The sequence below is a fragment of the Thamnophis elegans genome, chromosome 4 (assembly GCF_009769535.1).
Source record: "Thamnophis elegans isolate rThaEle1 chromosome 4, rThaEle1.pri, whole genome shotgun sequence".
Lineage (NCBI taxonomy): Eukaryota > Metazoa > Chordata > Lepidosauria > Squamata > Colubridae > Thamnophis > Thamnophis elegans.
In genome coordinates, this window is record NC_045544.1 from 102,954,680 (window position 1) to 103,098,858 (window position 144,179).

General features: G+C 37.5%; 1 protein-coding gene across 1 annotated transcript; it reads right to left on the minus strand.

Annotated features, from left to right (window-relative positions):
- Positions 1-4,652: 4,652 nt before the first annotated feature.
- On the minus strand, positions 4,653-110,913 carry LOC116507756 (neurexin-1). The gene is made up of 7 exons (XM_032216083.1): positions 110,871-110,913; positions 105,501-105,802; positions 101,689-101,850; positions 41,069-41,507; positions 22,634-23,017; positions 7,986-8,189; positions 4,653-4,726 (listed from the first exon to the last, which is right to left on the minus strand). Exons 1-7 carry the CDS (start codon positions 110,911-110,913, stop codon positions 4,653-4,655), a joined length of 1,608 nt encoding a protein of 535 aa, XP_032071974.1.
- Positions 110,914-144,179: the final 33,266 nt, after the last annotated feature.

Sequence of the window (144,179 nt, forward strand, 5' to 3'; positions counted from 1 at the left end):
TTTTTTTCAGTGTCCTTTGTATATCCATACAAAATGAAATTGATTGTTGCAGTATTGATGCCCATTAAACAATGCCACAAATGTTAGTCATTACCAAGTCTGGTGGGAAATCTCTCTCCCTCCCTCCCTCTCTCCCTCTCTCTTTTATTTGTATAATACCTAGTCATTGAAAATGCTGATCTCTAATTCTATGATTATATCTATCTTTACCTATGTGATCCTTTCCCTGCCATGGAAAAGTGTCCATAAATTTCAAATGGTAGAAAATATGGTACCCAGACTACCCACCAGGATTCAACTGTTATTACCAGCCAACTCTTATTAAGATCCTGGCATTAATCTTTAAAAGTCTGAATAACTTGGTTCTGGATATCTGAGGGATCACTTCTCTTTGGACAAATCAGATCAGGCATTAAGATCACAGGAGAAAATCTTCTGAATATCCTTCTATTATTACAGGCAACCTTTCTCATGCTGTAGAACACAGTGTTAGCTACCACCCCATGTTTGTTGTGCATCGCTGATATGCTGTGATAGTCTGCCATGAACTATGGAGAAGGGAGATGAAGGGTGGGATGGCTGGGAAATTTAAAGTAGATGCTGTGCCTTCTTGAGAAGCCGCTTCAAGGTCATCCAGCTGGAAGAAGGAGGGAACAGCATACCAGAGCATGCTGACCATTAGGAAAACAGCTTGCAAGATTTTAATTGGTTATCTTGGTGTGGGAAATGAGAGTTAAATTAAGGAGGGGAAAGGAGGGAATGGTGTAATGTAGGGATCTTGGTGGGTGAATCTCAGTTCTATGCACTATAGCAATACATTTGACCTGGAATAAAATTATACTTTTTTTTTTCAGAAAATGGAACCAAGGATTATTTTCAATTCAGAGCTTTAAATTTGTGGCAGGTCTGATACATAGTTTTCAGAAGCTGTGTTTCTCTGTCTCTATAAGAACAACTTAGATATCTATACCAGGTTTTTAATTTTCAATAGTTTTCTATAGTTTTTAACTTGTATTTTTAAATAATGACTTTTTCTAGTTCACATATCATTGCTAAATGGTTTCAGTGATAAATTTCAATTGAAATATAGGATATACTATAACTATATAATGATATAGAACAATATAATATATAATAATATAATAATGTATAAATAAAAAAGTCAGAGTATAGAATTAAAACTTCCATTTCATAAAAGGAAATTGATTTCCCAATTTACTTTGAATGTTGATATTTTTTTTCTGCGGCCATGTACCTAAACCACACACCCACACCAATACAGATATATTTAACATACATTTACATTTGAATGCAAACAGTTATCCAAAAGATTCAATATGATGTTTTACAGTTCATCATTTTCAATGCTTCCTCCAATGCAAGCATTTGAAAAGTACAATGAAGTATTAAATAAAAATATCACATCAGAAACTGAAAGGTTTTATTTTAAGTTTAAGATACGGAATTTTGTAATTGAAATTAGTTTTTCTGGAAAGTTGGACATGCATTTTGGACACTTGTAAATTTTTATTTTAGATTAAATTTATAAAATGTTAGAAATCAGAAAATTGCAAAAGAGGTATTGGACCATTACATGCAATCAACAGTATTATTTGTTTATGTTCAGTTACAGGATATAGATTACCTTCTTTCAAAATTTTCCTCAGATGATGTATTAACTGGAACTATTACATTTTCTTTATGACTCATCTGTTCTATCTTCAGCAAAACAGATGTGATGCCTAGTTTGACCAGGGATTACACACTTGACCATGGAAGTATTTCACACTCTTTCCCTTAGTATATCATTCATGTGAAATGGTCCATCTGCATGAAGGCTTTGTATTCTAATTGTGTACCAATCAGACCATTACTAATGGCTGAAATGTATACTTTAACAATAACCTAGGTGATACACACTAGAAAACATTGTACAGGGTGGGGGTCCTTGACCTATGGCCACAATTCTGCTTAAAATTACAGTCATAGGTTGTTGTGGTCATTAAGCAAGGGGCTCATGCATTTCTGATTCTCCCTGTTGTGGATATTATGTGCAACATGAGATGCCTCGGAATGGGGGAGGCTCCAGGTTGCTGAACAAACGGTTGTAAATCAATAGCAACAGCACTTAGACTTATATACCACTTTATAGTGCTTTTACAGTCCTCTCTAAATGGTTTACAAAGTCAGCATATTGCCCCCAACAATCTGGGTCCTCTTTTTACCAACCTTGGAAGGATGGAAGGCTGAGCCAACCTGAGCCTGGTGAGATTCGAACTGCCAAATTGCAATCAGCCAGCAGTTAGCCGGCAGAAGTAGCCTGCAGTACTGCACTATAACCACTGTGCTACCATGGCTCAAAATCAAGGACTAAGTATATCACAATCACAGTAATATAAATTTCAACAATAACAGCAACAACAAAAAACATACACATACTTGTTTACCATAGTTATCTTCTGAACAATTTCTTCCTTCCATAGGAAGGAAGAATATAACAGCTCACAAGGACTATAATAATACATTCCAACCAGTGGTGGGTTCCGGATCCCGTTCCAACCAGTATGATGGAACTGGCCCAAAGTCACCCACATGGATGTGTGCATGTGTCATACCTGCCAGTGACAGTTCCGCAAGCCTCCGTGATGCTCCAGCTGCTTGGTGGAGCATCGCACAGGAGCTATATGCACCATGCACATGCACAGAAGTGCCGAAGGCTTTAAAGGACAGGTAAGAAGCTCAGGCTGGCGGGTGGGCCCTCCAGAGCACCATACCAGAATGGTACCCAGTGCTCCGGGCAGGCTCCGGTATGCCTGTGCCGGGGTGTACCGCCTGCAACCCACCACTGATTTCAACAGATTGGCCATGAACTACTAAAGTTATTTACTGTGTCCATGGCAAACTATACTTTCTTTTATCCTTAAGATTAACATTATGTTCCTTCTTAAATAATGTATTTATTTATTAATTACATTTTTATCCCACTGCATTCTTATGATTCTCACAAGTGATGGGCAACATATGATTTTTTTTAAAAAAATCCACAATACAATTTAATTAAAATAAAAAAGATAATTAGAGTACATTTTAAAAATTAAGAACCACAAACCTATAACATTAAAAATTAAAAAAAGGTTAATGATGGTGTGAGAAGTATTTGAATAGTATCCAGAAAAATCTCAGTTTTTAATATGCTTTTAAAAGCTGTTAAGGAAGAGATTAGCCTGACATGCATATACAGTTCTGGGATAAAAACAAAGAAACAACTACTTTGAAATTGCATTTTAATTTTAATTCCAGAATTTAATTTTAAATATTAGTATTCATATTTTCAAAATGTATTTCCCCTTAAAATATTACTAACACAGTGCAATTAGAATTATACTGATTGATATTAGCAAATATATCAAAGAACTTCTGTCAAAAAATATTTGGAACGATGAACTTTATCTTGCTAGTATTCCAGTTAGTCATTTGTTTATTTGTTTGCTTGTGGAAATATCATAAAAAACTATAATCCACAGTTTACCAATTAGAAGAAGGCAACTGGAGTAGAATTGTGCAAATATTTGATTTTTCTTTTGAATAAGAAAATTTAGATTTTGAATGTTCCAAAGCAAAAATCCAGAGTACCATTGGCAATAATTCAATAAGCACTCTTTTTCCCTCTCCTTACATCTACAAAGTTCCACTGAATTGTGTTACAATATGTTTGATGCAATTGTGTTATAATATTTGATGAAAAGCATAACCTAGTTAAGGTTAGAATCTTTCAATGTTATGAGTGGAATTGGTAAAATCACTTTTAAAATTCTTCCATTGAAATTGATATAATTAGGTTTAAGTTTGTCGTGTCCTTGGTCATTTATTTGTATATTAATATACACTGACTATGTAAAAGCTGCAACATTTAACATCCTTCCCCAAAAGGAAAAATAAAATCTATTGTACTTACTATAGAATGTTTGGGAGATCCACAGACTCAAAATAAAATCACAGTCCACAATCCTCTTTCAGAACATAGAATCTTAATCCAAATAATATCAGAAAGATTAAAAACTTATTATCAGTTTACCCAGTAAAAATGATGCAAGACATATAATAAAAACAATATACCGTAGGATCAAAAAGAAACCAATACATAAATATAACCTTTAATATTGTTATTCATATATATTCATTGAAGTTTTCATTATATTCAAGCAATCAGAGAAAGCTCTTAATTTGGGAGAATAATTGTTGAATGCTTATCTAGAAGTGAGTGTGCAATTGATTTTAAGTATGTTGCAATAGGAAGTCAAATAGCTGGTGAGAATTGAACTGCCAAACTGCTGGAAGCCGGCAGTTGGCAGAAGTAGCCTGCAGTACTGCATTATAACCACTGTGCCACCACGGCCACCACATCATGATATTAATAATAAAATATTTTTCCTTTCAAAATTGATTTGAAACTCCAAAAATCCCTGCCAACATTCTTGAAATTTTTCTAAAGCATTATCTGGGGGTGTGAAGGGACCATGACAGAGTTTATGTTATGGTTTCTTTTTGTATCAATGACATTTTCCCCAAGGTACCTCCCCATCCCACAGAAGTCATTCTACTATGCAAAAATGATATGTGACTTGTTATATAATCTAAAGTTTTCAAATACTTCATAATGGAGGAATAATAAATTTAAAAATTTTGAATAGGCACTTACTGGAATTACAGTTAATCCTGATACAGTCTAGATGGGGAAGAATAGATGAGAAATGAAAATTTATCCTTCAAAGTATTAGCTGCAGACATCCAGTAAAATCACATTCCACCCTTCCGGGGACAGACACATGCAAACATGGCCACTATATGTTTTGATTCTTTCCGTATTGCCAGAGTATGCAGTTATATGGTGATAAGACTTTAGAAGTAGAAGAAGTGATAATAGGGTAACAAAAAAAAATGGCCAATTTCAAACAAAGCTACATGGTGACAAATCTAAGTGACAAAAATGGTTTGTGGCAATTGTTCCAGTCAGTGGATTTAAGCTGGCTGCAACATTCTCTCCCATATATGAAAGAACAAGAAGATTTCCATTATAATTTCAAAAAGTGCTCCGTCACAATGGGGAATAGTGCTCGCCAAGGCTAAAATCTCACATTCTGGGCCACTGGCATTGCCTCAAAGGAGGATACATATTTCAAAATTTAAAAAGTCACACTTATACTACTTTAGATTGCTTCTCAATTTCTGGAATATCTGTAGCTGCATTTAAACCATTCATAAATAGCTGGAAAGTGATTCCTTCATGTAGTCTTTATTTTTTTCCCCAAAGTGTAATTATTCTGAATCATATCTATGATTGATGGCTTCTTTTTTGTCTGTTTTCCCATACCGAAGCCTCAATAGTGACTTTTGAGTCTCAGGATGAATAAGGCTTGTAAAAAGAAAACCGTCGCTCTTGTTCCTTTGCTTCTGCATGAAGACTCTGCTAGGTTTTCTACAGATGAATGATTTATGCTCAGATGATCAGCATTTTAATTATTCCTCTTCAAGGTCTTTGAGGATTTATAGACATTTAAAGAAAAAAAAAAGCTTAGATTTTGTTTCCATGTAGCTGAGTTTGTCATGTGTCGTCAACCGCATCAGAAAAGTGGTTACAAACAGCCAAGGAACATCCCCTATGTGACTCTGTCTACAGAAAGCTCTCTTGAAATAAACCCCATTTCATTGTGTTACCCCTGCCATTTTCTCAATTCAAAACTATTTAACTACCTGCAGTAACTTACAAATGCCACAAGAGGGCTCTAGGTAAAAATCCCCACTGCAAAACCTCCTTAACACCATCAAAATCCAACTATTCAAGGTTCCTTAGAAATGGGATTTGAATATGTCAACTGTCCTATTAGGTTGGTTTTTTTTTCTTTTGAATTAAAAGTGAAATCACCTCAGGTTAGCTTTTCAATATGCCACATAAATGGTTTGGAAAATATTCTCAAAAAAGGAAGCTCTTCAAGAAAATCTGTATAGGAGCTATGTGAATGAAGAAAGGAATTTCTTTACAAAATTGTTTAAAAATACCCCAGAAAGCATGATCTTGGTTCTGCAGAAGAGTTTATGTGGTTCGTGTTCTCATGGCTGTTTGCTGAGGGCCGCAGACTTTGGGCATTGAAGGGTTGTCTTATTTGTGACACAGAAAAAACGAATGTGAAGTTTGTGGGAGCATTTTTATGGAACAACAGAAAGCAGGGAGGAAGGATGATTTTGATAACATAGAATGACAGACTGCTATAGAGAGAGAAGACCATAGCAAACAAAAATATCACTTGTAATTGTGGCTTAGGTTTACAAGATACCTTATTTTTATACTTGTGCGTACATTTTACATAAACTGCAATGTATTATAAATTGCCAGAAACAGTAAACTATAATCAGGATGGCTCTGACATATTTGTGAACATTTTGAGAATAAACCTTGTTTTCACACGTAACCTACATAGGGTGTGATTTCTGACTGAAGGCCACATAGAAAAGCCAGGGATTTTATTTATTATTATTATTATTATTGTACAATTGTATCACAGCGGCCAGTTGTTTCGCCGGATTTGGCATTGGTTACTAGTCGGGCCCCACCCAGGGGCCTAGGACGTCGTAACATATTTTCGTAATATGCGTGCAGATCCAAGCAGTGCGGCTTTTTGCATTTGACTGATGGTGATTTTGTCAATTTTTAACTGTTTTAAATGTAATTCCAGTGCTTTTGGAATAGCACCCAGTGTGCCAATTACCACTGGAATTACCACTGCTGGTTTGTGCCATAGTCGTTGAATTTCGATTTTTAAGTCCTGGTATCTTGCGATTTTTTCATGTTCCTTCTCGGCGACCCTGCTATCACCTGGTATTGCGATGTCTATGATTGTGACCTTATTTTTCTCAACCAGTGTGATGTCTGGTGTATTATGCGCCAGTATTTTGTCGGTTTGTATACGGAAATCCCACAAGATCTTGACCATCTGATTTTCGGTGACTTTTTCAGGCTGATGTTCCCACCAGTTTGTTGCTGTTTTAATATAATAATTTTTGCACAAATTCCAATGGATCATTTGTGCTACTGAATTGTGCCGCAATTTATAATCAGTCTGCGCGATTTTTTTACAGCAGCTGAGTATGTGATCAACAGTTTCATCAGCTTCTTTGCAAAGTCTGCATTTGGCATCATCAGAGGATTTTTCGATTTTGGCCTTAATGGCATTTGTGCGGATAGCTTGTTCTTGCGCAGCCAGGATTAGTGACTCTGTTTCTTTCTTTAATGTACCTGTTTTTAACCATAACCAAGTTTGTTCACTGTCCACTTTATCTTTTATTTTTTCCAGAAATTGACCATGCAGTGCTTTGTTCATTATTATTATTATTATTATTATTATTATTATTATTATTATTATTATTATTATTGTTATTTTGGACCATCTGTTCAAAAGTCTGTTATTCTCAGACTATCCCTATCCATAATACTAACAATAACATGTATTCCCAAAGAGCATTCGCTTATTCACTGATTGTATAAATGGTGAAAGATTGCCAAATGCAACACAAAGCCAGGAATACATCTTTTCAGGAACAGAAGTCGATGCTGAATTTCTAGCAATATGGAGATATCTGTCAGAATAAATCATTTTTGGTGTGTGTGTGTATATTCAAAAGGAATACCTCATTAATACCACTGAAGTGCTGGTCTTCTCTTTTTAGAACAGGCTGCAGATCAAAATTAATTGTAGTGGGTTGAAAAATAGAATGTACAAAAATAAAAAAAAATATAAAACCCAAATAAATAAATAATGGAATAATATTACAAATACACCCACACACTCACACACACATGTACAAATTTCATATATAAAAGACAGGTTATTTTCAGTGTCAAACAGGCTGTTGAATTGATGCTAGCAGGCAAAGATAAAAAAGGATGTTTGAAATGTAAATTTTAGGATGGGAGGGGGGGAGAATGTTACCTAGGTTGACTGTTAGCTTAACTCGTCCTGCATCCAGCTCTAAACGCAATGTGTCAGCAGATTCTCTTGAAGTTGTGGCCATCAGAATGCCATATGCTCTCTGAGACCTGAACCGTAAGGACACATCTTCTGCTTCTGTGTGCATCACCATAGGGAGTTGAATTTTCATAAACATGCTTCCATCATAGCTTAGAACAGTTGCCTCTGAAAGTGGAGAAGCAGGAAAATGATAAGAAATTTACCCTCTTGGATTTCTGCAAGGTGAAAAGCCATTGGGGGGAGGGGGGATGCCAAGAGTTGCATCCTGATATATTAAGCCAGGTTTACAAATCTTGTTCTGCACCACGGTGAACATACCCTACCAACTATAGACAAACACAAAGGCATTATCAATCTCTGTTTCCAACTGCATTCCTAAATACTGTAAACAGGAGATGTGACAAGAACTGGGCAGTCTGTATTATAAAAATGGCAAGCTTTGATTAATCTGATGGATTGCTGTTTCTATTCATTAAACTCTGCTCAGAATCTAAAGAATAATTGTTAACACCAATAACTTCACAGAAAATAACAACAGCTGTAATATCAAATTATCAAATAAAAGATATGCTTACATTTTCACTTCAAATGTCTACTTAACAATATTATATACTGTATGCATAATATGGCCCTTTATCTTCATGTATTAGCCTCCCCCAAAACATATATTTAAAAATATCATTTGACTTACTAAACTCCAAAGACTGGTTAACAAGGATAACCATTCCCTCCCCCCAAATAACAGAATAGAATAACAGAGTTGGAAGGGACCTTGGAGGTCTTCTAGTCCAACCCCCTGCTTGGGCAGGAAACCCTATACCACTTCAGACAAATGGTTATCTAATCTCTTATTTAAAACTTCCAGTGTTGGAGCATTTACAACTTCCGGAGGCAACTTGTTCCACTGATTAATTGTTCTAACTGTCAGGAAATTTCTCCTTGATTAGTTTCCACCCATTGCTTCTTGTCCTACTCTCAAGTGCTTTGGAGAATAGCTTGACTTTCTCTTCTTTGGGGTAACCCCTGAGATATTGGAACTCTGCTATCATGTCACCCCTGGTCCTTCTTTTCATTAAACTAGACATACCCAGTTCCTGAAACTGTTCTTCATATGTTTTAGCCTCCAGTCCCCTAATCATCTTTATTGCTCTTCTCTGCACTCTTTCTAAAGTCTCAACATATTTTTTACATTGTGGCAACCAAAATTGGATGCAGTACTCCAAGTGTGGCCTTACCAAGGTATTATAAAATGGTATAAATACTTCATGTGATCTTGATTCTATCCCTCTGTTTATGCAACCTAGAACAGTGTTGGCTTTTGGGGCAGCTGCTGCACACTGCTGGCTCATATTGAAGTGATTGTCTACTAGGACTCCAAGATCCTTCTCACAATCACCACTATTGAGCAAGGTACCACATAAAATGTATGTGTGCATTTTGTTTTTTATTGTCTAAATGAACAACTTTACTTTTTTCACCATTAAATTTCATTTTGTTAGATAGTGCCCAATGTTGAAGTCTGTCAAGATCCTTCTGTATCTTAAGCCTATCTTCCAGCATGTTGACTATTCCTGCTAACTTGGTATTATCTATTCCTGGTAGCTTGGTGAACAGGCTTTATACAGTCTTCGGAACAGGCAAATTTTATTATGGACAACACCATTTTTATTTCTTATAAAATTCTGGACATCAATGGCAACAAAGTATATCCAGAGATATGGGGATGTCACAGCATGATTTGGCATGGGTATAACCTGGTTTTATCGAAAACCAGGTTATAAATCATGTTATACAGTCTTTCAGATCTGGACAATATGACAATCCTACTTTTTTGTTAAAGAATTATGTATAATGGTCAATCAAATGGTGGTGATATATTTGCTTTTTCTTGTTTTGTTCTTGTGTGGATTTTCCCCTCTTTTGGCCAAGGCATTAGTTTATGCTCTGCCACATGTTTTCACTGCATCAGTAATAATATTGTAGTTTATTACAATGTCTTGAAATGGCTTTGGATTTGGGTTTTGGTCCGCCCCTAAACAATATAGGTCAGTGATGATTAATCTTTTTGGAGCCGAGTGTCTAAATCCCCAAAATGTAATGCAAGCGCATTTGCATGTGCCCCATCCCTGCCCCCCGTTTTGGTTTCCAGATTGGTGCAAGAGGCTTTCCAGGCCCAAAATGAGGCCCCGGGGGCCTTGTGCAACAGCCCCGCACCCCATTTTGGCTTACCCAATCTCTGCAGTTTCTCCCCCCAGCATGCCCTAGATTTCTCCTGCATTTCTACCACACATGCCTTCCCTGATCTCCACAGTTTCTTCCCCCCAGTGCGCCCTAGCTTTCTCCTCCATTTCTGCCATGGAGAGGCACCTGCGGAGGGGGAACCTGCGGAGATCAGGGAAGGCACGGCTAGCAGAAATGAAGGAAAAAGCTAGAGCACACTGTGGGGGAAACCTGCAGAGATCAGGGAAGCACTGCCCCCCGTGAATACATGGCAGAGACCCAAAGGCCAGCTGGGTGTATCCACATGCGCAGTGGAGCTGGGCTGGGCAATGGCTGCCATGCCTGTGGGGGGGGGGGGGTCTGCATGCCACCTGTGGCATATGTGCCATGGGTTCACCATCACAGATATAGGTGGACCAGCTTTTATACTTCATTCAGATCAGATTATATATAGTTTAGGCCTATTGTCACTCTTAGTCTCAATTCCAAAGAGAATGGAAAGCCAACAGCAATGGAGCAGAAAGTTATGCTCCAAACAACAGGAAAAAATGTTTAATAATATCTTGCTCATTAGGCAGCTTGCAGCATGTAGGGCAGGGAATAAAAGTTTTTACCATCATTTCTGCATTAGTAATGCAACAGTTATAAAGGGAGGAAATGGCTTTATTAAAGTACACAAGAGAGCAATTGTTCCTTAAGGGCTGGGGTAGAAAAGGCAGAAGTAATTATCATTGTAAGTTTTCAGAAGCTTTATCCTGAAAGTAAATAATAGTAATTTCATGGAAAATGGAGATATGGGTTTGCTAATGAATTTGCTAATGCACAGAAGAATTTTCACACAATATTGATATCCATATGCTTCATGATGCACATAGATCTGTCACTGAGTATCCATCTAAAATTGCCTGTCGAAGATTTTGGAATGTATCTGATAGGGCACCCAAGTTGGACAATGTACATGAACAACATTAAGCAGTAATAAGAGGTGTTCTGGACCAGAGCAACAAGTTCTCTGGTTTGCAATCTATTCCTGCCATAGCCAGTTTACATAATAATTCCCATATCAATTCTTTCTTAGTTATTACAGAGAATATGTGCATAATGACTGCTAGATGATAGTAACATATATGGATTTCTTACATTCCTTACATTCTACAAGAGTTCAACTCGATAGCTATTACAATTTCTTTTGAGAAGATGTTGCCTTTTTTCAGAATCTCTATTCATTCAGCTTTACTGGATGGGACTGGATTCTAGGTTTATGTGATCAAAATGATTTCTTCTTCACTACTTCTATACCTTGCACTTTTTGAAACAAATCCACCCATTCTCTTTATTCACTTTTTTATATATTAAAGATTATATTCAAATGTATTTTTCCCCTTTTAGGTGGGCTGTTTAGCTGTTTCAGCTGTTTGATTCCTTTTGCACATTGCTCCACAGCATTCCTTTCAAGATGCCATGACCAGAACTGAAATAGTAGTTTAGGTAGCTGCCAGCATCCTTTTACATGCAGGCAAACCATTATTGGCAGTTTTGTTTTTAACTTATTTCTACAAACTTGTCTATATGGAATTTGTATGTTGCCTATATGGAATACTAGTATGTTTCCTTTCGCTAATTCTTGATAATTACAGTCTTCCTCCTGATTGGATATAATCAGTTCAGCTTATTAATAACTGGGCAAAGTTGTCTGAGGTTTAGTGTCAGAAGTCTTGTCCATCAAACATTTCTAGCCATGTGCGGGTTCTGACTTTGTAATTATTAGAGCTGCCAATTCTGGAATGAAAAAATATGGTTGATCACTAGATGGCAGTATCTGAGATTTTACAGTCTAATTCTAAATGAATGAATGTCCGCCCGCGTGCATGTGCATGTGCACACTTGTGTTGAGGTAAAAATGGTGGGTTCTTGGAGTGTTCATTAGTTTAAATAATGTGGTAATAGGCACTAATACAGTGTTTCTCAACCTTGACAACTTGAAGATGTCCTGACTTCAACTCCCAGAATTCCCCAGCCAGCATTCGCTGGCTGGGGAATTCTGGGAGTTGAAGTCCGGACATCTTCACGTTGCCAAGGTTGAGAAACACTGCACTAATAATTTTATTTCTCTGGAAATAAATTCATTCAAATATTAATTCTGTTCTGCAAAATGCATCATTTTTTAAAAAAAACACTTATGTTCTTTCAAATTTTATTTTATTTCAAATAGAATATACCAGAAATGAATGCTACATACTTTTATTTTTGCAAATAAATAAACACATACCGGTATTAAGACTACAAAGCTAGGAGGATACCCCTTTAGTATGTACACTGGTTTGCACATGGGTTTTATCGCTTGAAATCCAATTTGAAGGGCTGTTTAGGTACTTGGGCTGTGCATATCAATTTAAATGCCTGATTCCCCATTTTTGTCTACTCTTTATAAACTCGTTGGTATATTACAGTGACCACATGATCACACTGAATATTTATTGATACTTGTTTCATTTAGCTGAAGACATGCTAACGGTTTGGCTTCTCCCCTCTTTTCATCTAATACAGGTAATAAAAGGGTTTAGGGCAAACTGAAATAAAAATCTGCATCTTAGCATCTTTGTAATCATTTCATTCATATTGCCCTTTTTTTATTGCTGCTGCTGCCCTGTTGAAAATGAACACCTATGAAAGCCATTGCCAAAAGGTAATCATGTACTCCAAACCCTGATAAAATATAAAGAGAGAAGCCAAAATTATGCTGCCATGACATCTGTCTTGCCATCTGCTAGTCTTACCATAAACAAACAAAGCCCATCCACTGATTACTTTGATGTTTATACTTTCAGCATAATCAGCCAAAACTCACAGTAGCAAAATAAGTGTAGAACACTATAACTTCTAAGAGTATTGCCTTTAGCCCATCTGAGAATATAACCACCTTCAGGGATGAAACACACACACACAAACAAACACACACAGCAATATCTTCCTTCTCTCTACTCTCCCCATGGCCCACACCTTTTATGAACTCTCTTACAAGAAAAGGAAAATTCTTTCTAGCTTCCAATTATAAAATAAAATTAAACTTGAAACACAGAGACTACTTATACTCAATTACAGCTAATGCAAGATATCTGAATCTCCTGTTTCAAGGCTTCAGGGAGCATCTAAAAATTACAGCAAACAAATGGCATGAATTTACCAGCAATATGAAAGCACAATCTAAGTGAGAAATCCATAAAGTGAATGGCAATCAGTAGGAGCCATTTCATTATAGCACCAGCTACAAAACCAAACATGGTGATATTGAAGAAGTTTTTAGGAAGACAGCTTTCTAACTGTCCTCTAAGGCTTGTAGCTAATTCTAGGGAAGATTCTATTGCAGAGCATTTCTCAAAGACCAAATAAAGCAGGGTAATCACTGATAGTCTATTTTTCCTGCATAAATATTGCAGCTCCTGGATGTCAAGCCAAATGTTTAATTCTGTGCAAATGCCGAGAATGAAAATGCCATCACTTATTATTCCCACGGAATCACTTGGAAGAATGGAGCTTGCCAAGAAAGAGTGAGCATGAATAGAACAACAGGATATTGTTTGCTGTGCTCGACATCAGACAAATTAGAAGGGGAGGATAGACAAGAAATAATATTCCCTTGTGATATTTCATTCCTTTTCAGAGAATAGGAAGGTACATTAGAAAAATTATCTGTTCCTCTTACCCTATGTAATATTAGTTAAATTAGCTAAATAAGTCTTCCTTTTTTTCAAAGTCGTAAAAGCAGTGTATCTTTGAATGTTGGATACTGTGTGGAAATAGGCAGCAAAGGGCTGAAACTTGTGAAAATTATAAAAATTAGGCATAGTGCTCATGGTTTTGATTTTAGGAACATTAGATTGGCTACTGTAGGATCCTGAATGAAAAAGACTATCTTTTGCTTTGATCCAATATTGAAAAGGGGACAATTATTTTGTTTCCTAGCACTTTTCTTGCAAGTTCAGGATCCACTTTTTTTTTTTTTCAAATCAACAAAATATTGATCCATTTGGTTGGGACAAGAATTTGACTGATCTGTTTGTCTCCTGAGCCTGACATGGTGGGCTGAGAGAGTGTGACACGCCCAAAGTTCCCCAACTTCTTTTAATGCCTAAGGGAGGTCTAGAGCCCATGGTCTCCTAGTTTCCAACTTGACCCACTAGACCAAACTACTTCTTTGATCAAGGTGGCATGTTGCTTTGCTCCTGATTTAAGTTAAAATATAAGAGTTAATGAGCATTTGCTATAACCCTTGGTTCTTATATTACAAAATTCCTCATTCCATTCAACATGCTTCTCCTTTATTTCTCCAGAAGGAGTTTTATTCACTGAAGTAAACATGTACTTCTGCTACCCTTTTCTTTTATCTCATGCAACAACTGTAATGGTATTATACTTATTGGCTAGAAGTTTTTGTCAGCAGGCACACATGGGTAGTATAACAATGCTGTAGAAGAGGATGGATGTATTGTATTTTGGAATCCCAAAAGTTGTAATCATATCAATGCATGGCCATTTGGGATACAATTATTATTGAAGAAGGTGGGGGGGGAATGCTGTGAGCATAACTTCCTCCAGTTAGGGAAGCTCTAGGGTAACATTCAATATCCCATGTGCTGAATAAATACTACAGATATCTGCAGGAAAAATAGCCAGATAACATTGTGAGTACATCAGATTAGCATTGGTCCCAGCAGCTCAAGGTCTATGTTTCAGAAAATTAAATTGTGGAAAATGATTAAATCGTGCTGTATTAGTTGCCTTGAGTTATTTATAAAAATAAAAAAATAAAAACAGGATTAAAAAAGACAGACAACTTGAACTAAGAAATTATTAAATTGATGAATTACTGAAAAAAATCTTAATGTGTGTGTGTGCACGCAAACACGCTTTGAGGCATTTTATTAAACTTGAAGAGTTTTTCACATTTTATAGCCTTGCACATGCTTAGTTATCCTCTTTTCAATAACTGCATAACCTGCATGAATTCTTTAGTTTTTGATTTTTAAAGCTGCACACTTTGTCTGTTCACAGTCCTTTCTTTGCTCTCCCTGCTTTTGTCGTTGAAAGTGCCTGCCTCTGTAATAGCAGGACTTTGCCACAGGGTGGTACACCATGTCTATTTAACTGAAGAGTTTTCTAATTCAGTTGATGTCAAGTTACAGCCCCCACTTCCACCACCCCAAGCCCCTTTCAGCATTGTCTACTAGTAATAGAAAAGTCAAGAGACAACGGGATACTTGGATTTCTGCCAAAAAGTTTCATATTCTAAAACAAGAAATAAGGAGGTTCTTCAGAGGATGTGATTTTATTTTTAACAGTACAAATAGGTTGCTCTGCCTCAACTGGTCCTAAAGAGAGAAAGTGGGGGTTTCACTGACTTTTTTAAAGCTAATTGGGAGGGGTGGGGTGCAAATCAAGTGCAGGGCAAATGCGCTTGTCAGTTCAAAATCTTTGTGGCAAATTTATTCTGCAACATACCATAACTACATTTGATTGACTACTTAGTATAATGATAAACTACTGTCATTGTTATACAAGTGAACATGCATTTGTGCAGTAGGATTTTCTTCATATAAAACAGATCTGAGAGTTACAAGAAAAGAGAAAGGACTGTGGGAGGGAAGAACAAGATAAAATATCATCAATGCTTGTAAGAATTGCATACAATCTGACATAATCACATCAATATGATTTCTAATTGCCTGAGATCATAGCAAAATGATCACAAACCAGTAGAATGTAAATAATCTCAATTTAGGGAGTGTAATGTTGTTAAAAGGGTTGTTGTATAGCCATTCACAGCTATAGGTGCAGAACTAAGAGTATTTTTTATCTAAAAAGCAATTCTTGTATAGTAAAAATGTGTGTGAGTCTCTTGCACTGCAAGCCGATCAAACTGGGCAGTCCTAGAGGAGATCAACCCTGACTGCTCTTTAGAAGGTGAGAGCCGGAAAATGAAACTCAAATACTTTGGCCACCTAATGAGAAGGAAGGACTCATTGGAGAAGAGTCTAATGCTGGGAAAGATTGAGGGCAAAAGAAGAAGGGGACGACAGAGAATGAGGTGGCTGGATGGAGTCACTGAAGCAGTCGGTGTGAACTTAAATGAACTCCAGAGGACGGTAGAAGACAGGAAGGCCTGGAGGAACATTGTCCATGGGGTTATAATGGGTTGGGCATGACTGCAACTAATAACAAGACGTTATAGTACTTTGAGAAGGGGAAAAATTGTTTTTCTTGTCCATTTTATCCATACTATGCATAATTTCGAATTCCTGAATCATATCCTCTCCTCTGCCTCATTTCTAGACCCCCAAAGTCTTGAAAGAAGGGATTCTTTCTACATCCTTGTAGCTTTACTACATCCTTTTTGAGGTATGGCAAACAGAGCTGCACACAATATTCTAGATCAGGGATCTCCAGACTTGAAAACTTTAAGCCTTTAAGCCTTTAAGCCAACTCCCAGAATTGCCCAGCCAGCTTTGCTTAAAGTTGCCAAGTTTGGAAGCCTCTGTTCCAGATGTAGTTGCACCAGGGATTTATATAAAGGCATTATAATATTGGCATGACTATTTCCAATATTTCCAATATTATTTTCTATTGTCTCTAACAAGCTTTTGACCTTTTTTTTTACAACAGATGTGCACTATGTTAACATCTTCATTGCATGAACTCTTTCCTTATAACTTCTGATCCCATCAGTTTTTTATAAACAGTTGGGGCTTTTGGCACCAACTTGCATCATTATACACTTACTCACATTGAATGGCATCTTCCATTTTGATACCTACTCCCCCAATGTGCAAGGATCCTTTTGGAGCTTTTCAGACTCTCTTATTGTTTTTACCATTCAGAACAATTTAGTGTCATCAGCAAACTTGGCTATTCTACAAACACAGGTGATTCCAGGTCATTTATAAATATGTTTAAAAAGCACTGATGTAAAAAAGATGTGGAGACTCTAGAAAGTGTGAAGAGAAGAGCAACAAAGATGATTAGGGGACTGGAGGCTAAAACATATGAGGAATGGTTGCAGGAACTGGGTATGTCTAGTTTAATGAAAAGAAGGACTAGGGATGACATGATAGCAGTGTTCCAATATCTCAGGGGTTGCCACAAAGAAGATGGAGTCAAACTAGTTTTAGTTTTTAGTTTTCCCTTTATTTGTATGCCGCCCTTTTCCCTGGGGGGACTCAGGGCGGCTCACAGTTCAAAAAAAGGGGGGGGGGGAGACAAACTATTCCCCAAAGCACCTGAGGGTAGAACAAGAAGCAATGGGTGGAAACTAATCAAGGAGAGAATCAACTTAGAACTAAGGAGAAATTTTCTGACAGTTAGAACAATTAATCAGTGGAACAACTTGCCTCCAAAAGTTGTGAATGCTCCAACACTGGAAGTTTTAAAGAAGATATTGGATAACCATTTGTCTGAAGTGGTGTAGGGTTTCTTGCCTGAACAAGGTCCCTGTTATTCTATTTTATTCTGATCCTAGACAGAATCCTAGAGTAACCTCTTTCATTGTGACAAATGAGTGTTTACTTTTATTCTTTGTTTTCTATTCTTTACCTAGTTGCTTATCCAAGAGGGCCCACCCTTTTATTCTATGGCTATTAAAATTACTCAGAATCAACCTTTGATTATGTCAGAGCTTCTATTATTGTGATTTTAAACAACCACAAAGCTTTCTAGAGTGGGATTGCCTTTTTGGCTTCCCATTTGAGTTTTCTTTTCATCAGTCTATTCCGTTCGGAGAATTTCCCTTCTTTGAAGTGAAATATAACTCTGCAGGACTTGCTATGTAAGTTATCTCATGTCTGAATGTTGAATTTAATGCATTATTGCACTATGGTCACTATTTCACATTATGAAAATGCAATAATAAGGACATTTTATTGAGAATTAAGCATAATGAAACATGATCTCTTTTCCCCATAAAGACTGAAGTAGTTTTTCATTTCAATCATGTTCAATTCTCATTTTCTAGGTATGGTAGGTGATATGTTAGTAATATATTATAAGACTTTGTAGTGTCATGTAGTCAATGTTACCATAGGTTGTGCAAAAGAATTGAAATTGACAGTATTCCACATGCTGAGAAATCTGATTGCACAGAGTTCCTCTTTGTGTGAAAGACCACAACTGTGCACTAGTCAAGTATGGTTATATAATCCATAGTGGAAAGCATTGCAATCACATAGAAATATCAGTCTCTGGAATGCCTTCCTGTTGGAGTCAAAGAAACAACAACAACAACCTACACTGCCTAGGAAGGCTCTGTTTTCTCTGACAGGAAAAGGGGAAATGATCACAGAAACCCATGACTAGAAGAGAAGGATCCATTGGAGCTCTGCAGGTTCCTTTTCTAGGTTCTTTCTCCAAAAGAATCAGAATAGAGGAAGGTGTCCTTTTTTCTGTCAGAAGCTGCCCAAAATCATTAGAGTTCATTATTTTTTTAAAAAAACTATATTCATGTATTTATTCATTTATTGAATTGATATTGCTGCCTATTCACTCATGGTGACTCAAGGAGGCTTGCAGAATATAAAACCATATTAAAAACAATAAAAAACTAACAAAAAGAATCAAATAAATTAATATAGTACAATATAACAAAATCACCCCCATCTCCAATCTTCTGTCCTGGTGTCAGCAGATCACATGAACCATTCAATGGTTCCCCAGGCTCTCTGGCAGAACCAGAGACTTCCGAAAGAGTATTAGAATGGGGGCCATTCTAATCTCTGGGGGAATGATGTTCCAGAGAGAGGGAGCCACAACAGCTCTTCTTCTGGGTTCCACCAGGTGCATCTCCCTTGGGGATGGGACCCTCAACATTCCCTGTCTTCCCACTATGATGGGTCAGGTAGATGTGGCTGACAAGAGATGGTCCCTCAGATAACTCGGTCCCAAGCCACGAAGGGCTTAAAGATGAAAAACAGCACCTTGAATTGCACCTGGAAGCAAATCGCCAACCAATACATGTACACCAGGGATCTGTACAAAACCATGTGGGCTGCTGCATTTTGCACCAACTGAAGTTTCTGGATGCTCTTCAAGGGCAGCCCCATGTAGAGCACATTGCAATATATGCTGCTCATTTCACCATTACAGTGACTTTCGGATGTTAGGTGGCATGCAAATTTGATTGTTAAATAAACAAAGCTGGCCCCAAGATAGAGGCACCAGTGACTCTTTTCTCAGTTATGATCTTAAGGTCAGGGCAAGTGAGATCTATGGTCAAGCACATTGCTAATACAGGCTCTTTAATCCTAATTCACATATGCATGGACCCTTTATACTTGATTCTCCTTCTAGGAGAGAGTAACTAGCTAACTATTTAGCTCAGTCTTTCCCCTTCATGCATTTTCTTTCTTGTTTTTCAATTAAACTTAAAATCATGCTTCACTTATCTTCCCAAGCTATATTTTTAGGGATGCTCAGTTTCATTTTCTCAGACACCACTGTCATAGACAAATCACTACTTGAAGAAGTTGAACCTTAAAACTACCTATAACCTCAGCTAGAGTAGAAAATAAATGTGACTGATTTTCTCTGGAACTGTGAATCCAGAACATTTTCGGAGTCTTTTCAGGGAATTTGTTGCAGGTAGTAGCCTTAATAAGATCTCCATCTCCACCAGAAAGATTGGAGATGATCACTCCCAAATGTCTTTGATTAAACCATAAAGCCTGTCTCAGCTCCTTGGTATACTGGGGAGCTACGTTAATGAAACATTTGGGACAACAGCTAGAGTATAGATGTCAGAAAATGTCTTGCAAACATGATCAATTACCAATAAGAACTACAACAGAGGACTTCAGAGGTGTTGGATCTCTGTCCGTGATTAATTTACACTTTTTATTTCCTATAGACTCTATTCCGATGCCATAGCAAAGAAAAATATTTGAGAAACATTTAGACACAAGAGATCTATCAACTCAGCATTAATAAGGTTTCTGCTGATGGACCTTTTATAGAGTTAGAGTTTATAGAGTTAAGGAAAGACATATACTCTTTCTGTTACAGGCTACTCTTATCTAAATGCTGGTATCTGGCAACGCTTATCAGATTGTAACCCTTCTTTGTGGCCTGTGGTACAATGATTGAATTGAATTTAAAGTGCTGCCAAGAAAATAGCTCAATCCTCTCTGACAATGACTTAACCAAACTGGGTAATGTAGCTGGAGAGGTGAAGGCCACATGCCTGAAAACTGCCAAACTGGGAAATACTAAAGATAAAAGCAATGTTACAGAAAAATCTTATGACACTATGTGAAGTATCTGTCTTATGACTCTTGAAGCCTGGTGTTGATTCACAGATCTAAGAATAACGAACTACTCTAAAAATTGATATAGAATTTCTTTATACTGCTCAGAAGGGATTTCTGCCTTCTTTGTTTGGACCATTCCTAAACGTCCCTGTCAAATTATTCTTTCTTTAGTAGACTTTTTCTTTAGTAATGTTTTTCTGAAATTATATTATCATCCATTGGTTAGGATAGCAATTGTTATTTTTTTCCCCTTTGCCTAAGAAGAGGCTTCTTGCATTAACTATTGTAAACTATTCTTCATGGTGGTTATATAGCTGATTCTATTTTGCTCCTGTTTCCAGAACTAGAAATCTCTACTTCTTTTCCCTACCAACCATATAATTTCATTTGTCTAGTGAAATCTTTCTTTCACTTTGTGGGCCAAGAAAACATCTTGTTTCCTGAAAAATTTCGGACTGAAACCCTGTTCTCTGTTTGGTACTGATCAGTTGTGGGATTCAATTATTTTTATTACCGGTTCTGTGGGTGTGGCTTGGTGGCCATGGCAGGGGAAGGATATTGTAAAATCTCAATTTCCAGGTGAAGGATACTACAAAATCCCCATTCCCTCCCAATCAGCTGGAACTTGGGAGCCAGACAATAGATGGAGGCGGGGCCAGTCAGAGGTGGTATTTACCGGTTCTCTGAACTACTCAAAATTTCTGCTACTAGTTCTCCAGAACTGGTCAGAACCTGCTAAATACCAACTCTGATACCTATAATCTATAAATTCTCTTACATATTCTCTTTTTTGGTATATTGTGAAAACCATAATCTCATTGTGAGTTACCTGCTTTGAAAATGAGTGTGGTGGTCAGCCAAAGCTCTCGTGTGAAAAATTACTAGTCACTAGGGCTATGCAATGTGTCTTGCATTTAGGCCTTTATAGTGAAGTATATGTAAGGATAAGGCAATGGCAGTGTAATTGTTCTTATTGAGACATTTCATTTTGATTCTGGGCTTTATCTGGCATTTCCATACACAGAAGCCTCTTCTAATTCCTGGACATTCTGGAACAGGCCCCCAAATTGGCATTAAATAAAAGAACACAGCACATCCACTTGTTTAGAGAAGGGATGTCAAACTTGCAGTCCATGGGCCAGATGCATTATGCGCTGGCCACTCCTACCACCATTTTAGCAAAGGGGAAAAAGTTGTAATATGTCACGTGATGACAATGTGTCATTGCGAGTTTAACACTGCTGGTTTAGAGGCAGCGGGTGATATTCATGAAGCCACATTGAAGCAGCACCTCATTCAGATTTCATTACCTTTGAAGCAAACTACACTTGTAAAGCTTTTTATTGTTGACAGCTTTAAAGTTATAGTGTTGATCAAATATCATTCATAAATTTCATTATCTATTTAACCAATACTGCAAGGTCTATTTGGCATCTTCCTGATTTTTATATCCAGCAAAATAAACCAAGTAAATTGTTCCAAAATCTTAGAAGGCAATGAACAATATTGTATTATTATTGTTATATATATTGCATTAACAATATAATCCTCCCAACAATAGATTGGGAGGATTATATCCTTAGATACCACTTTTTGAACAATTTCTATATCAGTTTGCTCTGTTCAGTAATAATTTGCATTTAAAGATTAGATCATTTTCATGGAAGTTTTCCTTTCTCAGAGGAATATTTTGTCCACTGCTTCATTCAGTGCTTTATAGATTAATAATGTTTATTATTAACCAAATGATTGATCCATATAATTGTATGCAGAAAAAAACACACACATTAAATCAGTATTGTGTTTCCCTTTTGACCATGAAGTAACCACTTGACCTTATTTTCAGGAAGGTCTTATTATTTTTGAGGTACAGGAGGCAGCGAATGTGATCACCTCATGGCTGCTGCTGTGTTGTAATATTTTCAGGGAGGGCTTATTTTCGGGGAGGGCTTATTTTAGCACATGCGCTCAAAAGCCTGATTAAGCTTATTATCTGGGGAGGTCTTATTTTCAGGGAAACAGGGTAGAATGTATGTGACTGTTTCATTCCATTCTGTCCTCATTATGCAAACCAAAGATCTCAAGACAGTGACTTACCTCGTTCACATGACCTGCCCAGGTAGCCTGTACCAGAGCAATCACAGACATATCTGTTCCAGCCATCTCTACATACACCATTGTTTTTACATGGGTTGCTTAGACATGGCTTTGCTGTTTCTCTTGAACAGGAGGGTTTCACCCCAGATGTGCTCTGGATTTCTGCCATTTGACGGATGTCTTTACTTTGTCCATCAATAAACAAGTCTCGAATACAGCCCACATAGCCATAATTTAGAAGGGCTGTCCAGACTTCCGTTGGAAAGACAAGGCCAGCTTTATTTTCTGGCAAACCTCCAAGGTATAAATCATCATCAAGGTCCAAGATCTCACTTTCTCCTGGTGCAGTATATGGAGTACGCATTGTGTTGACAGAAATAGTACCTATTTAGGAACAAAACATAAGTAATTCATTTGAGACAACATGTTTTAACTATTTATTATTAGTATTTTCTGTTTCCCAGTTAAAGTCACCCCCCCCCAGTAATTATAATAAATATTTCTTAAGGCCACATGCATTTATTTGGAGAAAAATGGAAACTTGAATAAATTATTTTTAAAAGGAATAGAAATAACTCATTCAATTGTTATTACAAGAATTAATCATGTGGAAGAATTATAGTTCTATGTTCATTTGTTTCATTTGCTGATAAAAAAACAAGGCAATTTTCTACGATATATTTGCAAGAAGGTATATTGATTTTCTAACATGGTAGATACTACACAAGATTGTGTAATGAAACCAATTTAATTCCTTTATAGCATATAATTTGATCATCTGTATTCATTAGTATCAAGATGGCACATTTTGTAACAGGCTAGCACCATATTTGATGCTTTTTTTCTTCTAAGAAGTGTAAGAACATTAATCAATCAGTCAATCAGTCAGTCAATCAATGCATGAATATAAACACCATGTGAATAGGAGACAAAAATTATAACCAGCAAACTTCTTGAAGGATCATTTTTAGTAATGGGTGACTGTAATTTTATGAATTGAAAACAAAAAATAAAACAGATGTAAAAAAAAATAGCTGAAAAATTAGGTAAATGTTTCTTCATATGTTTGAGGAACTACATATCATAATAGTGAAATGTTTCCACTACTACATAAAATAACTTGAATGAAAAATGGCCAAAGAACAATCCAGAATAATTAAAAACAACTTAAAAAGTAACTAGTATGAGTATGAAAAAGGACACCATGGAAAGCCAATTGAAGAATCCACAATTTGTTTTCTTATCAGATGGTATCCAAACCAGGGCCTCCCCTGATATTTTCAAGATACATGTGAAAAGAAAACAGTGCTAGGATCAAAACATGATCAGAGAGTTTCCAACTGTTTCTTATATTGAAATAATTTGATTTTAAACATTAAATATGAATTTAGATTAAGTATTCTTCTCTAAGCACATGTGCATAAAGTCCTGTTCTTGGGGTTTATGGAGCAGCAGTAGATGAACAATCTTTGACCGACATTGCCATTTAGAACCATCATAATCTGTTATTTTAGTTATTTAACATTTGTGACACAGACTGTTCCTCCTAAAATACTGAGACAAATAAGACCTAATTAAAAAATGAGATATCTAAATGGATCCAACTCCTTTCCCCTAAACTTTTTAAAAATATTTGAAAAGTTTCATTTTCATCAAAGTTTCTTAAATATTAGGAGTGTCAGTTGAAGGATATTTGTTTAAAGTTATGCCTTAAGCCAGAGTAACCATGCTGCAAAAAGTTAGTTACTCTAGCAATTTATTCAAATTTGTAACATTTTCCTAAATCACAATTGCAAACCTAAATATTGCCAATTGTATAGGCAGTTTTTCAAAAATTTGCTTTCATAAAAGTAAACTTTAGAACTAAACAGGATGTAATTTCTTAGGAGATATGCATAAGGCTGCAATAGAATAGAACTGTTGATTAGCACTAGACTCTCGCCAGCAAATTATGCCAAATTCATAAAAAAAAGTTTACAAAGTTGAGAAAAATGAAAGAAGCAGGATCTAAGTCTAAATTTTCAAAGTATACATTTTAACTCAGATTTGTCCTGGTGTTTAAACATAGATCAGTCAATAACTGACATTGTTAATTATATAATACAGTACTGCCAGCTGGAGCTTTCCTCCAAGAGGTCTTTTATATCCTGTTTGCAAACTTTGGCCATGCTAACACACACACACACACACACACACACACACACAAAACACACTTTTCTAGTCATTATAATTTTACCTGAAAAAGCAAAAGTTGCATTAGAAATTGACGCAAAGGAAAATTGTGGACAAAATCTTAATATCTGGAGAATGGTGTCCTTGCACATATTAAATATGAGCCTCTGAAGTAAAAGTGGGTTAAGTCCTGCTATCAGGCCTGCAGCCATCTTTTCTTTTGGGTCTTTAGCCTGCCATACTTTCTATTATTCTGCTATGCATTTTCTACTGTGGGGAAATGGGAGGGGGGGATTGTAAGAAGTCACATATTATGTAGTCACAACAAAACTATTTCTAAAAAAGCCATGGTCATCCTTTGTCTCTGCACCTCTGCACCTGACCAGAATTGGATGGGTAGAACTGCCAGCATGGCAGTAGGAGATTTGACCATGTGATGGACTTGTGAGTATGGGGGCAAGTTCTTGAACGTTCAAATGGGTGGGGAAAACCACTTTCAGATTCGGGTTTTCCCAGATGTGCCAACATAAATTGGAACTTTGAGCAATACTTTGCCTCGGACTCTGATTTACTTTTGGATGCTATTTGGAACCCTGACACCTGCCTTTTCTTGTGCAATCACATCTCCAATGGCCTGAGGGAAACTTCCTCTTCCATTATAGATCTCTGACAAATTGGAGAATCCTTTTTTTCCCTGAAGAATCACTAATTTAATTTCATTGCCTACAACTTTGATGGAGAATTTTGAAATAATATTTGTCTCCAGCTCTTTTTCATTCTCCTAGAAAAAGTCAGTTTTAGGCATGAACCATGAAATGCAATATATAACTCTATATATAAATAGGCACTTTTAATATATAAAAGGCATGTTCCATATAATTCCATATTTATTTCATAACCCCACTAAAGTGTTCGAGACCTTCTGTAAACTCATTTTCATTTCTGCCAACTTTATAACGGTAAGAAGAGAGAGAGAGAATACTATGAGGTAATTATTTTTCTCTTCTGCCCATAAATTGGAGAGTGCAAAAATCATCATTCAGTCAATTTAGTGCCTTAAGCTACAGCCACTCTTGGAGTAGTCAAAATCTTCCCATCTATATCTCACATAGAAGGGAACAATAATTTATAGTATTCCTTCCCCTGTGTTTACAAAACACAAGTAGTTATTGACTTCTGACCATAATTGGACTGGAAAATTCATTGTTAAGCCGTGTAGCTATTAAGCGAGGTATCATGTGACTCTAACTTGCTACATTCCTTGCCTGCTTCTTCGTTGACTTTGCTTGTCAGAAGGTGGCTAGGAAAGTTACAATGGCAATTATGTGATCTGCAATCATCATAAATGCAAGCTGATTGCCAAGCACTTCAGATAGCAATCATGTGTTCATGGGGATGCAGCAAAGTCATGTGCAAGAACCTGTTGTTGCTTTTTTAGCACCTTGCAACTTTGAATAGTCAACAAAATGAATGGTTGTTAGTCAAGAACCTGTACAATGAAATATGCTTATTTGGCCACTTTGAATAAAAAAGCAAACAAAATTGGTGTAAGAACAAAGCTATTTATCAAAGTATCAATATTTTTGCTTATTATTTCTCATGCAAAACTGTGATGATGGCATAATACCATGCTTTTGCAACAGATGCTCTCCCAACAGCTGCAACCAAACAGAAATATGTATGTATGTATGTATGTATGTATGTATGTATGTATGTATGTATGTATGTATGTATGTATTGGGGGGAGAAGTAGGGAGAAAGCTATGGCTCATTTGAACTCAGAAGGCAGGGAGGCAGAGAAAAACAAGAAGGGGGAAAGGGGGGAAAAGCCCTGAAGAGCACTAGCAAACAGAAATGTTGCAGTCTTGGCTCATCTACTTAAAGAACTAGGTAGCAGGAGCAATACTTCACTGATCTGGTCTAAACTGAGAACTTAAGTAAGGTTAGGCTTGGCAAGTGCTTGGATGGGAGGCCTCCAGGAAATCCTAGAGGTATAGTGGGAAACACTATTAGTAATCAAGGACCGCTTCTACATTGTTGCCAAGAAAAATGCATTGAGGTGTCTAGGCTGTCAGAAAAAACAGAGACTACACCAAAGATTTATCTTATCATGGCGGGGAGGGGGGGACAGCATTTTACCAGTTCCTGGTTGTAACAAATGCTGGATGTGAAAGGACCAAAGCTGAAAGTAAGGTAACAGGTCAGTAATACATTATTCAAAACCATCTATATCAGAATCACAATGAGATAGTTACCGGAAAACAATTTAGTTGTCCATTGTTTGTGGATCTGTTATTAGTAAAACAACAATCTTTCTTCTGTTCCTACATTTAGATGGGAGGAAGCTTAAGACTTGGAAATATTTACCATGCTTCTTTAATGGAATATAAGCTAATTTAAAGTTCTCTTTGAAATATAAAATCTATACTTAGTTAGACATAAAGGTGATGTCTTTTTTGTATGCTTTTAACGTAGGGGTGTGTGTGTGTCCTGTGTGTGTGCATCTGTGTGTGTGGTCTATGTTTGTGTGTTTGTGCATCTATCTCTACTAGTGGATCATATTGCAACATTTTGCAGGATGCAGATACATGAATATTATTCTTGCTCTCCTGGAGTTTGATCAATAATGGATTCTGGGATGCCAGAAAAAAAATGTAAAAACAAGAAATGCAGTGCAGTGCTAAAGGACAAAAAGGAAAGCCCAACAGGTTAATCAAAAGCTCTTAGTGGTCCTTTTAAGCTCTGTGAAAGTGCACAGCAGTAAAATGCAGTTCTCATTAATTATTTTCTGGGACTAGCAATTCATCTGGGACAAGGTCTTGTATATCAGAACATACTTTTATTTATTTTAGGCTTAGGGCTACATCTGATCTTTGAGTGATATATTAGTGGATGCACTACAAAAAAATAGGTGAAGCCAAGACAAATAAATTGTTGGGATCAGAATAGAAATTTTTGATTTACTTCAAAATTAAAGCAATATACTTAATGTGAGTACTTTTTATATTTTCCAAGGAACTTCAGGGTTTTGGGTAGCCATGCCCAAGGCTTTGAGAAAATTTGTTTAGTCGCTAAGTCATGTCTGTTTCTTTGCGACCTCATGGACCATAGCATGCCAGCTCTTCCTCCCTCAGTTCTCCATTATTTTCCAGAGTTTGCTCAAATTTACTTTCATTGAGTTAATGACACTATCTAACCATCACATCCTCTGCCATCCCCTTCTCCTTTCCCAACATCAGGGTCTTTGCCAATGAGTTCTCTCTTCTCATTAGCTGGGCAAAGTATTTGAGCTTCAGCTTCAGAAACTGTCCTTTCAAAGGCTGATTTGATCTCCTTGCAGTCTAAGGAAATCTCAAGAAGCTTCTTCAGCACCATAATTTGAAAGTATTGAGGGAGAGAGTTGACATGCAATTTTATAAATCATATCTAGGCAAAATTAACTGCCTTATACTGAATCTAAACATTTACCTGTTTTTTTTAAATACTGCTGTGTTTAATTAATATTGTCAAAACAACAACAACCACCCTTTACCAGTGTATTACTTATTTCACCAGGTTATGGCATTTATCAAAAATTCATCTGCATAAGTATTCATCACAAATTTAACAGCACCACCATGTTTTTAAGTGTCATCAGAGCAAAAGCTCTAGAATTCCAAAGAAGTGAAAGTAGCTATACAAGTGAAATTAATAAATGATTCGAAACTTAAAACAGAGATTTGAAATCATTAAACAGTTGCAGTTAGGCATAATAAATCTAAATGGCAGTTTTCTCTATCTTTTACAACTTGTGGCAATCCAGATTTTTGCAGCACAGATGCAGTAAATTCATATTGCTCTCTTTAGGTTTACTTTATATTATCTGTTTTCTCCCTGCGGAGTTTTCTCTGGATATTCAATGCCTACTTTTCCAATGGTGGAACAAGACAATGATGATGATGATCATCATCACATCAGCAGTAACTAATTAAGGACAAAGATGTCTTGATATTTATTTGCTGCCCAACTAATTCCTAATATCGTTCAGCAGACAAGGTAGCAATACATTAACATCTGTAATTATCATAGTATGCTTCCCAGAGTTACATTTAGTGAAATGAGTAGCTATACAATTTTAATTAATAAACAAAAGCTGGCTGGGTCACTTTATACCAGTCATTCATTCTCAATACAATTAACATCACAGAATTGTTGTGGGGAAAATAGGAGGAGGAAGGACTATTTGCTGCCTTGAGTTACTTATAAAGTAATAAAGATGGGATAAAAAACCCAAATGAATGAAAAGTAAATAAATAAACTAAGCCAGCTATAGAAGAGCTCTCCTTCCTGGGTCCTATTTAATATTTTGAAGTGAAGGGTGTTGAATACTAGCGCGGGAAATACAAGCGCGCGAACAAGGACTCTTCCTGATTGGCTCCCGGGCAGAGCCGGCTCAATCCTCGCCCTGATTGGTCGAGCTACAAAGGACTCTTCCTGATTGGTTCCCGGGCAGAGCCGGTCCAATCCTCGCCCTGATTGGTCGAGCTACTCGACGCCCCATTGGTCCCTCGCTCAAACCTGGGGGTATAAATGTAGGGCGCGAAATACGCCTCGTTGAATCGTTTCCACTATGAGCTGAATAAAAGTCACTTTCCTCATACTTCTTGTCGCGTCCTTCCCTTCGCTCCAAGATCTAAAACTGGCGACGAAGGTGGGATCCCGATTCCCGCGACCACGAAGAAGAACAGCCAGCTGCCACCGCGTCTGAACCAGCCAGAACGCTATCGTCAGACCGAGAACTCCGGCAGCGAACGCGAATTTTTCTTCGTCCTTCCTCTCCCCTCTCCGGCCCCACACCACGATGGCGTCATCGCTTCCTCCTTTCGCGCCATTCGGCGGAGCCACCGGAGAATCATGGGACGGATTCATGGAGCGGTTCGAGTGTTACCTGATCGCTTCGAAAAACCAGGCTCAGACCGATGAGGAGAAATGCAGCTTCTTCCTGTCCTGCTGTGAGCCGTCCATGTTCGCCTCTGCGAGAGCCCTGGCCGCCCCGAGGCCAGCATACAAACTTGGGTGGGCCGAGCTGATGTCCAGGCTGAGGAACCACTACGCTCCCTCACCCTCTTTATTTGCACGCCGTTTCGCTTTCCGCCGCCGAGTACAAAGGGCTAATGAATCCATTAGCCATTTTCTGGAGGCCTTGCGCACTGTGGCCGCCCAGTGCGATTTTGCAGACCTGGAGGAAAACCTTGCGGAGCAGTTTGTGTGCGGAGTCCGCGACGCACACTTACGCGGCCGATTGCTCCGGAATCACAAGATTACCCTGATGCAAGCCGTGGAAATAGCGCGAGCCGCCGAACTCTCCGAGCAATCCACGGCCGACATGGAACGCCTCCAGCTAAACCCCCCCGCACAAACCGTCGCGGGGCCGCTCGCCCAGACGAACCTCGTCGACGATCTCTCCCCTGCCGAAAACGAGGAGGAGGAGGAGGAGGAAATCGTCGGCCAGATGAGGCTGCAGCCCAAACGGAGGCCACCCCAGCAACCACCGGCACCCGTTCAGCCGGCCTCAAACGCACCTTGCCGCGGATGCGGCGGCCGCCACAGCCGCACAGCCTGCCCGTACCGTTCCGCCGTCTGCCGCCGTTGCCAAGGAGAAGGACACCTCGCCAGAGTATGCCGGGCTCCCCTGCCAGCCCCGTCGTTTATGCAGCCCAGCGACCAGCGCCCGGCACCACCACGCCGCCTGCAGCCACGTCCCGCGAGGCGCACTGAGGACTGCCACTCAACCTACCAGCCCCCCAGCGCCGACTGCGTGGTCTACCAGGCATCCCCCGTTCCCGCCGGCCACCGGAAAATAAGCACCGCCGTCCGTCTCGAAGGTCAGCTTTGCCAAATGGAGGTGGACTCCGGTTCATCCCGTTCTCTCCTATCTTGGGCTTTGTTCTCCCGCCTTTGCCCCGGGGTCCCCCAGAGAAAGCTGCGCCCCGCCAGGGTCTCCCTCCTAGATTACCAGGGAAATGGGATTCCCACAGCTGGGTTATACCACATCCGGGTGGAATATGGAAATTTTAAAGGGAAACTCCCAGTTTTAGTCGTAAGGAACAACCTGCCCGCTCTCCTGGGGTTAGAATGGTTCTCCGCTTTGGGCCTCACCATAGAAGGGGTACACAGGGTAGTTTCCCTCCCCGTAGATAGCGTCCTAGACGAGTTCTCAGATGTGTTCGACGGGAAATTGGGTTGTTACAAGGGTACCCCCATTTCTCTCTGCCTCGATCCTCAGGTCGCCCCCGTTAGGCTAAAGGCACGCAGGGTCCCTTTCGCATTGAGAGCAAAGGTAGATGCGGAACTCGATAAGTTAATTGAACAAGGGGTACTCGAGCCCGTAGATCACGCCCGCTGGGAAACCCCCATAGTCCTTCCGGTCAAGCCCGACGGATCGGTGAGGATATGTGCCGACTACAAGTCGACCATCAATTTGGCCCTACAGGCAAACCCGTATCCGGTTCCCGTAGTACAGCACCTACTCCACTCCTTAGGACAGGGCCGCATTTTCGCTAAGCTAGACATGGCACAGGCCTACCAGCAGCTTCCCGTAGACGACGATGCGGCTACAGCCCAGACTATCGTCACCCACCGCGGAGCTTTCCGTTGCCGCCGTCTGCAATTCGGCGTCTCGGTCGCCCCTGGGATTTTCCAGAGCCTCATGGAGCGGTTGCTCCACGGGCTCCCAGGCGTCGTTCCCTACTTCGACGACGTCCTGGTCGCAGCCCCCAGCCACTCGGAGCTCCTGAAAACGCTGCGGGAGGTCCTCACACGTTTCAGGGAGGCGGGACTGAAATTAAAGCGCAGCAAATGCGAAATTGCAGTTCCCAAGGTTGAATTCCTGGGGTTCCTCATTGATGCCCAAGGCATCCACCCCACTCCTTCCAAAGTTGCCGCCATCAAAAACGCACCCGCACCCACCTCTAGGGCGGAGTTACAAGCATTCCTGGGGCTCTTAAATTTCTACGCCCCTTTTATCCCCCACAAGGCGTCACTAGCTGAGCCGCTACACCGTCTACTTGACCGGTCAGCAGCCTGGAAATGGGGTAGCCGTGAAGCGCACGCGTTCGCGGCTATAAAGGATATTTTAACTTCATCGGCAGTCCTAATCCAGTACAGCGATAGGATGCCTCTAATTCTGACTTGCGATGCCTCCCCCTATGGCGTAGGGGCGGTGCTGAGCCACGTCCTCCCAAACGGCTCAGAAGCCCCCATAGCCTTCTATTCCCGGACACTCTCCTCCACGGAGCGGAACTACAGCCAAATCGATAAAGAAGCCCTGGCTGCAGTGTCCGGCATTAAGCGGTTCCATGACTACCTTTATGGTAGAAAGTTCACCCTAGTCACGGATCACAAGCCCCTCCTGGGGCTACTGGCGGGTGACAAGCCGACTCCCCCCATCTTGTCCCCCCGCATGACACGCTGGACAGAGTTCCTAACGGCGTACTCGTATACGCTGTTATACCGTCCGGGCAAACAGCTAGGACACGCAGACGCCCTGAGCCGCTGCCCCCTGCCAGAGACGGACACAGCCCACGTGCCCGCGCTCTCTGTTCTGTCCATTGCCGAATCCGACCTCCCCGTTTCTGCCACGGACGTGGCAGCCTGCACAAAGGCTGACCCCGTCCTATCTCAGGTCGCTTCATGGGTTTTGAGGGGGTGGCCCACGGAAAAGGTAGCGGAACACTTCCGCCCATTCAAAGTGCGACAGGCCGAACTCGCCCTTCACGGGGGTTGCCTTGTCTGGGGGGATAGGGTAGTGATCCCTACAGCCCTACGAGCACGAATCCTGCCCGCACTCCACAAAAACCACCCAGGCATAGCACGAATGAAAGCCTTAGCCCGTAGCTACGTATGGTGGCCCTTGTTAGACACAGAAATCGCAGACTACGTAGGCCGATGCAGGATCTGCCAAAACTCTAGGCCGAATCCCCCCATAGCCGCCCCTCGAGAGTGGGAGATCCCTAGAGGCCCATGGTCCCGTTTACACATCGACTTTGCCGGCCCCTTCCACGGCCGGAACTTCATGATAGTGGTCGATGCTTACTCCAAGTGGGTGGAGCTAGTAATCATGACCTCCACCACAGCAGAGAGTACAGTAAGGGCCCTCCGTAAGATGTTCGCTACCCATGGGTTACCGGATGTGATAGTCTCCGATAACGGGCCCCAGTTTACCTCCACCACGTTCCAAGAATTCCTGGCCGAACAGGGGATCAGACACGCGGCCACAGCCCCCTATCACCCAGCTAGCAACGGCCGGGCGGAGCGCGCAGTTTGCTCAGCAAAAGAAGCCTTGGGCCGCATGGACCAGGGCGACTGGCAAGAAAGAGTAGCGGCCTATCTCTTGAGCCAGCACTCCATACCCTGCCCAACGACCAACAAAAGTCCCGCGGAGCTCTTGATGGGTAGGAGATTGCGAACCCCCCTAGACAGGCTCCATCCACTTTACGCAGGAGATCCGCCAAGCAACCTGGGGGCCCTTCCGTCCCACGCGTTTAAGTTAGGGAATCCTGTATGGGCCCGTTCCTTTTCCGGGGATCCACGGTGGGTTCCCGCAACCATCACAGCTCTGACCGGCCCCTGTTCCTTCAGGGTCGGCCTGGCCGACGGGACACAATGGAGGCGACACGTGGACCAGTTAAGGCGTCGCCTTCCTGCGGAAAGAGACGGCCCCAGCTCCCCAGAAATCTGCTCTCAACAGGAGCCACCCCCATTGACTCCTTTCCCCACGGACCGTTTCCACCCGGCGAACGGGGGTCAAGCCGTCGCGAACCTTCCGGGCAGGCGCACCCCAGCTGGCTACTCCTTTCCGCGGAGCCCTTCTCGAGACTCTGAACCTACACCCCAACCGGACTGCACGGGGCCCCTACCAGACACCCCGTTGGCCACAGAGACGCCACCCCAGGCGGACGGACATCGGGCACGGGACCCGGAGCCAATGCCCTCTCGCGGGGCCGCGCCGTCGGCTCAAGCCCCCACCACGGACACGCCTCCGCCAGCGGTTCCCCCCCCGTCGACGACCGCCGGGGAACCACGGAGATCGGGACGAGAACGCCACCGTCCCGCCTACCTACAAGACTATGTTTGCCCCTCCTAAAGGAACTCTATGACTGGGGGGGGAGGGGTGTTGAATACTAGCGCGGGAAATACAAGCGCGCGAACAAGGACTCTTCCTGATTGGCTCCCGGGCAGAGCCGGCTCAATCCTCGCCCTGATTGGTCGAGCTACAAAGGACTCTTCCTGATTGGTTCCCGGGCAGAGCCGGTCCAATCCTCGCCCTGATTGGTCGAGCTACTCGACGCCCCATTGGTCCCTCGCTCAAACCTGGGGGTATAAATGTAGGGCGCGAAATACGCCTCGTTGAATCGTTTCCACTATGAGCTGAATAAAAGTCACTTTCCTCATACTTCTTGTCGCGTCCTTCCCTTCGCTCCAAGATCTAAAAAAGGGAAGTTGAGAATCTTTTCCAAGTTGATTGCACAGGAGAGGCAATTCCTGTTCTGTGAAGACATTCCCAAGTTACTTTGGATGTTGTCTCCTGAATTGGCTATTCTGGATAATTTCTGTCTTATCCCCAACTTTTGCTTTGACAATTTCAAATGTTGAAGAAGGTTGTAAGACATACATTACAGCAAATTTGGGTGAAGCTGCTATTTCCATTAACAATTCATTTCTGGGCTTCTGACAAAAATGGCATTAGATGGTCTGGCAGATGATGTTGGTTAGGGCCTGGATAAAGGAAGTATAATCTTCTGGTCTATGACCTTTGATATCATTTATCCTTCTGAAATGCCAGAGAAGGCTGGGGATCTGAGGCCCTTTTCTACAGTGATTTCAGTTTATCTTCCTCTTTATCTATACATTCATCCCTTCAAATTTCCTGCCTCTCAAAAATCAGGTGGTGATTATGTATTTGTCCCCCAACATCTAAATCTAGAAGAGGTGGATGTTCTAGCATTTAGGACATGCTGCCTTCAAACAGGGGTAGGCTGCTGGGAGTTTGCATGGGTTCAGGCAATCCTCTAGCTAGGATTGTGCCCAATTTTGTGAACCCCCTAATGCCACCCCTGGCTGGCCATGCCCTTCCCTTCCTTCCCCTCCCAGGATTCTCCACATGGCCTGTTTATCATGCCAGGTAAGTGCAGGGCTCGCACAGAGACTCAGGGAGGGAGGGAAATGGGCATACAGGAGGTTCCAGAAGTCTAAAAATGAGCCTGTTTCTGGACTCTGGAGGGCCTCTGAAGCCTGGGGGAAGCAGTTTTTGCCCTCTCAGAAGCTCGAGGAAAACTACCCCTAGCAGACCACTAGGCCATGCCCACCATAGCCATGCCTACCAGCAACGAGGCAGCAAATCTGTGGGTGAAATTTTTGAAGCCCACCCCTGTTTCTAAATGCCGTATTGGGATGAGTTAACAAGGGATTAGAAGCTGTTTCCCATTTTCAGTTTAGGAATAGCTATCCCCTTTGAATTGGGTTTATTAAAGGTAATCCTCAATTTATGATGACAATTGAGTCCAAAATTTCTGTTGTTAAGTGAAACATTTGTTAAGTGAGTTTTGCCCCATTTTCCCCCCATTTCTCTTGCCACAGTTGTTAATCATTGCAGTTGGTAATTTAGTAACCTGGTTATTAAGTGAATCTAGCTTTCCCATTGACTTTGCTTGTAAGAAGTTTGCAAAAGGAGATCACATTATCAGGGGACACAACAGCGATCTTAAGTATGAACCAGTTATCAAACATCTGAATTTTGATCACATGATTATGGGGATGCTGAAAAGGTTAGAATCGTGAAAAATGGTCATGTCACTTTTTCAACGCCATTGTAACTTTGAACGGTCACTAAATGAACTGTTCTAAGACAAGGACTACCTCTATTTGAGCAGTGATTAGGAATAAAGCACATATCCATGAGTGAACCTAGCTATTTCTAGATGTGAAGAAATAGGCGGTTTTTCCTGATTGTGTTTTATTTTTATGCATTATAAAAGGGGAGGTGAAATAAGGGGAGGTGTTTTTCCAAATACACCTTTTTTTCCAGAAATTGCTGCTAAAGTGCAAATGCAATCAATATACTTTTGTATTTGTGTGTGTAGATAGAATAGAAGAAAGTGAAGGAAGAAGAAGGAGGAGGAGGAGAAGGAGAAAGAGAAGAAGAAATACAGAGGGAGACATAAAAAAACAACCTTCCTAGATGGCGTGAGGGGATAGAGAAAAGGAAAGAAATACTTTCAACAATGCAATGGATCTATGAAAAATGCTACTTTGATTGAGATTGTGATTATTCCAGGCCTCTAATTGTATACTCCGAAAAAAAGCCATGAGCCTCTTTCCACCCTATAATTTCTAGCACTTAAACTGGAATTCAGATTTTAATTCAAAAATGCACTGACATTTTAGCTGTTAAATGTATGCTTAGCAGTGAAAACAAACTGTTTATATAGTCTGGCTTACACTGGCATGTACAAGTAGAATTTGACCATATTAAATTTCTTGTCTGATTCAAAAACACAATCATGATTTTCCAGATGTTTGAACAGCAGTTTGGTTAAGGAAACCCTTGTGAAGGGTTTCCTTCTTTTTTCTTTTAACATTCTGAAGAGTTGAACAAAACATTGAAGTGCTCAAGTAGCCTCATAACACAATGATTGGTGCTATTTTAACAGGTTGCAAAAGCCACAGACAGCAAAGCTTTGCCGAATGCTTTTGTGGGATTTCTAACCTCTTACTTTCACCTCCTCCCCTCTGCTTTACCTGCAAGGTTGGCAATGCAGCAACAGACAAACATTTCCCATAGGTATGAGTTAATGAGCCTCTTCAATTATATTCATTATCTCAGCAATTTCATTTTAACAAGTCTGCTTTCTAAAATTGAGACTTGGCAGTGACATTACATTAGGCAGTAGCAGAGGAAATGAAAGGAAATAGGGACAATGTCAGCTCTGTTAAGATGCCACTTTTGTCTGAATTGTCCCTCTTCCATTGCTTATCCGACAGTCATTAGCATTTCCACTATCTACCACCATACTTCAGCAGAAGGAAGAAGGGGAGGGATGGCTTACTTTGGCTGCTGTGTATGTCCTTTTCCTTACTATACTGGTAGAATAATCAGTCACCAAACAGGGGTGTCAAACTCACGTCAGCATCATGTGATGTATTGGGACTTTTGTCACCTTTGTTAAACCGGGTATGGGCATGGCCAGCCCAGCCTGAGTTCTGGGAGCTTGACAGCCCTGGCTTACAACTTTAAATGAAGGTATGATGCTGAGCAGGACGTGCACTCACTAGAATCAGGGGAGGCGGGGCCTCACCAGTCTCCTCAGGAAAGGAAGGAATTTTAAAGATTTTTAAAAAATAATTAAGGCCAAGCTAGTTGCTACCGGACTTCAACTCACAGTGATTTGGAGTGTATATAGTGTTTAAGTATAGGAGGAGGCCAGAGAACTCGGGCTTCCTTTGCATAAGGATTTTTTTGCCTTTTAAGGGTTAACCAAGGGTTAAAAAGCAAAAAAAAAAATATGCAAATGAGGCCCATAGTTCTCGGGCCCCTTCCTGCAGAGGGCACATGGTGGCTCTAGGAGCCACTATCCTAGCCTGCCTGGCCCTGGAGCCTAGCTAGACCGAATCTGGAATTTTGGCGTAACTGGAAGGTATGTGGGTCAGAGGGAGGGGAGAGGAATTCAATTTATTTGTAATTTAATTAATTGTAATTTGTTTTTATTGTGTGTGTGTGTGTGTTTCTTTCTTAACTTCACTCAAACAAACGCTCTCAATTTGAGAGAGAGTTTGATTGAGAAAAGAGGGAAGGACCAGACGCAGGGAGGGGAGCCTTGTTTGTTTGAGAAGAGAGGGGCAGCCCTCTCCCCCCCATCCTGCTCCCCTCTTCCTTTCCTCCTCCTCCTCCTCTCCCCTTTCTTCACCGGCTGCCACTTCGCCCCCTCCGCCTCCTCCGTCCCCCCCGCTGTGTCCGCCAGGCGTCTCGCGTTTATGGCGGGCATAAACGTGAGATGCCTGGCAGACACAGAGGTGGGGATGGAGGAGGTGGGGGGCGAGGAGGAACCGCGGAGGCGAAAGGCGAAGAGGGGTGAGGGGGGGTGTTTGCAGCCCTGGTTCCATCTCCCAGCAGCCCCAGGAGGAAACAGCAAAGAGGTGTGGGGGGTGTTCCAAGAGGCCCCCTACCCTTTTGGAACTCCGCAAGCCAGGCCTGCAGCGGCAAGAGGATCCGCTCTGCTTCTATCGCCCCCCCCCCGCTCCAGAGAAGCCAGCTGGGCAAGTCTCTGTAGCCCCGGTTCCATCTCACAGCAGCCCCAGGAGGAAACGGGTCAGCCCCGCTTCCCTCCCCGGACTTTCTGGCAGTGGAGGACAGCATTCTGCTCCCTCTTCCAAGCCCCGAGTGGCCAGCCTTTTGCCTCGATGGCTCTCGCTCCACCCTTGTCTGGGCTCCTCCTCGGCAGACCTGCCAGAGCTCTGGGAGAAAGCAGCAGGTGCGTGTCTGGAGCGATACTGCTGCTACTCGTGGGAATCGCTAGTGTCGAAGATGGAGTTGGGGCCCACGCCGCTCTCGGGGTTGCTCAGGCAGCAGAGAAGGGTGCAGCCGTCGCCCGCCAGCAGGGCGTGTCAGAAGGCCTGCGCCCCTCCCTGCGCCCTGTGCGTCGAGATGAGTTCCATGGCTGCGCCTCTTCCCCGGAGGGAGATGGACGATCTCCCTGGCGGCGGGGGACTTTAACTCTGCAACACCTGGCCTGGCGCCTGGGGAAGGGCAATGCCTGGGCCGGCAGGAGCAGCATTCAAGTGCGCCAAGGGGAGCCAGCGTGGGGAGGGGGCTTCCCTGCCCAATCGGACTGGCCACCGAGTGAGCGCTTCCTCAGCCAGGGGACCACAGGAGCCACTGCAGCCGCTCCCTGGGGAGGACCTGAACGCTCGCCCTCTTCTCCCTCATGAAGTGTGCACGCGCCAGCCGGCAAGATGAGCGGGCCTCCACTTCAGGGCCCTGGCGGGAGGACTTTAAAGTCCCGACCCGGTCCCGCTCTATGGCGGACACCACTGGGGCCCTGCCACTACTTTAAAGCCCCGGCAGCAGGGCTTTAATGTCCCGGCGCCTGCGTCACCATAGAGCGGGTCCTGGTTCCGCTCTATGGCGGATGCGGCGCTGGGGCTTCAGCGGGACTTTTGCTCTTGCCTCACTGGCCATGAGGCTCACCGCATGTCTCTGATGCTGAGCATGCTTTCATTTGTGATTACCTGCAATTTGTTGCTTCATCTGAAACAAGTTAAGTTTCTTGTAATGTAACATATTTTTCGGAGTATAAGATGCACTGGAGTATAAGACGCACCAAGATTTTGAAGAGGCAAATTAAAAAAAAGTTTTTGCACTCTGCAGACCTTCCAAAAATGGCTTTAGGAGGCTTGTAGAATGCTCCAGGAAGGGGGAGGGGGGCAAGCAAAAACAGTACAGTTTTTGAGAAAATGGGCCCATTTTTTTGACAAAAAAGGGTATGCATAACCTTTAGGAGGCTTATAGAGTGCTCTTGGGGGCTGGGGGGGGGCAAAATTGAGCAAAAAATGGCCTGTTTTTCACTCGTTTCACTCTGTTCCTGAGAGCAGGGTTTTGGGAGGCTAAATAAATGCTGTATTCAATGTATAAGACACACCCAGTTTTTCAGCCTCTTTTTTGAGGGAAAAAGGTGCATCTTGTACTCCAAAAAATATGGCAATCTGGTTTAATCCTAACTTGTTCATAGAAACTATTTCCAATTGCCTGTAGTTTCAAATTCAAGCAAAATAAGTGCAATGAGATGAAAATGAAATCGATTTCTAACATATATTTCTTGTTTTGCACTTCGGCTGGAAAGCTAACCAACAGTGAGATAAGCTTAAGATTTAAAAAATAAGGCACTAAAATGTTGTTGAGTGTTAATAGAGGAAGCACACAGTATGATTTCACATATGAAATAAACAGGCTTAAGATTAAAATATAGGACTTTTACTCTCTGACAGCTAGAAAGCCCTTTTTATATTACTTTTAAATAATAAGGTGTACTTTGGAAAATAATATATACTAACATCTATGATCCTGATAATAAAGCTGCCTATTATTTTCCACCAAAAAGTAATACAGAGATCCATACACATAATCTTGTAACTTTATTTTTATGCAATATGACATTCTGTGGCCAATGTCACATTAAATCAGATCTGGTTCAATAAAAGTTTCAACTATATATTTCAGTGATTGCCTTTTGCAACCAGTCTTCAACTCCATATTCATACAAAAAGTTTCACAATTCAAGACTACAAGTTACACAGCCACTCCATAAACAAACCATATCCACATTTTAGCATTTCTCCAGTGATAACATTTTTTTTTGTGTGTGTGTGCCAAACTGGTAGTAATGCTGGAAGCAACTCACCCCTGAGTTATACCTTTTTCTCCCCCAGAAAACTGATGTGCCAAGAAGTGTGGAATGCTTAGATGTAAAATTTATGTGCTATTTTATTTTTACTGGTTATATTTTAGTAGAAGCATCCCACAAAATAAATTGTGCACATCTCATAATGTAATATTTGTTGGGGAAAACTATTCCTATGAAACTCTGATTCAACTCTGATTTGATTTTTTTTCCTCATCAGAGATTAATCCATACAATATATGAAGAACTTAATAGTACAACTAACAGCAATCAAAATGTAACTGTATTTTATCATACATACAATTACATCAATGATATTTTCTAATGTTTTATTCATATATAGATGCATTTCCTTGATGCATTATGATTCAATCAGTGCAATTGATCATTTCTTTTTTCAACAAAGCTAAGATTTTTGAAAAAAAAATATGAATAGTGAACAACTACTAATGGATGAGTTCTGTACCTGAAAAAAAATAGAATCATTTCATGTGTGATGTGAAGGATACTAATAGTTCACAGGTCTTTTATGTTATTTTTTTTAATTATTATTTTTATATTATTCTCCATAACTCTTGTGTTGGGGCTGTATATGGGAATTACATTTAGTAATTACTGAAAATACTCACAAAGTAAGTATCATTTGATTATCTGCTGAGTATTGTTCAAACTTTCCAATTTGGAAGACAATTAAAAATACTAATTAACTATTTCAAAATATAAATTGCTTTGCTGTTCTAGAATAATACTGAACACAGTACACATTTTTCTCTTTATTTTTTATACTATGAAGGATTTAAAGGTCAGGAGCATTTTTGTCAAAACTTACCAGATCGTCCGTCTCTTTGAAAGTCAACATGGTACCACTCTCCATCATTCACTTTTTTCTGCAAAGCTTTTATTTTAATTGTTCCCGATCCCATGTCTAAAAGCAGATAGAGGTGCCCATCAAGCATTTCAATGGCAAAGAAGTCAACTTTAACCATTTGTGGATGTTTGGCATCTTTCTGATGTCGTGGTTTGCCATGGCTGAAGAGAATCAGCCCATTGGGTTCAGTAGTGCGAAAGTCAAAGGATATTGAGCCTGTTTTTTTGGCATTCCATTTAGGCAAAGAAATAAAGGATTCTGGTGTTTCAAAAGTGATTGGATCCAAGGTTGCCACATTTTCACACTTAAATGCCACGACACCATGGATCTTCATCTTAGGATCTCCTTGTTTGGCCAGTCGAGACAATTCCAGTCTTACATCATTGTTTTTATAAACAACCTACAAGCAAAGCACAGTAATTACCAGAATGGATTAAACTGTATAAATCAGTTTGGATATTAATTACATTCTTACTTTTTATAAAGTTTCATGTTATCAGGTTAAATAACACATTTTGTAAATTTCACATAAATTAGAGCATGTCCCTCTTTCTCTCTGAAGCCAAGTCCTGAACCTGAATTTCATCTCTAATTGGAATTCATTCTGCAATTTAAACTGTGAAAATTAAATGACAACAAAATTTTAGTAAAATTTGGTTTCTCCAGTTCATTTTATTAAGTATTGAACTAAACAATAGCTAAATGCATTTGTGGGGCTGGGGCTTTAATTCTTTATCCCATCTCTCTATTAAAGATTACAACTTTCTATTTAATATGGAATAATATGCCAATATAATAATAGTAAATTGTAAAGTTCCACGGACACAATATCACATCTATACAAATACATGGCATACATACTTCCTTAGGTACATACATACTTCATTAGGTACAAGAATTAAGACATAAATACACTCTAGGAAAAAATAGCACAATGAAAAAAATAATATCAATTAATGGGTGAATAATTTAAAGATTTCCTCTTAATTTCTATAATTAAACTCTGCAGTTTGAATCTGGGTTGATTTCAGAGGTGGGTTCCTCTCGGTCCTGTCCGGTACGCCAGAAGAGGTAGTGAAAATTTGGCGTACCGAACTGGACCAGTAGTAATGGTGGCATGGCCATGCCCCCGAACCTCCGTCAGAAGCTTTTTTTTTTTTTAAACCCTTTTTCCCTGCTGGTTCAGGAAAGGGAAAAGAGGTTTCAAAAACTAAAAGAGAGGGGAGGAGGGAGGGAGGAAGGAAAGGAGAAATAAAAAGAAAGAAGGAATCTCACTTTTTAACCAGGATTCAGCAAAGTAGAAATAAATGCTGTTGCTTTAAATCGCAACTGAGCATGCCTGGCTGTGGAATTCTGGGAGTTGAAGTCCACAAGTTTTAAGGTGGAAAACTTTAAATTGAAACCTGCTTTAAATTGAAAAAGGAAGTTTGCAATGTGAAATTCAGTAAATTGTTTCTGGGTCAACTGAACAACAAACTGGATAAAAGGTAGGATTCTTATATGGTTCTAAGTTTTGGGGTTTGTGCAATATGGGCTTTATGTTTCTAAAAGGGTTTGGATCATTCCCTGCTTGTGAAGGGAGCCAAACTTTCTATAGCCTCATTATCTCATTATCCATCTGGCAGACATGTGGAATGAGCCTTTCTGGGAGTAATATTCTACGGGGGGGGGGGGGGTTGTTGCTTCCCACAGAAGGGAGGGAGGGAGGGAGGAAGGAAGGAAGGAAGGAAGGAAGGAAAACAGCACAGCAATTTAGGGCTAGAAGACTATTCAGAGGTTATCTAGTCCAACCCCCTGCTGCGGCAGGAAACCTTACATTGTCTGTATTATTTTGGTACCTCTAACAGAGAGGAAAATTGCCAGAAAGGAGAAGGGAGTTTACTAGGACAATCATCACTGGTTGATTTATCCCAGCCTAGAGCCATTCATCTATAAAATCTTTCTTAGCATCCCTAAAATGTTATTTTAGCCAAAATTCAAAACATTCAAAATATTACAATTCCCTCCACCACCACCACCGCAGTCCATAGCTAAAAGAAAACTGTTCATCAGAATTTCCAAAATGCAACAGTTTATTCTAGACTTAAATATATATTTTATGGTTAATATGCACTCCTATAAACAACCATTTTTACTAGTAGCTATGGCGGCCGGGGGGGGGGGTAGCTATTGACCACATGTCCTGAATTTCACTATGTTTTGTTTCAATGGATGACTTTCAGTTCTAGGAAACTGAGAATTTCTTTTTGATCCACCTGACAAATACTGCTTATGATTTTAAATACCATTATCATGCCTACCCTTTCTCTCCTTTAGTCCAGCCTAAAAGGCTTTGATTTCTGTATTCTTTCCTTTTAGGAGAATTACTCCATCACTGACCTTTTCTGTATGCGTGTGCATATTTTATACTTTATACTTTTCTTTTTAAGATAGTGATTAGAATTGTAGTATTTATCATCTATCTACCTATCTAGCTACCTACCTATCCATCCATCCATCCATCCATCCATCCATCCATCCATCTCCTCCTATAGGTATATATAATGGTATTGTGATGTTCTTTTTCAATTCCCTTTCTAAGATTCCAAACATGTTTTTTTATATGTTTTTTTATGTCAGTTGCACACTGGATTGACATTCTAATTGATTTGTCCACTGAGACTACAGACCAATGTCTTGCTTAGTTATTCCGAACAAAAATATCATTACTGTAAAGATGAAGGTTGCTTTTTCATGGTTAAATTATTCATTTTATACTTTTTTACATTTATTGAAATTATAGCACTTAGAAAGTATAGAAATCTTATCATTGGCATTCAAGCATATTCCCAAACAACTAACCTGGAGAACTATGCATTATAGTAACTATTTCAAGCTGGACAAATACATTATATAATATGGAAGTCATAGGGTGTCCATATCCCTATATGAGATATTATTATTTTTGTAGGGACAAAAATATGTGTCTCTGAATATTGGATCATAGTGAAGGTACTTTTCCTCATAATCACCAAGGAAACTAAACATATTAGTTGAAATATGCATGGCTACAGTAAAACAATAAGTAAGGTTGCTAATGCTATATACTCTCCCATATTTGTTCAACCTACATGCTGAATATATATTAAGAAAACTGATTTGGAAGAGAATGCGATTTTAAAACTGAATGACAAAACATCAGCTATATTTGTGTCAATAACCTCAAAATACAAAGAAGCTTAAAACTCTACTAATAAAACTCAAGGGCCATAGTGAACAAATGGGACTAAAATTAAATATAAAGAAGACCAACTAACAACAATTGGTATAACTACAATCACCCATTGAATTGCCAAATAAAATATTGAAATGATGGATAAAATGATACTGAATAGCTTCTTCCTTTTCAGATCAAACATTATGAGTGGAAAAAACTCTGGGAAGACTTGTTAATCCCAAAATATCCCACAGACTGGCACATGACAGAACAACCATAAAGTTATTGGAAAAGATATTCCAAGCTGTAAGATTTTATGCCTGCATGCATTCATACATATATACATACATATTTATGTAAATAAATATTTACAAAGATCAAACCGTTGCAATAAATTGTATTTACAATGACACTCTATGGAGGCAAAAGTTGAATTTTTGAAGAAGAATATGTATGAATTGACCATTGGTGTTGGAAAAGAGTATTGTGGATAGCCAAAACAACAATAACAACCCAACAACAGACCATTGAACAAGTCTTCCCAGAGTTCCCACTCAAAGCAAAAATGACCTGGCTCAAATTATCCTACTTTATGTGAAAACCTAGCTCTCTAGAGAAGATGCTAATGAGAAAGGTGAAAAGAAAGACAAGAAGATGACAACCAGTTATCAGATAAATGGATTCAGTCACAGTGGCAATGGGTGTAATACTGAAGGCCTAAAAGTTCAGTTTAAGGGAAGAGCATCACAAAGAAAATATATGTGATCACTAAAAGTTGATACCAACTTGTTAGCACATAATCAGCATATTCAAGTTATTTTTATACTATAAAGCAGAACTTTAGGTATGCTCTCACCAGACTCTACAAAAGTTGTGATTCAATTGTAATTTCAATGTGCCCAAAATAGAAAATAAATACATATTAGCAGATAAATCATATCCACTAAACAAGTTACAGGAGCATGAATGTTCTTGGGAGCTGGAGCAATGGCTTGTTTTAACTTAGGAGGTTTGGGGCAGGATGAAGCAAGAATTCCCATCAATGTGAAAACAGATCATCCATATGTAGTAATCTAAAAGAAACTATCAGCTTTACTTGAATTTGAAATAAAACAAAGCAGAGCAAAAAATGAATTGCCTCAACTTTAAAGCAGACATCATGGATTCGATAAGATCCAGAATTGATCCCAAAGGGTTGAAAAATATTTATTTATTTACTGTGTTTACCCAAAAATAAGACACGGTCTTATTTTCTTTTGACCCATGAAATAAACATCTGGCCTTATTTCTGGGGAGTTCTTATTATTTTTGAGGTACAGAAGGTGGCGAGCGTGGTTACCTCATGGCTGCTGCTGTGTTGCAATATTTTCAGGGAGGGCTTATTTTAGCACATGCGCTCAAAAGCCCGATTGGGCTTATTATCCGGGGAGGTCTTATTTTCAGGGAAACAGAGTACATGGCTACCCATTTCACAAAACATAAATGTGGGTTGTGTACAATAATTAATTAAAACAATAAATATATAAAATATATTGTTAAAATGTAAAGAAAAGCACAAAAAGCACAAAAGAGAGTAGATGTTAACTGAATGTTAATGTTTAAAATGTTGCTATAGAAATGCTCTTAATTAGCAGTGTTGGGAGGATATTCTGATTCCGGTATGTATTTATGTGTATTTACTGTATATTCAGTGACTAACAAGCTGATCTGTAGGAACAGGTTGCTGCAGCACAAGTAAAGGCCATTAATATTTTTTAAGGGCAGAAACGCATCACATTGTCTTCTATCCACCTCATGGCTTGGATCTAGCATAAATTGGGCAATCTGATTCAATTTGATGCAGTGCTTAATATACACTTACCTCACCTGCCTAGAAACCTAGCAGATTGTGAGTTCAAGCGTGCCTTATACATGAAAACTGGCTGAGTAACTTTGGGTCAGTCACTCTTTCTAATCCCATGATGTCAGGCTCCAGGACAAGCAGTCAATCAACTCCTTTTGCAACGTTTCAATATTTTTCTTCTTAGCTTCAACCAGTGGTCTTGTGATCCTGATTTCTAGCTTGTGCTAAAATTATGCCTAATTAGGGCATCGATCAGAACCCTGACAGTAACCACTACACTAGGAGTCCCCACTATTGGACTGTGGCCTGTTCCAAACTGGGTTACACAAGCAGAGGATGAGCATGACCTTGAGTGCAAAGCTTCCCTTGTGCAAGTGGCAGCCTTCAGTCACACATGAAGTTCCCCTAGTGCAAGCAGCTTACCATCATATGCAAAGCTTCCCTTGCGCAAGCAGCTGCCATTTTGCACTTGCATGTGAAGCTCCCCTCGTGTGAGTGGTAGCTATTTGCCCTCATACACAAAGCTCCTCTCCTGTGAGTGGCAGTCACTTGCACTCACACGTGGAGCTGCCCTTGAGGCGAGCAGAGGGTATGCATGCCTGCCACTCACACAAATGGAGTTCCACATGCTCATGGCCGCCCAACCCTAACCAGGCCACCAAACCAGAAAATACTAGACCAAATTGGCTCACTTTTAATATATATTGCTCTTGAGTCCTAGTGTTTTGTAGGACATCACCATATCCTACAAAACTTAGTTTTGTAGGATAATACATAGTTATCCTTGGTGCTGTCTGAGCTTGGTGATTTTCTTGCAGACATTTCATTACCAAACTAGATAGCATCATCAGTGCCATTTTATTGCCTTAGAAGTAAATAGCTTATTCCCCCCATTTGGCAGGCCAAGATATTTTAGCAGCTAAGTGAATTTGACAAGAACCTTCTCTGGAAAAATATTACTTTAGCTGATCAATTCAATGATCTAAAAGCTGCTGCCCTTGTGTTTCACCCCAGATCATTCTAGGCATGCCTTGTTATTGTCCAATAGTAGGTCTGAAATTGCTTTCAACAAAAGGCTTTCAAGGAAAGGCTGGGATGACATCCAAAAAGTAGAGCAGCAACCAAATAGGGCTACTGAAAAGACAGGATTTGAATGCAATGTATCCTCCTTACCATCTTCCCAATTGCTTTTGCATTCAGTTCCTACTACTATCTTCTTTACTGTTCCCATTCATCTAACCACTTTTAAACTGAATAATAAAAGTATGGTTAGCCAACCGAATAGATTTATGATTCTCTTTTCAAAGCATTTTTTCACAAGTTAGTCTTATAAAATGCAGGTGTTTGATTGCCATGGGTGTGCTTATAATCAGAGTTTTTATTTTGAATAAAACTTTTGTTCTTCTGTGTTCAATGCAAAACCAAATAGGCCCCTTTGACTGTTCCATTTTTTAATATTTTTAAGCAAGAGATTAACCAATATTTTAAGCAGCTTTCTATAAAAGTGAAACTTCATGCATAGTTGAAAGCCTATGATGATACACTCATCTGTTACAACTAATTATATGAAGAAGTGTTAAGTAAAGGCAATATATGTTGTTTCTAAAAAAACCTCATCTGTTGAAATTCTGCAGAGAATATTCACAGCATACCTATTTCAAACATGTTCTTCTAAAAATGCCAATAAATGCAAGTAATTAATACAAACAATATATAAGCATCTATCTATCTATCTATCTATCTATCTATCTATCTATCTATTTATCTATCTTCTGTTCTAACATAATTTATGCTCAGAGATTATCTGGACATAGTCTTGCAATTTTCTTGGAAGGTTTTACAGAAGTGGTTTGCCACTTCCTAGGGCTAAGAGAATGTGACCGGCCAAGATTACCCAGGGAGTTTCATGGCCAAGGCAAGATTAAATTTCAGGGTCTCCCAGTTTCTAGGCTGATGGTTTAACCACTACACTGAACTAGCTCTTGTGCATTTATTAATATATCTTAAAATGCATTTGTTTATTTGAACAACCTAACACAAAAGGAAGCAGAATATCTAACATACATCCAGATCATAGTTATTGGAATGTGAGCTTTTTATGGGATGAGAGTCGGACTGGCATCTTTCAGATGGATTAGATTGAAACTCCTAGTTTTTCTAGTTAGGATAGATTAAAGTTAAGAAAGCAGGGCTTTCTCTTCATGAAAATAGAAATTGGAAAGAAATTGCATGAAATAGGTTTTTATGTTATGCATTCCATATTCAAAGATTTTGAAAATTTCCATTTGTTTTGGTGATAAAATAATGTTATTACTTTGCTTATTATTTTATATTAATATAACAGTTTAATGATTTTATAATTTACTACTTCTTAAAATACTTAAGTACCTTAATAGTATTTAAAGCATATATGCAGTTCCTTCTCACAGCAAGATATGTTTACTCCAGAATATTTAATTGAATTTACTCTCACATAATTATAGATAAGACTTTGTATTGTGGTAAAATCCTGGTTTGCTAAACTAAAATCCATTACATGGAAGATTTACTGCAACTGGCTTACTTTTCTTCTTACATCAGAGCTTTTAAATAGCATTGATGAAAAGTTATATCAATATTTCTGGTTTACTAATCAAAAAGCAATTTCTGTGAATGATACTTACCCATGAACAATTTTTTTTAAAGATGATATGCAATTTGAAGATATTCAGAGCACTATCTTCAAACACAATAATTTGGTGATCCATAAAGATGCTCTGAGAAATTATATAGATTATAATTATAGAAATTACATCTCTTAGGTGAAGATATATATATTTTTTCCATTGTTTGAACCTTGATCTTTTTTTATCTAAGGATTTTGGACATCAGAATCCTGAATGCAGGGCAAGTGCTTTATCTTGTTATGATAGATTATGGTTAAAGTTTGCATGAAATCTCTATATACTACAGTGTGATGCTTAAGCTATGATGGTCAAGGGGATGCAAAAATGACTCAGATTTATGTTCTGCAAGATCAATATATTAGATAAGATCTCATGTCCAAGTAAATCTTTTTTCACTTTCTGAAATGTTTTTATTCCGCATACTGAATGGTATACTCAGCCTCTACCACTGAAATGCAACAATGTTGTTTAATGTGACTGGCTTTTTAATCAATATGAAAGAATCCATCTATTATTTATAAAGAGGAAGTGCCTGAATAAAAAAAAAAAAAACAAAAAAAACAACCAGATTGTGGACCTATTTGAACGACCATTTACCGTGCAATAAATCCTTCTAATGCCTGCATAAATCACCCCTTGCCAATAGCTCATTATATGATCCAAAATCCTTCACATAAAAGAACCTTGTTTTCTAGATGCCACCATAAATTGTTTTTTTAGGAATTTACTGATGTGTGCAAAACTGTCAATCTGGAATGTAATAGTAGCTCTGAATGGAATTATAATCAGGGAACCGTACATGCAGCACTCTGGCAAGATTTAAATATATATTTGCATCATTTCTAGGATGATGTACTCCCACTGGACTATGGCAGTGAATTATAAAACAATAACAATACAATTAAAACAATACAATGGATTTTAAAGATTCTTATAAAAATAATAAAAATATCATCATTTAGCTTCAGCTAAAGCCAAAAACAAGATGAAATAAATTATTTTTCCTTGCATACAACCTTTTGGAGGAGTAGCAAGCTATCCATCCCAGAACCATATAATTTTAATTTTATAAATTAAATGAATAAATCACTGTTTAAAAAAAACACTGTGCATCTAACTTTGAACTACTTTCCTATCCCATTCCATCTCTCTTGTCATTCCTTTTGCAATATATCCCAAGTTTGACTTATGTTTTTTTTTAAGTTAATGGTTAAATAAAATGTTATATATGTTTGTCATTTTTCTGACTATTATCTCAATAAACAACATTTTAGTCAGCACCACTACAAGACAAAGATAAAGCCACTTTCTAATTTGAAAATCCAGATATGAAATGGATTGGTCAGTCCTTAGGCTAATATTTGAGTGTCTTTTTCTACTTTATCTCATAATAATATAAATATTACCTAGCTATTTCTTTACTTTGCCATTCATCCTTCATCTCAGCTGGAGCCCATGAAATTAGATTGGCAAAAATCATTCACAACCGAACTAGCATTTTACCCCTTAGGCTGACAGCAAACAACAGCAGTAGCAAGGTGTGCAAAATTAGATGTGCTTCACTGCCCATTCCATTTGTGATGAACTCAGGTGTTCTAGAGCAGGGGTGTCAAACTTGATTTCATTGAGGGCTGCATCAGGGTTGTGTTTGAGCTTGGGGGGCAGGGGGCCCCGTGACCTGGGTGGGCATGGCCAGCTCGATGTCACTCATGTTGGGGGCACTTGTGGTGGCCAAGTGGTACGGCAGGACTTCCCTCAGACCCTCCATCCCTCTTATTATAATCTCCTTCCTTCCTTCCCTCCTTCCTTCCTTCCATCCATCCATCCATCCATCCATCCTTCCTTCCTTCCTTCCCTTTCTTTATTTTTCCTTCATTGCTCTCTTCTCATCTTCTCTTATTTTTCTTTCTCTTTCCTCTTTCCCTTTTGCTTCCCTCTTCATTTTCCTTTCTTCTTTCTTCCCCCCTTTCCTTCTTTTTCCTTCCTTGCTCTCTTCCCATCTTCCCTTCTTTTTCTTTCTCTTTCCTCGTTCCCTTTCTCCTCTCCTGTCCCTTTTTGGATGCTCAAATGCAAAAGGGGAAACATTTCTCCTTTTGTTTTGTTTTTAGTTTGTTTTGCTAGCCCTCTGCCAGCAGAAATAGAGCCAGGGGGTTGTGTGCAGCTCCCTGGGCTCCATTTTTGTACGTGATGGCCTCCGGCATCCCTCTAACAATAAAAAGAGAACTTGCAGGGGTATGCACAGCCCTCTGAGCTTCGTTTCACTGGCAGAGGAACTGCAAGCTGGTCCTTTGCAGTTTCAAGGGCAGACCTACAGGCCAGATATAAGCACCCATTGGTCAAATCTGGCCCGCGGGCCTTGAGTTTGACACCCATGTCCTAGAGCTAGGGGTCTCAATGGGGGGAGGGGGGTTATTGACTGTTTCAGGCTGATGTAATCTGATCCCTTCAGTCTTAAGTCAGGCTGTAGAAAGAACAATAAAAGACCACCATCAGCAGCATCAAGGACTTTGCAGAATTGTGAATTTACACAAAGACACTAGTTGTCATGCTGTCTTGCTTTATCTCATTCTCAGATTTAATTCCACAGAGGAAGCAGGTTTTGCACAAAGCTGAAATTAGGATACATTGAAATCATCTGTAAATAGCTCTCCTTGGCTCTGAAACTAGTGAACTTTTTTTGTGCTTTCTGTATTTGTGGGACTGTTGGAGTCCGATTAGAACAGCATATAAATCCAAACAACAAACAAACAAGAGAAAGGATGCAGGAACATTTTACAATTTAGATGTAAAATGGTCTCATTCTTGCATCATTGTTATGATTGATGGATGTTTTCCTACTGGCTAATAGCATTCAGAAGAGCAGAAGGAAGTAGAACTAGAGGCTTAAACAAACAATTTCATTTAATACACTCTGCAGAATGTATAATCTGAAAAGCATTGTTTGTCCACAAACTAAAAGAGGTACAATAGATGCAGGATGAGAATTGGAATATAAAACTCCATGCCTGTATAATTTTTTGCTGATTTTGCTAACTCAGTGGTGGGAAAAGGTCATAAAATTATGTACCGTATTTTTCGGAGTATAAGATGCACGTTAGGGAGGAAAATAAGGGAGAAAAAATCTGCTTACCAGGTATTCATCTGGCTAGTCCTTAGCCTGGTCAGCTTCAGCACATTAGTTTGCTCACTGGTTTTGAGGTTGGGGATGATGGGCATAAGCTTCAGCACATTAATTCGCTCGCTGATTTTGAGGTTGGGGATGGTGAGGGCTGTGCTTCTAAAGTACAGTTGATTGTTAGAGGACAATTAGAAAAGCAGGGAAAGCATGGAAGATCGCTTAGCTCGTGTCTGGGCTGAAAAACAGCTTCAAAAGCACAGCTGATCCTCGGAGGGAGTTCTAGTGACTAAAGCAGGCAAAGTGGGCAAGGCATAAGAGAAGGCAGCAGCTGTTCCAGATAGCTATTTTGGGCACCACATGTTGAGCATTTGGAGGCTGAAAATGCAATATGCAGAGCTCAAAAACACAAGCCATTGTCGATGGCAATCTCTGCAGCCAGGAAGAGGATGCACGGACGCCAAAGGGTAGGGGCCAATGGGAGGGTGGAGCTACCTTTGGAGTATAAGACGCACCCAAATTTTCAGTCTCTTTTAGGAGAGGAAAAAGTGTGTGTGTGTCTTATACTCCGAAAAATATGGTACATATTCACCCTTGGAATCTTTTATCTGGTTGCTAGTCTTGGTCTTCTTTAAAACTAACTACAGTCATACATATGGGATGGGATGGAACACATTGACTAGGAAATGCATTTGAGTTTGGTAAGATTTACTGTCTAGATTCAGAAAACGGCCTCCAAAGTTCATTCAGGTAATAATAAACATTTTGCTTGTTCTTTTTTATATTTATCAAATTCATGACTGACTCCCAACATTCCAATTTCTATTGCATCTGTGTATTGCCTAATTCATGCTCTGTGGGACTGAGCTCATTTTTATGATACTGAAAAAGAGTTTCTTATTTTGTTTCCTGTTGGGCAATTATAAACCAGAATATTCTTAGAGATACATTAAATTTTGAAAATCAATGCTTTTAATAATCTCTTTGATCATGAAATTTGTCAGAATGTGTTTCACCCTGCTGTGGCTACGAGTGCTTTAATAAAGTGCTTACAGCATGTGTTCACAGATACACACATAACTCTAATACATTTTTTTTTGCTAAGTCCTGCAGTTTAAGTTGCTAGACTTGCAGATGCCATTGTTACTATGGTTGCTATGTTCACTCTGTAACAGGAGCGAGGGAGAAGAGAGAAAGAGTGTCTTGTGTACTGCTTGTATATACTAAATATCTGTATATTCTCATGACAAGGAGTTGTAGGAAGTTATCACCCAGCCCTCTCCCAGAAAAATGAAATATCCTAGGAAATATTGAAAAGGCAGAATATTACATTTCCCTGGATGTGAAAAGGAAAAAACATGTTTTAAAGAGAGAAGAGCTCCCTGCAGCTTCCTGTCCCCACCCATTTCGTCAATGGGCCATTAAGAAGGCCAAGCCAGTCCCTTTACATAATAAAGAGTTCTCCCCTTCAGCTCCAGGGGATGGGATTAAGGCATGATAATATTGGCCCTTTACCCAACTCACCACATGGCATCTGAAAACTCAACCAAACCTGGATTCAAAACACAGCCTAGAGAGTTGCCCCTGCATGACCCCATGGGAGTATGACAACCAATCAGAATACAAGATCAAAATCAAAGGCCAGAGAGGGCATAAAACGAGGGACTCAAGCTTCTCAGCCCTTTCTTCTCTTCTCCATCAACATTGAAGCATGTGATCACCTTTTTCTGTTCAGGACTCAAGCCATGTGGTCCTGTCCACCATTAAACCATCTTTCCAAGCAGCCTCCATGTCTCCAGTGTCTTTTTCCCCACTTGGAGCCAAACCCAGAAAGACATTTCTTCCAACAGTCTTAAATATTCTACTGACATCAGCCTGGAAATCAGAGGCTAAAAACCAAGCTGGAGATCTTTTTTTTTTTTCTCCAACTGAATTAAAAAGTACAAACAAAATTAGCTGAAAAATAAAATTGACTGGGGTATGTGAATAAAGGGAATCTAAAGAACTCAGGTTAACTTTTTCCCTCCCATAAAAAGTAGACAAATTTTAAAATAAATCTTCATTCACTTTCAGATAAAGCTGCCCATGAAAAACTCAGTTGGGTGATTTTGGACCCACAGTCTCTCAGACCAACTCACCTCACAGGGTAATTATGAGGAAAATAGGAGGATGAAAGATTGTTAGATATGAGTATTAGGCATGTTTGCTGCCTGGAGTTATTTATAAAAAAATAATAAAGGTGAGAAAATAATAAATAAATAAATAAATAAATAAATAAATAAATAAATAAATAAATAAATAAATAAATGAATGCACTTTTGCTGCTTACCTCTCTGCACTTTTTTGCACAATACTATCCTTTTAATTGATTAACATTTTTTACATTAACATTTTTATACAGGAGCTGCCGGAAAGGCTGATCAGACTAATAAGTAAATCTGACTTCTTAGTGATTGTGGTTAATTGAATTTAAATACACTCACATACTATTAGAATGAGAGCAGTAGAAGCCTCTTAACTTAGACTTTAAGAAATCGTGGCATTTATGGAGAACGATGCAGCAAAGAAGGAAAAGGATCCGCTACTTTCCCTACAAGAAAAATTTACTAGGCTCAATATGATGTTTGAAAATTTTACCCAACAGAATAAAGAGTTGGGAAATTTCAAGTGGAAAAATTACTTAGCAGAAATAGCTCACTTATTCTCTATTTGCTTCTCCCATTCAATCTGTTTGAAAAATAGTTGAGTCAGGCAAGAAGTGCCTTGCCATTCTGAGCTCCTAAGATAAAGAGGTTCATTTTTATTTTAAAGACCAAACACCACAAGAGGTAGTGCTAATGCCAACAAACCTTTGCAGCTTTTGTCTTATGTTCTCTGTCTTTAATATAAAATCCCTCCTGATTCAATTTTCCTCCATTGCTGCCAAAAACTGACACCATCAACGATTAATTGACCAATTATATCTTGCAGTGGCCTATAATAATCCAGTTATCAGTTGTTGTGGGACATGCCTTTTCATAGACAAAAGCCAGCTTTCCAGTTCAATCTCTTGGCTGGTTTATTCTTTGAAGGAAACTGTTCCACTGTTCTACTGTGAAAATAATACACAAAGTCATGGCTGAAATTTTTGATTATATTCTTATATGAGCTTCCTAATTAGAACTAAGTGTCCACACTTGTATGGATTTTTAAATACTCATATGTGATATTGCAAAGATGGCAAATTATATAAACTGAACATTATGTCCAAATAGAAAAAAATATTTAACAAGAAGCCAAGTTTTTATACTTTATATAATCTATCTGTCTATCTGTCTATCTGTCTATCTCCATCCATCCATCCATCTACCCATCCATCTACCCATCCATCTATCCACCTCAACAAATGATTCTGGGCAGAAGTAAAATAAAATAAAAACAGTTACAAAAATTAAAATACAAACAGATTAGAAACGGCATAACCAAAATCACTAGTAGAACCAAGAAGTGAGTTATTGAACATATTTGTGGTACAAAACCGGGTCTTTAGAGTTTTATGAATGGCCAGCATGGTCAGTGCAATCCTTATCTCCAGAGGGAGAATAAGTAGATTCAACAAAGTAGATGCTAGGGCAAAAAAGGTATACCTTCTAGAACCCACCAACCAACATTCTTTGACTAAGAAGACTGAAAGCAAGTTCATATGATCTCAAATTCATATGATCTCAAGCGCGTATTCTGGAATTTTATGATATAATTGTGTTATAAGTTTTATTTACTATCAAAATGCACAAAAGCAAGTTACAAATATAAACTCAGCAGTAATCTAAACTCAGCAGTTTAACAAGTAAAATATTTAATAATTATAAAACAGTCTTAAAATCCCTGCTCACTAATTTGTTATAAAAGCTTTGTTTATACAGTTATAGTTAAAAATTTGACTGTTGCCACCATAATCTTAGTAAAAATCTTACATACTCAGAAGTATTTCTTTCCGGTTAAGATTTTAAAATAAGTCAGATAACTTCCTGTTAAAGACTTATGAAATTCACAATACAATAAAATACCCATGTTTTAGAATCAGTATGGCATTTTTGTTGTACGTTGTTGAGATTGTAAATCAAATCACCACATAACCCGGCTTGATTTAATGATCATATTTATGACAGTTGTTAAGTGAGCCACCAAGGTCGTTAAGTAATTCACATGGTCATAAAATGGATCACATAGTTGTAAATCCAAATCCATCTTATCCAATGGGCATATTTTGCCAAAAAAATAGCATGTGATTGCAGGACAATGCATTAATTGTAAATATGAGCCAGTTGCCAACTGTCCATAATATGAACATGTGACTGTGAGGGCATAACTTATAACTTTGAGGACAAGTCATAAGTAACTTTTCTTGGTAAGTGATGGGTCATAAATTGAAGACTACCTGTACCATTACAGGGATAAAATCTTTGAGAAATTGGGATTTTTTTAAAAAAAACCTACCATATAGCATATTTGATGGCAACATATTTTATCTGTTTTTTAAAAAAGACTATTCTTTACTTACTTAAATATATTGTAAATTATTCAAATATTTGTGGAATTGAAAAATATATCTGTAATTCCAAATGTTGCAAGTGAACATGATACTGAGCTTTGGCCATTAATTCCTGTACTAAATTATCCCATAATCTTTGCTTGGTGTAATCAATTGGTCATGACTGGAGAATAAATAATCTGGATTAATGTCAACCTGACTAATCTTTTGAATCTCCTCTTTAAACACATATCTACAAAAGATTCATTTGGGATTACCTGAAGCAATCCTCCTTCTAGTTACTGGAAGAGAACTTCATTTTAGCATCTTTAGTATCATTTTACATACAGAGCCAACCTAAAATTTTCTTTGAGCTTTAGTATTTAAGATCGAATCAGACCCACCTTGAACCTTGAATTCCATTAGATCAAGCATTTAGCATTTAAAAATGGCTCGTGGAGAATTTACTTTAGAGATTACAAAAAATAATCTGTTGCAAACAAAATTTACAAGATATTATTATTGTCATTGTTATTTCAATTCTAAGATAATTCTCAAACCATTTGAGTGTTTTATACTGATATATTACTAAAGCAGGCGTGTCAAACTCATGGCCCGTGAGCCAGATACGTCAGACACTGGCCACACCCACTTCCAGTTTAGCAAAGGGAAGAAAAAGTCCCAATGCATCATGTGATGCCTCTGTGACGATGAGAGTTTGACATCCCTGTACTAAATGGATTTTACTAATTCATACAGCCTAAACTGTACCAGGTACTCTTGTTGGACTGACAATCAAAACAGTTATAATCTCCAGCATCTCAGCTTGTACAATGCAACTAATAAGTAGACATGTGGTTTACTAAGGCTTATTCTCAGATAAGGACAGCGACTTCAATTTTGTTTCCTGTGTTTATTCCTACTCTTGGCTAGAAGAAACTTTTTTATATTTGCTTCCTTTAACAGATTTCCTTTCAATATATCCCTTTAGCATTTACAGAATGCTAGTTGTTGGCCTATTCCCATTACTTCAGAATAATTATTGCCTGACAACAAGTTTGCTGTTTTTCTAAGCTGTTTTCTGCTGACCAGCTGTTAGTTTGACATCTTTTTCCTGCATAATTCTCATTGTCAGATGACTCACATTTTGAATTCATCCCCATTTATTCTTCTCTTGGATAAACCACCTATTAATTAAAAAGTCAAATTAGTTCTCCCAGCTATTGTTTGGATTACCTTTCTCTTTTGCTCAAGATTTCATCTTTTTTTCTTACAGGCTGATTATTATGATTACAGGCTGATTATTATGTTCTACCCAAATAAAAGGACTTCTGGCAAACTCTCTGCCTTCCTGAGTATAGAATCTGATATACTCGTATAAACCCTTAGAGAACTCTAAGTTATAGCACTATGTTATCCTCCTATTTACTCCCTTCCAGTAATTGTAATTACTTTTCTTTTCTTTTCTTTCCTTTTCTTTTCTTTTCACTATATGAGGTCTCCAAATTTACAATCTTTTTTTGACTACTAATTATAATATCCTATTTGGTAACTTTTGCCTCATGTATAAATAAAGATGTACATAAACAATGGAACACAAAGAACAGCAATCATTTATTTAGCAGGCCCATGTTTGACATGCCACCTTGATATGGCCCAATGTCTAAAAAAGATATTTATCTTTCATTACTTCCTTCCTAAGTATTCATTTTTAAAATTATCCTATCACCAGGTCCAAGTGCAGAAAAATGGAAATAAACCCTTTGGTGAAATCAATGAACATTCTCAGATATGTTTTCAGCACATTTTGTTCACCTGATAGCCATTAAATCTTTCAATTATCTTGAAACATCACATTCCAAGCATATATATATATATATTTTAAATATATATTTAATTTAATTTTTGTATAGGTGTCCTTGACTTACAAGTTTTCATTTAGTGACAATTCAAATTTACAACAGCATCCATAAAGTGACTTGTGACTCGTCCTCACTTATGATGTTGCAACATCTGCATAGACATGTGATCAAGTGGCATATATTTGTGATGGTGTTTAGCATCCTAGAATTGTATTACCATCACTTGCAAGTTTCTCTGAATTGCCAGAGAATGTCTTCCATTTTCTGTAACTGAGTATAAGACTGAGAAAATGAGGAGGCACATGGTTGTCAGCTCCAATTTGAGAAAAGAAATGCCTCATCCAGCTATGTTTTTCTGATAAGATGTCCCATCTGCTGCTAGGAATGATGGAGACAGTTCTTTAGATTACATTTTAATGTATGCTCTACCCAAATTAACCCATATAATATTTGTGTAAGGTGGAATGCAATTATTTGTGTAAGGGCGGAATGCAATTATACATTATCACTCAAATCTTCTAGAATGTTAAGATGCATTTTGCAACTCATAAAATGCTTATAAAATGTCCATAGTTTCCAATGTTGGCAAGGTATGTAACGTTGTTCCAGCAGAATCCTTAGCTAATCAAAGGGCTATCTACATGCTAATGAGTTGGTGTGCTGTTTACGGATAATGTTTTCCTTTAATGCACCCTCCTGAAATGGCTTCTATTAATATCACCAACAATAATAGTAAGGATAAATTATCCTCCTCAGAATGTATCATCTTGTTAATTAACTTTTTTTTCCCATGAGAGGTAATGAACCAAAACTACCTGCAATTAGTTGACAAAATACCTTTTTTGCAGGAAGGTGTAGAGAGTTCCCCATATCAATTTGCAATAGGTTTTCTTAAAAAAATAATAATAATCTTCAATCAGCACCAGCAGCAGTGAGTACTAACATTACAGGAGCCCTGCTGCCCTTTGCACCTGGTTATAACAGAATAACAGAGTTGGAAGGGACCTTGGAGGTCTTCTAGTCTAACTCCCTGGTCAGGCAGGAAACACTATAGAATTTCAGACAAAGGGTTATCCAATCTCTTCTTAAAATAGATTATATTTAAGAGGAGCTATAAAAAGAAACAGTGATAGTTGGGTTGGAAAGATAGTCATATGTTTTCACAGTAGTTTAACACCCCCCCCCCCAAAAAAAAAAAAAAAGAATGGAAGGAAAGGGCTCACTTGCTTGCTAATATATTACTTTCTAGACATAAAGATGATCATTGGCATGGCTTGCTCAGCAGCATTCAATACTATTTATAATAGCCCTGTATCTGTGTTATTCCCGTAGGCAGGTACAGATGAGTTTTACAGTGCACATGTGACAAAAAACATGTGTTATGATATCAGCATAAATATGAAAATGCTAAAATTGCATTACATCATGACACACACTTTGCTATTTTGCCATCACTTGTCCTTATAACAGATGCCTGTGGCTGCATCTTGCCTTGTTTATATTTCAATTATGAAGATAAGCGGTGGTGGTTGCATCATCCTGTTAGCCCACCTGGCTATATCGTTATTCCTTGTTAAAATAATGTATCAGCACATGAATAACACAGAAATAATTTGTTTGACATATACAGGGTTCATACTTAACTGATTCTTAACTCATAATGTCTTCCTTTTGTATTAAGCCGAGCAATAATCCACTATTTTTGTAAACACTGAAAATACATATTGAGCTTACTTATTGTCATTAGTATTTCCAATTCAGTATTTTCTAAAAGTGCTGGGAGCATATTTTTCAATTTACTATTTATGTTTCAATTTTCATTCATATGCATGATATCATCTTCAGTCAAAACTTGGCTTAGTTTTAGCAAGCTGAAAGTTCTAGAAAGTTTTGGAGAGTTGTTTTATTAGAGTTGTTAATCTAATTTTGTGAAGCTTCTTCTCTGGTAACATTGTACTGCAAACTAGGGCATACAAAACCTTTACCAGACCAATTCTCGAATACAGCTTGTCTGCTTGGAATCAACACTGTCTATCGTACATTAATACAATTCAGCAATTTTAGAGGTATTTCACAAGAAGAGTACTCCACTCTTCTGGTCACAATAGAATATCTTATTCCACCAGGCTTGAAATTTTAGGCTTGGACACCCTAAAACTATACCGCATACGGTTTGACCTAAGCTTAGTACACAAAATTGTCTGCTACAATGTCAATGTAGTCATTGTATTCTGTCAATGACTACTTCAGCTTCAACCACAATAATACATGGGCAAACAATAGATGCAAACTCAAAGTAAATCACTGCAAATTAGATTGCAGAAAATACGACTTCAGCAACAGAGTGGTCAATGCCTGGAATGCACTACTGATTCTGTTGTCAGATAGTGCATTCCAGGCATTGGAATGCACTATCTGAGGAGCCTCAAAGCTCTATAATTTTAACCTTAAACTGTCTACCATGGACCTCACCCCACTCCTAAGAGGTCTGTAAGGGGACGTGCATAAACGCACCAGGGTGCCCACCGTCCCTGTCCTACTGTCCCCATTTATTTGTACCCCTTTCCTGTGTCCATGTTCATGTTTATATGTATACCTGTTATCTCATTTGACAAACCAAAATAAATAAATAAATAAATAAATATCCTTTTGCCTTATCATTTATCCTAAGATATAGCATGCAGTAATTTTTTACAGTTTCACAAATCTGAAAACTCAGCCAACTTCCCAGTGGTTTGGGTTTTACTGTCAATAAGAAGGTTTGTCTCTAAATTTATACAAAGTTTTCTATAGTAGATTAAACATTTGAAAAGGTTGTTAGTAAATATAATTAAGATGGATGATTCTGAAATTGATATTAGAATGATCAATCGTAGATTGTATTTGTTTCCATGACTTTATATATTAAAAGAAAGCCAATATGATTAATGTTTAACAATTATGCCCACCAGTAACAACCCATTAAATCAAATTTACTTTTACAGATAAACACATCTTCCAAATGAATGTATTCACTTTCTTTGCCAGTTTCACTGTTTTTACAAGGGTTAATAATTTCTTGTAAGCTGTTATCCACATCTTTAAAATTGATGAATAAAGTGAAACTACTGTAACCATTACTAGTTATATAGTAATGAAAGTATATAATCAATTCTCCTTACAGAATAGTCTCTTTTTGACTATTTTCTCTTTTTGAAAGATAAATGCTGGATTATTATCCTTTGCTACAGAAATCTGAGCCATTATATAACAACAAAGAGTTAGTATTACCTGATCTAGTATTTGGTGATCATCCAGATTTTTATAATTTAGATGTGGTAATGTACAGAGATAACTTAAGATACAAAAGTGATTAGAGAAACAAAAACATGTATTAAGCTTGAGTAATAGAGAAAGCATTTTTTTAATGAATTGCAACAGAACCTGATTACCTTTTTTGATGTGACACGAAATATAATATGTAAAATAAAGTAGGTATCAGGAAGATTTCTTATATTCAAAATGGAACTTATGTGCTCTGCTTTCCTCTTATGACATGGGTTCAATGTAAAAACTCATCTTAGGAGGACAACATGCCATCAAAATGAATAGTAAATAAATAAAGAAAAAAAAGTAAGTCAAGTAATACAAGAGAGCCAAAATAGAGTGTACAAGCAGGTTGGCTACATAAGCTTATATCAGATAATATTTTCATACACACAAACACACAAGGGGTTGGTTCCGGCTGCCACTACTGCCGGTTCGCTCAGGGACGTGCCATGTACACACATGTGCTTGATGCGCACTGTGCACGCATGCACATTGGAACAAAAATTGCTCTGCCTATGCTCAGAAGGCAAAAACAAGATGGCAGCACCTATGGCGCCACTGAGAGAACTGGTTCGGGGGTGTGGCAGGCCTGGGTCACTGCTGGTTCCAATGACCCAGGCTGCCAAGTTACTACTAGTTTGGCTGGTTCATGGGTGTGGCAGGCCTGGGTCACTGCTGGTTCCAGCGACCCAGGCTGCCAAGTTACTCCTGGTTTGGCTGAACAGGTCCAAAACGGTAGGAACCCCACCTGTGATACACACACACATACAATAATAGCTACTGCAGATAATTCCCATTATTATTGTATCCCAATTTAGGAGAAAAGTTTGCAGTTGAGAGTGTATGTTTATATTACGCTGCAGATTAGCCCAGTATAGAACTCTATTTTCAATACATAAGGCACAGTTTAGAGTATTATATGAAAACCTAGTCCAATCTTTATAAAGATTAATTTTGATGTGTTTTTCTTTATCGTGGGAATGAGGGAAGATAGCTTGGAATATGTTGATTATAGCAGCAATAAATTCTTTAAAGGCTAGAAGGACTGGGGAAGAATATAAATGTGTGTGTGCATGTATACAGATAATCTAAATATACAGATTCACTCTGCAGGTTTTGTGCATAGTTCTAGTAAATTTGTCTGCTATTAAGAAGCCAAGTTTCTTGAATTTTATCCAAAGAACAGACAAGCCACTCCCAAGCCAGTCAGTTCTACTATTATACAAAGGAATGACAGGAGGTCATATATATATATGGAAATCAATCAATCCTCTCTGATCCTGGTATTCCCCAAATGTGGTAAACTACATCTGCTTGAATTACCAGCTGGCATGTTGACAACCAAGCTGACAGGGAATTTAATGCATCTGAAAGGTTCCATGTTGGGGGAATTGTTGTTCCAAACTAGGTTTTCCCACAAGGTGGGACAGAACTCCTTTGGGGAGGTCCAAGCAGAGTTCAGGGCAGAAACAAAACAACAACAACAACATTTTAGTTATATTGTCACAATAAATCTACCTTACCCAATTTTTCATTGTTGCTTTCATGGTTCATTGTGTTCATTTTGGTGTTTGAATTTTAGTGGAGTTTTGTTCATTATATTGAATGGAGGTATGATGGCAAAAAGTAGAAACTCCTATTGTAAATTATTGTTCTCAATTATTCATATTTTATGTGCCATAAATTATTCTACCAAATACTTAAGATACAAAGCGTAAAAGAATGGGAAAATTAAAATTCCAGTGACCTATTTGTTTCAGTTTGTGTTTGTTTGACTAATGAATCATATTTGTAGTATGCTTATCATCAGCTGAGAATATTGTTTTTATACGTAAGTATAATTTTATATTACCCTATATTATATGAAGATGATAAGAACAGGTAATCTCACATTTTTAACTACTACATAATTGCATTTTCCGTTTTTCTTTCTCTGATTTTTTTTCTTTCTGCTATTAGTTAATACACTTTTGCCCATTTATAGATTTCTTATTTTGTTAGATATTACTACTACAGTATTAGTTGTTAGATATTACTCACTATAGTGAACCAGATTCAGAAAATTAAAGTTTAGGATGCTAAATTACATTTCTAAATTGTATTCTGAAAATTGGATTTTTAGTTGACTAAATGTGACTATGGACTTGAAGGTGAAGAAAATGTGATAGGTGTCTCCAAATCAATAAAAATGACCTAAAAAAAGGTATTAGATCCTTTAAAAAATCTTTGAAATGGTAGAAAGTTGCAATGGCAATTTATCTGTAAAACATCAGCCTGATGAATGAAATATTAACACTGTTAGAGGTAAAAAGGAGAAATATAAAATGATTCTATTTATCCAGGGTTAAAATATCTAACTTTATAAAATTCTGGAAAACCAGAACTTTTTGTCAATATCTGGGTAGAAGGGAAGGAGGTCGATGTTATGGGAAGGAGAGAATCATGTATGTTCCAACATATGGGTTGGGCAACTATTAATTTGCTTTTATTTATTTCAAGGAATACAGGGAGTTGTTTCTTTAAATATTCTTTTTTCTTTTCTTTTCCTTTTTTTCTGTCCTTTAAAAATTATTTTCTTTTTTGTATTTGCATTTCTTCTCTTTTTTATTATTTTCTTCATTTCTTATTTTATTGTTTTTTAGTATTGCAAAATTCTTCAGTAAAAGGTATTTTAAAAAATAAAGATAATGGAGGAAGTGTGTACCAAAATCTAATGATGGATTCAACCAGTCAGTTGTTAGTTTTTGAATTGGCTATCAATGAAGCAAGTTCAGGTGATATAATTTCATATGGTCTCAATTCAGTATGTTGGTTAAAAATTCTAATGTTTTGTATAAATAAAATATAGGTATTGTTATACTAGAGCATAGAAAAGTGATGGTTTGTATTTTTTATTTTATTTTTAGTGTTTATTTTTTATTTTTCCTTTTGATTCATATTACTGGGGGTTTCTCCCAAATGTATCATTGCTAATACTTTAAAATCAAGCATCTCATTTGTATTTTTTTTAAAAAACACTCGCTAAAATATTTTATAACTTAATTAAAAATGTTTTATATTATAGTATCAGAATTCAGAATGTATTCTCCCATTATAGGCATGCTTTTGGAAGTCACAGAAAAAGGTTCCAAATAAAGCATGGAAAAGGAAGATGAGTTGGTATCACATCAACAAGCAATTTAAGCATATATTCTACTTTAGTCATCAATCAGTGTCTCTCCCTATTGTCTAGCGTATCTTACAGACCTCCACCTGTAGATATTTAAGTCTGCTATTACTTACTAGCTTTGTTGTTTTTATTAAGAAATAAAAATATTGTAGTTAACTAGTTATATTTAATTTAATTTGTTAAGAACTGGATTGATTGCTTTTTTCCTTATTGTACGTTTTCATTTGCAGAATTAAAATTAAATAGTGGAAGTAAAATAATCATTACCTGATGCTTTTTTTATATATTTATATTTTTGAATAGCAATAGCAATAGCAGTTAGACTTATATACCGCTTCATAGGGCTTTCAGCCCTCTCTAAGCGGTTTACAGAGTCAGCATATCGCCCCCAACAACAATCCGGGTCCTCATTTTACCCACCTCGGAAGGATGGAAGGCTGAGTCAACCTTGAGCCAGTGAGATTTGAACAGCCGAACTGCAGAACTGCAGTCAGCAATAGGAGCCAAAACTGAATAGGTTAATGATATGTGTGCCAATTCTTTACTCTTACCATGGCCTAGAAACAATGCGTAATAATACAAATAATTAGACACAAAGAAAGGCGAGTCATATATGCCCAATAATCCAGCTATTCTTGTTTGTTTGTTTTTCATTTTTTTTGTAAACTGTTCATTTGTGAGAATTTGGGTGGCATAAACAAAAGAACATAGAATTAAACAAAATGTGTAAGGTTAAAGCACCACAAAACATTAAAAAGATTGAATACCCACAGTCAATAATTCAATCAGATAAATACATGATGGAACCAAAATATTTTTATTGCCTTGTGGAAAGCAAAAAGGGAGGTACTAAAGGTATCTTCTAGATGAAGCACACTCCAGAGCAGAATGGGTACTAACTGGGAAGGCCTCTCATCTCAACCAGCTCCCATGTTCTAATCAAGGAAGGGGGATTTGCAATAGACTTTTTGAAAAGTTCCAGCCAAATGGAGGGGCTAGAACCTGTTTCTTTTGGATACTCCTCTGGTAATTGGCACTGATTTTTTTTTCACTATAGAAAAATTCCCTATAGCTGCTCCTTTATCTGGACAATTGTCTCAAAGGTGCTTTTTCGAGAGGCAACTAGATTTTTTTGTTCTTCTCATCCAAGAAGCTTCTTCTGAACTTGGATCAGACGTGAAATGTCTTCAAAGAAAAACAAGAAAGTCCAATTGCGTCTTGAAAAAGCACATTTGTGACAACCATGTCCTGGATGACTGAGAATCTCCATAGACAATTGTTCAGCATGGGTGGAACTTCCCGTTGGTATGATATACATCCTTCTTTTCAAACAGTTGGTGTAGGTTTCCATAGTTTTTAAAAAAAAAATCTTTCTTGAGGTATCTAATTAGAATTAATTATATGAAAAATAGGATGCTGAACTAGATGGACAATTGAAGTAGACTTGAAATATCCTTCATAATGCCTTGGATGCTACTATATCACTGCATAACAAAAACATCTGCATAATAAATGTAGCTTTTATGTCTACACAAAACTTATATTTAAACTGCTACCTGCAGTGATAGAACTAACAAAGATGACTCTCTTTGTAACCTTTAGCTGGTGTCACCAGTTTTCAATTCCTTATATTATTATCATTCCAGAGAATTATTATGCATTTTTCTTTCTCTCAGTGTTTAACTATGGTATATCCCTTTCTTTTACATGCATTTGACAAGTAGCTGGATTTAAAACTTGCAACATGAGACTGAACATGTAGTATATACAATATATGTTCAGCTCTGCATATTAAATCAGGGTATATAAATCAGGTGGGTTTTGCTTCAAAATACAAATCAAATGAATTTTTTGACTACCTTAGACCTAATTTCTAGACTTCCTGCATGTTTCTGATTTTACATGAAAGTCATAGATGAGATAATAATAAATCCTAAGACAGAATTTAATTTTATGTTTAGAGTACTAGGAAAATAATTTTGCTTGTAACTTTAGTTGAATCTACCATGATGCTTTAAACATAGTCACTAATACACATACACTTTCCATTTAACTGGTACTGAGGTATATGTTTGTATGCTCTGAGTATAGTCAATACATTATTGTTGGTAGTTTCAGTAGAAGTTTGGCCTGCTAGTTTTGCATGACTTTCTGACAACTTTCCTGTGGATTGCTTCTAATCTAACCTGAAAATCTATAGGTTTATGGTAATTTGCACCCAATTTTTTGCTCATGAAAATATATAGGTTCATAACATAGTAAATAGGATTTCAAACCAGAATGTGATGGAAGGATATGTAATTTATTTCTTTTCTTGATAATCCTATATAATTATTTATTTTTTATTAAGAACTTTTTCCTTTTCTAAAACTTTTATACATACTGTACATATTTTAATTAAATTAAACAAAGCTTTAAAGCATAGAAGAGATTACTCCAAATGAACCCATTATACAAATTACAAACAAAAATAAAGCTTTTTTAAAAAATCTACCTTATATTTTATAATTATCAGTTGTCTCTGGTTGATCAATATAATATGGTCAATATAAATATTTCTACAAATTATGACAGAATCTCTGCCAAAATTACACATATTGTTCTGAACTTTGATTAGTAGAAAATATTGCCTTTTTGAAAACATATATTTTCATAACAATCATTTGTTGATATCTGGAATAAGATCATATATCTAATTTCTCAACATGATTCCTTTAGCCAGTCTTTCTCCTCCCAACACACACTTGATGCAAACACAATACTGGATAAACAGAATCCAAAACTTTGATATACAATTCAATGTTACACTGACGTTAAAATTTAAGATTTTTCAATAAATGATTTTATATACATTAATACAGCATCCCCCAAATTTATTAAATAATCACATGATCATATCATATGAGTCAGTGAACCTTCAATGTTTTTATACCACCAGCATAGAAAATATAATGCCTATCCTTTCAAATATCCTTTAGAGAATAATTCTCCATAATTCTACTAAACACAGAAGTGAATAATAGGAAGATAATATTTTTTTTCAGAATGAATCATCTATAGCTATATAGATCATCTATATCAGAATAATTTGAGCTGAGGTGGTGCAGTGGTTAAAAAGCAGTACTGCAGATTACTTCTGCTGACTGCTGGCTGCCTGCAATTTGTCAGTTTCACTAAGCTGAAGGTTGACTCAGCCTTCCATTTTCCAAGGTCGTAAAAATGAGGATCCAGATTGTTGGGGGCAATATGCTGACTTGGTGAACCACTTAGAGAGGGATGTAAAACACTGTGAGGTGGTATATAAATCTAAGTGCTATTGCTATTTATCTAAATATTTTCAGTATTCAATTTCCTGCCTACAGTTTCCATGGCCTTGCCAGAAAGAGTAGGAATGAAGGAACACCTTATTCCTTTGCTTCCAGGATTATCACATCAAAGCAACAATGATGCAAGGTGAGATGTGACCAACAAGTGAGGTTTATTTTCCCAGTACAGATGGGAAGGGGAAGAAGCAAGGAATCAACCACAGTAATTGGAGTGCAGTCCAAGTACTATTCTAAACCCCATTGCTGAACCACTGAAATCTAGAGTGCAACTTTTAACATCAGCTTTATATCAATGTGAGGAACTGGTGGGAACAATCCACAAGTGACACATCTAAGTCTGCCATGAAGGCTTAGCTTGAATATATTGCACATGTTTGATAATCACAGAATGATCTACATGGTTGGGCAGCTTTTCACACAGATTTTATTGTTAATTTTATTTTTATAGTGCACAGTAATAGAAGATAATGATAAGTAGATATGGTCTACTAGTAGATTTTGGGATAATTTTTTTGTAGAATTGCAACAACAGATAATATTTGGATAGAAAAAGTAACTCTTTATTTTCTATGAAGTTGTAATTCACTAATGTATCCTATAGAAAGATGTTATAAAAATATATGTGGGGCAAATTATCAAAAACTGCTAGTCATATTATTTATACACAAACACACCCAAACAAACACATGAGATAATACAGATAATACCATTTAAATCAGGGTGCCCAAACGTGTCAACTTTAAGACTTGTGCACTTCAACTTCATAGCTGGCTGGAGAATTCTGGGAGTTGAAGTCCACAAGTCTTAAAGTTGCCAAGTTTGGGCACCCTGATTTAAATGATAGTTATGGAAAGCAAGGCAGGGGAAAGGAGGATAAGCAGAGGTTTGTTACTGGTCTTAAGTTGTGCCTGTGGATTTGCCCTAAAGATCTATTTGGTGATTATAAATGATGGCTTGGATTATGTAGTCTTTTGGTCTGATCCAACAGAGCTCCAAAGTACTTAAACTGCTAAAACAAAGAGAGATCAGGGAGAAATCAAACTGGACTATATCTTGAAATATGTATTTTTTTCCTTTTAAAAGGCACTTTGGAAGCAATGACAGTTTATCACCGTAAATTGTCAAGGAGGCACTTCTTGAGTGACAACAAAAGATATATGGGTCACTTAGCTAACATATTTTGTATATCTGGCAAGTTGGCCGATACATTTGCTGCATTCTCAGAAATGGTCCTTTCCCCTGAAAGTTCAAACGCTAAACATTTAAAAAGATTTCTGTAAAAAGCAGCATGCTTGAGATATAATTGTAGATGAGCTATCATAAATCCTTTTGACTCAATGTGTCATCAGAGAACTAAACAATCCCACAAATTGGTTTTATAATGCTTTCCTTTTACAAATGATACATGGAAATTGTGAACACAAATGAATATCTAATTCATTTGCTGTTAAAAAAGGAAAATTGTTTCCAAAGAGGTACTCTCATGAATAGTTTGCTATTACTGCTCCACATGTAGGCAAACAGGTACCATGTTACTACAGGGTGGTGATTTTGTGTGTAAACATGCTAGCTTTTCCCTTAATACACATCAAGCTGATTTAATTATATTATGCATTCTTTTTATTAAAAATAAATAGGAAACTAGTCTGCTTACACATCAAAGCACAAATCTCTAGCACCACTCTTATTTTTTACTCTTTATTTTCTGGTAAATAAGAGTAAAGTCCCAGAGGCTTTCTGAGAAGATAGGCAGGTGGGTGGGCTTCATTTTAATATTCTTTTTGAAAAGGTATTCACCTGAAAGGAAAAATAAAGCCAAACCAAAATAATCTGAAGGTAATAGGGACTATCTTGGGGATAGGATACCAAAAAAGAATATTATTAGTTTGCCTTTTGGAGAATGGTTGTTCAACATACTAACCACTTAATGAACCAAATATCTATGGAGATTGTCAATCCTCCAGGTTAGGGTTTCATCACTGTACTTCATCTGCTAAATTTTTTCTCCTCTATCCCCAAAGACAGGAAGAATCATTCCTCTCTTCAAAGCCCTAAGGTGGCCTCTGTTTAGACTTAAAAATCTGTTAGTGAGATATTTCAAAAGAATTGTGCATTTCTAAAGCTCAGAAAATTAAGCGCAAGTACTACATGAGAGAGAATAAATTAACTTCTTATTACTCTTGATTTTATAAATGTCTATCACATATCCTAACTTTTTATTTAAAAATTAAACCAATTTCTCAGTTTGAATTGTAATGAAGTATTTTCTTTATTTTTTATTATTTCTTATTCTTTCTTTCTTTCTTTCTTGTTATTTCTGTATACTTTCTATACTTGCACTAGGTAACTATATATACAACCAGTCATGGAATTACTTGAGCAACACAACCTTTTGTGAGCCCATTTTATGAGAACATCTCTTCAGGAAGACCTCTAACATATCCCAGAAAATGATAAATGAGAAGAGACAGATCAAAGTAAGAAACCATAAAAGGTCAATGATGAAATTTTTGAAATATCATATAAGAATAAAATATTTGGTGAAATATAAAAATAAAACATGTTGATACGTATAAAGGCATGAATTGTATGTTGAATGTTTGCTTTTACTATTGAGATGGAACCACCACAGTGATATATGGATTTATTATTTATATAGAAAAAGACTTACAAAAATTTCTTGGACTAAACTTATCTGCTTAGAATTATTTTAGTGCTTCAGTCAACTACTTTGTTTTGGAAACATCTCCACTTCTGTTTAGCATATATGAAGCCAGTGGGTGAGATGAACTGTACCACAGGTGAGTTATCATTAGTATGCTGATGATATTCAGTTCTATGTTTCAGCCCTGGTGAATTAAGCAATATTATGACCTCCTTTGTGCAATACCTGGAGGCTATTAAGGGCTGAATGGGGAGCAATCAGCTGAAATTGGACCATGACAAGATGGAATGATGCTGACTATGGGGTTCATTGGTTTATGGAGATTTGCTAACTTTGACCTTGGATTGAGTTGCACTACCCCAGATAATACATAATCTGCGGGTTCTCCTGAACTCACAACTGCTGCTCAAGGAGCAATTGGCAGTCATGGCCAGGATGGCTTTTGAACAACTGCACATTGTATATTAGTTATGCATTTTCCTATACCAACAAGCCCTCTCACAGTAATCCACATTCCTGTCTTGACTGCTGCAATGCTCTCTACATGGATGGCACTGTTTTTGAACAATATGTAGAAGTTTCAATTAGTTCAAAACATGGTGGCCTGTCTGGTTTTATGCAAGTCCAGATTTGTATATATGTCACTTCTCTTGTAGGAGCTGCATGTGTTATAATTTGATTCCATGTATTGTCACCAGTGGTTGGTTTCAAAAAAGTTTAGAACCTCTTCTGTAGGTGTGGCCTGCTTTGTGGGAGTGACTTGCCGGCCATGTGACTGGGTGGGAGTGGCTTGCAGGCCATGTGCCTGGGTGGGAGTGGCTTGCCAGCCATGTGACTGGGTGGGCTTGACCAACTTGTAAAATGTGATAAAACTCACTTAACAATGCTCTTGCTTAGCAACCAAAATGTTGGCTCAGAAACTCTGGCATTTGAAGCAGGCAAGTCTTAAAGCTGTCAAGTTACAAGACCCTTGCACCCCTAACCCTTTAGAAAAAAAATCCCAGGGGTATTCAATCTTGACAGCTTTAAGACTTGTGGACTTCAACTCCCAGAATTCCTCCTCTCACTCTTCATCTTGATGATGTGCGGATGGGCAGGGGGAGGGAGCTGGAACCGGTTCTAAACAGTGCTGTAGATTTGTGGAACCTCTTCTATAAAAGAGGTTAGAACTGGAAGGAACCTACCCCTGATTGTCACCATTAAAACCTTATATACTTGGGGCCAGGGTATTTGGAGAACTGTCTTTCAAGAGTGGGGAGGCAGGATATGTTCCCTCTATTAAGGAGTTCCATCTAATGGGATGAAGAATGGCCTTCTCTGCAGTGGCTCCCTCCCAGTGGAATGTCATTCATGCAGAGATGAGATTGGCTCTCATCTTCATACTCTTTCAAAAGGCCCTGAAGACATGGTTTTGCCTGTGGACCTAAGGACCCTGGGATAAGCCCCTCACATGGCTTATCTGACAGTTGGTTCCTATATCAAATAGTATATCATGTTTATAAATATAAATATATATATGGTACTTTCTTTTACTAGTATTCTGTTTAGATCTCTGAAGTTCTTTGTATAACCACTGCTTCCATTTATGCATACAAGTGATTCTTAAATTACAAACATAGCATGTACATCATGCTCAATTTCACTATATCTTAAAATACCATTAAAATGATTTTTCTTTCTGAATTAACTACCACTCTTATTAATAATATATCATTAATAATATACATGCTTGCCTTATTTTTTCTGCAAAATTTTATTAATTCAATAATGCATAGATCAACATTATTTCTGAAAGATATTAATTTTTCATGATTTGTTTCTTTTTCTACAAATGAGAATTGATTCCCTGTTGATGCTGCTGCTGCTGCTGTTGTTCCCCATTACCCACAACTGCACCCTGGACTGGATAATTTTCTGTTCATACAATGATGTGAAGAGTGGAAGAGTATATATGGTTGGGACAGTCTTTGCTTAGTAAAATAAAAACAGAACATCTTAATGTGATTATACACTTTCTATATGTAGGCTCCAATGCCACAATCCTGTACATACATACCCTGTAAACCCCAATGAAATTATTAAGACGAACCCCTAGATTAAATTGTTCTGCTCCAGGTCAGATATATTCACTTTATTTAGCTTGCTTCAGTTTTCTGAGACAATTTATTTATGCATCTTTACTCAACAATATTTTGTTTTCCATAGTTAAAATTTATGTAATGTTTGTCTTCTGTATAAAGAGTCTTTGGATAATTCTTAGATTATATATATACAACAGACAATGGCATCGCCCTCCTCCCTTACATCAAAGGCACCACAGATAAAATCAGCAAAATTCTCCACAAACAGAATATCAAGACAGTCTTCAACACTGACCAAAAAATAGCCCACATCTTAAGAAACCCCAAAGACAAAATCTAGCTAGAAAACCAAGGAGTCTACGAAATACCATGCAAAATCTGCCCTGCCACATACATAGAACAAATGAACAGGAGAATAAATGCATGAATCGTAGAACACAAGAATGCAGTAAGGGGAAAAAACAAAAACACGTCCTCCCTTTTCCAGCACCTTAAAGATACAGGACATGAAATTAATTTTGAAGGAACCAAATTAATTTCCAAAACTGAACACTTCAACAAGAGAATAATTATGGAAGCTATTGAAATAGAGAAACACCCCCACAACATGAATAAACATGACGATACCTCCCAACCAGCCCTAGTCAACAAATGAGCCCCATCACCACCACCCAGGCCGTTACAACACAAAACAACAATGGACACACAGCCAGCACCAATCAGCACCAATCTACCAATCATGATACATCCACAAAGACAATCAATCCACTTACTGAAACAAAGCCAGCACTCCACACCCACCCACCAAGATTTATAGAAAGATGGCAGCTCCGACCATGCTTTAAGCCAAAAACATCAGCCTGAAGATGGCGAGTGAGACTTTGCCAAAACATATTGAGGCTTCTTCCAGTACATTATTCTGTGCTGAATTATATTGCATTTATAACCAATCTTTTTCCAATTCTTTTTCTGGAACTCAAGGCACCATATATGGAAATCATCCTAGATATTTAGTGTTATGCATTCGCTATCACAATCTTATTAAAGTGTTTCATTTCTCAAATTATAGAATGATTTCAAGGCCTTACAAATCCAATAAATCAATAAACATTGGGATCACAGAGTTAACTTTAATGATTATGAGATTTATATCCAATGGATGTTACCATGGAGCTGGGTTAATGAAACTGAACACAAATAGATAACTTAAATTGTGACTAATAACATCTAATTATATACAGCTTTTCCTTAAAGGAACTTATGGCAGTGAATGTGACATATCCTCACAGTAGCTTTATGAAATATATTGGGTGAAGCAGAATAACTGTCTCACACTTAGCTAAAATTATCACTGCAAAAACAAAAATAAAACAAGAACTAACTATTCCCATATAAATTTAAAGTACAGAATCTAGCATAAGAATAAATGCAATAAAGCTTAGGAGTGCATGTACTTTGCAAATATTTATTTTGCAGAGCCTCTTTTGACCTTTGAAGTGGTGGCATGGCTGGCATTTATTTAGAGTTTAAAAACTCATAAGTAGGCTAAATGAAATTTAGACAATGAAATTCCTAAACCTCTTCTTAAAAAAAAAGAAAGAAAACCTATCCTCATCCTCTTTTGACATGTCCTGGCCCACTTTTCTTCATCATCTTCTCTAATATCAATATCGGTAATAAAGATACACACTCCAATGTTAAGTGAAAACCTATTTACTTAAAGATTGCTTACCTAGTATTTCATATTCCATGCTACATCTTAGTCTCCCTTGCGTTAACCAAGGGTGAAACTCATTTCAACTCATTTGAAATTTGAGGAAACTCGAAACTGACATAGGAGAGAAGTGAAATTGCTGAAGTTTCTACACTACAGAAGTAAGGGACAGGTATTTTGCTCTAATTCTTCTTGGAAAATATGCCTATTTTTCAAACTAAAGTTTTGACTGAAGGAAATCTGGAAATGTTGCTCAAAACATTGAGAACTCATTAGATTTTGTTCGCACTTGATTTTCTATAATACATTCACTGGGGGAAAATGTCTGTCTCCCTGGGACAATTCAAATCTATAAGAAGAGAATGTTTTTCATATAAGATATTTTTCTGTAGTAAATTACTTCCATTCTAAAATCAACACTTCATTCAAAAAGGACTCTCAAGAATTATTTCACCTGGCTTTCCTTTCACTTGACTGAAGTTAAAAATTCTGCTTTATAATCAATGTTGATGAATACAGTTCAAAATGCATTAATTTTCTTCATTTTCTGCATCTGTTCTTTCGTTTTCATTTTTACTATGCTCCCCATGTATATGTTCTTCAGAATAGTCATAAGGTTAAAGCTTTTTTTTTAAAAAAAATTATACTTAGTTAATGTCATTAAAGCCCCACATCACTGCATGAACTTGATACTAATTGCATGTATGTCAACGAACAAAGCCCCAATTAAAATGATAACTTTACAAACTCACTAGGCTGAAAGTGCTTTTCTGGTGATTCTAGCAAACTATATATCGTCATACCAGGGAATCATTTTAAATCATTGGATGTATGCGTGAATGTCTATTCAAATTGTTAAACATATAGTTTTGAAAACTGAACCTTCAGTAGTTAATCGAAACATATGAAATATGGATCAGGACTTATACAAACAAACAAACACTTCCCTGTAGTGCAAAATTAGTAATGGGAGCTTGCTGTTTTATTTTGCCATTTTTAAAAAAGAAAGATTGAGTCTATTTGCTTTTGTTTCATTCAACGAATAATTCAAAGTTATCCTCATGTAACATGCTGGTATGCTATGTGCATGGTTTTGCAAATTATTTTAGCTCTATGTCTTAAAATTGGAATCAACAGAATATTAGATTTGAGAATATTAACAGCAGTTCGAAAGTAAATTAAGTGATATTTCATTTTAAAAGTAATGTTAAAATGTAATTGAGATAAACTGTTAATGTGGAGGAATATTGAATTCCACTGATTCTTATAGCACATATTTTTCACATAAATGCCAAAATTCAATAGATTTCTCATCGCCCTAACTGCAAAAATAGTTTAACTGCAGCAACATTGCCATATGGTGTCTCTTTGGACCATAACTTGGAACCAGGCCATAAAAATGTTAATCAAATGAGTTGTTTTTCTATGGTTTTTAATGTATTGAAAGACAGTCATATAATTGTTATTAGACTGTATACCTTTTTTTTAACTTTCAGGATGAAAACTACCTGAAGCATTTAGAAGTCTAGTAGTAACAAGGAAGAAGTTCATAAGATGACTCATTCAGATGCCACTCTATATTGGAATTGGAAATTCTATAGAATACAAATACCCAAATTATAGGGAATGGATTTTCATGATTCAAGTAATTCCATTTGCTGCTTGTATGTACAGATAGTCTACTCACATTTGAGTTATATAAAAATGGACAATGCTGACTTGGCCCAAAATACCTAAAGGACTGCCTACCACTACAGGTTTCATTTATATGAACTATTGGTTAGCTTCCTCAAAGATAAGATTTCAAATTTCCTTCCTGAGACAGGATTAGGGGCAACGAGGAAATTATTATTTTCTTTTTTACAAAATCTTGTGGAAATGCTGAAATTACTTAAGATGGTCTGGCCCTGATTCTTGCCATGTTTTAGGAATAAAATGAAAATACAGGATTGTTTTTAATAAATTTGTGGGTTTATGTTTTTGATCCCTGGGCTTAGCATTTTAGATGTAAATAATTATTTCATTTTCTTATTGTCCTTGTTCAATATTTTGAGGGCATTTTAGTGGAAAAGTAGGATGGAAACTGTAAAAGTATAAAAAGTAATGCATGCCATAGGTGCATTTCTTATTTTTAATATTGTAAATCAGACTTAATAAATTAATTAGATTATGGAAATCCATGCAGAAAAAGCAAACTTATTTATGGTATCATTTACATGCAACCATATTCTGAGCATGTTGATAGTACTGTTTTTATTTGTTTTAAAGCTATCATTACTCAAGTATAAGCTGCAAAAAAGATGTTATCTATATTTCTGCTTAGCATAATGAAATCTTAAGCAAGGCAATTGAAGATGCTGCCACCTCTATTTTCCCATAATAACTGTTTTTAATTCAACTTTGTAATCCTGTCCACAGGATCCTATCACTGAACACACCTTCATCACCTGAATGTTTACTAGAGGAATATTAGGAAGTATTCATGTAATTTTTTTTAATATTACAGAGATTGTTTGTTTTACCTTTCTTTTCAGATGTTACTTTGACTTCCCTTTCTTAATGTACACCTTTGAATTTTCTTCACAATTTCCTAAGTACTAATTAGCTGTATCCCTATTTAGCATTTTCAAATGAATTGAAATGCTGCCAAATTCAAATTATTAATGGTTCTTAAAATCCGGTTAGATTAGAACTTAATATCTGAAAATAAGAATAATTCTACTGATGTTTTTAAAGGGAGGGAGGGAAGGAAGGCAACAGTACTAAAATAAACTACAACCAAGTCCTATATTAAACTTTATGTATCATTCCAAATCATCCATTTACCTATTTGAGATTCCAGTGATTATAAATTAAAAGTAAGCAATGACATTTGATGGCTAAATTTTATATGCAACCAAAGTATATGGGGGTAGTCAGGCATCAGCTCATATAAACAATTTACTTAGAAGGATTCACCCAAATAGACATTCATGTTAATGATGCATGTGGGAAAGAAGAAGAAATGTGCTGGTTACTGAAATACATTCCTCCATTTGAGCTTAAAGTTGTATTAAGATTTAAATGTAAAACTATTTTGACCCTTAAGAGTAATTGGCTTCAGTTCACACACTTTAATTTAGCTAGATTGTATAGGATATTGCTGGACCAATGCAATAAAATCAATGCGGGAAAATACAGATTTAAAATAGGTTTTATAATGGAGCTGAATCTTAGTTTGGTACACAGATAAACAGAATTTCTTTTCATTCTGTCATCCAAACGAATTTAGCTATGTATATAAGGATGCTTTTCTAGTAAGTAAATAGTTATGAGAAAAGAATTGGGTTGGCTATATAGGAACTCATCTATTGATTGTACAATACAGTCTGTACAATGCAGTAATATACAGGTGAAACTCGAAAAATTAGAATATCGTGCAAAAGTTCATTTATTTCAGTAATGCAACTTAAAAGGTGAAACTAATATATGAGATAGACTCATTACATGGAAAGTAAAATAGTTCAAGTTATCATAATTGTGATAATTATGGCTTACAGCTCATGAAAACCCCAAATCCACAATTTCAGAAAATTAGAATATTGTTAAAAGGTGCAATATTCTAGGCGCAAAGTGTCCCACTCTAATCAGCTAATTAAGCCATAACACCTGCAAAGGGTTCCTGAGCCTTTAAATGGTCTCTCAGTCTGGTTCTCAGTCTGACAGTTGTGCAGAAAACCATCATTGACACCCTCCACAAGGAGGGTGTCAAAAGATAATTGCAAAAGAAGTTGGATGTTTCCAAAGTGCTGTATCAAAGCACCTTAATAGAACATTATGTGGAAGGGAAAGGTGGGGAAGAAAAAGGTACACAAACAGTAGGGATGACCGCAGCCTGGAGAGGATTGTCAGGAAAAGGCCATTCAAAAGTGTTGGGGACTTTCACAAGGAGTGGACTGAGGCTGGAGTCAGTGCATCAAGAGCCACCACACACAGACGGATCCTGGATATGGGCTTCAAATGTCATATTTCTCTTATCAAGCCACTCCTGAACAACAAACAATGTCAGAAGCATCTTACTTGGGCTAAAGAAAAACAGACCTGGTCTGTTGCTCAGTGGTCCAAAATCCTCTTTTCTGATGAGAGCAACCTTTGCATCTCATTTGGAAACCAGGGATCCAGAGTATGGAGGAAGAATGGAGAGGCACACACTGCAAGATGCTTCAAGTTCAGTGTGAAGTTTCCACAGTCTGTGTTGATTTGGGGAGCCATGTCATCTGCTGGTGTTGGTCCACTTTGCTTCATTTAGTCCAGGGTCAATGCAACCGTCTACCAGGAGATTTTGGACCACTTCGTGCTTCCTTCCGCAGACGAGCTTTATGGGGATGCTGACTTCATTTTCCAGCAGAACCTGGCACCTGCCCACACTGCCAAAAGTACCAAAACCTGGTTCAATGACCTGGGATTACTGTGCTTGATTGGCCAGCAAACTCACCTGACCTGAACCCCATAGAGAATCTATGGGGCATTGCCAAGAGAAAGATGATAGACATAAGACTAAACAATGCAGAAGAGCTGAAGGCTGCTATTGAAGCAACCTGGTCTTCCATGACACCTCAGCAATGCCACAGGCTGATAACTTTCATGTTGCGCTGCATTGAGGCAGTAATTGCTGCAAAAGGGGCCCAAACCAAGTACTGAATACATATGCATGCTTATACTTTTCAGACGTCCAATATTGTTCTATGTAGAAGCCTTGTTTTATTGATTACATGTAATATTTTAATTTTCTTTGATTGTGGATTTGGGGTTTTCATGAGCTGTAAACCATAATTACCACAATTATGACAAATCATGGCTTGAACTATTTTGCTTTGCAAAATATGAGTCTATCTCATATATTAGTTTTACCTTTTAAGTTGCATTACTGAAATAAATGAAATAAATGAACTTTTGCATGATGTTCTAATTTTTCGAGTTTCACCTGTATATGTTCACAACATAGATTTAGCCCTGCTGTGATCCTTGCAAATTTATGTAATATAAAGAAGCCAGCATTACAAATATCAAAGTATTTGGCATTATATATTTCCACTGTCAACCAATGAAGTTTTACTTATAGACTCATCATAAAACAAATCTACAATTACAGTTCAGGAAGAGTTATTTTATATATACAAATCTGATTAACTTGTGATTCAAATGCATTCAATTCCTAATCCGAGTTATATTTGTGAAAATAAATTGGACTTCTAAATGTCCCAGTCATTTTTTTGTAATCATTTAATTCTCATCTTAATGTCCACCTTGATATCACATAACATAATAATTGGAAAACATTTAGAATGTTGGATTAATTTTCCCCAAATTCATTTTAATCTTCTTATTAGACTGATTCCATGGAATGCAAAACGTTACTATGAGCAACTTGTGTATTCCTTCTTTAACTCTTATACATAACAACCTGTATACATCAAGCCATGCTCTTTGAAGTGATTTTAGGCATTTACTTATAATTAAATCAACATCTTCATCTCCTTACATATATCCATCAATTTTACTCCATGAAACTTCATTTAGATTAATAAAATATAATCTAAAGACTGAAAGATTTAATTTATTAAAAATAAATAGACAAAACAAGGAGTTATAGTAGCATTAGCAAGAAGCAGACACATATGTTTAGTTGAGGGCATTTTGTAAGTATTTTTTTAAAAAGATCTGGTTGTGGGGATGTGCTTTAAGTTTACAAGCTAAGGAGAAGATGTGAATAATACCATCTTTTACTAGATTACAGAATGCATGGAGAGATACGTAACAATGTGAACAAAAATCATATGGGGACAGTTTACAGTAACTACTAAGACATATCTTATGAAAACTATTATGTGAAGCTGCAGGTTCTGTCAAACTCCTGGATCTTGTTTCATTTTGCAGAAAATTGAAAAATGAAGAGATAAGCACATAATATAATTGGAAAGGAAAAACTAACCTTAAAAATATCCTTCTGCAATAGGTAACTGAAGGAGAACATTGTCCTTCTGTCTTCACTGCTTCTCCCTATTTTCATGTTCTAATATTTAATTTATTTATTTAATTTATTTATTTTTATTTCAAAAATGTATATGACTACTCAGTAATTTTGGGTGGCTTACAGAAATAAAAGTCCAATACAAAACCCAATAACCCCCTACGATTCAATCAGTAACATTTTCCAGGAATGCAGCCTTTTATTTTGGGAATATTACTTGCTTGTAGTGTGTGTAGGGTGTGTGTAGGGGTTAAGATAAATCTGCATGCATCGCAGCTGGGCCATGACTAAAGCCCCACAATGGAAGCATTACTGGATGATATTGTCAGTCCATCACCTGACATCCTACTTTAATATGACAGATATGTTGCCAGTCCATCTCTGAACTCCTGTTTGCCTGGGAACATGCCAGTTCCCGTGTCAAGTAATTCCATATTTGTCAGGGTAGAAAGAATAGCAGGGCTTTGTCATGTTTGTTATAACCAAGATGGGGAACAACAAGCTTTGTCTGAATCCTGGCAAGACCAAATGTCTTTGGGAGCATGGGGTCCCAAGATCCAGACATTTGTCACCTTTAACTCTGTATAGGGTGGCTTTACCTGAAATGGATCAAATCCTGTTTTTTTTTTTTTTTCTGGACATGATTCCTGCTCAAAGAGCTGGTGACACTTATGGCTAGGAGAGCTGTGTACAACTTCAAATGCATCAAGGTCCCCTGCATTCAGTTATTTAGGCCCTAGTCATCCCACAGTTGGACTATTGCAATGCCCTCTACATGGGGTTACTTTAAGAATATTCAGAAGTTACAGCTGGTGCAGAGTGCGGAGATATAGGTGGTTCTTGGGGCCTGAAGACTGGCCCATGTAATACCAGTTCTCCATGAGCTGCATTAGTTGCCAGTCTGTTACCAGGTGCAATTCAAAGTGTTGGTAATTACCTTAAAGCCTTTCATAGCATAAGTCCAGACTACTTGAGGAACTATCTCATCATACTGGGATTGATCTACTTTACCCCTGCCAGCAGAAGAGGCATGATTCAGGCCCTGTCATCCTGATTATTCTGGGTGGTGTGGTCCAGGAGAAGGGCCTTCTCTGTTGTTGCACCTTCCCTACTGATGTGAGGTCAGGACCTTCCACATGAACTTAAAGACTTGACTCGGCCAGTTAGCTTGGGGATCCAGTAGTGGAGTATCACAATGGAGTATCTTGACCCCCCCCATTTTTAATTGCATCATAATGTTTGCTTGTGTTAATTTTTTTTTAGTATGTATATGTGTGTGTGTGTGTATATATATATATATATATATATATATATATATATATATATATATGTATGTATGTATGTATGTATGTATGTATGTATGTATGTATGTATGTATGTATGTAAGTAATGTTATGTTATGTTAGTGCTGATAAATAAATAAAGGGAGACTGGTATAGATCTATTTCAAGCTATTTAGCTCTCATCAGCTAGCCATACCCTTGCTGGGAATCGAACCTGTGCTCTATTGCCTCTCAGGCAGATGTGTTAACCATTGAGCTACAGAGCTTGACTCCTTATCAGTCAGGCCAGGGTGAAAGGTATATTTTAAATATAAATATAAATATAAATATAAATATAAATATAAATATAAATATAAATATAAATATAAATATAAATAATATAAATATAATATAAATATAAATATAAATATAAATATAAATATAAATATAAATATAAATATAAATATAAATATAAATATAAATATAAATATAAATATAAATATATAAATATAAATATAAATATAAATATAAATAATATAAATATAAATATAAATATAAATATAAATATAAATATAAATATAAATATAAATATAAATATAAATATAAATATAAATATAAATATAAATATAAATATAAATATAAATTATATTTATATAAATATAAAGCCTTGGGGCCATTTTGCTCAGTTAGTGAAGTGAGTTTGGGGAACTATTGTGGGGGCAAATTATGTGATATTAATATTAAAATAAGAGATTAATATTTACTTTTATTGACCATAATATTGACAATAAAATAGCTATGAACAATAAAGCCAGTCAAAAATTCCTTTTGTTTTATTTTTTTTAAAAATAAATGTCATTGATCTGGTACTAACATGCGGATCATCATAATTAACAATAATCACTCATTATGCACATCCAATTAAGAAGAGATAACTGATGGTCCTGATTAACTTTATTTTAATTTAAGTGCATCCTGACAACACTTATATTGTCTTGGGATTGACTTCTGATGCTAGTAATGTTCCATAATTAAAAGCCCTTGTTAATACATTTATATATTTTAATATATTTCAAAGTGTGTCATTTTATGTTTCCATTTTAATTTTCATATTTTTATTATATATCATTCAGAGGTGGAGAGCATAATGGCAATAGAAAAATCTTAAATAAATGAATGTTCCACATGCTCTGACAAAATACATGCCTCTTGCCTTCCTTAAATCAGTGATCCCCAACCCCCGGTCCGCGGACCGGTGCCGGTCCGCGGAGTACCTGGCACCGGGCCGCGCAGCGGCCGGGGGCTATGATCGCTGCTGCCTCTTCACCCACACGCGCAGCCTGAGATCAACCCCGGGACTCGAATCCGAGAGCCACCTCTGAGGTCCAAACCCCACTCCCACCCCGGCCGCCCGCCCGGCCGCCTTGGTAGCCCGTGGAGACGGAGCGCGTTCGGTTTGCCGCTACCTGCGGGCGCCATCCCCATGACGTCCTCGCCTCCTTCCCTGGCGAGGCTTTCTCCCCGCCAGCCAATCAGAGGCCAGTCCCCAGGCAAGCGGGGACAAGTTGCTGGCCGGTCGAAGCAGAAGCGGGAGATTGGAGGGGGGGGAGAGAGCGAGAGAGCGAGCGCTGGGCGGGTGGCAGCGCGTTCCACAGCGGACTAGGCGCGCCGCGGGCTGCCAACCCCCCCCCCACACACACGTACACACACTGCCTCTCTGGCAATTGGCTGCCCAGGAAGGGAGCGGGGAGCTTTCACAGATAGGAACGTGATGGGGTTTGTTTTCTTCCCCCACTCCTGAGCCCTTTTTTTTTTTTTGCTTGCCTTCTGGGGTCTCCGCCGTGGAGCAGCCGAGGTCAGATGGGGAGGCGGAGAGAGAGAGAGAGAGAGAAAGAGAGAGAGAGATGGGCGGGTGGCAGCTGTCTGTGAAACATCTTCCCCTCCCCACCTCCTGGGCAGCCAATTGCCAGAGAGGCACGGTGGGGGTGGTGGGGGTGGAAGGAAATAAAAAGAGAAGTTGCCCTTTCATTTTGCAATCTCTCTCTACGACCTTGTTTCATTCTCTTCCCTTTTGTTTCGTCCTCATTTCTCAATCTCAGCAACTTTAACACTTTTGGACTTCAACTCCCCAAATTGCCCAGCCAGCTAGAATAGATAGATAGATGGTGGATAGGTGATTGATAGATAGAGAGGGATGGATGGATGGATAAATAGATAAATAGATAGATAGATGATAGATAGATAGAGGATATATACACATACACGCATACACACATACATACACAGAGAGAGACAGAGACAGAGACAGACATGGATGGATAGATATCACAGAAGTGAGTACACCCCCTCACATTTTATCAATATTTAAGTATATCTTGCAGCAGTTTAGACATTAATGGCTGGGGGCCATGATCGCTGCAGAACAACGCCCCCCCACCCCTGCGCGCGCTCAGCGGGCCACGGTAAAATTATCAAAGGCTGACTGGTCCGCGGCGATAAAAAGGTTGGGGACCACTGCCTTAAATAATGGTTCAGTTTTCTCCTGACATCTTGGATTCATAATGCTAGCAACAGATATATTTCAGTAGTTTCTGGAAGAATTATTTGCAAATCTCTGGCTTAAGAGTGATTGAAGGAGGGGATGGAAAAGAAAAAAAGTGCTTTTCTCCCATCACAAGAGCTAGCTGTGGAGTTTGCTGCTGCAAATTGTACAATTTCATAATAGTTGAAGGGAATAAAAGCATCTGGCATCTCTTGCATAATGAAACAAGCTAGTAAAGGAAACTGCTAGAAAATGATAGTTGCCTCAAAATTAATATCTGTGCATAGGTTGTTTTATGACTATGTGTTGCAACCAAAATAAACAACTCTGTGTCAATACACAGGATAGAGAGATAATACAGGTGGTCTCTTAGCTAGTTAGACTCTCTGCCATATAGGGTTTTATACTGTAAGTAATAACCAAAATCTTGAACTGTAACTGACATCTCATAAAATGAAAAAGGGGCAGTAAGGCCTGTTGTTTCTGTCATTTCAATAATCCATAAAGTCACCAAGGCATGAGTGACTGTTGCTCAGCAAACGGATGAGTATAACTGGTGAATAAATTGAACCTATTAAAATTGAACAGAAGAAGCTTCTTGAGTGAGAAGCAAAGGTTCCCACCCAACATAATGTTGTGTTCCTTGTTCTTCAAGGAAAAACAAAGTCCAGTTGCCTTTTGAAAAAGCACATTTGGGACAACCTATTTAAAGTATTTCTGTTCATGGTTGTCATATGCTCCTTTGAGCATGTGAGTCCAAGATGACATTCAGCTAGTACACCAATTCAAATGCACCTATTCCTCACCAACAGTGGAAAGTCCCTGAAATTGTGAAGTCAAAGCATAACTTGATCTTGCTAGGATTGAGTTTGATGTTCTTCCACATTCAGATTCCAATAACCTTCCACTGAATAATGTAAGCCACCGATAGCTAGACTGGAGTTGAGTGGCATCCAAATTAAACAAATAAATTATCTGCATATTGATGCTACTTAGTATCATGGTATCAAAATATTTTGATGATACCTGAGCTGACCCTGACCCAATGCTTTATCTCCCAACTGGCCTCATGTAGATATTAAACTGGATGAGTGAAAGAGGTTTTAGCATTTTAGTTCTTCCAAATCAGGTTATATACTTGATCTTTCTTTACCCCAACAGTGCAACTGGAATTGATCTAAAGCGCCACCTGCTTCCACTTCTCATATGCAATGTAGAAGAATACAAAGATCAAATGTATTGAACGCTCCTGAGAGATTAATGAGACCCAGGTTCCTAATTCTAGTTCTGTGATATGTGATTTGCAAACATGACCAATATCATTTCTGTATTAAGGCCAGGCCGGATACTTCACTGAAAAGGTACAGGGCCCTCTGTAGTTGCAATCAACCAGAAAGGGAAATTTGGAGACTGGATGAAAATTGTCTACAGCAGTTGGATCAGCAATGCCTTCTTGAGGATTGGGCATAGCACTGTTTCCTTCAAGTCTGGCAAAGCTACTCCATCCCTCAAGGACCTTGATAAAAAATTTAAAAGGGCAAAGTACACATAATGCATGTTGTAAAGATATTATTAATAATAGTTAATTCAGCTATTGTTATGGATAATTCTGATGAATAGATAATTATCACAAATGTTGCCAGATACCCTAAAGATGTTTAGGGTTATCTTTTGTACCAAGCAGTTAGATAGTATAAAATAAGACAAACCAAAAACCAATCAGGAATTAGCACTTCAAAAATGGCCAATCAGAAGCCAGTATGAATGAAGTCTAATTGAGAATCAACACCACTAAAATGACCAATTGGGATCTGGCACAAACAAAGAACCAATTAGACATCAGCCAATCTGTGCCAATCAGAAACCAGCCCAGTCAAATCAGAAATCAGGATGGCTATAAAGATAGGAGACCCATCCCTCCCTGCTCAGTTGCCTGGGGTCTCTGTAGCAGACCACCTTGTCTCTGAAGGCAAATTACCAGTACAATATCAGGAAATCTGTTATCTAAACCATGAAGCCCAACATTGCTCAAAGGTTATATGAATCTGCCAGTGTCATTTCTAAATGAAGGTAAGGTATAAGATGGACGAGTAGGACATTTCATGGAAATACAAAAATATATATTTTGCTGTGTCTGAAAGAATTGAAGTATTTTCAATTGAAATTCTTGCTGCAAACTTGAAAACAATCCCATAAATCAAGTGATAGATTTGACAATGTTCAGAAGTTATGGTGTCACACTTTCTAAAAAAAGTATTCTTCCATTCCTGAGGATACTTGGAAAGATTTCATTTAGGAAATAGTATATGGCAAGTCCCTGGATTCAGAATATCTCAGTTTATACAACCCATAGTTAAAAATGGAGCCTATTATAGCAAAATTTGAGTTAAATACACAAGGATTCAAGTTAAGTATACAATGGTTCAAGTTCATTAAACAGTACTACTTATACAGTATTATACACTAATACTCTTTTGGATTACATAGAAATTCAACTTAAATATGGATCTTGGAAACAGAACTTGTTCTTAAACTCGAGATGACCTGTAGTCTAAATTTAACTGCTAGATAATACTTTGTACTGAGTACAGTATCACCTATTTTTTTAAAAAAAAGATGATGAGGATTGTATTATTCATTATTCATACTATTGTGCCTAGAGTAGAAAATTCAATAGTAATGATTATAAAATTTCAGTTTATTAATAAAGCTATTATAGGTAGGTATGCTATTAAGATAAGTGTATATGTATAAAATTTTCTATATAACCTCAATATAATCACTGTCTGAAAGGTTTTTTCCCTCAATCAAATCTCTTTGTCTTGCTGACAATGAAAACCAAGGTGAGGGATTTCAATTAAAATAAATTGCAATCCTTGTAATGCCACCATTGTTTGGTCTGGGTTATTTCAATGAATTTAAGCTCTTTCCATTGAGTATTCTCTGGAAAGCGCAGTAAGTAAAAGGAGTTATAATAGTTATTTGGAGCTCCAACAAAGGAAGGAAAGAACTTTAATTTAGCATGTGGACTGATAAAGTTGGTAATGAATGTTTTGTGCTTCTCTTTTTCAATTATTTATGTTAGACTAATTAAGAAGAAAACATCTAGAAAACATCTGCTCTGTACATTTACATTACCAAATATCCATTCACAGTGAATTTTACACATGCATATAGCATTTTCTTATATGAAATGCAGATGTGGCCAAGGAGTTAGGATCCCGGGAAACTGGTTCAGTCCAAATTCATAGCATCTTCATTAACATACCCAAGAACATTCTCAGATATACTTTAAAGATTGTCACTTTAAAGTTTGTCATATTTTAAATGATTATCACCATTTAACCAAATGCAGTGGGCAACAATATATTGTCAGCCAAAGTTGAGTTATAGTTGAGTTATAGTTAACTGTAAATCAGAAATTAAAATAATAAAATATGTGCTAATTTCAGTAGCATTGTCCAAGTATGATTCATAATGTATAAGACTTTTAAATTTTAAATTAATATTTAATTATTAATTTATCTTGATCTATGACCTCTCTTTGTCTTGTGAACAATTTTCTGATGAATTAGATAGATGATATAACCCACACACTTACAAACACACATATAGACACACATACCTGTTGCACTGTGAAAATAGATACCATTTTATGTCTCCTTTAAATGGATATAATGTGACATTATCATTCTGCAAAAGGGATAATGAAGTTGAAAGGGACACATTCTTTATATGTCTAATTTCTTACATAATGTGTCAAAACTGACAAAAATAATGTTGCATTAACAAGTGAAATCTCTTTAGCTTTCGTTAGAGATGGGGCCCTAAAACCAGCTTCAGAATGTTGTTCCTCCACAATGTAAATACCACCTGGACTCACTTTTTGGACTTGGCCAGCTAAATAAATGTATGTATGTATGTATGTATGCATGCATGCATGCATGCATGTATGTATGTATGTATGTATGTATGTATGTATGTATACTGATCTGAATGTTTGCATTAGGGTTCTCTTGCTGCATGCTTTATCAGCTTTGGTGCATTCCAGATGTGTGGATTTCAACACCAATAATTCTCAGCAATAATGTGGTAGAATTTTGAGAGTGGAAATCTATGCAGCAAGAAGACCCCCAGATTGGAAAACTTTGCCTTATTTCATCACTAATCTTCTATTTAAATATTTTGAATTTAAACCCACACAAATATTTTTATATAATAAATCTTAGAATAAAGAGATAAGGACCATAATTGGCTCCAGTTATGAGCTCAAAGTCAGAGGATAATAAACTGACAGAATAAAAACAGCTTTGCCTCTGGCTGAAGAATTAGCCAGCATGCTTAATAATGGATCCGAGACTATTGTTAATAACAATAGCACTTTGCACTTAGACTTATATATGGATATATAATACTTTACAGCCCCTCCAACCACTCTCTAAGTGGTTTATGGAGTAAACATATTGACTCTAACAATCTGGGTCCTCATTTTACCATCTCAGAAGGATGGAAGGCTGAGTCAACTTTGAACCGGTGAGACTTGCTGGCAGTCGGAAATCAGCAGAATTAGCCTGCAATACTTCATTCTAACCACTACACCATCACGGTACAGTGGTGAATCTTGGGCTGAGTCAAGAACTTCCTGATTCAATAACCATTTGCTGACCTATCAGGCTTGCTCTGCACTATGGAAGTTTCTGGATTTTTAACCTTAAATTTGTTCTTATAAAAATCTGCCTCAATGTACATAATTCTTATATGTGTGTTTTCTCTTGTTTTCTTCACTCTCTCTGTGTGTACATATCCACAGAATATACTGTGTATGTTTTGTGTGTATTAATTTTTTTTAAGGCCGTTCCCTAAAATATGAACTTTAATCACACTTTTTAAGAGGATAGAAGCATTGTACCAAAACAATTTGGAAAAATGATTATTGACAAACAGCTGTTTTTTGTTTACATATTTGTTCAGAAATTCTAAACTGTGTAAGTTTACATTTAAATAGAAAGTAAATATATTGCATTTCTGCTCCATGGAGAGAAAATCACAGGTGTGTGTGTGTGTGTGTGTGTGTGTATGTATGTATGTATGTTGGGTGGGGGTGGTGCTATATTTTTGCAGCAAAAGATCGAAAAATCTTGGGCCCTGTGATCTTATTTGAAATATTCATAGAATGGTTACTATGATAGTCAATGCCACTCAACAGTGGTCTATTTAACAAAAAACAATTAAAGGGGGACTTTCCTTAATGACCAGCTGTTTAGCAACTTTTCAAACCTGCAACAGTGCTGAACAATTAGCAGTTAAAACCAGGCCTCAGAATTCCAGCAGTTGCAGCATTGCTGCAGTGATGTAAACATGATTTCCAATGTTCCCTGTCAGCTTCCCAGAAGCAATAGCAATAGTACTTAGACTTATATAGCACTTCACAGTGCTTTTACAGCCCTCTCTAAGACTAAGTGGTTTACAGTCAGCCTATTGCCCCTATTGACCTTGGAAGGATGGAAGCTGAGTCAACCTTGAGTGGGTGGGACTTGAACTGGCAAATTGGCAATTAGAAGTCAGCAGAAATGCCCTGCAGTACTGCACTCTAACCACTGTGCCACCATAGTTCATAGAGGAAGACAGTAATACATTAGTTCTTTATAATCTTTATGTTTCTTTTCTTCTTGTCTCTCCTGAACAGGTTCCAAAAAAAGAAATGGGCTATAGCTACCCTTCATTTTTATTTTTGAGTAGTGCTTTTGCAGCAATCTAATGATATATGCAAAAATAAACCATGGGCAAAGATCATCAAGGGAGAAATTTGAGTTAAGATTTGGCTGCTAACTATGGTGTTATTGTATTGATCTGGTGTATAGTTTCCCCCAACTTTATTACTTTAATATGAATCTTTTATATTTTCTGAAGCCTCCAGTAAACAGAAGATCAAGTTAGATAGATTTTGTGTGCATACACAGACATACAGAGAGAGAGTGAGAGAGACAGACTGACAGACACAGAAATAAAATATAGCTTCATCTCCAACTGCTGACAGAAGCAGAAACTTTTTTACATGGGAAGTTTTCTTAGGTTCTATAAGTAGAGGCCACCTTTTGTCAGGGACATAATAACAGTTTAAGTCCTAGTTAAATTCAACTGATTCTCTGTCCTACATATTTGGGACAAAAGCACTGTGAACACTGGGCTATTTCAATAATGCATGCAACAATCATACACAAAAGATTGTTACTGCCCTTAGCTCTGTATCTTCCATACCTAAATTAATTATGCTGTAAAAAGCCAAAGGCTGACAATACCACAATTTTCACTTCCACAACTGGAAAGCATGTTGAAAATACAGACAGTTTCTTCTTCTGAAATGACTTCTCAAGAACATCCATTTCTGTTTTCTGGGAAACTCACTGCAACTATTATAAGGTTTATAAAAAGTTGCGTAGTTAAAAACAATAGTTTTTTTCTAACTGGAACTGAATTTCTCTCCGTTCTGAAAAAGGTGCCATGTAATTATACAAAATTTAAGACACATTGACTACCACAAAGACAACAGCCTGAACAACACTTCTACCCTATTAAGACTAATGCTTTAAAAACATTTCTAAATCATTCAGACATCAAAGTATGGCTGGTCCTTTAAATTAACTCATAAGTCATGACTGGTAACTAAGATTACCTTTTAGCCCGGGAATACTCTATATAATATTACCAGCAATCAGACATGCAAAAGAAATATTGTTCTTGTATAAGTTGGACTCTCCCAAGTCCTCCCATTATTTCATATAGTCCAATTGTCTCTATTTTCTAGTATAAGCTTTCATTTAGAGTCATGTTGATTAGATACCTAAATTATGTCTCTATTCCACCATTTTCAGTACTGGAACTTGTATTCCGTATCCTCCACATGTTTGCTTTCGATATGTTACAATTGTGTACATAGAGTATGTCTGACATTGTATGAGATAAAGTGGCATTGCCTATCACAACAGGAAATTATTACTGTTCTTTTAAGGCAGCTGCACCATACTTCTTATTATATTTATTACTGATTAATTACAGTAGCTAGTCAATGCATTTGTTAATATTGTAAACTACATGCATTTGTTGATGAAGAATTTTATTATAATAGTTCCAGATGCATTTTCATTTCTTTGTTTTATTCCTCTGCTTGAAAGGTTAACTACAATATTTCCCATTCCCAATACATATCATCCAAACATAATGATCCACTGTGCAAAATGTGAAAATCATTATGTAGAAAATAATTAACATGTTACTGATAGGTACAAAAGCCTACAAATTTAAGCCAAAAAGTCACCAGTCTCTTAAATAAAAAGAAATAAAAAATTAAGTCCTGTAATGGGAGAGGAATAATGTTGAGAAAGAGGAGAGGAGGAAAAGCTGCAACCAAGATAACAAACTAATAAAAGAAAACTGAGTCTGGACCAGACATGTAACCTGAGTAAGCAAGACCCTCCCTAGTTCCCATATAAAAAAAGGATGTGGGATGAGGTGCATTTACACTTGCAAGATACTGGATAGTATCTGGAGACAGCAGAACAGAAGAGAAAGAACTGGAGAAAATAACAAATTCAAAGTCCTGCAAATAGAAGTAGAATGACTGCGGCAAATAAAAGAGCAAATACAATGCCAATGGGTTCAATTCCAAACATTTGGACAGCAACACAAGTTGAACAGCATCACCATTAGCCAATTCCAAAAGGCAGCTTTATTTGGAACAGTTTATATCCTGTGATGATACTTTTTACGCTGTGAAACAACATTTGCCTATTCCAGGTCCTTGGGAAGAACTTGATAGGTGGTTAAAAATGCCAAATCCAATCTAAGCATCTTAGAATGTGTAACAAACCATAACATATTATGTAATATGTTACATATTGTAGTATTATAACATATGTTATATAGTATTATATTATATATTCTAGTATAAGCATAATACACAATATTGTCTGTTACAACGTCTTGCCTGTCAATGACTTCTTCAGCTTCAACCACAATAATACATGGGCAAACAATCAATACAAACTGAAGGCAAACCGCTTCAAGATTGCAGAAAATACAACTTCAGCAACAGAGTGGTCAATGCCTGGAATGTTCTACCTGACTCCGTTGTTACAGCCTCAAAGCCTCACAGCTTCAATCTCAAACTGTCTACTGTGGACATCACCCCATTCTTAAGAGGTCCCTAAAGGGGCCGTGCATAAGTGCACCAGTGTGCCTACCGTCCCTGTCTTACTGTCCCCATTTATCTGTATTTACTTCATTTGTTCATGTTTATGTTCATAGCTGTACTTGTATCTTGCACTTGTTTGACAAATAAATAAATATTATACAATATGTTATATAGTATTACACTATAAACTTTTACAATGGTCTAGATTGATTATAAAAAGGCATTTGATTTATTACCACATTGTTGGGTACATCAACTATTTGGAAACAACTGATGTAAAAAAAACATTAAAATGTTTTCAGAAAAAATAAGGCGGACGTCAGAATTGGTAATTGGAAATGAAAAATATAGCTTTGCCAATATTAGGACAGGCATCTTTGAGGGTGATCCATTATCATTCTTATTATTTCTCATATCTATGATACCATTTTCTATGTTTTTGAAGAAAACAAATCTTGGCTATCAAACAGAAAAAAATGCTATAAAATCTCACATTGGTCTTAGATGGATAATCTGGAACTTTATGGAAATCAAAAATCAAAATCCAGTCTTTGGTAAATATCATTAGAATTTTTAGCACATATAGCAATGGAATTTGACCTAAAGAAATGGGCTACAGGACCAATAAACCAGGGTAAATTTATGAACAGTAATGGAATTGAAATGCCAAATGACCAAACTATCACAAGCCATCAGGATGAAACTTAAAAGTACCTGGGTAATTTATAGTTGGATATGATAAAGCATGAACAAGATAAAATATAGTTAGTAAAGAATACAATCAAAGAATGAGAATATTGTTAAAGACAAAATTAGACAGTGGAAACACCATCGAAGGCAATAATACCTGGACCATACCTATTATATCATATACTGATGATTTATTAACTGAACACAAGTTGAACACAGTTTGGACCAGAAAATAAGAAAACTGATGACTATTCATTATGGATTTCATCCCTGTAGTGATATTGATAGATTACACCTGCTGTGCAAAAATGCAGGCAAAAGTTTGACTTCAAGTCAAACTGTCAAAGAAGAAAGACTTGCATTGGCTAATTATGTAAAATACAGTCAAGAATGGGCACAAGTTATAAACTAGAATGTATTGAATGAACAGGAAACAAAACATGAATATCAAAATAATGCATTAAAAATGAATAGAATACTGGCAAGGAAAATCACTACCAATCAATTTCTATCAAAGATTTAGGGAAAAATGGATAAAGATAAAATATGCCAGTGACTTACAACACTAAAAACATGATACTTGGGGCAACATCAAACAAAGTCTTTCTTTTGGTCACCTAAGAGCAAGCTGTTTGAAGAAATGCAATCAAGGACAGAATTGGGGGCGGGGGAAAGAATCATCAAATTGATTCAAAGTGCAGGGTGATCTTGTGCAAAGAAGCATAAGATCATCTATTCAGTTCATGCCAGGACTGACAGAAAAAGTTCCTCATTCTACAAGACCATGGTTGGAACTGGAATATGAGATACCAATAAAAATTTAAAATTATTAATGCAGAAATGAAGTATACTGAATTTGATGTTTTAGAAATGTGAAAAGCCATATGAAGGCAATTATATTTACAAAGGAAATTTCAAAGTAATGGATGTGCTCAATTATAAATTAGTAAATAACAGAACCATGTCTAATGCAATTAATGGATATCCAGTGAACATAAATGCATATATACCCACCACAGATAAATCTGGAAGATATTGAGGAATTCTAAGAGAAACTGGGAATGATGCTAAATATGATATCAAGAAAATATGTCATATTACTAATGAATGAATGGGATGCTAAAGCTGGAGAAAGATAAAACTTCAAATTACATGAAGATTTGGATCTGGTAAACAATACAAGAGATAAATGAACAGATTTTTGGGAAAAGACTTTGTTTATTGCCAACACTTGTTTCATACAACTTAAAATACAAACTCCACAGCTGGATATCACCAGATGGATAACACTGGAATCAAATCAATTCTGTAAATTGGGAAAGTGTAATCCAATCAGTGAGGAACCTTACAGGGGCAGATTATGAATCAGATAATAAATTATTGGTGTCAAATATAAGGGTAACACTTAGAAAAGTAGAAGAATGAGTGTGCTAGAAAGTTTTGTCCACCAATACATGTAAAATATAAATACAAAATAAATGTAAGGAATACAATGTAAGGAATACATTGATTCAATCTGCTTATTTTATGCAATCTGCTTATCTTGAGCAACAATAGGGAGAGATATATGATATGGTAAAAATCAATGTGAAAAGATATATTACCACAATTTCAAAACAAATTACAATGATAGCCAAAGGAAGCTGAGAGATATAAACAAAAATAAGATCTATAATGACTGAACGCAGACTTCCAGAATAAAACAAGACACTACAAAGAAAGAGGGAGAAAGAGAAAGAAAGAAAGAAAGAAAGAAAGAAAGAAAGAAAGAAAGAAAGGAAATAGAATTATTTTTAAGATAAAAAAAATCATAGAAAAATGTACAATTAAGTACAGATACATGTTTGTGAAAGATGTAATAGAAGCAAATGCAATTAAAGGAAAATGGAAATATATACATTTATTATATTACAACTCTTTACATACTGAATAATAAAATGAGAAAATATTTTCATATAGAGATCCTGGAATACAACATCCTGGAAAATGAGGCATAATTGGTTGATGACCAGAAACCAGGAGACATAGAATTCACTAGATGACTTTTGATCAGTTACTCTCTTTCAGCCAAATTCACCTCACAGGATTGTTATGGGAAAACAGGAATATCATGTAGGTTGCCTGGCATTGTATAAATGTTCTAATCTAATGTAATCATAGGAATGCACAAGAAGTTAGGTGATATAATAGAAAATAAATGATATAATAGAAGATAGGTGATATCCACTGATATTTTACACTTAAGGCAATTAATATGATTACAACTGTGAGTCAATAAATATGGAACTGGAACATGTGGCACAGAGTTTGGAAAAAAATGGTATTATGTGGTTACATCAAAGAAAGAGGACGCAAGTGAAAGTTTCTATGTATGTAAAATAATCTATATTATGGACTATTGCTATGGAGGTAAATAATAACATCTATCCAAAAGTTAGAGAATTGTCTTCATTTTTGAAACTTTTGTGTAGATTATTCCATACAGCAGAATATATCAATATAACTTTTCTGAGGAACCTTTATAATAAAGTGAAAATTTCTGTAAAAACTGCACAATTGAAAGAAAGGTAGCTGAAATAAAAATTTCAGGTCAAAACAGTCACCACTTTGTTAGCCAAAAGTCAAGAGCACTTTAGACACAGTTGTTATGGATCTCTTTTCTGGGCTCAGTTGGACTGTTTAGCTATGGTACACTTCTAGTCCACTTGGAAAGCTTGGCCATAGAGATATGCTTGCAAAGCTTGGAGATGGAAGGTACAACTTTATGATGGTTTAGCTCCTTCCTGAGTGGACATTTCCATTCGGAGGTCTTTGGGGAACAGCAGTTGAGCTTATAGCAACTCTTTTCTGGGTGCCATGAAGCTTTGTTCTCTCCCAAAAGTTATTCAATAATTATTCAATGAAATCCCAAAGAGAGAATACAGTGATTTAGGCAAAAGTGTAATCTACATGTGCTAATACACAACTATGTCTGTATCTTGGGCTGTATTGACGATGGCTCCATATGGTGGTTAGAGGATTGGAGCACACAAAATATAGATAGACTGAATAAGATAGAGTTACAGTTTGTTTGGAAACCATCTGATTTATTGCCAACTCCATTATCCATCATACCATTCTACAGAAACAGGTTTGCCATTTGGATAAATGTAATAAATCTAAATCTTAGAACACTGATATGAGAATAAATGGTGAAAGACTTTCTGGAAAAGACAGGTTTTTACCCGATGCTATAAAAATGAGGGCTGTTCTACTCTTTAAGGATAAGCTATGCTATGGAGATGAGTCACAATTATATGTATTTCTATTTGGGTGCCCTCTCTCTGCACCTTCTAATATGTTTTTGGGCAGAATAGGCAGATTTCATCAAGGAAAGCTAGTTTTTTAGATATTCAGGTTCCAAGTAATTAAGAGTTGGAATGGTGATGATCAGCACCTTGAACTGAACCCAGAAACATACTGATAACAAATGCAGCTTCCCCAGCGGAGGTGGTATTCAGCCAGTTCGGACTGGTTCAGGCAAACCAGTAGCGGAAATTTTGAGTAGTTTGGAGAACCCACAAATACCACATCTGGTTGGGCCCTCCCTCCCACCACCATTGTTCCCTGTCCTATATTCCCTTGTTTTTTTTAGCTCAGCTGATTTGCATAGCAGAGTGGATTGTCATGCCTCAACTGAACTAAAAAACTGCTCGACTTACCAGCGCTGACACTGAGGGAGGTCTTTGAGTGCTGTGCATGAATGTGAACCACTCTCTCATAAGAAAAGATTTGGAATCCCACTACTGTTCCACAGCAAGGGTTAGTATGGCAACATTAAACATGAATAGTAAAACATGTGGGCTGATGCATTCTGGAGGAGCTACACTTTCTTGATAGTCCACAAGGACATTCCATGTAGAATTATAAGAATCCAAATGAGAGCTAACAAGGGCATGAATAATTGTTATCAGTGTAACCTGTTCCACAAGAGGCTACAGTTGAGCATTAGTGAAAGCTAAGAAAAGGCTGTGTCTAACTATGGCTTCCATCTGCTCCTTTATCGGAAGGATCTCCCATCCACAAACCTGTTCTCTCTCTGTTAGAACCTCTTCAAAATATTTCCAGTCTACTAATGGAAAGAGTAGACTTTTGAATTAAGAGCCTTTTTCTTTGGGTAGAATCTTCACCTGATTCTCCTCATCCAGACCCTGACAATCTCCAGGAACCTGGCGAGAACATTTAACACATGTACCATTTTGCTCTGGCTGGAGATATACAACTAGGTTGAGAGGAAAGCTGAGAAATTTGTGGCTGAATGGAGTTGATGAGGATTTTTAAAAAAGTGAAATATGGAAAATTTAAAGAGCAATGGGGCGTCTAATAAGTACATGATGAAAGTAAGATATGCAAAAGTATGGTGAAAGATTTAAACTAGATTCTTTTTTAAAAATTACACATTAATGGGAAGTATCTGATAAAAATACTTTTATACAATAGCAGTATTGTATACTTTAAAACAATGATCCCCATAAATTGTGGAGATTGTTGACATATTTTAGATGGCATCATATTAAGTAACTAAAGTACAATATTTTTGATTCCCCTTGAGACAGGAGGAAGAGCCACAGCTGACACAATGATCAGCTAAGAGGATGTTGATTTCCCCAGAAAAAAATGGGTATGCAAACATTTCCAAAGTGATCCTCCGTCTGACTGCAAAGGTAAGGGGGGAAAGATGTATTTTAAAACTTGCAAAATTATGTTGATGTAATTGTACAATAAAGTACAGGTAGTATTTCTGGGTGTGCTTCTTTTCTGGACTATCTCAGAAGTCTTATAATAACAGAAGATATGAAGTTATGAAACAAAATATTTCTCTCATAACATTGCTGGTATAATAACAAAAAATAAAATAAATTTTTATTAGCATTTTAAATATTACAAGATTCCAATAAAGCCAGATATTTGTATCTCAGGTTTGACATGAGGGGGTATTTGGTGCTCTCTAAGATTGATTGTTTTTTCACAAACTAGGCAACATCATCAGGTCTATAGTAGTTAGGAGTGGGATTTTCTCTCAGTTTATATTCTAGAGGCTTGCCTGTCAGTGTTGGTGGGAGTGATCTTGGAGTTTCTTCGATTGGGCTATTTACTATTTACCCTTAGCTTGTTTGGCATTCCTTGATTAGAGTACATTCCTTGATTAGGGTACATTCCTTGATTGGGGTATATCCAATCAAGGAACTGATGTTGTGGCCCTCCAGTGACCAGCAGAGCTGGCAGCAGATTCAGATAGTGGGGAGGTTGGAATCAACATGGGCCAGTACTGGAGTCTGGGGAAGGCTCTGTGTTGGAGACAGAGTGGGGGGAAAAGCTGTACATCAGTTATCAGCTGCATTCAGAGTCAGACATCAGTGAGGCAGTTGAACAGCTGGAGCCTATTCCCACTGTGTGTATGAGCAGAGTTGCCAGATGAAGGGAACAGCTAAAGAACAGGGGTCAACTTGGGATTAAGGGCAGAGGTGGACAATGAATGGCCCCACCCAGAGAAAATAAAAGAGAAGCGAAAGAGGAGTGGAATTGCAGGAGACAATTAGTTCAGTTCATTGGCTCTTGGCTCTCTGAGACTCCTTGCCAAGTTTTGCAGATATCAGCCTGGCAGCTCTCTACATCAGATAAGGTCTGTGACTGTAAATCTTCTCTTCAAAGACTATGTTGTACGTGAATGAGCAGAATTCACAGTAAATTAATAAAAAAGGTTTTTTGTCGGGAACAGGAGTTTGCTTCATGCTCTTGGGAAGACTAGGTCAGAACAACTGGTTAAAATTGTTTTACTCAGATATCTGATGAATTCAGATGTTTGTTTTTCCTAAAGGTACTTGTAGAATGTCTTGTGTCATCTATCGACAATATTGTTAAAGTCTGTCTGATTTGTAAAATATGCAAAATGACCCCTTTAGTTAACCTTATAGTACCTAAATATTATTGTTTCTTTACTGGAAGCTGACAGCAATGAAACAAGAGGAACAGCACTTATATACCACTTCACAGTACTTTACAGCCTCTCTAAGCCATTTACAGATTTGTATTGCCCCCCAACAATCTGGCTCCTCATTTTATTGACCTTGGAAGGATGGAAGGCTGATTCAACCTTGCGCCAGTGGGAACTGAACTGTCAAACTGCTGACAATCAGCAGAATTAGCCTAAGGTACTATATTCTAACTACTGCACTACTACAATGGTTAGACCAGAGAATGAATAGAGAAATTATTGTGATAAATTGTACCTTACACAGTTGAAAGATGGGGTCATCTGAAACTCTACTCTGTGGTAGAATAGAATAATGTACTCTACTCTATTAACCTGCAGTACTGCATTCTAACCACTGCACCACCACGGCTCAAACAAACAGCAACTTTGAATATTGCCTACTTTTAATAAGGGGCTGGATGAGGAATAACAGATATAATTAAATCCAGACAAGATGGAAATGATATGGATAAATGTAAGCAGGACTGAAGTAAAGCTTTTTTTTTTTTTAAAAAAAATGAATAATACTTTCCCAGGAAGAGCAGATTTCTCAGTGTTCTTTGTGCACTTTGACCCCACTGGATTTGCAAAGAACATATTTGCAAAATTTTTGTTAGTTGCTCTTGATACTTTCTGTGCAGAATTGGCAGAAATTGTCCACATTGTTCTTAGAAACCATATAATAATTGCTATGCACTCATATTATCCTACTAATGACAGGCAGTCAAGTTTGAGGAAAACATGGCAGCCAGAACAAGATAGACGAATCATATAAAACTGTTACTAAAAGATCTGCACTGACTACCAAATTATCACCAGGCTTGATTTAAGGTGCTCCTGTTTATATACTTCCTATATTTAGTAATCCATCATCTTATTTTTAGTTATGAATAAATCTTTGAGAAGATTACAAAATATACATGATACCTATTATTACCCATTATTTATTTTCCCCCTCTTCTAATATTTAGAAGTATATATTTTGTTTCAATTAATCTATCCTGTGAAAATGATGGTCACTGTTGATCTCCATAAATTAAATATTATTTCTAATCAACACTTCTGCACATGCAAATGATGTAAAGGAGCACTCTTACCATATTGGTATGTAATTTATAGCTCATCTCCAAGTACTAATATAAAATACATTCAGACCCACTGATATTATAATACAGGAAAACTTTCCTATTCGTTTTATAGAAGAAGTTTCCCCTATGAAATATGTACTGTATAACTATGTATTGGTACTAGAAAATCTATTCAGTTGGAAAGCTCAGTCTCTGCACTAAAACATGCTGGAAAAGACTTACTGGACTAGGATATGAGATTTCACATATTAGCCATTTCCTCCAATCTTTTAAAGTTTCTTGGTAAAACACTTATATTATTATTCCTAGTAGTGCTACATATTTAAATGACAACTGCATCCTCCAATGGACACAATCACTTTATTCCTGCAATAAAATGTTACCCTGCCTGCCCTTAATATCTGGATAACTTTTGGAGCAGATTTCAGAGATGCACCAAGACTGCAGGTTAGAGGAGAGGGGATATGTATATATGTATGTATGTATGTATGTATGTATGTATGTATGTATGTATGTATGTACGTACGTATGTACGTACATACGTATGTATAAGTTTATTTAAGTTATTGAACATAGCCCATTAAACATGACTAACACCTAATTGAAAAAATTAACCAACTATTTTGGAAACATAGCATTCATACATAATTATTAGGTAGTGCATGCTACTTTGATTGACAAATAGTACAATTTTGTATTCAATTAAAATCCATTGCAACTGAAAACTATCACTTTAGGGAGATACTAAGGCTAAAGTATCAGTCATATTAATATTTTATGTGCAAGGACCTCATTTGTCGGGATTAAAGGTTTTGAGGGCTTTCACCAACAGCCTGGTATGATTAGATTCAGATACAAGTTGATGTACTGAGTGACAATGCTGTGTTACTCATGACCTAACATAACAAAATTCTTCACTTTTTTGTTTTTGCGTGATCAAAAATTCATAGAGTTCCTAAACTTTTCAAAGACTGGTCACACTCAATAACATCCAAAGTGATTTTAATATTTCTATTGTATTAATAAAGGCAGCATGTATTATTCAGTAGCATTTTAAGCATTTTCAGAAAACAGCATATTCAGTCATACAGTAGATTACTCATGATATTAGAGATAGGTAAAGGAGGCAGACTTAAATGTCTAAGTCTACAACTTTGTGAATTCACAAAATCTCAGATTATCTTTTTAGATTTAGATTGGTAAAGAAAGCTAATTAATCAAATCTCAGATCAGAAGAATGTAAAAATAAATTGAGCTTTTAACCCCTGCTCCTTACCACTCTCTATGTATTCATGATGGAATGATAATTATGATGGTGACATTATTTACCTCTTTGAGACAACCCATAAAGTTGTTACTGACAGGTGATCCTGGCAAGTCTGCTGTGCTAGGACTGCCTCCAACATAGAAAAAATCATCGGAGCCCAACATGGTGTAGTCTTCTTGTGTGTAGCCCGTCGTGGTCAGAATTCCATCCACTGATATAGTCACCTAGATAACAAAGCACAGGGAAAGGACACGCTATACTCAGACCTACATACTAATGTCCTGGGATATGCCTGGTTTTTATTTTTATTTTTATTTTGTTTTTATTTTTGAGACCTAAGGCGGAGCCCATTTTCATGTCTGTTTGAGGTTTAGACTTGGATTCTATCCCGAGGAGCTCTAACTATTTAAAAGAGTTGTCTTATTATTGAGCTAGTGTCAGCAGTCCCTATTTGCAACTCAAAAGGTTGATTAGCAGACACAAAAATGGTGTTAGTAGAATGCTTCCTAGGTTAGTTTAGCTGGTGTTACATATTAGTAAGTTTATTAAAGTCTGTCATTGACTAATAAAAATAGCGTGCACTTTGATAACAGAAAAAAGGCACAAGCCATATTGCCAGCAGCACAATCACTCTTTGCACTATATATAGATATATATACAGCAGCAACTGTCCATGCAAGGGCCTAATTCCATGCCAAAGCAGGGGGGGGGAAGAAAGGAAAAAAACCAGCAAAAAACAACCAAGTGACAGCAGCAGACTTTGATGTGCACATGCAGGAAAGCGGATTTCAGAGAAGGAGAAGAAAAGAGAAAGGAATGGAAAGAATCAAATGGCTCCTTGATGAAGTAACAATGGATGAATGTGTAACTTCCATCATCCCCATTCATGCTTACATGCCATGCATTATGAATGGTTAGAAGGCTGGCTAGGCCAGCAGCATGTTAGGCCAGCTTAATCCCTTGTTAGTAAACCACAGCTTCTGATGCAAAATGTTAACGATGCCCCTCTACATGTGACTTCCAAAAATAAAGGAAAAGGAAAAAAAGAAAAGAAAGGAGAAAGAGAGAGAAAGAGTCGGACAGGAACAGATAAATAAAAGAAAAGAGATCAACAACAGATGACAAGGAGGTTAAAAAAGTAAGCAGAAGAGTACCAACCGCAGTTCCTCTTTTGTTAATGATGTCTACAGTTAAAAGAAAGAAAGGAAACACACGGCAAACCCAAAATAAGAAACAATTAGAATGATATCTACCGAACAATGTAGTTTGTTTACCATAGCGTGTCCAATGCCTGAGTGCTTTGTGGAGAAGGGGGGAGAAAGGAAATTAAAAACTTGTGAACAGAATAACGATCGTTTACTTAAAAAATATGATGGTCACTACCAATGTTAGTACATTATTTTGGTTCAGGTAACGGTTAGTAGAATGAAACATTCCATGAATGACATGTTAGTTATTAAGCATGTTAGTAACACAGAAAAAAGGGCAAAATAATTTTACAAGGAAAAATAAAAAAGCAGACTAACAGATAGGCCTCCATAGAGGTAACAGCAGTTGTATTTTCCTGCAAATATATATTGTGATATTGATCAATATAGTTTTTTAAATATATATATTTATATATATACTGTAGATCTTATTTCAGCTCTCCACCAGACAGAAACAAATATACAACCACGTTCCTTTTGTTCTCCTCCAGCTGAATGTTTCTGACAGACATTCGAAATGACTCTTGTGTTGGAATACCTAAAGCTCATCATCTGACCTCGGCTTCTCCTGATCCCCAAACCTTTCGAAACTCATTTCCCCACAAATCACTATGAATCCCCTAGTACTCAATTTTTTTTACGTTCATTTCATTTTATTTTTCACTCAGCACACAAGGACTCCTTTTCAACTCCAGTATGTCTTTCGGTCATATTGATGGACTTTAGGATCACAATTTACTGCGATGAAACCAAGCAAATATCTCGACCTGGGGTGTCCGTGGGGGTGGAGGTCATAAAAGTCAAGATGGCAGCTGCAGCTATGCAATTAAAACCCCACTCTTTCATTAAAAGGGTCAGGGTTTTGACTGTGCAGATGTGGATACCATTTTGACTTTTTTGACCACTTCACGGACTCCCCTGATCCTGACACACAACAATGAGTAGAATGGATTTCTGCATCTGACTGTCTGATCATGCACCTGCCAGAACAATCTGTACCTGATCCCTTCCACTCTCTTTGTATATAATTTTTAAAGAGCTTCATTGTTTCAACACTTTTGGATGAGCAAAGGCAAATCTAGAAAGTGCAGTCTAATTCAATGTCTACTTTTTAAAAATTAGTTGTTCTCTATTCATGTTCTTTTAATTACTGTTTCTATGATTAATCTTGTATTTATTTTATATAAAGACATGAACATTATCATTCTTGTCCTCACAACAAACCTAAACTGTCTATATGCTGCATATTTCAATGAAAATAGGACAAAGAAAGCATGGTTTCTGCTACAATTTCTGTTTAACGTTTAAAAAGGATTTGTGCATGAGAGAGAGTAGAGTGAAAACTTTCATATTTATATCTTAAACATTTTTATTATTTATGTTATTTCTGTACTACTTCTATACACTCTACACTCTGTCTTACAGCTTTTTGGAAGTGCCACTAACAATATCCCAGATGGAATCCTTCTTGTCTCCTCGGTATTTTCTGTGCTCATCAGAGAGCTTGTAAAAATGTCTATCACATGTTTCTTCTAATAAGATGTTTAGCATCCTGCATAGGGGTTATCCTTAGAAACATTTTGCACAGCTTTTGAATTGTATAGAAGAAGGCTCAGAGCTGGCTACAACCTCACTGGTAGACCTGTACATAAAAGAGATGTCTACATTGGGTTAAAAATCAGCAAATTATCCAGAGTCAGCAGAAGCTTCCTGGTAACTGGTAGTAAAAGTCAAATCCCACACAGAGTTAAGTGTGATATATTGTTACCACAATGGAGAATTGAAATGTTTACATTTAGGCTTTACTGTCTGTATCCCATTTCAGTTATAGATTCACAAGATATTAGTGTCTCTCTATTAATGTAGTTCCCTCTCACTAAGTTTGATTTTATAGCAAAGCAAAGGTTTGTTCTGAAAGCAAGTATAACCACTAAAATATCACAATCTTTTTTTAACTTGACAATCAAAGCAAAATTGTTCACAACTATTTGAATGAAATAGAATAGAATGAACTATTTAGGATATGATCCTACCACCATTTTTGCATGGATAACTCTCATCAATTTCATTGGAATTCTTGCAGTAACTTATATACAGAAGTGCAACCTAAGGATATAAATGCTATGCATAAGTTCATTGGCAGGACATGTTTCTTTGAGGAAATGCTATGTTATAAATGTATTTTAGGTATTTATTCATCTTTATAATCAGTTTTTGATTTCTTAAAATATAGTTAAGGGATCCAGTAGATAAAAGGAAAAACAAAGAAACATTCAGCTTTGTTTCAGCAATAGAAAAGTAAAAGCTTCTGGAAAATTACAAGTATGAAATATTAGCCTGGGAAATAATTGATTATCCAAGTGTCTACTCTTCTTGATAAAAATGATCTACTCTCCCCAGTCCACCTGCCTCTCACACATAAACAACTTTAAGCATCTGGCTGTGTTTGCATAATTGTTCAAAGCAATCCTGGTTAAAAATTACTTTCTAGGTGTGCCTGTGCTCATGTATAAAAAAGAATTATACATCTCTACATAACATGGTGAACCTTAGGGTTCAGAGGTCTGTTAAACACTCAGCTGCATGTAATTCTAACTGCAAGATCACCACACACTTAGCTGTAGCAGAAGCAAAGTCAGTTATTGCTGTAACCATTGTACTGTTACCTGACGCAGATTCCTGGTTACTTTCACATCATGCCAGGCATTGTCATTAAATTTCCCATTCACAGGTTCCACCAGTGCTTCAAAGGCCCCTGAGCCCAAATTAATAACTAAGGAGACAGCTCCATTTTTCAGGGCAAGGTTGACATAATCAGCTGATTTCCCAGTGTGAAGCATAAGTCCATTCCTCTGTAGAGTTTTAAAGGACAGAGTTATTTCATCGCTGCTGCTTTGGATAGGATTCTGGGAGAGATCATAGCAGAAATACTCTGATCCTTTGAATGTTGCAATATATTCTTCTTTTCCTAAATAAACAAGAAAAGAGAAAATCTTTGTAATTAATTGATTCTTGCACATAGAAGATTGAAAAATGCAACAATCACATAAATTAAGTTTTATTTTCCTAATGCAAGAATCATAATAATCATATTCCTAATTGAAATAAATATTAACAATTACTTAATTATGTTTTGTGGATGATCCTTGGTTAAAGAAAGCTTGTATATAAGCTTTAAAATAAATTATGGATACTTTAGCAAAGCCTGCAGGCCAATTTACTTCACATTGAATGAAATTGCAATGTTACTGTTGTTACTGAGTTATGTGTTGTTAAGACATTTTGAAGCACTCTGCATCTTCAAAGTACTGGATAAACATTTCAAGTACAAATTATACACATAGACATTTGGGTGAAGTGAGATTTCAAATGGTTATTAGAAAACAAGTAGTAATGGTTGGAAGAAAAGATAACAAAGAATGTATGGCACAACATACAGAGCATCCATGCATGGCTTGGCACATCACTTATCTGAAAGACCATCTAAAATAAAATTATATCTCTGGCAAGAGTTCTCTGTTCTGCATATATATGGAGCTAAAGAGAAGCCAGGGAACTCCTCATGGCTCTCTGGGGATGAAATGATCAAATAGATCATCACTGTGACTCTACTTCAGACCTCAGATCCCAGAGAGGTAGATAGAAGCTTGTCAGAGTTGATGGTACAGAACCATTTAGCAGCATTGTAATTGTTAGGTGCAAATAATCAGATTTGCACCTGATTTCAAATAGTTATTTTATTGTTCATGCCTATAGCACAGGAATCTTCTCAGACTGGTGGTTTGCACCTGGGGCCAGACTAGATAAGGTTCAACAGGGTTGAAAAGGGGGCTGGACCTTGTCTTCTTGTACCTATGTAGAGATTCCAGACTAATTCCCCACATGACTTTTCTGCCTAGCTCGCACAGTCTCTTCTCCAACAGTTATAATCATTATGGAGTCATCCATGTTTTGGATCAAGCCTTAGCAGATGGTCAGCAATGGGTGAGACAGGAGTATCTAATAAGCTGTTGGCCTGAACTATTGCCAAAATACCTTCCATTTGATTTACTTGGGAGAGGTAGCAAGAAGATCTCCCCCCTCTCTCTCCCTCCATCCCTCTCTCTTTCTCCCTCCCTCCCTTGTGCAGCAAAAAGTTTATATTTTTATAAAGGAAAGTTGATATGGTCATTGTAGGATAGAAATTAGAAAATAGCTCCATTTGCTAAAAGATTGTTCTATTATCCATTGTCCATTTATTGAAAGTCTATCATTAATTCGGAGATATGACAATATCTATTTCTTTTCACATTAATTTTCTCCATGTATATCCCTTTCTAGTAAACTATTGAAAAAAAAATCAATTATGACTGCACTAATTCCAAACCTCCAAAACATTGAAGCCAAATCATGGTTGAGACCCCCTCCCCCCTATTATTCAGTAAAAGAGGATAAAATGAGATGAACTGCCCAGAAATTCTGCCAAAGAAGTTCTATAATCTTCACACATATATAAAATCTGGCAACCTAGAGCACCTGTGGAGGTCCGATAAGTCCGAGTCGAACCGAGCACTTTTAACTACCTGCACCAAGGACTATGTCCGAGCACTAACAACTGCAAAAAGATCATACATCTCTGCCTTGGTTGCGTCCGCCGAGTCACGCCCAGCCGCCCTGTTTAGGATAACCTGCTCCCTCCTCAATAGGAGGGATGCGGGAGACCCCTTGCAGGGTAGAGCTGAGGACTATGCTCAATTCTTGGCGGACAAAGTAGCTCGGCTTCGATCGGACTTGGACTCCACCGCAGTAGATCCAGCCGAGACACAGGAGGACCACTTGCCACACCATCTCTGGGTTGAGTTCCAGGATGTTGCCTCTGGGGATGTGGACAAGGCCATTCGAGCTGTAAGTGCCTCCACTTGTATTCTGGACCCGTGTCCCTCCTGGCTGGTTGCCAACAGCAGGGAGGGGACACATGGCTGGATCCAGGCGGTTGTGACCGCCTCCCTTCGGGAGGGGCACTTCCCCGCCGTACTTAAAACGGCGGTGGTGAGACCCCTCCTGAAGAAACCATCTTTAGATCCAGCCATTCTAAACAACTTTCGTCCTGTCTCCAACCTCCCCTTTATCGGGAAGGTTGTTGAGAAGGTGGTGGCCTTCCAGCTTCAACGGGCCTTGGAGGAAGCTAGTTATCTTGACCCCTTCCAGTCCGGCTTCAGACCTGGTTACAGCACAGAAACCGCTTTGGTCGCATTGACCGATGATCTCTGGAGGGCCAGAGATGGAGGCTATGCGTCCATCCTGGTTCTCCTTGACCTCTCAGCGGCTTTCGATACCATCGACCATGGTATCCTTCTGCGACGTCTGCGGGAGGTGGGAGTGGGAGGCACTGTTTTACGGTGGTTCTCCTCCTACCTCTCGGACAGGTCGCAGTCGGTGTTGGTCGGGGGGCAGAGATCGTCCCTGAGGCCCCTAACATGTGGGGTGCCGCAGGGTTTGGTCTTATCCCCCCTACTATTTAACATATACATGAAACCGCTGGGTGAGATCATTCGGAGGCACGGGATAAAATACCACCAATATGCGGACGATACGCAACTGTATCTGTCCGCCCCGTGCCAACTCAATGAAGCGGTGGACGTGATGAACCAGGGTCTGGAGGCCGTTAGGAACTGGATGAGTGCTAACAAACTGGTACTCAACCCGGACAAGACCGAGTGGCTGTTGTGCTTCCCTCCCAATAATTTGGCTAATACACCAACGCTTAGGCTGGGGGGTCAAATTTTATACCCCTCAGATAGGGTCCGCAACTTAGGAGTCCTCCTGGACCCACAGCTGACTTTTGACCACCAGCTGTCAGCTGTGACCAGGGGGGCATTTGCCCAGGTTCGCCTGGTCCGCCAGTTGCGGCCCTACCTAGACCGGGAGGCTCTCACAACAGTCACTCGAGCCCTTGTGATCTCTAGGCTGGAATACTGCAATGGGCTCTACATGGGGTTGCCCTTGAAGTGCATCCGGCGGCTACAGCTAGTCCAGAATGCAGCCGCGCGAGTGATAGTGGGCGCACCGCGGTTCGCCCACGTTACACCCGTCCTCCGCGAGCTGCACTGGCTACCTGTTGGTCTCCGGGTGCGCTTCAGGGTACTGATGACCATCTTTAAAGCACTCCATGGTAGTGGATCTGGGTACTTGAGAGACCGCCTTCTGCCGATTACCTCCCTAAATCGACCAATTAGATCGCACAGACTGGGCCTCCTCCGAATTCCATCTGCCAGTCAATGCCGACTGGCAACCACACGGAGGAGAGCCTTTTCTGTTGCAGCTCCGACCCTGTGGAACGACCTCCCCGTTGAGATCCGTACCCTCACCACTATCCAGACCTTCCGCGCAGCCCTCAAGATCTGGCTCTCCCAGCAGGCCTGGGGATAGGTTCCCAATTTACCCGCCCGAGTGTTTGATTGCTGAATGAAAGTTGTGTTTTTACTATTTTTTCTTTGTTCACATACTGTTCTGTTTTTGACACTGCACCCCCCTCCCTTGTGGTTGTAAGCCGCCCTGAGTCCCCTCAGGGAAAAGGGCGGCATATAAATCCCAATAAAACTCTAAAACTCTAAAACCCGCCCGCAAAAAAACAATAGAAATCATTTGTAGAGTTTGTCTTTAGAAACAATGCCAGCAAATCACCCAGCAAAATGAGGGCGAATATGACTTATTTCCCATGAGATGAGATAAATTCATGAGGGTTGGAGATACTAATCATTATTAATACTGATAGCTACATAATTTAAGCTTCAAAAATAACTATGACTCTAAAAATTAGGGAATATGAGCAACAGATAATACTCATACTCATGGTAATACTCATAGCATGCTTGTGCATTTTCCATAGATATCTTGACAGATCAACGTGGGAAAATGTAAGACTGAACAGATAGGACTTCAAAAGTTTTGAACAGAGTTTTCTTATTAATGTCATAATTTGGATTTTGATTTGGAATAATAATGTCTTTCAGAAGACATTTTACCATTTATTTAGACATTTTGAACACTCTTGGTCATTTTAATCCTATATGGGTTGGACTGAATTTTCTTTTCCTCACTGGCAATAAACACATATTAAATTTTATCTATGGTCACGCTAGCTATAAATAAAAATATCATTTGTATGAGATTACATCATTTCATTTATCAATAAATAATTTTCCTATACCAATGATCAGTGGACTTATAATGGATTCCCCAAATTTTCAGGTGTTGTTCATTTTAAGTTAGCACAAAACTCTCTCATATAATGAAATGCCTCTCTCTTATAATGATTTGCTGTAGCATATCATATTATTGGGGAATGTAACTGACTTCAGACACAGGCTTTTGAAATCCATCTTAAAATTAATAGAAGATTGCAGAAATGATGATGTGCAGCTATTAAAAACAGACTTCCTATATTGGGAGTTTGTTTTATAAAAAATCAGAGGTATATCTTCAAAACATGATCCTATCTATATTATGAATAAGAGGCTATTGCTGCTTTTTATTCTTTGCTAATACTTTTATAAAATTATTTTAACATGCTGTTAGTATCCAGAATGTCATTCCTTAGAAGGACAAGTATTGACATGACAACAGTGTTCCAATATTTAAGAAGCTGCCACAAAAAAATGAAACAATAAATGGAAACTAAATCAAGGAGAGCTCCAACTTAGAAATAAGGAAAAACTTCCTGACAGATTCAACAAGTAATTGTTTTGCCTCCAGAAACTATAGGTGTTCCATCACTGAATGTTTTTTAAGAAGAGATTGGGTGGCCATTTGTCTGAAATGCTATAGAGTCTCCTACATGAGCAGGGGTTGGACTGAAACATCTCTAAGGTCTGCTCCAACTCTGTTTTCTGAATTCTTATGGTCCAGGTTTCTATTACTTCTTCTGAATCAGAATCCCAGTGTATTATGTACTCATAGAATATCTCTTTGGTAGTATATTTCCATTCCCTTAAGGCATTGAAATAAGGTTTTATGTGTTGTAATGCCACAATGTATTATTTTTAAAAAAATCCTACCATCTTGTTCATTAATAGTCAGCTCATGGAATACAACAGTCATCCTTTCTTTCACTTAATTTATTATCTTTCTGTACTAATAGTAAACTTGGCTCTTTCAAAGTGCATCCTAATCCAAGGAGTGTCTAACTTTTATGATTCATAATCAATGTTTATTTAAATAAAGAAAGCATGTGCATGATGCATTTTCTGCATATTTTTGCATGCAGAAATACATTTCCTGGTCAGTCAGAGCTCTAGATGGTTGATGTATCTATCTTATCACTGAATTTAGTTCTAAAATCTCTACTGTCTATGTCATGGTGAATGAAACTACAATGTGAAATACAGTAGCAGTGGCAATAGATGCCGTTCTATGAATCAAACAGGTCAACTACTTTTATGGCAAGCTTAGTAAATGAGAAGCACAACTCCTGTGAGATGAAATGATAAAAAAATATTTATGATATAGTGTCCATTCATTCCACTCTCTCTTTTATAATGATCACTATAGAAATATTTGTTAGATACAGTATCAGAGAACACTAGACAAAACATTCAAACTATTGCAGTGGTCTCCTTTTGGGGCTGGTGATTCAACTGGAATTTTGAAAGCATGTTATGTATAGTATACTGCCTAAGTTTAATAAAATGCTACCTAACATTAGTGAAATGTACTGTAACATTAACATTCCCTTCTACAGAAAGAGATGATCCCTGGTCCTCCCCCCCCCTTTTTTTTTCTTTCTTTCTTGCTACTTTTTCTTGTTCTCATTTTCTAAGAAAGCTAAGAAAGCTTGATATGGAGATTTTCAGATCAGAACCATTCCTGAGGTTGTTGTTTTGCTTCACAATATATTCCTTCTTTGTGTAAGAGTTTCTCTCTCTCTCTCTCTCTCTCTCTCTCTCTCTCTCTCTCTCTCTCTCCCTCCCTTCCCTCCCTCCCTTCATCTTTCTCCCTCCCTCCCCCCTCTCATTAAAAGATTACATGGGGCAGTGTCACTTATTGAAATGGGCAGCCATACAAACTGAATAAAGCAAGCAAGAAAGCCTATTGGAGATCTATAAATTCTATAGAACTGAAAGGAAACAGCAGATATTCCAGTAATCTCCCAGCACTGTATTTAATATAGCCATTTCAAGTCACATCATGAGTTTAGACAGTTGTTAAATGAGCAATTGTGAGACAGCTGGCAAATGATATTATATTTGCTATTTCTATTTCAGTCATAAAGCAGCTTGAATCATATATGTTCCTTTAAATGAACTAGATTTTATTGCTTTTTGTTGCCTGGAAGAAATCTTTCCCTGACTTCAGTTACAAAACTGTGGTGATGAGTTTGTGCATCTGCAGGAGTCCCTTGACAGCTTCCCACCAACCAATTCTGGAAAATATTTTTGGGAGGGTAATGATAGTGTAGAGTACATGAATACAAGACACAGAATAACAAGTCAGGGAGGATTGGCTTAGTTTTATTTATAATGGTTTTATATTGTTATTGTTGTTGTCTATTGTAAGCTGCTCTGAATCTTGTTAGATTAAGTGACAGTAAGCAGAGCAATCAAAGAACCACCAAGAGCCACTACTACAACACTGACAGGGCAAGCTCCTACAACCGTGATGGCGAACCTATGGCATGTGTGCCAGAGGTGGCACACAGAGCCTTCTCTGTGGGCACATATGCCATTGCCAGCTTCTCTTCTGGTTTCCCAGACAGTTGGTCTTTGCGGGTGGCAGAGAGGCGGAAAATATCCTGAAAATGTCCAAAAACAGGCTGGTTTTTGGGACCATTTTTCGAACCTTTTCCAAAAACAGCCTGAAAAAAAACCACTCCAAAATGGTCAAAAACAGATAATAAACAGGCATGCACATACCAGACAGCTGGTCTTTGGGTTTATGGCACTATGGCACACGCTCATGCACGCATGTTCTGGTGTGAGCACTTGGTGCCGAAAAGGTTTGCCATCACTGCCTTACAATATAAAATGAGAGCAAACCCCACTCCCTAACAGCACTAATGATGTTACCTAGTTTGGATAATGAAACATCTACAAGAAAACAACTCACAGAGCACAGAGCACCATTTCAACTGTGAGCTACAAATAGTCTATTTTATTGGTATGTTGAAATATCCATGATATCCTTCATCAGAACTATTTTAATTTCCCAACAAACCCAAGAGAACATATTTTAATCAATGTTAATTAAATTTTTGAGAAGAGATTGAACAACCATTTGTCTAAAATGATATAGGGTTCCCTGCTTGAGTAGGGGTGTTGGACTAGAAGACCTCCAAGGTCCCTTCCAACTCTGTTATTCTGAAATATCATTATCAACATAATCTGGTAATCTAAATTTGGAGCTTCTACTATTCTGTCAAACTTTGAACATGGCAAATAACCAAGTTAATGTAACTAGGATAACTTTAGTTAGCTTTCATAAGAGGTTCTGTCAGTTCAGTCTTATAAATGAAATGGAAAATTTTATGAGGAATAACCAATTACTTTATTGTACCTTAAATTCATTGGTTTGTATTAGTTTTTATTTGTTTAACTGTAAACTTGAATAAAATCATAATAAGAAACAAACTCATTGGTTTTAAAGAATTACTTTTTTTCCCCTCTTCAGCGCTGCTTTTATTTCTCTGTCAGCATATAACAAACTGTGATGGAATTCACACATCTGTTCAAGTATCATTAAAGGACTGCCTGATTATTTTCTCCAGATGATCTAAATAAATGATTTTTTTTTAAGCAGCCAGTTAAAAATGAGAACACAGGAAAAACAGAAGTGAAAGAAAATAAAAAGCAGAATCTTTAAAAAAAATAAAAAGATAAAACAAAAAATTAAGTGTTACACATTCTCAAATCACAATAAGGGGAGAATTTTCTGATAGTTCCTTCTTTTTGAGGAAATGACCCAGCTGTAAAGTGTCTTAGTATAAAGGGTACTAAGGCAGTGGTGGGATTCAGCCAGTTCACACCTATTTGGAACTTTCTAAGCAGTTCAGAAAACCGGTTGTTGGAAGAAATATCTTTTTGTTTTTACAAGGCTAATCCTGCAAGGAAGGCAGGAAGGAAACATTCTGGTGTTGTTTTTAGCCTAATCTTTATTGCCCTGCTTACAGAAACTGCCTCTCTGGTTAACCCTTATTACATTGTAAGTGAGTTGAGTTGGCCACACCCACCAAGTCACATGACCACCGAGCTACGCTTACCCAGCTGATCATTAGGGTAGAGAACCGGTTGTTAAATTATTTGAATCCCACCACTGTACTAAGGGTAAGGAGAGCCCAGCTCTCTCACACAAAAAAATATTATTCCATTTCCCTCCTTAACTGACGAAGCCATTTAGAGTCCACATTAAGGACATTACTCATTTGTGTTTATTAATGTTTTTTTAAAAAACAAAAAGTTCTTTTTTCTGTGGACTGAGTTGGTACACTGCAATGATTGAATAGGATTCCTTTCAAAATTCTCAATTCATTCTGCATACTGTTCTTTTTTCTTAATTAGTTCTACAAAAATTATGAGCAAGATACTGAATATCTGGCAGCTTATAATAGTTCAATAAACAGAGCTGGTTGCTAGGAAAAGATGTTGGCTCAAAATACATTATATAGATTCATTTCTTTTTTCATATGTATTAATGTATATCAGAATAATTGCTCATTCATTAGTTTATTTTCCATTGCTTTCTCTAGATCTATAATGGAAAATACTCCCCCCCCACCCACTGGCCATCCCGAGTTGCCTTTGGCCTCCAAGTTAGTTAGGAAATTGCAAGAAATCTATATGGTCTTTGTGAAACATAGCCTGGTCCTGGAGTTCCTTCATGCCCTAATAACTGTAACAAACTTTGCTAACACCAAAATGAATATATGCATGTACTGACATCATAAAAATAACATGACTATGTGTTTTCATAATGACTTCTCATACAAGTATCTAAATCAAGACATTTGCATGATGACATGATCAGCAATTTGTCAGTTGTCCCTTGACATCCTTACAGACACACATAATTCCATATTAATTTTCTTCAATGGACAAAGTTCTGTCTCCTTTGCAATATGAAGTCATCTACAAGAAGACACTTGTCAAAGTCTTCTGACACCTGGAATCAGTTCTGAAATTAGTTTTTTTCAGTGGCAGGTGAGAATCTATTAGCCTTATCAGGTAGGCCAAACTGATATTGTATGTTCACTCTTTCAGTCATTTCCATTTATTAGATATACATATACTGTATTATAAACATAACACTGACTAATATGGTGGTATATACAGATCAAAATATGGCAGAGATATAAAATCTTGACTAGTTGATGGTGATTAGAAATCAGATGTCATCAAGTGGTTAAAAAATTTGGGTATATCTCCTGGAGGATGATCTCCACATCCATTACACCAAAGGAAGGCCTGCAGCTTATTTATCCTGTAATAAAAGGATGGGTAGTTGGTTCACATCCAGTTTCTCAGATTTCCCTCCTTCCCAACCCCAATAAATCCTTTGAACCAAGTCCCATGAAAAGGATTGTGTTTCTATGTTCTATCATATCATGATGTTAACATCTGATGTTGGAATATATCTCTTATGTGTGTAACGCTAATTAAAATAGATTTTTTTAAAAACTGATGCTTAAGAGTAGCATCTGGAACATTAGTGTGTATTATACGGTGTGTGAAGTTTGCTATCTAATATTTTGTTGCCTTAGAGCTATAGCCACAGAGTAGAGATAAATATCTATTTATATGGATAACTTGAGAAAAGGACAAATAATCACCATATAGGGGTGCCAAACTCACATCATCACAGTGGTGTCATGTGATGTAGCAGGAATTTTCCCCCTTTGCTATATTGGATGTGGGGGTGGCCAGCATGTGATGCATCCAGCCCACGGGATGGGAGTTTGACAGCCCTCCCTTAGAGGATTCCTGCAGTACTACCAAATAGTGACTTCATTAGGGAAAACTTAAAAAACAATTTTAACATTTGACATCTGTCCAGATTGGTATGGATCCCATTATCCTGGACCCCATTATCCTGTACCAACATGGCTAGTGGTCAATAACTAAATAACTAAAATTCTTGAGACCTAAGAAAAATTTTTACTCAGGAGAAGTTTTCTAAATCCTAAATGAATTAAATATTCTCAATATATTTTTTTTTATTAATTCAGTCCACAACTGCCAAATAGAACAATGCATGGATAACTAGTCACTGCAATCAGTGAAGATAATTTTCTCTCCAAAACCACCTAGTTTGGATTCCTAGTTCCTAAACCTGTGAATGCCTCATGTTTGATTGTCCTAGTACAGTATATGCCACACTAATTACTGTTGATCAACATTCAGAGAGCTGAAGCAGACTGGATGTGAAGAACTCCTTCCCAGCATTTGAGACTCCTTCAAGTTATGTACCTATCATCAGAGTAAGGCAAGTTAGATTCCACATCATTCACCAGATTAGTCCAAATGCCCCTATAAGATGCAGTAAGTAAACTGTCTGTGTTGACCAAGAGAAAGCAAATTGCCAGAGAACAACATATGGATGCAAAATTTAGATATTGATTAAAAACAAAAGCCTATCATCAATAAGAAACACTCTCCATTCTTGTTCAGCCACCAAAGGTGATTAACTAAACCCAATGTAACACAATGGTAGCAAACAAAGCTGATAAAATTTTTATATTGATTTTAACCATAATCATTCCCTTTCTTGCCTCATCTTACCTCCTACACTGAGTCTATGTGACTCCTGTCTTCTTCTTTTAAGTAAAAAGTAGGGGTGGCATTATAAGATAATCCAGAAATGATTTATACTATATATTAGTCCTTGATATTATTTTTTAAAGTATTTATTTTGCAAGCCATTATTTCTACAAATTGCTGAATTACATTACCCTATAGGTTTTAACCCCTTGATAGACAAAGTAGATTGAAACCAAATTCATGTGGGCCATAATGCTATTATTGTATGTTTTGATAGGTTACAGCAAAATCTTGTAGGTTGTGAATTATGGCTCGTTCTTGCATAAGTACTCACCCTGTAATGATTTATTTGACAACCATAGAGTTAAACAAATCATGCCTTAATACGACAATGATTTGTCCAAGATCACCTAGCAGGTCTAAGATCTGAACTGTGGTTCCCCAGCCTGCGCATTATATACAGTATACTATACATTGGTTACATACAAAACTTTAAACTATGGCACTTTGTTTAATATACATTTGATTAAATCAGTGAGACAAGTGGAAGAATCTTAAAAAAACACGATAAAACAAAATATAAGGAATGTTGAACAAAACATACACCCATAGGGAAGGAACAAGGAATATACAGATAAATAAATAAAAGCCTGTGTTGCTTTGAAATGTTAACCCCAGACTTCAAAAGTAAAAATATTCTGTCTGAAGTGGATTCTTTTTGCAGTTAAAATAATCTAAAGCAGATTTATGGAATCAATTACCAGTTTCAGAGGTAGATAAGCTTTATTCTTTCTCAAGATTTTCCTTGATATTTTTGTTGATTTAATATTCCCATTCAAATAATCAATTAATCTCTAATTTTTATCAAGATGTATTTGAAGTTTTGTAAATACAAATACTAAAAAACTATTTGAAAGTTCCTCTTGCTGCATTTTATTCCTCAAAACTCCTGTGATTATGTGTCAGTAGTTCTTCCTAGCTAGTTCATCACAATGAGTGTTTTGACAATGGCATCAATTATTCAGAAAAGTGCTGGTCTTCACATCAGTTGGGAATGGTTTAATCTGGTATTTTACACTGGGTAGAAGTTGAATTTAGTGGCCTAAATTATCTTTCAAATTCTGTTCAGATATTATGGCTGAATTGGATTTATTGAGTAACATGACTAGAAGGTGGCTTCATTAACATATCAAATAATAAATATTGATTTATAAAGCACAATACAGTTCATAAAGTTGCAATAATTAAAATTTACAAATGAATTTAAAATTTAGAATTAGAATATTTGGCCAAAAGTGATTAGACACACAAAAAATTGTCTTTGTTGCAGAAGCTCTCAGTATACATGCAAACAACAGAATAATGATTGTAATAATGATACAAATAATGGAGTAGTAGAGAAGATGAGAATAATAACAATATTAAAGCCCGACAATATGGGTAAATATACTTAGATGTAATCAGGGATGAGATGGAAAATTTTTAGCAACTAGTTCTCTGCCTGGTTGCTGGGTAGGCGTGGCCATGGGGGTTGATCTACTCAGCCTCCTGCACCATGGTGGACGGGCATTTTCATCCTCTACAGGCTCCAGAGACTTTCCTCAGGAGGGCGAAAGCAGCCTCCCCTGGATTCTGGAGGCCCTCTGGAGGCCAGGAACTGGCCCATTTCCAGAATTCTGGAACTTCCAGGAGGCCCATTTTTTGCCCTCCCAGAGCCTCCACGCAGGCCCTACACTTACCTGGCATGATGAATGGGCCATGTGGAGACTCCTTGGAGGGAAGGGACAGAGTGTGTGGGTATGTGGGGCAGGGCCAGCCAGTCTTTCCAACTACTGATTTGGCATAATGTAAAACCAGTCCGAACTGGCTAAACCCCACCCCTGGATGTAATACTATACTGTGAGGATTAGGTGTTCAGCAGAGTGATGACCTGAAGGGGAAAAAAAAACCTTTCCCTGGTCTAATTGTTTTGGCATTCAGTGCCCTATAGCAATGTCCTGAGGGGAATGTCTATGAATATGCTCAGTCAACCATGTCATGGTTATCCCAAAGGTGCTTTTTCAAGAAGCAACTGGACTTTCTTGTTTTTCTTTGAAGATGTTTTGCTTCTCATCTAAGAAGCTTCTTCAGCTCTGACTGGGTGGTGGGGAATAGAAGGATTTATACTTGTTGCAGACAGTTGGCCATTTGCATCCTTTTTGACAGTCATTGAGGCCACTTGGAGGCTTATCCATGTCCTCAGGGTCACCTGAGTAGTGCAAACAGTGTGGAGCCTTCTTGTAACTGCTAAAAAGACTGTACTGTAGACTAGAGATTGATGATTTTGTATCCCACCCTCTCTGTTGAGAGAGGGCAGTTAAATATTGACATAGATGTCCTCCTTGACCCCTCTTTGAAACCAAAGTTTGGCCATAAAAACAGTATCCCAATAACAGAAACATTTCTTTGAGGGAGAAACCCACTCCATATAGGTATGCAAAGACTGCAAGTCTTTGGAGTACCTGCAGAAGAGACTGATTACTCACTTTATATTACGGTAGATAAAATGGAAATAATTATTCTATTTTTTTATCTCACTTATATTGCTAGCGCAAGATCGTAGATGAACTCTGAGTATAATATTCCTTAGCCATCTTCCCCAACACATTCTTGTAAAAAAAAACCAATTTTAATACCCCTTTTCTCTCTTCTGCCCTTGACAATTAAATAATAATAATCCAAAGAAATTAGAAGTGGGGAGTCAGGCAGTAGATATGTTCAATTGGATTTATTTGCAAATATATTTCAGAGCATTAATGGCTGATTCTCAGGGAACCCCACAGACTAATTCTGGCTCTAAGATGGAAAAATATAAATTTCACAGTATACAATATAATAGCAGAATCTTGAAAAGCTGAAGATATTTTCATTTCAGTTCCTTATATACTAAAGGCAGTCAGGGTAGAGACATTTTAAATTTCTTTCCAACACCCTCTTCCTTTTTTAGGTAAACCATGTTTTGCTTACTGTGATTGCATTATTCCTTTAAAATTCTCTTGATGTGTATACAATAGAAAAAATAATTAAAATATTATACCTAGGTTAGCATTTGAAGAAGATAATGAAAAATAGCTGCATCAATATTGGCATTTTTTTCACCAGTGCCTGTAGGATAACTTGTAACTTGTATATGGGATACAGAAAATAAAATAAAAAACAAAAAACTAATCATTTAGTTTTATAATTGTCGCAAATATTTTTAAAGAGGCTGATTAAAAGGAAGTATTTTTAAGTTAAAAATTGGTATAGCTTTATTAAGCATGAACATGGAAGCAATAATTGATATATTTGGTTAGGGCATATATTTATTAGTTTAAAAGAGCTGTTGAACATTGTATTATTCTGTATTATTAGTATATGAAGCATATTTGGAAGTTCTACTGTATAAAAATAAGCTCAATGTACCATGTATTTTCATTTTTTAATGACAAAATAGGCTTTGAAATCACAATGGAAGCTTTGCTGTTAACATATTTGCAGGTGATGTCACAATACAAGTACAAAAATTGCAGAGTTTGAATTGTGATATGTTTTATAATTTTCCCCCTATAGGTATCCAGGCATATATAAAAGATAATGATATCTGGAAATTTCAAAAATCCAGACAGGAAACAGCCCAATTAAAGAATCATTTTCGAACAACTTACACACAATAAATTCAACCCAATAGATAAATCCTTAAGAATTAAACTTATTTGAAAAAATGTACAGAAATGTATTTCTTGAAAGTCCTAGGATTATTTTTTTTAAAGTGCAGATTCTTATAAGCTGATAATATTCATATGAGATGCACTACTTTGGGAACCTTTTTTATAGATTGGTGGCCAGAACAATGAAGATATTTTCCCTGCATTTATCATTAGTATGAAAGGATTTCTGAGAATAATCTCCGATAATGACAAGATACAGAAGCAATTTCTCATAACACAAGAGTGGAGGTGAAGAAGTCACTGCAGTTAATGTAATGGGCTGTGTGTATATATGTACATCTCTTTCAATCACATGATTTATGATTTTTTGTAGAGTTGAGATTGATAGGAAATGTTTCAACTAATCCTCCCATAGATTCTGAAAGTTCTTCACACATGCATCTCAGAAAAAAAAAATGATGCAAACCACTTTTGAATTGCTGCCTAGTAACTTGACCATGAAATCACTAAACACATTAAATTTAATTTAAGGGAGCTTTTATTTTTAAAATAATTTGAATGACGAGTAGTTGGTTAACCAGAACTACTTAGTTTAACCCCAGATAAAATTAAGTTTCTTTGGAACTAACACCAACCAATTCAAGGTTAATTGTCTAGAACTGTTAGCTAGAAAACCAATTACTCATGTCCCAGGTAAGCATTGGGATGCTTAAGGGTCATTGGCATTCTTTCACTAATTGCATTGGTCTTCCTCTTAGCTTCTCTTTCTCTATCCCATAATCTCTGTTGGCATGTGTGTGTGTGTGTGTGTGTGTGTGTGTGTGTGTTTATTTGTGTACCTTTTTGTGTGTAAACTTTTGCTTTGTCCATAAAAAAAAAAAACAGTCTGTATTGGTAGCTTTGATTTAAAGGACTTAAAGACTATTACAGAGGTGATAAAAATGCTCACCATAGAAGGTGCATGGTATTGTTTCTTTTATTTTCTAAGAGAAATGTAGTGTACTTCAGTCATTCCCTACAGCAAAAAAAAAATAATAGCAATCTGCTCTAGCTCATATTTCAAATAAAGTTCTTCTAATAGTTTTCCCTTTTCTTTGCTTTCTGCCTCAGAGCTCCATAGTAATTACTCATCAGTTGTTTAGACATATAGCCCCAGAGGCTTGGACTTGCAACATTAAGGAAATGCCTACTATAATGACTACAGTAGCAAAAATACTTTGCATTCACAAATAGTAAATAACACCCCCGCCCCAATAAATTACAAAATCAGATATATTTTACCAACTGCTGCATTTTCTCTTTTGCTTTTCTAGTATTCACTCCTCCTATTATATTTGAAAGAAAAGATTACATAGTTTGGAATACTTATTAAAGTTTAAAATAATAATTACTATTCTATTAACTGAATAAATTTCTTAATTTCTAGGATGTGGTCTACTTCATTAAATGTTATGCTAGGTCATATTGCATTTTCTTTTCATCTTGGCTTCATATATGTTATTCAAACTCAACCATTTGTAAACCATGATTTATGCATTATGGTATTGTGAAAAAATGACAATTGTGAATTATTCAGTTTCCAAACTGAACTCCGCCTTTATCTGAGCTTTATTTTCTATTTTACTTTTCGTCATTAACTTACAAGAAATGTCTCACCTCTTCATTTATCTGTGTTAGCTTTAGGGCAAATACTAGCAAATCTCTCCCATGGAAAGAAAATAGTGTTTGAATCTCTCCAAAAGGAAAACAGCCTTTGCTAAGACTCCAAAGATTGTTTCAGTTTATAAAAATGTTTTTTTTACATAATGGAACCCCAGCTGTGTTTCAGGAACTAGATTACAAAAATGCTTCCAAGTAAAGGGAACTATGGCAAAATATCCCATAGCTTTTTAAATTATTGGACCAGAAAAATGCTTTGGATATAATTTACTTGGGCTTCAGTAATGCACTTGATAAAGTAGACCATAACCTACTACTTGATAAGATAGAAAAATATGGGTTAGAAAGAATCACCACCAGATAGGTTTGCAACTGTCTGATCAACAGCACTCAATGTGTAGTCCTCAATAGAACTGATACCACATGGAGAGAAGTATGCAGTGGGCTACCCCAAGGTTCTGCCTTAGGCCAGTTCTCTTCAATATCTTCATCAATGATTTAGATCAGTGGTCCCCAACCTTTTTATCGCCGCGGACCAGTCAGCCTTTGATAATTTTACCGTGGCCCGCTGAGCGCGCGCAGGGGCACGCAGGGCTCTCTTCCCTGGAGCCTTTGCGCACGGCCCAGGAGCTTTTGCGCACGGCCCAGGAGCCTTTGCGCTGCAGCCTGTTCCTTCGCCTCCCCCACCCCCGGAGAAAGCCGGTCCGGAGAAAGCCAGTCCCCGCGCCTCTCACTCCCACACGCGCCACCTCCGAGCGTCACAGCCCCACCAGCCCCGCATAGAGCGAGCGAGCAGCTCAAGGTCACCTCCGGACAGCGGCAGTGGCCCCTTCCAGAAAAACCTGCAGCAAAGGCGCCAGTTAACCACCACCTGCTTACCAGGGTTGGCTGCCTCGGGCGCTTGGGCAAAAGTGGCCCCGAGGAGGCGGACGCGCACAACTGACGCGCGTCTTTCCAAGCTTCACAAAAAACCCCAACGGCCCCCTTTCGGTGCGGGCTGGAAGCCAGGCGGGAAGTTCCCGTTCTCTTACCTGGGCTGTGACGACTATTGGGGAAGTGTGCAGTGCCTCAGAAGTAAAGCTGCCGCTGCTGACGCCGTTCCTTGGAAGCGACGGAGCGGCTGAGGCAGGAAGGCGCGCGGCGGTGGCAGCTGTTCAGCCAGCCGCCTCGCAGGAGAAGAGCCGCTCTTGGGTTTCGCAGGGGGCGGCGGTGGCGACGGTACCAGCAGCGCCTGGGGATTCCACCAGCGCGCGCGCGGACCTTTGGGCAGCTGTTCAGCCAGCCGCCTCGCAGGAGAAGAGCCGCTCTTGGGTTTCGCAGGGGGCGGCGGTGGCGGCGGTACCAGCAGCGCCCGGGGATTCCACCAGCGCGCGCGCGGACCTTTGGGCAGCTGTTCATGTCCCCCGGCCGCTGCGCGGCCCGGTACCAGGTACTCCACGGCCCGGCACCGGTCCGCGGACCGGGGGTTGGGGACCACTGATTTAGATGAGGTAATAGATGGGGAATTCATGAAATTTACAGACAACACCAAGCTGGCAAGAATAGCCAGCACTCCACAAGATAGGCTTAAAATACAGAAGGATCTTGACAGATGTGAACATTGGGCCCTATCTAACAAAATGAAATTTAGTAGTGAAAGAAGTAAGGTTCTACATTTAGGCAAGAAAAGCAAATGCATAGGTATAGTATAGAGGGTATCTGACTCAGTAGTAGTAATTGTGATGGAGATCTTGGAGTCCTAGTGGACAATCACTTAAATATGAGCCAGCGATGTGCAGCAGCTATCAAAAAGCCAACACAATCCTAGGCTGCCTTCCGGTTTGCTTGTCACTTCCGGTTTGCTCGTAGGGCCGGTTTAAGCCCTCCCAAGGCTTCTAGGAAGCCTCCTGGAGGTGCCTGAAGCTTCCGGAGTACTTAAACCAACCCTACAAACAAACTGGAAGTCCTTTCCCAAACTTCCGGTTTTCCCATAGGGCCGTTTTTTTACGCTCCGGAGGGCCTCCGGGGGGCTGGGTGAGGGAGGTTATTTTTGCTTTCCCCAGTCTCCTATAAAACCTCTGGAGCCTGGGGATGGTAAAAATGGCTTTAAAAAAGGCTGAACTTAGCTGACAGGGCAATGCCTCACGTGGCCTGACAAATGGCTCTGTGTGCCACTGTGGCACGCGTGCCATAGGTTCGCCATCCCAGGTAGGTTCCTGCCTGAGCAGAGGATTGTCCTAGAAGACCTCCAAGTTCCTTCCAAGTCTGTTATTCTGTATATCTCAATTATATTTTATTTACCCACAAATTAACAAAATGTGCAACAGTTAAAGGGTGTCATTCTCATTCTAAAAACAGCAGGGTTAGCCATTAATCAAGTGAAATGTCTTCTGATTGGCCATTGTGGGAAACAGGATACTAGATTACCAGGGCCTTTAATTGTAATCTAAGAGCTTTTCTCATACTCTTGGACAATAGTTATTATAACTTAGTGGTTAAAAAAAAAACATTGTTTCCATTATGAGATCAGAGGTGATGGGACTGGGAACCTTTTATCAGCAAAGGAAATCCTGGAGTAAACAGGCAAATATTCTAATCTGGTATAAATTAGAAAGGTTAAATAGTTGTAGGATTGGAATCACATGTATTTCAATTACTGTCCCAAAGAGGCAACTGGACTTTATTTTTTTCTTAGAAGACATTTCACTTCTCATGCAAGGAGTTTCTTCAGCTCTGACTAGATCAGTATTTCTCAACCTTGTCAACTTGAAGATGTCTGGACATCAACTCCCAGAATTCCCCAGCCAGTGAAATTCTGGGAGTTGAAGTCCAGGCATCTTCAAGTTGACAAGGTTGAGAAACACTGGACTAGATGGTGGGGACTGGAAGGATTTATATTCCTCATAGATAACTGATCATTTGCATTATTTTAGAGACTTCTTAAGGTCACCTGGAGTCTGTCTGTGTCCTCAGGGTCCCTTGAATGCAAATGGATGTGAACCCTGTTTGAAACTGCTGAAAGGTTTTCTGTTGTCTGCAATTTTTTCTGGAAATCCATTCCCACGCCATTCGAGTATGCACAGATTTTGGTCTATGAATCAGAACTTCTACATCCAATTTAAACAGATGGTATATGTTGCCCTTTCATTTACATTGTACTGTATATACATGGTAATAATACAGAAAGGTGTATATTTCTTAAATATAAATTAAATCTAGGATTGTGATCAGACATTATGTATTTTCACCCTATACCCAGATGGTTGCAAAATTCTCATTCTCATTATTCTCATTTTACTTTATATCTCTTGATAGGTAGAATTTTGGCAACATTGTCTTCCAAGGTAGCCTTTGGATTGCAGATCCAATTTACCCAGAATAATGGGAATATAGGGGAGGGAGGATTTGATACTCATGCCTTATTGATTAAAATGTGTCCTAATTAGCCACTACTACCTCTATATTAGTAAAAATTTCTGCATGCAGCACAAGAGCAAATAGGCTTTTATTCTAGTGTATATCTTCTCTCTATTGCCAAAGGGGGAGGGGGGGTAAGGGAAAGTCTTGACCATCCATAGCCATAAAAGCTGGCAGAGGATAATATCTACGACAATAGACATATGACATACGGAATGTTGTGACTTGAGATGTGAGAAGAACTAATGATGCAGAACATGAAATAAAATTACCATCTCCTTTGATATATCAAGTTTCAGATGCCATACTTCTTAATATAGCATAGAAGCTATCCCACATTTATTGCAAATCATTCTGATTCTCGGTCAATAGCATAGCATCATCAACATGCAAGATGCATTCACATCCCAACCAACATATCTCTGTTATCACCACATATGCTTTTCCCTAAATACATTGAACAACCAATAAAAAGTTATTGCAAATCATTGTCTTATTCCCTGCTCCTTGAATTTACACTAATAATGTTATTCTGATGCATGCCTTATTTCTACCATATATTATGGCATTCAGCAAACAACCTAAAACTCAATTTTCATGCAAAACAGTCCATAATTTAATCTTGTTCACTTTATAATATGCATTGTCTAAATCAAATTACCTACAATAAACTTTCTCAGAAATATACATAGTTCAATGACTTGTTCAAGGGCAAAAAATTGGTTTGCAAATTTAAAACTGCCACTTTACATTTGCACAACAATTCCCATTTTTTGTTTATTTGTTTATATTTATGACTAAAAGTACATACTACGGCTAATATTATTATAAAACATTTGTTGGTATTTGCTGGAATTTTTCTACAAATGTGTTTAACTTTAAATTATTTAATGAATATTTTAAACAAATAATAATTAAAAGTTAAGTGTTCTTCATGCATAGCTCTCCTTAAGTTCACTAAAATATCATGGTCATTTGTTGAATTTAAAAGATATTTAAACCTCTCTGAAGTTGTGCAGAAAAAGAAAACTAATATGCATTGTCAGTTAATAAGAGATTTGCCATTTCAATTGTTTCCGAAGACTACATCTTTCTGCAGGTGTTTGAATTTTGAATTGCATTTGGAAATATTTCCTTACTTTATCTCTTCAAAGCTGGTGATCAGCATAAAGTTGCTTCAAAATGAGGTGGGTGGCAAATATTTTTAATAAATAAATAAAACTTAGTCATTATTTCTCTGATCAATCTTTTTGAATGAACATTTTACTGGAGTTGCAGAACATGCTGATTTGTTCTGCCAACCAAACTGTACACCCCCGTTGACTCAATATGTGTATGTAACCCTAACATCATTATTATCCTCTGCTTCCTTTTATGGTTATGGATAGTCAAGAATTTCTCTTACTGCCTTTTGGCAATATAGAGAAGATATACACTAGAATGCAAGCTAGTAGGATTGTTCTTAGTGTCTGCAGTCAGTCAATTTTGTTTGTTTGCAGACACTAAGAACAATGCTACTAGATCCTCTAGAAGCAACGTGAGAAACTAGTTGGTAAAAGACCCAACTTGGGGAAAAAAAAGGTTTGCCTCATAAGGAAACATTACCAGAGTCATGAACTTTTAGTGGACCATTCCTTTGATTAGTCAGAACAGTAGGTTATGCTTTTTAATGATTCATTGACCCTTCTTTGTTAATAAGAATCTGATAAAAGATGTAATCAGGGTCGGTTATCAGGACCAGAGCTTTCTGATAAACATTCCATGACCTTGGAGCTTTAAACAACTCTTTTGTTCAAGTGGAAAAATCATTACTACAACTCAATCACCTGGTCCAATTCTCCCACCACTTTTCCACGAAGGGTGGGCCAAATTTGGCAAGATCATAAAACACTGTGATACAAGCCTCATCACTTCTGAATATGTATGTGATGTTCATGCACTTACAAAAGATGTGGGCTTGCATTGCCAATTTTTGTTCTTGAGTCCTGCTCATAAACAAAGTTCTTTGTCCACCAGTTTCCAAAGAAAGAGCTACAAAAAATAGCTATATTCTTGGCTCAAAGTAGGCATCTACTTTGAGGAGAAAAATATTATTCAGTCTCTTTTTTCTACCAATAGCTCATTCTTAAGTCAAGAAATGTGGAAAGCTTTTCTCCCCTCTTCACTTACGAGTCTTTTGTTTAGCTCAAAGAGAAACTTCTTTCAATCATCTGAAGCAAAATTCCTCTCTCACATAGGACTTAAGGCAGTTTATCAGCCTTCAAATGGCCAGAGATCGCCAGATCCTCCACTGTTTTCAACTTCAATTGTAGTTCCAAGCAGGAAGCTGCTCCTTAAAGGAGTTGAATCATCTTTGGTTAATTGATTTCTTGGACTGCCTGCATCCTCAGCCTTGCTGAATTGGGTTTTACAGCAAGGAACAATCAGTTTGCTTCAGCTGATCAGCAAGCCCTAGCTACTACTTTTCTTTTCACATTGGTTTTATTTTCAAATTGGTTTGAATCCCCAGTAACATGGGATTTCATTTGCTTAAAAGACAAGGAAACACCATTTCAAAGTATCAAAGGTAACCCCCCCCCAAAAAAGAGCATTGTATTTGTCTTGTTGTTGAATGAGCTGTCTATGTTCTCCTTGGAACAAATGCTTGGTTCATCACATCTCTCACTTCTTGGACTATGTCATAAGAGCATGCTCATATAGTTGGAGAATGGGCTTAAGGGCCAAACTGTCAGTTTTAGGAAATTTTGAGGACAATAGTAGTTTGCCATGATCAACGCCAAACCACAAGCAAAGAAGGTAAGTCATACATATTTAAGGAAAAACTTGAGAGGTCAGAAGGAGATATTTAGAAAGCAAATGCTGACTTCCTTAGTTCTCTGCTCAGCTACTGCCAAGAAAGGGCAAGTGAAGGTTGTCTCATGGCATTCAGTCAGCTTTATAGACTTGAGATATTTCAATATATTTGTGTGTTCTATTGTTGTAATGGATCTGAAAATAGCCTAAATAATAGCACACAATTTTGAGAATAATTTTAAATTTGATTTAGATGAGTTGGAAGAACAAAAAAAAGTCTTTGGGAAGTGCTCCTAGAGAGCATGACCAGTTGTCATCAATGAATGATGTCCTGGGATACTGTAATATAATCTTCTCCAATACAAGGCCAATCCTAGTAAATTTATTTTAGCTAAAAGAAGCAGCATCAGTGGCCTTGCAGTGAGCCTTCATTTCAAGTCCAATTGAGAATATATTTTCATGCTTTGCTGCAGTGGCATCATGGAATACTGCTGACTCTTCCATGCCTGTAGAGCAGTGGTCCCCAACCCCCGGTCCGCGGACCGGTGCCGGGCCGTGGAGTACCTGGCACCGGGCCGCGCAGCGGCCGGGGGCCATGATCGCTCTTTTAAATCCGCTCCTCTTAAATGCATTTCTCTCCCCCCACCTTTGGTCTCACCCTTGGCTCTCTCTCCCTCCCTCCCTCGCCGTCTCCTCCCTTCTCTCTCCCCCCCTCCCGCACCGATCCATCGCCAGGGAAAGAGAGAGTGAGAGAGTGAGAGAGGAGAGAGAGGGGGAGAGAGGGAGGGAGTCAAGAAAACTGTTCCGGCCGCCGCTGAAATGACTCAGTAACTTTTGCGCTTGGATCTGCTTTTTCAAACCTCCCCCAATCATCATCGCCTTCCTTCCCGCCCTGCCGCGCTTGGTCTGGCTCTTTTCTTTTTTTGCTCTCTCCTCGGCTTTTCCTGCTTTCTCCCTGCAATTTTGTCACCCAGATGCATGCTGTGGTTCGCGAGTGCGGCTCGGTTTTATGTGTCCGCTTCTCTCCCTTTCTCTCCACACACCCCCCACCTCCATTTAATTATTTTTTTTTAAAGAAAGAAAACCGTAGTTCTGCCAATTGCAAAAAAAAAAAAGTGTGTGTGCGTGCATATCTGCCGGCGGGTGTGTGTTTGTGTGGTGTGTGTGTGTGTATGCACGCGCGGAGAGAGACTGGTTGGAAAGGAAGGACAGGACTGGCGGTGTGTGTTTCTGCAGCCCCTCCGGTGGAGGCTGCACTAGCCATCAGATCTGGTTTTTTTTTTTTTCCCCTCTCCTTTTTCCTGCAGGTCGTTTTAATCCTTGCTAATTACTTTCTGTTCTTCGCTTGCCAGCTTCCTTCCCACCCTCCTTCCTCCTCCTCCCCCCCCCCCTGGCCGGGTGCGCCTCCCCGCTTTTACTCCCAAACAGTTATATATATATATATATATATATATATATATATATATATATATATATATATATATATATATATATATATTCTCTCTCTCCATGGCATTCGCGCGCGCGCGCGCGCTCTGTTCTTTGCCCGCCGAATGTGGTGGGGAGGGGGAGGGCGGGCAGAAAGGTTGGTCCGGGTTGAGGGTTCAGGATGGTCTTTGAGGAACATAAGTCTGTCCGGGTGGGGGGTGGCATATTAAAGCACTTTATATTTATGTAATTGTATTTTATTTTGTAAGGCATGTTTAAATACAATAAAATAAAAGTTGTTTAATCAAAACAATCTGATATATAAACAATCAATGTGTCGTCGCAAACAACGCCCCCCCACCCCTGCGCGCGCTCAGCGGGCCACGGTAAAATTATCAAAGGCTGACTGGTCCGCGGCGATAAAAAGGTTGGGGACCACTGCTGTAGAGATCTAATTACCTCCATATAATCATTTTTCAGTCTGCACTCTTATTCTTGAGGTTGTCCTTGTTCTTATTTAACAATAGCATCACATAAAGAGTGAATTCCAACTTTTGAACTCCATGTCATTAAATCAGCTACTGACAGAATTAAATCTGTTTCTGATAGAATCTGTATATATCAAGTTGCCATTTTTAAGGATAAATTCACTACAAGTTTTCCCAATATTTTATGTTTTCACAGAGATTAATGAAAGAGAGAAACTTGCACTAACAATATAGTCAGGCTTTCCATAATTATTCTGTTCATGTACTATCTTACAATTTGTTTTATCCTAGACATTAATATAAACTGGAAATAGTTGATTTAGCATATTCTACCATGCACACATCTAAACATAATGAATGTGTGTAAATTCCATGTTGATTATTTCCTCCATACTTTATCTCAAATTCCACAGTGGAAATATCTTGCTCTTAATATTAAGAAGTTATAGAGATTGTTGGATTGAAGTGGAAGAGTTTAATTGAATGAAGAACAGGGACTACAAACACAATTTTATATCAGAAAGTACCAACAAAGCACTCAGAATATTAAAATGTCAGTTTAAGTTTCAGGTAAAGTTCCATACTGGCTCAAGCTGATCTCCTTCAGCAAATCATTCAATGCATTTTTTAAAAAATAGTGTAACTTTAATAAAAGTTCTAACAACAACTGCAATCAGAATGCAGTTTTTATCTTATGATCTATGTTTGATAAAACCTTTTAATTGCTTATTATCATTCTTGCTTGATATTTATCACACAGACAGTATTATAATGCCCAGATATGGAGGGAAAGCAACAAAGAAATTCTACTACTATAGTTACTGATAATGGGAATATATTAATGCATAGTGGAGTTCCCTTTACTTTTGGGATTTAAGTTTATAAGTTCAAGGCTATGAATGATTTCTTTACCCCTCTTTAAATATTCTGCCATTAAAACAAAATAAAACAGAACAAAGCAAAACAAATAACCCAACTCAGCCCTGAGAATAATCCATAAACAAAGAAACAAACAAAAGACAAACACTTACTTGTATATTTCTGTGAGATTGTCAGTACATATTCATGTTGTATATATGATGACATAATGATGCTGCACTCAGATTTAGATATTACTAAACAACTCATGCCTACTGAGTCCTCATTTCAGAGATGTCTCTTTACTTAAACAAAGAAACACAAAGAAAGGTGGGCAAAACAAGCAGTTGGAGAGGGAGCAACTACTCACTTCCTGGTGGTTTTCCCATTGAGTTTCCTTGTGGTAAAATGGCAAAAAATCTCTGAAATATTCCTTTCTTTATTTCTTCCTCCATCTCTCCTTCCCTCCATCCCTCTCTTGAATTCCTCTGGCTTCCCCATTTATTTTACTTGTGGAAAGTAATCAGTGGAGAAGCCGGCAGGAATTTGCCAATCCAAGACCAACAGATAGTAAGTGGGATTGGGGAGGGACTGATGAGGTGCACAAGGGAGTGGTGGTGTCAGGAGGTACCTAGGGTTGTACAAGAGGTGCCATGGTTTGGGAAGACTGTGTGACAGAGATGCCATGCAGGTCAGGGAGGTCATGTGGCTGTTGGCATATGTTGCCAAGGGTCCCTAGAGGAGCATGAAAGGTTTGTATAGGTGGCGTAGGGCATGTAAGGTGGCAGTGGTGTGGATCAGGAAGTGTGTGTGTGGGGGTCATGGGAGTATATAAGTGGTGCTATGTAGGTGGAGTGCATAAAAGAGTAGTATGAGTCAAGAAGAAAGAAAGAAGATTGCATGAATGTGTGAGACCTCTTCCTCCCTCCCTCCCTCCCCTTCCCTCCCTTTCTCTCATTCTATCTTTATGTTCCCCATTTCCTTCCCTTCCCATCAGTCAGATATGTGGATGTTGCTGGATGGAGGAGGAAGCAAGGGATTGTGAAACTGGTTTGGAAACTTTCAGAGAATATTGAAAATGAAGATGATGGGACCACAGCAGCATCTGAGAAGCAACCAATAGCACTGAAGCAACACAACTTCTCCAAATTTCATTCTTCTGGGAGTCATTGATCCTGGATTTTGAACACATAGCTCATTTGAGGTAACTTCGTTCAAAAAATGCTTGCCTTACGATGCACCATTTTGCCCAGTTAACCCCCTCATGATAATTAGCAATAGCAATAGCAGTTAAACTTATATACCGCTTCATAGGGCTTTTAGCCCTCTCTAAGCAGCTTATAGAGTCAGCATATTGCCCCCACAGTCTGGGTCCTCATTTCACCCACCTCGGAAGGATGGAAGGCTGAGTCAACCTTGAGCTGGTGAGATTTGAACCGCTGAACCACAGATAACAGTCAGCTGAAGTGGCCTGCAGTACTGCACCCTAACCACTGTGCCATCTTGGCTCATAAAGGCTTCAGTTGTATATAGATTGAGACTTATTGTTGATGCCATTGATAGCATCACTCTAAGGCTATACTATATCAGAAGCAACTGGGAAACATTGAAATCATAACCACTTTGCTGCAGATAATTGACTCAGACCCAGGATTTTTTTAACAATTCAGATGTTGGATGCTTTTGGGTTCTTGTTTTCAAATTATATTTTTTGCTATCCAGAATTGATATACCTATCAAACTTTTAACTGCTCATCTCCTTTTGTGAGGGGCTCTGGATTGTGTAATTTTACTTGGCACTTGACTTTCCAGCCCCTGTTATGAAACTCAAATGGCCAGCCAGACTTTTATAGCCCAAATATGATAGCCCTGAAGTCCTGTGAATATCATAACAGGATCTTGTTATTCTATCCTGAATTTGGGAATACAAGCCTCTATTGCAGTGATGGCTAACCTTTTCTGGAATGAGTGCCCAAAGTGCATGTGTACACACCTGAATGTGCATGTGCCCAAAAACCCCAAATACAATGCAAATGTATCCCTGTGCATGTGCCCCCCCACATGTGTGCATGTCCCTTCTACATTCCCTGCCTCCTTTGCATGTGTGTGCAGCCCCCCCACATGCACCCCACACTCGCATATGTATGCATGCCCCCGCAAGCTCCCCCACACATGTGCAGCAGAGACCCGAAGATCAGTTGGCTGGTGGGAGGCAGCATGCATGCGCAGCAGAGCTGAACTAGGGTGATGGCTCATATGCTATCAGAGAGGGCAATGTGTGTCTTCTCTGACACATGTGCCATAGGTTCACTATCATAGCTCTATTGCAAATATATTTTGTTACAGTTTAGATATGGCCAGATTGCCCAGAGATGGAGGTGTTTTTTTTGTCATGTTCTGGAAATCTATCCTCCTTCCTCTCCCTCTCTAAATCCACTCTAATTTTCTTTAGTTTGTGTTTCATAAACAGAAATACCTAACATGGATACCTCTAAGTGGTCTTATGTTACAAAACAATAATAGGATACTGGCATTTGAAAATGTGTCCCCACAAATAAGCAACAGTCCCCCCTTTTTCCCCCATGATCACCTTTCTGCATCCCTCCCTCTATACTCTCTAAGAGAAAGACATTGATTTCTGAAGTCTTCTTCCAAATGATAGGCTTTCCAGTTGCTATGGAAACTGGGAATCTCAGCAGCACTCTTCAGGGTGCATACAATAAAGTGTCAATAGAAGCATAAGAAGGGCAACAGGAACCTCTTTAATTGGAATTGTAACAGTACATATAACTCAATAATACTTTTATTTGATGCCAATTCCTAGCCAACATTCATTTAGAAGATTTTGTAAAGTAACTTGTTCAGAAGGCTCAGGGCAGCCTGGCATATTATCTTAACAGAAAGCTGATATTTCAAAGACTGCACATACAGTGATGCTTTAAAAATTTGTGGACCTTTTTGAATTTTCAGTGGTTCCACAAAAATATGACTTACAATGTAATCTACTATCCACGCAAATCCTAAAATTAGATAAAGAGAATCCATTTAAACAACGAGCCATATATACTGCATTTGTTCACTTATTTATTGAAGAAAATGATCCACAGCCACTTATTTGTATGTGGCAAAAGTATGTGAATCTCTCTCATTCCCATCATTTGAAGGGAAAATTAGAGTCAGGTGTGTTTCAATCTTGAACTCATGTTGCTGCTATTATATTTCCTATATTTGTAGTATGATGAGGTGGGCTATGGGAACTACATTTCCTGAGGTTCTCAGCTTCTCCAAATGCTGCAGACTGAAATAGATCTTAGTCCATGTTGTGATATATTAGTTTGATATATAGTATATCAAATATATAGTAGTGGCAGGAATGATATAGAATGTTGTAGAAGGGACTAATACAGTTGACAATTTATTTAAATCTGATCAATTCAATAGAGTCTCAGTGTTTCAATTAGTAGTGTTACATGAGTCTTGATCCTAGACCCAGCATTATGCTATTTACTTTTAGGACTATTTGACCAATATATAACAGTTCTTTAGTATAAAGTGACACAGAGTTAAGTATAATTTACCCCAGAGGTGACAAACTTGCTATGTCATGTTACCATCACGTGACGTTTCACAACATTTTCCCCATTTGCAGAGCTAGGTGGGTGTGGCCTGTGCATGACACATCTGGCCTGTGGGCTCCAGTTTGACACCCCTGGTTTACACCAACAATTTTTATGAGGGTAAGTATCTAAGGTTAAGATTTCATATAAAGCTTTTCTAGTAGAAAGAAAAACTGAAGAATCTTACTGTCCTTGCCGTTGTACTATATATCTGCTATTAAAAATAGTAGCTCTCTCCCTTGGGGGTGGGGAACAGAAATAAGCTCTTGGTTTTCTATAACTGCAGCAACATTAAGATTTAGGATATTAATTAACTATATGAGAAGATATAATCTTTCCATAAAATGTTACAGGCATGCCCAAAGGAGTATGATATTATCACTTCTGGAAAATTTACTAATTAATACAATGTATACACCATGTTATGCATACTTTCTACAGAATGAAGAACAAAAAAAATCATTTTCTAATGTTAACAGCATTATTTCAAATTCAACAATTAGAAGGTGCAACCTGTCCTTCCTCATCAAAGAGATTAACCCGCTATTTGTTATTTAGCTACTTTCCTATTCTAATATGAAGTAGATGATTTTCTAGAACTTCTATGTTATTACTTTAGCTCCCTTCTTAATACATCTGCTCAATAATACTTAAATCTGGGAGCAGAGTTTTCCTTAACAAGGATGTATGGAATCCTATTCTTGCTATTACAAAATTATTCAATATAATAAGCAGCAACAGAAGTTTAATTTTGTTCAAATATGAAGTTTTTCAAGTCTATGTAATTATTGTCCTATACTTCTGAATTAAGCTAGATACTAATAATACTCTGGCAATTTCCTGGACACACTTTGGACCTGTGAAGGAGATCTGATCTAAAACACATAACAAAAATACATGATGGATTTAATTGTCTTCTGTATAGCAATTATCAACCAATCAGTGCAATTGCTGGTAATGAGGGAGAATAAATGTACATAACATGAATATACATATAACATACAAAGATAAGAGATGGTAGGTTATGTTCTATATTCCATTGCAGTATATTCAAATAATCCTTCTGCTCATTTTAATGATGATGCCAGAGAGAATGATAGAGGTTAGGCAATATTTAATAATGTAATCTCAATGTGTTGCAGATGCCTGCCTAAAATCATGCTTCCAATAACTTCTTTGGAAGTAAGAGTTGTGTTGTTCATGGGTAACGTAAAGGTTCAGTGCAACAAGAATGGGGCAAGAGATATGGCCAAAATGAAGGGATGCTGAATAAGAATAGATTAATCCATACATAATTTTTAGCTTTGAAAGAAATATGTTGAAGACATTTGGTGACATAGAGAGAATAAATGAAGGTAAATAAAACAAATATATTAAGAGCTTATTCAACCTAATTAAGAAATTGTCAGATGCTTTTCTGGATTTTTTTTTTTTTTTTATAGGAAATATATTTTATTCAATTTTCACATTCCATTTGCAATCATTTATATACAGGGTATTTACTATAAGAAAAGAAAAAAAAAAAAAAAGAAAAAGGGAATAAAACGAACAAGTAAAAAAGAAACACAACTCATCATTCACAACCCCACCTAACCCTTGCGTCCTCCATACACCCCATCTACCCCCTCCAACTTTCCTTTCTCCCTCTAACACTCCCCTCCTACTTCCCTTTCCCCTCAAGCCTTCCTTCTCCCCTTACTCCCCAGACACCCTCCTTACATTCCCCTTACTCCTTACATTCCCCTTACTCCTTCCTTACTCCTCCCTCTTCCTTCCCTCTACCTCCCTCCTTGGTGTATGCCTTTATTCGAGTGTTGTTTGATCTAATAAAAGTAAAGTAAACCAAGGAAAATAATAATAATAATAATAATAATAAGAAAAAAAAAAGAACCACCGTATATAAATACATTCTTGTTCTTATTAAAACTATATTAACACCCCCCACCCCACCCCCCACAATCCCCATCCCTAATCCTCCCGACTTCCCAGGGTCCACACCTGGCACTACCTTCTATCTAAGATATCTTGTATACATATGGATTAAAAAATAAAAGTAATATATCAAAAAAAAAAAAAAAAAAGAAAAGCAGAGAAAGAAAAAAAAAGGAAAAAAAGAAACCACTCTTTGTGTTGATCTCAGCCCCCCATCTTTATCTATGCTTAAATAGTATAAATCATTCTATCTATATTTTATTCTCATCTCTTACTTCTTTGCTATTTACCCCAACCTTCTGTAGACTCTCCCGTTCCCTTCCTAAACCTCATGATCCCTTCCAGTAAGATTTAAGCAGCGTAGTTTATGCCATATATTCAAATATAACTTTACAGACAAGTAATCAAACTTTCCCATCTAGTAAAATTTAAACAACGTAAATGATCTTTCTTTACCCCTTTTTCAAACAGTAATTCAAAATAATCTAACCCGATTTCCCCTTCTTAGTAAAGTTAAGCAGCGTAGATCAGATATTACTTTACACAGGAATCAATTTCTGTAATTCCAACCGACTTCCCCTTCTAATAGAATTTAAATAACTTAGTTCATTCCACATGTATTTTACCCTCATCCCCCACTTGTCTGATATTTACCACTATCAAATTTATACTACCATTTGTTTAAAATATAACTCAGAGCGATTTGTAGCATGAATCCTTCCACATATTCCAATAATACTTTCAGCAAAATTCAGTTAACCTTCTATTTTAAGGTAGTCGCTTCTAACAAAATTTAAACAACATAAATCATTCCACATTCTTTTTACAGTTATCTTAAGATAATCCCAAGCGGCTTCCTGTTCTAATAAGCTTTAAACAACGTAAATTTTGCCCTCATCCCTTGCTTGTCTAATATTTATCACAAATAACGTAGTTCATTCCACATGCATTTTACCCTCATCTCTTGCTTGTCTAATATTTACCACTATCAAATTTATACTAGCGTTTATTTGAAAAATAACTCAGAACTATTACAACCAACTTTCCCTTCAAATAAAAGTTAAATAGCATGGATCATATTCAAATAATGCTTTCAGCAAGAGTCAGTTAACCTTCTATTTTAAAATAGTCCCATCTAACAAAGTTTAAACAACATAAATCATTCCGCTTTTCTGGATTTTTTAATGCTTTCTTGGAAAGCTTTTCGTGAGCTGCCAGGAGTCATTGTAGAATCAACAGTATGCAAATACTTTGAAATAAGAAACATTGTATATGAACCAGCAGAAGACAAACTGTGATTGAATGGAACAGAGGACGAGTGGTGGACATTTAAAGAATGAAGAAAATATATGAAACTACAGACTTACTAGAAGGGTGGTTTGAAAGGATAGAGGGGTAGAGTTAGAAACAACAAATGGTGAGGATAAACTAGATTGAGCTGTATTTCCTTTTTTTATCTTATGTTGTACTTTATTTGGGCTAGCTCTTATGTACTTTATATAATGTTGTTTATCCCCAGATTAATATACAGACAATTTTAATAAAGTGGCCATATTTTGTACTATATAATGTATAGAAATTGAAGTAAGACAATATTAGCAGAAGCTAAATTCAAGATATTTGCATACAAAAATATATTACAAAAATATGAATGCTTGAAGTTTTATGCTTATGGTTTTTTTTTACATCTGTGAGACCCAAGTACTATGTCAATTATCTGAATGATGTACTGCCTGCAATTTCCTTTGCTTCTATATGGAATGCCATATATAAAGCAAATCAACTGACTTTAACTGTAGATACTGAATATCATCAAATATATTAGTATTAAAAAGTATCATTCTTAAAATGGTTAGATGCCGTTATCAGAACTGCAAAAGATAAAAAAGTTGCTGCTTTTTTAAAATTGTCTTTTCATTGAAAACTAAAGAGAGAAGTCTGATAATGGTCATATTTAGCAAGTAAGAAAACATATTTGAGGAGGAAAAAGTATTTTTAAAATTTCCAGTAACCTGTAGACTTTCTGAGGCTTTTGAGTAATCAGGACTCAGGATCCATTACTAGCACTGACAGAAAAATCTCCCTGCAATTGGCAGACACTAAGTGGCTTCTCTAGACCTGCCCACTGTCTTGAAATGAAAATGATGCTTGATGTAATGTTGGTTCAGAGTTGAGCCATATTACAATAAGTGAAGAAAACTCTGAGAATGTATATTTTTCATGTCTCGACAAACTCTGAGTGCTTTGGACTCCATTTGCCTTCTGCCCTACCTCAATGATCCTGATCTGAGCAATCATCACATTGCATTATGTGAGTTCAAGGGTTTAATAATATATTCCCTTTACAAGTGGCATAGTCCTGATGTCACACTTTAGAGATTCCCAAGTGGCAAACCCTTGAACAAACTGACATTTCTCAGTATAACTCATCAAAGGAAGATGAAATGAAGGGTTCATGGACAGAGTATCTGACCCTTAATATATTGCCAATTTACACCATTTTCTAAATTACAGTATTTTACTGAATTTTGTTTTAAAGTGTAATGTCTGAAATGCTATAATGCTCTGTCATTACGGTATAGAGGAATACTATTCAGAAAACACTCAGATCACAGTGATTGATAAGGTGATCTGTCAGGCTTCTTCCAGACATTTTTGTTTAGCATTCCAATGTGGTATTGAAGTTAACGTTTTAGACTAAGACTGTTGAGAGCCAGGGTCAAATCCATCTTCAAACATGAAAAATCACTGGCTCCCTTTCAGCTAGTTGTTATCCCTAAGTCTCTCTTAATAGCTGACTTATTCAGGGTATTTTATATCTTGTTCTATAGAACAGAGAAATATAGAACACATCACATTTTGAATGCAGTAAGCCAAATTACAGAGCATCTCTAATATAAAATATTTTTTTCTAAAATCTAGAAAATAGTTCTAAAAGGCCAATTCAATGTTGTTTAAAATAGCCTGTCATCCTACTTAGGATTTCAGGGGAATATACAGCATTTTTTTTTTACTATAATCTTATAACAGAAATAGTATATCATTCCCCAATGAATTAAAAATATGTCTAATTCAACTAATATCTAGTTGAATTAAAACATTTCATTTGATAACAGAGCATCACAAAATAGTTCCAAGTCAAACTTATTTGGAGAAGATAATTCAGTAAATTCACTAATGCAAACAAGCTGTTTTCTTTCTTGATTTCCTCCTATTTGTACATTATGTTTTAAAACATATGAAGAATTAATAAATCACTATTGTTATTAAAATGTACTTGCTTAAAATGCACATTTTTATATTTGGAAATAGCCAAATGTAACAGTTCTGTCATGATTAAGACAGAGTAAGAACATTCAAGAACTTTCCTACCATGTATAAATGATCCTATTCTGTTCCAATTTAGTTCAAACTCTACTAAGCAGAGTGACCTAACTGCCTCAAACAGCAGAATTTTGAAACCATGGAAGACAAAATACTTTTTTTTTCTTTTATTGTCAAAAAACTGTATGCCTCTGAGATTTTTTGCATTATATATTATAATACTTTGGTTGGCTTTTCATACAATTTATGATGATTTTTTTGTGATGGGAAGAAAAAAGAAACAGCTTATTTTTTTTTTAGGTAGCAAAATATTGCAAAAATATCCCTGGTCATACTATGAATAACATAAACTATCCATTATTTTCTCGCCATACTAAATTTCTTGATATTTTCAAAGAAAAAAATATGGATTTTCCTTTAGATAGTAGAGCAGTACAAGTCATCAGATGTATTGCTAAGTTCAAATAAACATATACTTTGATGCACAGGCAAATACTTGTATTAAGTATGCAAAAATTTGGAAGTTTAGCAAAATGTATTTGGCTTTTCAGATCCCTACTGAGCTTGATAAAGAGACAGTTTGCTCTGGGGATTAGAGTGAAGTACTTACAGTACGTTTATTTTTTATAATGGAAAATTCTGTATATGCAGCAAAGAGGCAAATGTGCAGATTGAGAATAAAAAAGCAAATATGAATGATGCTAGCAAAAGTGATTCATATTTTGAAGTTCTAAATTGCCAGACATTTGGAGTCCCATTTTTTTAGGGCCCATTATAACCTTACTATGGCAGAATGACTAAGCCTCAATCATGTAGGCTGCTGACATCAGAATGTTTATTCAGAAGTGGCTTCATTGACTCAAATATTAATATATTAACGTATTAGCATTGAACTGCCATGTAAAGCTATTCATACCTTCTCTGTTTGGAAGGAAAAAAAAATATTCCAGAGACATAATTTCAAAGCAAGGTGTTAAAGGAAAAGAGAGGATGCTGTAGTGTCTATTAGGTAAACTCCCCGTTGGGAGAGCGAGTACGTTCAGAGAAGTGTTGTGAGATTGTTGTTGGGGAACACACAAACCAGCTCACAGAGACATTGCAGTTTAAGTAGGCTTTTACTTTTGTGAAAATAGAGGTATCAGAGTCCATCAAACAGTCCGAAGTCATTCACGGATAAGACAGTCAGTCATCAATGTCTTTCAGTTAAGGGATAATCCAAATAGTCCAGTATCATATAATCAGTTCAGTACTCAAAGTTTGCTAACAGTTGCAAAACTTACAATAGCACATGGCACTCAGATCAGATCAGCCCAGCATCTAACGAACAGAGAGAGCTAACAATTGTTCTGGCTCCCTCTTATGGCTGATTGAGGAAAACAGCAACCAATCACATTTTATAGTATGCTTTAAAGAAACAGGTACAGCATTGCTATATGATTTACATATTGCCAACCCAACCGTTAGATTATATTCCTAACAGTGTCAGCCACTACAACATTCTAACACAATGTGTGTACTGTACATATTTAAGTGAATGCTATTTTACTTTTTTTTCCCCAAAGCAGCTTACTGTGCAGTTGGAAAGATAATTGAGATACTAAAAATCTCTAATCATTTAGGCACTCATAATCAGTTAGCTGGGTTTTTTGGATTTTGATTATAATTTTGCCATTTTAGTAATTTCTTCCAGCATACTAGTAGAGTTGCAATTCAATTCTTCAGATTATGATAGGAAGTGGCCTTAAGGGCCGTTTGTCCACTACTCAGTCTTATATAATGATTATCTTGTTTTCTCCACATACTATACAAATACTATGTTAGAAGAAATGTGGTATTAGGAGACCTATGCAGACCTCTCCACCCTTTCTCAAATATCAACTTTTCTAGTCAAGAATCATAAACATGATATGATATTGAATGAGAAGTAGAACCTGTGCCGGTGATTCTGAAGCATATCCTTCCCTGAGAGAAAGAGAAAATGGATACCTCAATAAGAATATTGAGTTAATAAGTTTTTGTCAAATTAATTTTGGCTTCATTGAGAGTTTCTAAGTTCTCTTCCATTCCAGAAATATATTCTGTAAGTACGTTTACGATTCCCAACATATCATCATTTATTTTGGTAATCTTGGTATCAAGAGTTAGGGGGCTGCGTGAAGAGAGACAGGAGAACTTAAAGCAGATGTTTTCTGAGGCCTTTGACTGTCTGGTGGGAAGACCGGGATCCAATCTTGATTGGCAGATTGATAAAATTTTTCGCGTCAACTCCTGGGCGGCAAAACAAAAGCAACTCCCCCGAGACGTGGTAATATATTTTGTTACAAGAGAATTCAGAAATAAGATATTACAAGAGTCCTACAATACCAAGCTTCAAATTGGCGGACAGGATTTGATGGTTTTGAAAGAGATACCACCTCAAATGCTAAGAGCCAGAAGAGATTATGCTTTTTTGGTGGAAGAGCTCAGAAAGCGCCAGATACAGTACAGATGGGATGCCCCGTTTGGCATCATAGTTACATTTGATAAGCAAAGATATCGTCTCAACTCTGTATGGAAAGCTCGAGATTTCTATCATAAGATTTTGAAAGTGGGGCACCCTGAACCATCGGGATATGGAGAAAAACCACAAGCAGGACAAGAGAAACAGCAAACTACACAATCACCAGACAAAACGTATCATCTCCCCCTCCCAGAAGGGCAAGGGGTTAAGGAACAAAGATCTAACCATATGACCACCAGACAAACAAAAAAACAAGCCATAACGCAACAATCTTTACAATTTTCGGCCATTGACCAAGGAGCTACAGCAACAAGCTCAGAAGCTGTGGGAGGAGCTAGACCCAAGGTGAGACAGGCCATGCGGGAGGCTCTAAAAAAGCTTCAGGCAACCAAAAATGACAACTAAGATTCTGACATGGAATGTTAATGGACTGAACTCTCCACAGAAGAGAAAGAAAATATTTCATTATCTTAAACAATCTAAGAATGATATAATTTGTTTGCAGGAAACTCATATCAAAATAACCGATCAAAAATATCTGTCCAATCCCAAACTTGGTCAACACTTTGTGACCTCTGCTACGGAAAAAAAAAATGGTATAGTAGTATACTTAAGGAAAGACATTAAAGCTGAGTTAATCGAAGCAGATCCCTTTGGAAGATATATCGCATTAGATTTAATCTTAGAAGGGAAAAAGACACTGCTTTTGGGAATCTATGCTCCTAATCAACAACAAGATGGATTTTATAGAAATCTCCATGCTAAATTAGTACAGTGGGACTTTAAGTCGTGCATACTACTGGGTGATTGGAATGGCGTGATTGACACCAAAAGAGATAAGAAGACATCTTGCCCGAATACTAAATTCCGAGCCAAACTACCCAAATCCTTTTTTGACATGATAGACGACTTTGAACTGCGAGACGTTTGGCGTGAAAGGCATGCAGAAGAATATGACTTTACCTTCTTCTCCGACAGACATCAATCTTTTTCAAGGATCGACTTTATATTAATTACTAATGATTTACTTTCTAGGGTGAAGAAGACAAAGATTACGGCCAGAGCCCTTTCGGATCATAACCCAGTTTGGATGGAGCTGGGAAGGGTAGTTCAGGCTACAAGGTCCTGGAGGCTGAATGAAAATTTATTCAGATATGAAAAGTATGTTAATGATTGTAAAAAATTGTTATCTGAATACTTTGTTTTTAACATGAATAAGGGTACACCTATGGAATATGTATGGGATGCAAGCAAAGCCTATATGAGAGGAGTATTGATAAATATAAATAAAATACATAGACATAAACAAGGGCAAAAACGTAAAGAATTGGAAGAGGAAATTAAAGGGAAAGAGCAGGAATTAATATTGAACCCAGGTGATACAAAGACTAAAGAAGCAATTTCCATATTAAAATCTCAATTTGATATGCTGATTTCTGACCAGGTAGCCACCAGTTTATTATATGCTAAACATAATACTTTCTGTAATGCAAATAAACCCGGTAGATGGTTGGCTTATCAGATCAGGAAAAAAAGGAAAATTCGAAATGTATCCAAATTGTGTTACAGAGGGAAGGAAGTATTTCATCAGGAAGAGATCCAAAAGGGATTTCGAGAATTTTTTACAGAGTTGTATAAAGGGGACAAAATTAGGGACTTAGATATAAATAAATACTTAGATAAAGAGAAAATCCCCCTAGTTAGCGAAGAACATAGGTATAGGTTGAACCAACCAATAACCTCTGGGGAAATCCTGCAGGTAATCAAACAATTAAAGCTAGGGAAAGCACCAGGTACAGATGGCTTAACAGCCGTTTATTATAAAAACTTACAGTTAGAAATGATAGAACCTCTTAGAGAATTATTTAATAAAATTCAATCGGAAGGTAAAGTGCCCCCCTCATGGAAGACAGCGTTTATATCGTTGATACCCA

Coding starts and splice junctions, on each gene's coding strand:
- LOC116507756 (XM_032216083.1), bottom strand. CDS start 110,913: ATGACTGTTGTATTCCATGAGCTGACTATTAATGAACAAGATG. Junction 105,803..110,870: donor GACTATTAATGAACAAGATG/GTAGGATTTTTT, acceptor TTGTTTATTTAG/GAAAAGAAGAATATATTGCA. Junction 41,508..101,688: donor TTATGGGTTGTCTCAAAGAG/GTAAATAATGTC, acceptor CTTTGCTTGTAG/GTTGTTTATAAAAACAATGA.